Here is a 105,768-nt window from a genome sequence, read left to right as displayed (position 1 = left end):
CAACTCAGCTTCAATTTGCTTTCAAAAATTAATTTTTAAACCAATGTTTCCATTCTTTTGTTTCCAATGTTTCCATTTTTCTACCAAGCTAAAGGTATGGATTACGTGGATTGATTTCAACATTTTTCTATTCTGATTCCCAGGAATCGGATTCGAAGGAACATAGATTCTTATACAGACCCCATTCGATTTTGGCAACACGTTCGGAAAATTTATGTTGCCAAAATCGAATGGTTTTTGTTTTCTCATGATACTTCAACATTTCTTCACTTTTTGTGACGCTACACACACTATGACCCTTTTTTACATGAATTTTGAAATCTAAACGTTTACACTAAAAATTGTTCACACGGATAAAAAAAAATCGTCGGTTTCGGGGTATAATCAATTTCTTTTACGAAAAATTCGTTATTTAGGCGTTTATCTTGAAGAAAAAATTCCCGCGATTTAAAAAACATTCACCTAGGTTTAGGGGTCTAACCAGGGCTCACTCAATCTCAGGAGCACAAGATGCTCCCTCAGGGAAATTTTCGGGGAGCAGCCTGATAGTGATAACTATTTTTTGCTCACTTTGATTACCACCAATCGTTGGTTTGCTCTTTTTCTTTCATATTCGAGTCTTTTCGTGGCATCATCAATGCAAATAGTAGTAGCTTATGTGGAACAAATAACGTAATGCTTTCATTCAGATAGCGTGGTAGTGAGGCAAGAGTAAGCGCATCCCAACGGCTATTATTGATACTCTTCTGGGCTCGAATCGCGGCGCGACCATATAATTTAGTAATTGTTCTGCGATAATTCTTGCGAAAAGTGAGTGAGAGGTAAAAATGATGAAACGAAAAAGGATTTTCATTTTATAGGCAAGATTTTCGTTTATCTTCCAAGGCTAATTCTAGAGAAAAGATTGATGAGTGAAATATGACCAATTTTTGGCTTAATTTCTTGCGTGTCGTAGAGTATCTTCGAAAATGCTCATATATATTTTGTAGCAATAATCCCAATATTTAATATACAGTCAACTTTCGCTCGTTGGGCTAAACTCGTAGTCCATCTAGTGAAAGACTTTCGTTAGTTGGGCTGAGATTTCAGCTGTCAAATCAGCTAATACAATAGAAATTCAGAGCTGCCAACTGCGAAAAAGGAAAAAAACTGCCGTTGATGTCATAATTTGACGTCCACCTTCGTTTTATGCAACGTACACACCAGTCAAGCAGTTTGACGAACATTGACTCCACCCCCAAGAAAACGCTTCGGTTGCTGCTTTGTTGGAACGTGTGTGAAGTTGTTCGAACAACCATTTGACAGTTGGCGGCTAGGTTTGAAAAAATTAAAACGTTTTGATTTTGGTTTGAGTTGTCGGGGGTGGAGTCAAGGTTCGCCGAACATGTTTGAGCATTTGTAGTGAAGTTGCACAAACTCCCATATATTTGTTGATGGTTGGTGCTCAAGTTGGCGCTTCGGTCGTTCGTGTTCGGCTGAGATATTAAAGTGATATTGTTGGTCGAATAAATTGATTGTTCGTGCCGCTGTTGGGAAAACTTCATGGATGTTTGAATAAACGGGAGGTGGAGTCAATGTTGGTCGAACTGTTCGACCGTGTGTACGTTCCATAAAGTGAGCTACAGCCCAACAGCTACAGACTCCACCTCTCGTTTATTCAAACATCCGTCAAGTTTTAGCAACAGCGACACGAACAATCAATTTATTCGACCAACAATATCACACACGAACGACCGAAGCGCCAACTACGTTTGACAATAGCCAACATCTTTGAGTTTCCCATTGTTCGGTTGAAATTGGGTCTCCCACTGACAATTCTATTTTGTAAACAAACCATTATTCCGAACTGATTTTTTCCAAATAGACGTAATTATTTTTCACCATTTTTCGAGAACTTGTGCGAAAGTATGAAGCGAGGTGTGTTTCAACAAGAATATTGATGCTATTAATAAACTTTCATATTTCGATCGGCACCAAGCGCTCTACTTCGCCAAAATATCACTGCATTTGAAACATATTTTCAATGGGAGGTTTTTGATGACTACAATTACGCCTTCGTGTTAAGTTAATCGATGATTTTGATGCTGGCATCAAAAGCATGGCCGCTTCGCAGACCCCTGTGGTGGCAATATACAGTGACGAGCATAATAAAAAGCCCACTCGTCGTTTTTCATACAAAATGGTCAACTTTTGCGATCCAGATCTCGATTGTGTGTGAACCAATTTTGCTGAAAATTTGACCAGAGCTCAGATATAACTTGAATTTTACCACACCTGAGTTTCGACCATATCGATTCATAAGGTAAAAAATTATTGCGGTAATACCAAAATGAATTTTTCGGCAAAAATTTAATTTTTCAAATATCTTGAATTCTATAGGTTGTAAACTGATGACTTATTCAGTAACGCGTATTTTGGCAATACAAAAAAGTTTGCGTTATATACTTGTACACTTAGAGTTGTAGTTTTCAAGATACACCCGATTCTGTTTTTACACGGATTTTTTTTTACACGGCTGTGTAAAAAAAATCCCAAACAAAATTTTTGCAAAGTTGCTCCATTTTGCATGATTTGTCGAGAAATCATAAAACTTTTTTTACACGGATTTTCAAATTTTGAACTGAAAACTTTTTACACGGAACGTATCCGCCGTGTAAAAAAGAATCGGGGGTATTACCGCGATAATATTTCACTCTATGAATCAATATGGTCGAAATTCAGGTGTGGTAAAATTCAAGTTATATCTGAGCTCTGGTCAAATTGTTTAACACGCAATCGAGATCTAGATCTCCAAAGTTGACCATTTTGAATAAAAAACTGCAAGTGGGCTTTTTATTATGCAGGTCACTGTAGTTGCCACTGCCTTATAAATGGCTAAACCGCTCTTTGCGAAATCCCGATCAAAATGGGTCGCGCGCCGGAAAGCAGCTATCTTGTATTCAATAAATTAAGCCCGTAAATTTGAATGGATGGAATAACTAACAGAAACCAAGCTTCCACGCCAAACGCCGATGCCACCGAAATAGTCCATTTTCACAATTAAACCTTTCTGTTCAGAAAATGCTAGTACTGAGTAGAACCAATTTTCTTTCCCCAATGCGCCTTTCCAACAACTAACTGACACCACAATTTGTAATAAATGTAATGTAATAAAAGCATCGCCACTGGCGGCACGATATCACAACAGTGCAATTTTTGTAGTCAACCTTTCTTCAAATAAAATGCGGGTTCGTTGAGGTTTCATGATCTGCAGCAACACACCGAGCACTACCACCAATGCGATGGATTTCCGTTGAAAAGGTTACCAGCACCTCTGTGATGCTGTGTCCGCTCCGCCGCGATGCGTTCGCTCTGCATGAAATCTTGTTCAAACTGAGGATTAGATCCAAACCCGCAAGTGATTGATTTTTGATGTCTGTGCTAGTGATGCATGTACGTGATTGGTTGGTTTACCTATCTCTAAACTTTTTATCAATTGTCGATAATGAATGGTTAAAAATCAGTATTTTCAAAGAAGTGTTGACTCATCCTTGATCGAATGGTTAAAAAAAAATTGAAAATCCATCGAGAAACGGCTGAGATATTAAAGTTAAAGTCTATCATATTTTCGTGACGGTCCCCGATTTTCGCAATCGTTAAGTGTACCCCAATATAGAAAAGACAGACGTAGTCCTACGTCAAAAACTAGCGTATTCAGCATAAATTGTTTGTTGGGTTTGCCTCGCATGCTCTGGTATTATCGAATCATTTGTTTGAGAAACTGCATATACCCTTATTCACAATTCCAAGAAAACAACAAAAAACTGTTATGAAAACTCATATGTGAATATGTACGTTATGTGGAAGATATTGATTTGGAAAATGTATTGGAGGTAACCACTTTCCCTTCGATGGGACTCGAACCCATGACCATAGAGTACGCTAGACTGGTGCTTTAACCAACTAAGCTACGAAGGACCTCCGTCGGCCTTCGCAACCTAGCGGCTACTGAACGAGCTCGAAATTCCCAAATTGGACGCATAATCAAATCACTCGCAATCTATTTCTCAAACCTTTCACATGTGTGTAGTACACGTCCACGCTCCTCTAATGTAGGCTTGTTTTCTCGGACACAAGTACGCTGCTTTCCCCGCGCATATGCCAGTTTGTGAAAATGTTTCTCGCCATAGACTTCGAAAAAAGATTCTCAGAAAATCGCTTGTTTTTGTCTCATCGGAACGAAAAGTACGAACCCTGCAATTGACTATAATTACAGATGTTTTTGATCTTGTGCAGCTTTATTAGAAGCCTTTCAGATCCAATTTACTCAGGGTTCTAACAATCAATTGTTATTATCAATTCAGTGCAAATCCGAATTTTAGCCGCTAACAAAGTTGGATTTTTCTCACAATTCGTACGTTAAACCTAACTTCGGAAGTGGTGCGCTGTTTTTATTTGGTGATGTGCTATACAGCGCACTACCTCCGAAGTTAAGTTTAACGTATAGATTGTGAGAAAAATCCAATTTCAATAGCGGCTATAATTCGATTTTCTACTGAATTTATAATATTGCGAGAACAGAGAAAACTTCTAATTTTGCGGAGCAAAGAAGAAGAAAAAGACTGAGTGTCGGAAACTTCAAATGACATGCACTTCACACCGAAAAAATCAACCAAAATTATTTTCCGTGCATCATGTGATTTGACGTTTGCGGAACAGCTTTCCGACTGTCGACCATCGCCGTCGGACCGTCGTACGAATTTTTCTATCTTCTCGCAATACTCAGGATCAGAGAATGTAAAACAGGGGGGTAATATGCGGTACATCGCGCCTCCTCTGCATGTAGTATGAAGCAAATGTAAATAAACAATCCCACAATTTTTTCGTTAGTCAGCAGTAGTGTAGGTTAACCAATATCCTACAAGATTCCAGTTCGAAAAATGTTACACTTGCCAAGCGGGGTGGCCCAGGGTGGCCCACCTTTCCCAGGCGGCGAGGCCCGGATAATACATCTTAGGTAGGCTTGATTTGTTCGTGGATGACAGGCTTACTCCCCCCCTGATGTAAAATAACAACATTGCCAATGACAACAACATTGTCCTCTTTTGTAAATGTTGGGACAAACTCAACTCGCAATAAGCGTTTGTCCCAAACTGCAACAGAATAGGACAATGATCGCCTGCCGCCCATTTTGAGATGTAGTCGGTTTTCGATGGTATTTTTGGTTAAATAAGTATCAGTTTATAAGTATCATAGTTTAGACATAAACTTAACCATCTGTTGACATTATTTGTGTTTTACTTCTGAAATATACAAGTTATCGCAGTTTGAAAAGTTCACAACAATTACCTCTCCATGTTTGTTGCAAATAAAATGGAACGCAACAATGTCTTTATCCTCTGCAGATGAGGACAAAGAGTTATCGCTATTCTCTTTTGTCGCTTGTTTTTTTTTGCATTTTTCAGCGACAATTACATTCCTTGCTCAGGATACAATAAAGACTAAATTTGTAAGATGAGTGTCATAAATTAAACACTTTCTTGGAGGTTCTTGTCAGGTCCATGAGAATGGGCCAGGTAATTTTTTGCCTTTCTCGTACAACAAAGTTGTACCGAAAGGCTATCATTTCACTCCAAAAACGAACTTTTTATAGAAGCCTCGGAGACCCATAGTGTTATATACCAATCGACTCAGCTCGACGAACTGAGCACATGTCTGTCTGTCCGTGTGTATGTGTGTGTATGTGTGTGCACAAAAGCTAAGTAAAACATTAGACAACTTTTCATATAGTAATCCTTAACCGATTTTCTCGCAACAAGTTGCATTCGAAAGGTGGTAAGGGCTTGTAGATCACTATTGAATTTTGTGACGATCGGCCGTTGCGTTCAAAAGTTATTAAGAAAATGGTTCATTGAACCCTTGATTGAACCATATAAGGTTGGTGTCTTGGCTAAATGCGAGAAAGGCAGTATCACTTTTCGGTGAATTAAGTTGGGTTTTTGATACTCATAAAGCGACAAGAAAATGTCACATATGCAGTTTCTCAAACAAACGGTTCATAAAGCATCGTCATTAAGACATTAAGGCTCCCCCAGACCTAAACGATTATCATCGCCGCGACGGCGACAACTAGTCGCCGCGATTCTATCGTTGGGTCGCTGCAGGGAATGTTCTATTTACGCTTCCATACTAACAGCGACAGAATCGCTGTCGCCAAGCGATAGAATCGCTTCGTGACTGTCGCGTCGCGTGTGTTTGGGGGAACCTTTAAGGTGAAATACAAGAAGACAGGCGCCGAAAGCGGAATATACCCAAATATTGTTTGATCTTCCTACAGTTCATGTAGTAAAAAGATTTGCATCCTCACCCTTCCGAAACGTATTGAATCCGAGGTCGTTTAGAGATTAGAAGATTGGCAGGTTTTATAATAATTATCACGTTTAATTAAAGTACGATATTACACCATCAGTTTATTCGCAAATTAGTATGTCCATATGATTTTGGCAAGTTAGCCCGGATAAACAACACGCGACCAAAGATGATAATCCATTTTTGTGTTGACTTTAAATTTAGTACTGCAAGATTATTTAAATGAGCGCCAGTCGAGGTCCAAGTTCCTTTGTAGTGAACGCTTGTGGAATTGGTCTGTTTTTTTTTCTTTTATATAGCGCTGTATTTCTATTGGGTTAAGGATTGTTTTACAATTGTATTGTTTTCAAGAAGCTTTGAACATAGATAGTATAATACAAAATGGTTTTCTATATTTGTTATGTAATTTATGCTCAACATTGGGGCATAGCAAAATACATAGTTTCTTGCAGTTTTTTTTCAGACAGGGTACCTTTTTTTGCTGATTGCAATATTTTTACTTTATTTCAAATACCTTATTTCCCCCAAGTAACCAATAAGCCGTATATTTCGCCAAATCGGCCATATAGTGCAACTTTAATGATTATAAGTTTTTTTTTTTAAAGTCGTATATTGGCCCTAAATGGCGATTTGGCGTAATATAGTGCTAATGGCTACTTGAGCAAAAACAATTCATTTTGTATCTCAAATGTTTGGTTGGAGATTTTTAATTACCCTTGCTTCCTAAAAAAGATGGTGCAATAGTCCCATATGATGAAAACTAAAAATTGTTACGCAGATACGTATTTCGACCACAACTGTGTGGTCGTCTTCAGTGTCTGGTACTTGACTCGACTTACGACTGCAAAGATATCGAAATAATTGGTGGAATTAAATGGAGTTACTTAACTCGTCTTAGACGATTGAATACATTCCACTAAAAAAGAGCTTAAAATATTTTTTCTCAAAATTGTTGGTTTAATTTCTCCTGAAGTTTCAGACTATGTAAAAAGAACAACTGCAGTACAATTTCTCTAGTCGAGTCAAAGCAAGACAATTCTATGGTATATACAATCAAATAGTGTAATTTATTGGATTAGTAAATTAGTTCCAACTCATTTTATGACAAGTGAAGACATATTCCTCTAAACAGAATTTAAAATGATATAATATATTTTTTGCAATTCCTGATCATAATACCTGGTTTACAGTTGACGTTTGAGTGATAAAACGGCCTACTTTTCCATACCAATGAAATTGGTGCTTTAATGAACATTATGCAACTCAAATGGGTTGCATAATATCCATTATAGCACTCATTTGGGTGCTATAATGAAAAACCAGTATTAGATCAATAGTTATATGACCAGATGTAGCTCAATTAACTTGGTTGAGTGTTCAAACAGTGTATTCTCTGTGTCACGTAATTAATGGAATAGTTTAATGGACACATAAAATTCTCTAAAAGCAGGTTTATCTATTGCTTTATGGTCTGTCGAGCATAAAATGTTGCACGATAACATGGAATATGTTCGTTTTCTGCAGCAGCATGGCATTTTGGCAAGATTGATCATGTGAATTATATACAATTGTACCATTTTGGTACAGATTTATCACATTGAAACCCATTTTTTGTCATTGCAAAAAATAGCGTGTGCAACTCGTTGTAAAACTCGATTTTTTCAGCACTCGTAGTATTTATCCAACTCGGCAAGCCTCGTTTGATAAACGTACAACTCGTGCTGAAAAAATCATCTTTTTGCAACTAGTTGCACAAACTACTATAATGTATCCGCTTTACAGACGTTACTTCTATAACAGAGACATTGCCACCCCGCCGTTCATTATTCACTTGAACAGATATTGAAAGCGGAAAAATTTCAGGAAAAATCTCGTTGCGTTGCGTTGCCAAGTCTATAACAACGGTTTGGGGGACTTCCCCAAAATCTTCCGATGTTTTTAAAAGTAAAGCATGTCTAGGGTAACGGCAGAAATGTTCGTCGCTGAAAACAAATAGTGTAATTTATTGGATGGAAGGTACATTCTTTTGGTTAAACTCTTCCCGGAGATCCAACGAACAAATGCTGCTTTTATGAACTAGGACAGTAAATGAACCCTGGACAAATATAACTGCTATAACCCTTTTAAGCAGTTGATGTCACGTCGAAGCAAAATCAACAAGGCAAATCAATATATGCAAACAGGTAAGAGTGCGAAACAATTTCGTTTGTACAAAATGTATATGGTGTTTGCTGATTGAATAGAGACCACCCGAGCAGGAGCGACGACCTCGATAACAGAAATTGGTATTTATTAGCCTTGTATAAGAGGTAAAATACCAAAAAATTATATGCAAAATACTTTAGGCATAACATGCTTGGGTATTCCAATACCAATGGAATAATAATTTGCGATGCGTTTGGTATTGTAATAACAGAGTATGTTATGCCTAAAGTATTGTGCATATTAATTTTTGGTGTTATTTTTTGGCATTTTATTTATTATGCAAGACTAGTTCATAAAAGAGTATGGTATCAATAACAGAATTAGGTATTATTAAGTTAATTTCTTCTGCTCGGGCAACGTTATTGATCCGAATCGTTTCATTACTTCCTTCACAGATTATATACGTGTCTTCAACTCTTCAAGGGTAGTCGGGCAGTTTCGTGTGTCGCAACAAATATGGAGCAACTATGTTTTGCCTTTCTCGTACACTAGATTTACGTAAAGTCTATAGTATTACTTCAAATACGAACTGGCCTGGAAGCCCATAGTGTTACATACCAGACCAATGAACTGAGATGATGTCCGTGTTTGCATGTATGTGTTTTCGCAAAAAACTCACTAATTTTTATTGGCACCTAACCTTAATTCGCAACAAGTTGCATGCACAGGTGAATAGTGTCCCATTATTTTCTATGCAAAGTTGGTCAGAATGGTCTATCGGACTTATGGCTAAAGTGATTTTTTTTAATGCACGTTTTTGCCTTTCTCGTATACTAAGTATACGGTAAAGGCTATATGATCGCTCCAAAAACAAACTTTTTATAGAAGGCCCGGAGACCCATAGTGTTATATACCAATCGACTCAGTTCGACGAATTGAGGTGATGTCTGTGTGTGTGTGTGTGTGTGTGTGTGTGTGTGTGTGTGTGTGTGTGTGTGTGTGTGTGTGTGTGTGTGTGTGTGTGTGTGTGTGTGTGTGTGTGTGTGCGCAAACCTACTAAAAAGCAGTCACTCGATTTTCGGGCACTTATCCTCCACAGATTTGCTCGCAACAAGTTGCATTCGACGCAGAATCCTGTCCCATTGTTTCCTATTTGAAATTGGCCAGATCGAACTATGGGATCGAAAGTTATGGCCAAAATACAAATTCATACGAGAAAATCGCGTAAAAAATGTCACTCATTTTTCGGACACTTATCCTCAACAGATTTGCTCGCAACAAGTTGCATTCGACGCAGAATCCTGTCCCATTGTTTCCTATTTGAAATTGGCCAGATCGAACTATGGGATCGAGAGTTATGGCCAAAATACAAATTCATACGAAAAAATCGCGTAAAAAATGTCACTCATTTTTCGGACACTTATCCTCAACCGATTTGCTCGCAACAAGTTGCATTCGACGCAAAATCCTGTCCCATTGTTTCCTATTTGAAATTGGCCAGATCGGACTATGGGATCAAAAGTTATGGCCAAAATACAAAATCATACAAAAAAATCGCGTAAAAAATGTCACTCATTTTTCGGGCACTTATTCTCAACCGATTTGCTCGCAACAAGTTGCATTCGTCGCAGAATCCTGTCCCATTGTTTCCTATTTGAAATTGGCCAGATCAAACTATGGGATCGAAAGTTATGGCCAAAATACAAAATCCTACGAAAAAATCGCGTAAAAAATGTCACTCTTTTTCGGGCACTTATCCTCAACCGATTTGCTCGCAACAAGTTGCATTCGATGCAGAATCCTGTCCCATTATTTCCTATTTGAAATTGGCCAGATCGGACTATGGGATCAAAAGTTATGGCCAAAACACAAAATCATACGAAAAAATCGTGTAAAAAATGTCACTCATTTTTCGGGCACTTATCCTCAACCGATTTGCTCAAAACATGTTGCATTCGACGTAGAATCCTGTCCCGTTGTTTCCTATTGAAAATTGGCCATATCGGACTATGGGATCGAAAATTATGGCCAAAATACAAATTCATACAAAAAATCGCGTAAAAAATGTCACTCATTTTTCGGACACTTATCCTCAACCGATTTGCTTGCAACAAGTTGCATTCGACGCAGAATCCTGTCCCATTGTTTCCTATTTGAAATTGGCCGGATCGGACTATGGGATCGAGAGTTATGGCCAAAATACAAATTCATACGAAAAATATTGCGTAAGAAATGTCACTCATTTTTCAGGCACTTATTCTCAACCGATTTGCTCGCAACAAATTGCATTCGACGCAGAATCCTGTCCCATTGTTTCCTATTGAAAATTGTCTAGATCGGACTATGGGATCGGAAGTTATGGCCGAAACACCATTTTAGCCTTTTTATACGAAAAGGCTGTATGTTCGCTCCAAAAACCAAACTTTTACAGAAGGCCTGGAGAGTTATATACCAATCGATTCAGCTCGACGAACTGAGATGATGTCTCTGTCTCTCCCACTTCATACGGAGTTTGGCAGAAAGACGGTCATGAGATTTATATCATAACAAATATTGCCCTCCGCTCGCGTGATGGGAATGACATTTTCGTTTTCTTTTTGTGTAGTCGGAGCTTCAGTTCAACTAACATCCAAAAGTGATATCCTTAAAATATATGACTGGGTGAAATAAAACAGGGTACGTCAAAAGATTGGAAAAGGAAACAAAATGTCGAAATTCTTATTAGCATATTGTAGATCAAGCTGAAAACCGAACCGAGGTCCCGCGAAATCGCATTTTCTCGCATTTCCGGATGTTGCAACTGCATCGCGAGTAGTGCGCAACTGTGCCATAGTCGGGCACCACTCGCGATGCAGTTGCGACATCCGGAAATGGGACAAAATATGATTTTTGGTTTTCAACTGGATCTACAATATCTTTGCCATAAATAATCAGATTTTCATAGAACGGTCAAAGAAATTTGTATTTTTTACTCATAGCCACTAGCTCATCTTTTTTCAAGCACACACATTTTACGAAGGTCGAGAAAGGCACCATCACCGCTAGGTGGATTAATCTGGGTTTTTAATGGTATGTTTTGTTCCTGTAATTACTCATTACTGCTCATTTTTTTTTTATTAGATTTATATAAAAGCTTATCAAATCCTAAAACCATTTCTTGTTCATGTTTAGAACATAAATTCGTTAGAATTTAAGAAAAATCCAGTGCAATCCAGTTTCCCGTAGAATTTGAGGAAAGTTTCGTGCGAAAACTGAAGATTATTCACCCGTCAAAAAAATTAGAGCAATTTTACGTACTTTGATTAGAGTGTCCTTATATATAACATTATTTTTGATCTACTTTTTTGTTTTTAAATTTCCAGAAAATTTGTCCTTAAGTGCAAAAAAAAGGGCGTTTTGCTTCGCCAAAATATAAGATGTTCCATCAAAATGTCTTGTGGTACTTTATTCGTAAAAAGAAACCAAAACAATATTCATGTCTATTTAAGCACTCTTTTGATGAAAAATAACCTTGAAGCTGAGTCGAGATATGTTTGATACCTACGGTTTGGTGTTAGTGAGAACCGCCACTCGTCATTTTGTGAGTAAAATTGAGTGATTTTTCAGTGGCGCTTGGTGCGAATTGGCAGAACCTCGACCATTTGATTATAATCACCACGATCCGATTGTTTTCATCGGAATCTGATTTCGATGGTGTTTGTACGACTAAGTTTGTGAACTGATTGAAAAGACAGAACCCTATATGTGTGTGTGTGTATGTCATTCTTTACCCTTCACCCAACCGGGGCAACTACGAATAATTTGATCAGATCTCATGCTCCGTAATGGTGCCCTTTTTGTTATGAATACTAGTACTTTAAAAAAGGATTTTCGGGGATGGGGATGTACTAGCTATCCACAACAGGTGCAGCAAAACTTCACAAGGACGCCCTTATTCGTACTGACTACTCAAGGAATAGAAGGTCAAGAAGAGCCACCGTTGCTAACTAAAGCTTGAACCGGATACCTGGGACTCCCACAATATCCGCGGCAATAGCAGCAAACGATGCCCTGTACGTATTTAGTATTCAATAATATAAGCATAAAAGTAAGTGCTGGAACGAGCTCACCGGGTTCATATGTGATTTTGATGCTCATCCTCCATTCAGATCCGCATTATAGATGCCTGGTCATCGCAATTGCCTCGTAATAGTCTCCGAATGAAAGATGTTGATCTTGTTCTCCTTGCTGGTATCAATCCACCGAAATATTACGCACATGACCACATTCTTGGAAGCCAATCTTCGTACAGCAGTCGACTATGGTTTATTCCGTTACTTCCGAATATGATGTCATCGTCGGAGTCTCTCAACGTAAAACGATTGCAATTTAAATCAGCTGTAATTTCTTCTACCAAAACCATGACACTACTAACAAATTGGGAACCGGTTCCATACACCATGCACAGTTTACGCCAAAAGCCATTTTTTCAGTCAGAGATGTCCAAATGCGATGATATTTACACATGTTACTAACGGTCCTCCTTTCCATATTTTTGAAATCTGAAGAACGATTTCCATTTTCTTTTTATGGGATTTGAACACTATTTCGTTGAAAAAAATGCAACTGGAAAATTACACAAAAGAGACGTCAAAAAACCCTACCGATCGCTTTGGTTAATACAACCGAACTCTTCGAAAAGACAGAACCCTATATAAGACAATATTAAATTTATTCATTAAGACTGTTAATGTCAAAAGAATTATGAATAGATAAATAAACAAATGTATCCATTATACTCTTGAACTAGCTCTTGTCTCATTTGTCGATAAAAGGAAATGCTTCGAAGCATTCCTTGTATGTATTGTGAAACCACCATAATTTCACCACCAATAAAGGTCCTCACTATCGAGCAACTTCGTGGAACAGTTGCTTTTCTGCTCTCGTCGCTATTGCAGGTCGTTTTGGTATATGGTCCTACCTACCTACTAGCTCACTATGGGGGATCCCCATACAAGCGAGCGGTCAAAATAAAATTGGACTTTTCAAGTGATTTTCCACTTTGCTTTAGCTGTGTATGGTCGAAATAGCATGAATATATAATTTCTAACACCCCCTTTAGGGATCGTCTATGAATTACGTAATATTTTTTTCATAAATTCGATTAACGTGACAAAGCAATCCAATTTAGGAAGTTTAATTTTATATGTTTTCTTGAGGAGAAGGAAGGGGTTGTACAAAACTAAGTACAGCAATTTATGGACATCATGAACCCTCCCCCCTTCTCCATCCTCATTTGTGGACTGTCGTCTATATATTTTTGTATATTTTTTGCGGAAGGTAATCATTTTTGTGGGAAGAAAGTAACAAAACGCCTCCCCTACCAATAAATCTAATAACTTTTCATTGCTCTAAATCTGAAGTTGGCGGCGAGAGAACCGAATTAATGTTAAAAGACATTAATTTCATGACATTCAGTGATATTTTTTGTTCTTACTCTCATGCCTCACAATTTGTATTTAGAACAATCTGTTTGACAAAGTACTAGGTTCTGAAGGATCCTAAAGCATTAAATGTTAATCAAAGAATCAGAAGTCAAGAACGAGTAAAGTACGAGACACTGAAGACGTCCTAACAGGTCGAAATACGTATATGTAGAACTAATACGAGTTGGTGGAATAAAATGGAATTTTACTAAACTCGTCTTATGACAGTGAAAACATTCCACTAAAAAATAGTTAAACAATTTTCTTAAAGAATCAGAATTGGAAATAACTTTTGAAAAAGGGTATTAGCAAATTAGAAATCGCAATCCCATGACATTTGTACAAGTTATTCAAAAAATAAATGAGAATAATATATTCTCAAAAAATGTGAACATTCATTCATTCCACAATGCTCCATTGTTCCGAAAAGCAAATTTCTTTCAATTTGAATAACAACACTATTTAAATTATTTTTAATTTGTTTTCATGATTTCTACAAGTTATATATAGCATCATTCTTTTTCTGTGTGAAGGTTTAAATCTTTAATGATATTTTCTTCAATTCCATCAACGATGGAAGATGACATGAATTCATCTAAAGTATCAGAGGATAAAGAACTTTTAAAAATCTTCAAATATTACAAAATTACGCATGGCATAAGAATAACTAAGTGAATTTTTTTTCCAATGTCTCCTCGTTATCCAAATCGAGCTTAAAATAGATCTGATTCATGTAAGGCACGAAGAAAAAATGTCAACATTTGCCTCTCTTGATCATTTTCTTGCATTATGAGTTCTAAATTTCTTCTTTTTATATTGACTTTCCGCTGGTTGTTCAGCCAGTGAACCTCAAAGTGTAGATGAGTGAATAAATATTTCCCTACCTTTAGCCAGACATTCATGAACACTAGCAAGAATTTCATACTCTCCGTACTAACTAAGATATTGTTCGTCTTTACTTTTGCAATAAACATGTCGGAATTATTGATTCCATGAGATTTATAAATATTTACATACTATGAAACCTCATATTTAGTTCTCCATCAGTAGCTAATGAATAGCTCAGAAAAATAGGTTTAGGAAATGACTCAAACCACTCAAGCCCCAAACGCAATTCAGCGGAATGGCGACGGAACCAGTAAAATTTGACAGGAAATATATAAATTCCGTTACAGTTACCGATGGGCTGCATTGTATTGGGGGTTTTATTAATTAACGCCTTTGAAAAGTTAAAAAATTGTTATAAATAAAGTCGAAGTTATTACCAATACATGTATTTTGACCATACCCTTTGAGCCCATAGTTCAGTCTGGCCCATTTTCAATAGGAAACGATGGGACTAGATTTCCCGTCGAATGAAACTTGTTGCGAGAAAATCGTACACAAATAAGCGTCTAAATGGCGATTTGCGCACATACATACAGACGCGCATGCACACACATACAGACATCACCTCAATTCTTCGAGCTGAGTTAGTTGATATATACCACTACGGATCTCCGGGCCTTCTATCAAACATTCGTTTTTGGAATGAGCATTAACCTTGGAGTACGAGAGAGGCAAAACACAGTAAAAAAATACATGAAAGAAAATCAAAGTGCTTTAACTCTGTTAATTGCAAATACTGGCAAGAAATTATTTCGGGAAATTTTAGTCGAAGCTTCGTCCTTGATGTGCATCATAAAAGAACCCGGGGATTTCTGAGGAAAAAAAAGTTCTTCACTATCAAAGTTGAAAATAGCGTCGTTTTTGGAAAAATATTGTTTCCGCATTTTTTCATTTTTTTTCACAATGTAACCATTAGTTTTTGCATACCATTTTAAAGCTTATACAATTACCTTTGTAATGATGTATTAACATTAAAGAAAAAACATTAAGAAAATATTTCAATAAATAGTTGAAAGTAAAATATTTTTTCAGGAAATTTGTTAACTTTTTACCCATTTCTGACTTTGACACCTTATATCTTTGGAACTAGTGCACCTAGAGACTTCAAATCCAAGATTTATCTTTATTATAGTATTGACAATGGGGAGAAAATATTTTAAAATAATTCGGAAGACATGACATTTTCGATTAATGACCGCCCGAAATCCTATAGTGATAGCTGTCGGTATCAGTGATTTCCGACTACCGCTCCATGCCCGACGTGAGTTGAGATTGCCGAATTTGTGCAACAATTGAATGCAGATCTTCTTAGGAGAGATCTACTATGATGGTGATATTTGAGGTTATGGCTTTCAGTCTTCTTATGCTCAAAAACGGGTTTTACGTTTTTATCCGACGTTTCGGTTACATATATTGTAACTTTATCAAGGAGTTAACTAAGTCCCGTTTTATTGTTACATTGTCTTAGCATAGAACGTTTTGTCACAACTTTATGTTAAATCGCCCCCTCTATTTTTCGGTAGGGGCTGCGAAATTTGAATTTATCCGGGTACCAGGAACTATCGTGTAGTACTTTTTTAGCGCCACTTCTATTCTGTTATTACTTAGTTAACTCCTTGATAAAGATACAATATATGTAACCGAAACGTCGGATAAAAACGTAAAACCCGTTTTTGAGCATAAGAAGACTGAAAGCCATAACCTCAAATATTGAATGCAGATGTATCGTCGATGGAAACAGTTTATAAAACAGCGATGGATCAATCACTGTTCATAAAGTTCGTTTCGCAAGATACCATGCAGGACACTTGGCGAAAGAACATTGAACCTAGGAAGTTTCTGTATTCCATTGGAAACTCACTGGAAGTGAACATGACGTTGGTCGGTCGCAATATTCAGTACATTCGAGTATTTGAAATGCCGCAGGAATTACTGGATAATGGTCTGAAGGTGCATCTTGAGCAGTACGGAAATGTTGAACGCATGGCTCGTGAAAAGTTTCCACCAGGCTTGGGTCTAGACCATATGTTCACCGGCGTGAGGGGAGTATGCATTGATGTGGAGAAGGAAATCCCTCCGTCGATTGAAATTTCAGATTGGAAAGGTAAAATTTTTTATCAAGACCTGCGAAACAAGTGCTTCATGTGTAAGATGGAAGGCCAGCAAAAAGACTCGTGTCCAGAGTGGAAAAAGATAAGCCAGAAGAAACAGCAAGCTAGGCAAAAGCAAGATGGACACAGGAAAACCTACTCAGGGTTGGTTATCGAAGTTCCTGAGGATGATGTGGTTGAGGTAGACACAGAGACAGGTGCAAGTGAACCAACGGAAACATTATCGATTCCCGATTCTATGGTAGAATGGGAAAAGCTGGCGGAGACAATGAGCTTCAAAAATAAGACTGATTGCATCTGGTTCGTGAAGAAAGCAGTACTGGGCTACACATACCACGTTAAAAAATTGAAAGTGGAACAGGAAAAAAGACAACTGCAATCAACGACGGGAGCACTCATTTACGGTCGAATAAGCCATTTTATAGAAAGCTCAAATGACAGGAGACCAAATACTAATATTTACATTTTACAAGGAACATTTGCGAAAATGAAATGAAATGATGATGATGATGACGAAATGATGATGGTTTACATGCAAATTTACCAAAACAAAGACCGAGCCCTCCACTCAAAATTTTGATCAGCTGTTCGAATCTGTCTCATAAAATGGCTTATTGGGTCACCACCGAAGAAGACTTCACGAAAAAATCCTTCAGAAACATCTTCTGAATGAAGTTTATTGTAAATATTATTTCTTTGATTCTCGGCTCTGTAGAGTTTGTCTTATTAAACAACTGAGCCTTAAAATAAACATAAAGTTGTTGACTTCGACTGTAGTGTTAATTTTTGAGATTTTTCGGCTATGCAGTCTGATTTATTAGAACAATTTTGGACAAAATTAAAAAAAAAAAATTGTTCTAATAAATCAGACTGCATAGCCGAAAAATCTCAAAAATAAACATAAAGGTTAAAAAAAAACTTCTTGGAACAATTTTTTTGATAAAATATAGTTTGGGCGTAAAATGCATCTTTCGCATCTATCTGCATCTTTTTTCGGGAACCACTGCGTCAATTTCATTGAACTTTTGTAGTATACCATGTCAGTTGTTTAGTGCGTGTCTTTCTGCTCCATTTCTATTGAGAAGAAATGAAGTAGTCGTTTTTATTCAGATATTTATCAATCTTAATGTGAGGCCCCTCTAGGTTGAGGAGAAATGAGTTTTGTACCGAGTTTGGCGATATGACCGAATTTACGACGTTACGCACTACTTATGAGTATCCATATCCCAGCGCAACGGCAATGTCTGCATCTTGGAGCATACCCAACAAACATTGGAGACAGGTTCAGCGCTTATTCAGCCAAAAACAGTCTTCTTCAGCTAAAACTAGCTTATTTGGCTAAAATTGTTTGTTGGGTAGTGAACTGGAAATTTTATTTCCTTATTTGTTTGAGTCTTCGAGAATATAAAAAAATCGTACAGACTGCAAACTTAAAATCTTGCATCTAAACACATGTTTCGACATTAGGGTGGCTCAAAAAACACTTTTTCAATTTTTTTTTGATGGGCCGCCCTCTTATTCGGTTCTATTTGATGTCCTGATGCTCTGGATCAAATCGGTCAACGTTTGGCCGGTGCTAAACTCGTTGGAAGTTTATACGTAAAAATGTATGCAGAAACATCCAAAAACAGTAATTTGTAGTTAGATGGCACAACTTACGATGAAGAGCTATGATACTCTATTCATCAAAATCAAATAAGTGGTACACATAACGACGAAAGAAATCAAATCGCCTTGTTATCCTTTCTGGAGCGTTGAACCGAAATTTTCCCAAGGGTGTCAGGCCATTTGGCCGAATGTCGTTTGGCCGAATAGTTGAAGAAAATGGACCTCAGTTTACGAGTGGTCCTTCTTCCTACTTCCTTCTTCTTTCTTCCGTCTTCCTTCCTCCTTATTCTTCCTTCCTTCTTCCTTCTTTCTTCCCTCTTCTTTTTTCCATCCTCTATCTTCCTTCTTCCTACTTTCTTTTTCCTTCTTCCTTCTGCCCTTCTGCTTTCTTCCTTCTTCCTTATCCCTTCTTCTTACTTCTTCTTTCTTCCATCCTCCTTTCTGCCTTCTTGCTTCACCCTTCTTCCTTCTTGCTTCTCACTTCTCACTTCGTAAGGAAACGTATTTCAACTATTCGGCCAAACGGCATTCGGCCAAATGGCGTTCGGCCAAATGGCGTTCGGCCAAATGACCCTTTCGGCCAAATGTCATTCGGTCAAACAACCCTAAACCTTCCCAAGACCTCAGAACAGTCAATATTGCCTTGGACCAGGACAAATATCAGCAAACGTTGGAGAAACTCACGTCACTGCTGTAGCGTTGGTAAATTAATCAAGGCACATCGTTGTTGGTACGGTGGAAGAAACTTCACGTGTACCCCATAGAAGGTACCGAAGTGCATACCCTAGCAACAAAATTCAGACTGATTTGGGAGCAGCAACTTCAGTATGACCAAATACAGTCTTGTATGAGTTACAGAAACCAATCAATAACAAGTGTGTTACTCGGGTAGAGTGAAAGACGGAGTAAATTGGCTGTGGCAGTAAATTGTACGTTCGTTCGGTTTAGGGTCATTTGGCCGAACGCCATTTGGCCGAATGCCGTTTGGCCGAATAGTTAAAATTTGTTTCCCTATTAAGTGAAGTGAAAAGTAAGATGTTCGAAGGAAGAAGGTAAAAGAAGGTAGATGGAAAAAGGAAGAAGGAAGAAAGAAGAAGAAGGAAAATGGAAGAAGAAAAAGGGATAACAAACAAAGAAGAAGGAAGAAGATAGAAGTAAAAAAGAAAAAAGGAAAAGGAAGAATGAACAAGGAAGACGGAAGAAGAAAGGAGGAAGAAGGAAGAAGCAAGAAGGAAGAAGGAATAATGAAGAAAGAATAAGAAAGAAGAAGAAGGAAGGAGGAAGGAGAAAAAGGGAATAAGAAAGAAGGAAGAAGGAATAAGTAAGAAAGCAGAAAGAAGAAGGGAGAAGAAAGAATGAAGCAGGAAGAAGGAAGAAGGAGGGAAGTAGAAGGAAAAAGGAAGAAGGAGAAAGGAGGAAGGAAACAGGAAGCAGGAAGAAGGAAGAAGGAAGAAGGAGGAAGGAAGAAGGGAGGAGGGAGAAGGAAGAAGGAAGAAAGAAGAAGGAATAAGTCAGAAGGGAGGAGGAAGAAGGAAGAACGAAGAAGGAAAAGGGAAGAAGAAAGACAGAAGAAGGAAGAAGGATGAAAGAAGAAGGAACAAGACAGAAGTAAACAGGAGAAAGGGAAAAGGAAGAATGAACAAGAAATATGGAAGAAGGAAGGAAGAAGAAGGAAGATGAAAGAAGAAGAAGGATGAAAGAAGAAGGAATAAGAAAGAAGAAGGAAGAAGAAAAAGGAAATTAGAAAGAACAAAAAGGGAATAAGCAAGAGAGAAGAAGGAAGAAGGAAGCAGGAAGAAGGAAGAACGAAGAAGGAGGAAAGAAGAAGGAAAAAGGAAGAGGGAAGAAGAAAGAAGGAGGAAGGAATCAGGAAGCAGGAAGAAGGAACAAGGAGGAAGGAAGAAGGAAGAAGGAAGAAGGAAGAAGAAAGAAGGAAGAAGAAAGAAGGAAGAAGGAAGAAGGAAGAGGGAAGTAGGAAGAAGGAAGAAGAAAGAAAAAAGAAAGAAGAAGGAAGAAGAAAGAAAGAAGAAGGAGGAAGGAATAATAAGGAAAGAAGAAGGAATGAAGAAGTAAGGAGAAATAAAGAAGAAGGAAGAGAAAAGAAGTAGAAAAAAGGCAATAAGGAATAATTCCACAATTTTCACTTCTCACTTCTCGCTTCTCAATTCTTACTTCTTATTACTCACTTTTTCTTACCCACAATCTAAGGATTTTTTCAACAATTCGGCCAAACGGCATTCGGTCAAATGACCCGTTCGGCCAAACGGCATTCGGCCAAATGGCGTTCAGCCAAACGACATTCGGCCAAATGGCCCGACACCGTTCGTTCATATGTCCCTCTGTTTGCTGCGAAAGGCAAAATTATTTCGATTAGAAAAGCATAACGTCCATTATGCCTAACGTCCATAATGCTTAACGTACTTATGCCTAAAGTACTTATGCCTAACGTCGTGTACCCGTTGATATTATGTGCAGGTTTTATGCAAGCGTGTAGGGGAGTGGACCATTTGAGCGTGGCATAGCGTTATCTTCCGCATCTATGTTTTACGCGCTGTTTACTTTTCATTCTTCTTTATTTCTGTGTACGGTATGTCAAACTACATGTTTCGTATTCAAAATGAGATAAAAAAAATCAAATTGAGGATTATTGCATATATTGGACATGCGCCAAAGTAAGTAAAAGAAGTCCTGTGAAGAACGAGCCATCAGTAATAAAACCAATTTAGAAACAAGTAAAATATCATGATTTTGCTTATTTTCTTATATGCAAAATTATTAAGTTTGACTTGTTGTTAAATTGCAAATTGAGTGACGGGTTTTCAAATACGTATGCGTGCTTCGTAATGACTTGCTATCCATGAAGCTATCGAAGGCCCAGAGACCATTTAACAAAATTTGAAAAGGATGTTAGAAAAGTTTGTTTTTTTTGTCATTTTTAACAGAACTTCAACGGATTGCGAAGATACTGAGGTAACATTATAGGTTATTTTCCCTAGCAGCACACATGTTCCTCATTGATTTGTGCAATTGATATTTGACCAGATTAAGTCACAATCAAGTTGCTGTAACCATTTTTGGTTGACTTGTACTGCTCGGGTTGTTGGCGATCCAGTCTTTCGGATGATTCCGAAACATGACCAACTTGTTGAAAGACAATAACATCATATAGACTGGCATGTCGCAAGCGAGGATTTGGAAATGATCGAAAATTACCATATTGTTCAGAAAACTCGAAAAAAAATCCGAAATATATCCAACTTGTACAAAACCACAAAAAAAGATACATCGATCTAGCTTTGTAAAATCATGAAGTATGAGAAGTCTCTAGCGAAGTTTTACACCTAATAGAAATGGTTATTTTTCTTGGTGGATCAGGATCCCAGAAGACTCAAAGACATGTATAATTTGTTCAAAATTCCCTAAAATGAGCTCAATCATTCGAATTTTGCAAAATCATGATGTTTGAGATGTCGCAAACAAGGATCTCTAAATGAACAAAAATGACCATTTTCCCTGAAAGGTTTCAGAACATGTTCAACTTAGTTGTCCAAAACTTAGTATACGAATCAATCTTGTTTTGCAGAATCATGATGTTTGAGATGTCGGAAGCAAGATTTTGAAACTTATAAAAAATGGTCATTTTTCCAGGAGCATCTACCTGGATCCTGGACCTGGAAGATCCTGGAACATGTCCAACTTGTACATTTTCTTCCAAAATGAGCTACACCTTCTTTTGCAAAACCATGAAGTTTGAGATATCCCAAGCAAGGTTTCGTAAATGATCAAAAGTGGCCATTCTGCACTGTTCCGAATAATTCTGGAACATGTCCAACTGGTCCAGAAACCCTCAAAAATTGCTTCATTGATCTTGTTTTGCAAAATCATGAAGTTTAGGATGACGCGAGCTTGATCAAAAATTGCCATTTTCCCCGGGTGCACCATTCCGGAACATATACAAGTTGTCCAGAAACCCTCAACCTGAGCTCCATTGGTCTTGTTTTGCAAAATTATAAAGTATGAGATGTCGCAAGCTAGGCTTCATAAATGGTAAAAAATGGCCATTTTTCCTCGAGGCACTATTCCGGAAGATGAGATCAAAATGAGATCCACTGATCTTGTTTTGCAAAATCATGAAGTTAGAGATGTCGCAAGCTAGGGTGTATCACTGATAGAAAATGGCCATTTTAACCGGCGGACCAGGTATCAGGAACATGTCCAACTTGTTCAAAAACTACCATCCTGTCTCAATTGATCTTATTTTGCAAAATAATGAAGTTATACATGTCGCACGTTAACTTATAGAAGTGCTAAACAAGTAGTCCCACTGGTGCCAAAAAACCTACCCCAGTACACCCCGGAATATTTCCCGAACCAAGTGGCCAATCCAAAATATTATCCCATTTCCAGAAACTAGAGGTCTAATCGATTGTTTTGAGGGGTTGGTTGTCACAATCGGTTGAGAGATGCAGAAGTTACGTTTTTTTTAGTGATTAAATGAAAGCGTGAATCGTACGTTCAGGCTTTGAGGGTTGAACACTGTGAGTGGATAGTCATCGAATGCAAAATCATATACAAGCTTCAACATTTTGCGCTGCGCAAGTGCTAGCAGCGTTTGCTACTAAAAGTAACAGCGTTGCTGAATCGCCTGGAAAAGTATTTGCATATCTCTCATTGTAGGATCGCTAATTGATCTGGATCGAAGAAATAGAAAGATTCGGTGCCAATTTGTTCAAAAATAGTTTTTTGTTGTTTTCTCGAAATTGTATAAATTGAATATATGCAGTTTTCAAAAAAATGATTTATTTGGTTTAAACTCCAGCATGATTTGGAAAACTTAGGGTTGCTATTGACATTGAGTTAAACCCAGTTGACATGAGAGATGATTTGGTCTGAACTCAAGAATGATTTGGAGAACTTAGAACATCCGGTTTGGACATATCTGGATCGTAAATCATGCGCATGGCCTCCAACGGCATGATTGGACCCTATTGGTTTCGTTCCAAGCGTAATTGACATGGTAGACCAAGGCATTCCAATCCAGAATGGTTTGGAGAACTTAGAACATCTATAGATATATTGTCTGCATTCATTCTCCGTCATCTTTGAAATACTTTTGGCCAAACTTTAAAGAAATAACTCCAATCGCCACCAACTGTTTAAAGTTACTTCCGATCTTGCTGATTTATTCAAATCTCCATACGAGTAGGGTGACCATATGGTATCCTAAAGGAGGACATGTCCTCCTTTTTCATTGAAAATCAGATGTCCTCCTTTTGTGCTAAAATGTCCTCCTTTTTAGATATTTTGAGAAAACGGTTGCATGAATAACATTTTCTGAAGAAATTCTAGTTTTATATTATTAAATTAATAAACAATAAAATGTGAGAAATGGTTTAGAAAAAAAAAAATGCAAATATCACCTAACCGGCGGTTTTTAGATTTTCCAACAATTCTGTATAAGAATCTACCAAAACCTGTATAAGAACTGGGCATATGCGAAATTGCTAGATTCTTATACAAATATCGTATAAGAATCTAACAATTTTGTAAGCTTTTCTTACATTTTTTGTAAATCTATCAATTTCGCATATGCCCAGTTCTTACAGGTTTTGGTATATTCTTATTCAGAATTGTTAGTAAATCTAACAACCGCTGGTTGGGTGTACCTACTTCTCACCTATCGAATTGCCATTTGAATGCATCGCACGGTACGTTTCTTGAATATGTGACGCAAAGAGCAGCCACTTTGATATGCCTAGAATGGAGTGGAAAACTAATCAAAGCAGTTTTCAGTTCCTTTAGTCTAAATCCCAACAGTTTTTCTTCAGTTGAGAATTTTGTGGAACGGTCATACAGTTGACGGTATCATTCTCATTCACATGCCTTGAATTGTGATTCTCAATGACATTGAAGAAAAAATCTTCACTGGTCTATTAAGCTTCTTGTGTTCGTTCCTAATACCGTTTTGACTCAAATCCCATCTGTATGCCGAACACTCATTACATGAAGATTTATCTGAAGCACTTTGTTTTTTTTTGCAAAAAATAAACGAATTTTCTCGACAGGCATTCAGATCAAGGACATTAAAATTGTCCAATATCGGAATAACGTTGAAATTTGAAAATTGAAATTTTGAATTTTGGTGCTAGTGGTGTTCGAAATCTGAATCAAAGTGTTCGGAATTTGAACGAATTACAGTAGATTTAAATCATTCAGTATTGATAGTTATAATCAATAAAATATGAATATCAAGTGCTTATATGAAAGACCTATTCTTTCGCTAGTTGATGAAAACTATTGTTAAAATATTTTAATTTATGTGCCATAAAGACCTCCAAAATTAAAAATGTGCTCAAGTGTTCGGAATATGCATCAAAACGGTATAACCCAATGTTCGGTCAGGTATCTATTGCTAAAAGTTAATGCAATGATTTTTTTCTTTTTCAAATTCTGTAGAATGTCGCAGATAAGGCCAGCATAATAATATTCAACATTTGTTACCTGTTGATTTTTAAATTAGTTGAAGCTAAAATCTTCTTTTTATGAAGATGGTTCTTGCAATTCATAATTGGAAAGTACTTCATGTAGACTGTGATGATAGCAGGAAATGTTTCTGAAGTAGAAGAAATCATATTCTTAATCGTATTTAAATTTAAAAATAGTTCGAAGTTTTTTTTATTTCTTTTTTATGTCCCTTTTTTTGCTACGATTCGGGTGAATTGTCCTCCTTTAGAAAAATTCCATATGGTCCCCCTACCTCCGAGTGTAAGGGCCATAGCGAGGCAAAGCTCAATCTCCAGCAGAAGGGTGTTTATTCTTAAAGATCAGGGGGCAAAACTCGGAGAAATATTCGGTGGGATTATGGTGCGACCCCGAGCAGTGCAAGTTTGACAACAATTGATTGCAACTTGAGCAACTTTATTGTGACCGAATCTAGTCGCAAATAAGTTGCAAAAAAAAAACTCAAAGGTGCAGCCCAATCGGGTTGTACGCAAAGGTGACGTAGGACTACGTAGCTATTCGAAATTGATGGTATTTGCCATAATAATTTGTGTCGTTTTATTAACATTGAGCAAACTGCTAGGAGGCCAACTGAATCAAGAAGTCGAATAGTTGTCCCCAGTTGGATGGACTTTGAGTCTTTAACCGTGGAATTAACATGACTCATTGGCCGCTGAAGCCACTCGACTGTCTTTCAGTCGGGGACATCACAATCCTTACTTTGCCACGAACGCTTACATCGCGGGCGAAAACCAAACGTTGCATATAAATATACATATTTGCATTTGGTTTCACGCCACTTCTGATTCTGCTTATTTCTCCTTTATTTCGGCCTTTTTTGAGGATGGTGTCCTCCAAAAAGATCTTTATGCATACAAAAGAAGGTTGATCCGACAATCCGATATGAACTTTCTTTAAAGTACAAAATTCAATCGAAAAATAGCGAATTTGATAGCGCGACGGAGGGAGATGGTGCAATTAATTTGAACGGGTGGAATCACTAACAGCAACCAAGCTACCACGCTAAGCCCGATGCCGCCGAAGCAATCCATTTTCGCAATTAACTCTTTCTTTCCATAAAATTCTGGTCCTGAGAAGAACCAATTTTCTTTTCCCAATGCGTCTTTCCAAAAACTAACTGCATCCAAACACTTGACGGCACCTTGTGTTGAATTTTTCCGACCGCCGACCGCCTTCGTGCTGCTGTGTCCGCTCCGCTGCATCGAATGTCGAACCGCTCTTTGTGGAATCCCGATCAAAATGGCTCGCGCGCGCCGAATAGCAGCTTTCTTGGATTTAATAAATTAAGCCCGTTAGAACCCCCACCCCCCATCCCCCCCCCTTTTGGGTGCAAATAAAATGTGCACTCATAATGAATAATGAAGGTGCGGGGCTAATGGAATTACTTCATTAGATATAGGGGAACAGGTGGTAAAATGAACACGTTAAGGACTTGCGTTGAATTCAATCATAAAACGAGGATAATTTGCTAGTTTTACCACTTGGTTCAACAAATTAACTCATATTCTTATTGCACTGAACAATTTTTTCGCTAATAAACATTGTTTTATATAGTTTTTAATCGAAATAAAAAACATCGAAATTTCGTATGTACAAAAATAGTGCGGGTAAAATGAACACTGCCTGGTGGTAAAATGAACATCGCTTCTAAAACCCTTTCGAAACATTTAATTTTTTTTTAACTCTAGCACTGTATATATATAACTAATAAAGATTATGAGAGCCTTTTGAAAAATTTGGTATAACTTTTGAAAAGCTCTTAATTATCAATATAATAAAAAGAAGAAAAAAAGTTTTGAGATATCATTTATTTTTAAATTAAATTTACATATTTAAAGTTTTATCTTGGTAACTTGATATGGTTTGTTTCATGAACTTCTGCTTCACAATTGCACAACTTTTATCATAAATTTGTGAAAGTTTGATACAAGTGTTCATTTTACCCCCATACGTGACTTGTGATAAATAACTCTTCCTCTAACTATGCAAACCAATAATTTTACTATTTACCCCTGCAACATCTTTGTGAAGGCAGTCATATTTGCCGCTGTGGTTAGAACAGGTTTGAATCCATGTTATTATGAATTAGTTATGAATTAAAGCTTGCGGAAAAATGGTTAAAAATTACATCAGACCCTATTTTTACGGCCTTGTTTGATATTTTGGATAGTAATGGCTATTCGTTCGGTCTCAAAACCAAAATATTAGCTCAGGTACCTTATTTTATTTCGAGGAAAACGTGTGCATGATTGACATACGCCTAAATAGTGTTTTAATATAGATAAAGCCAACTGTTCATATTACCACCCCTGTTCATTTTACCACCTCTTCCCCTAAGAAAGCTGCTTTTTGAAGCGCACGCGAGCCATTTTGATCGGGATTCCGCAGCAGACAACGGACCGTTCGGAGAATGACAAATTCTAAGAATCTTTTGAAATTTTCTCGCAAGATTCTGAATTTAATTATGATCTGTTGGTTATCTAAGATGCGTATTGTTGTGAAGAGTAACAACATAAATTTGACTAAAGACGAAGTTTCATCATATTACCAAACATTATCACTTGACATCTGTCTGTCCGAGCGACGTTCACCGATGGGTGGTTGCTGTAGATAGTTTCCACAGAGGTGGCGTCTTCATTGATTTTATACAAAAGAAGGTTAATCCGACTATCCGAAATAAACTTTCTTTAAAGTACAAAATTCAATCGTAAATAGCGAATTTGATAGCGCGACGGAGGGAGATGATGCAGTAAATTTGAACGGATGGAATCACTAACAGCAACCAAACTATCACGCCAAACCCGATGCCACCGAAACAGTCCATTTTCGCAATTAACTCTTTCTTTTCGTAAAATGTTGGTCCTGAGAAGAACCAATTTTGTTTTCCCAATGTTCCTTTCCAACTAACTGTCACCACAATTTGTAATAAATTTTCAGCATCGGCACTGGCAGTGCGGGATCGTCACAGTGCTATTTTTATGGTCAACCTTTTTTTCATATGAAATTCTGGTTCGTTGAGGTTGAGTGATCTGCAGCAACACATCGAGCACTACCACCAATGCGATGGATTTTCTTTTAAAATGTTATTAGCGCCTCCGTGATGCTGTATCCGCTCCGCTGCTATCGCTTTGATGCGTCTGCTCTGCGTAAAATCTTGTTCAAACTGCGGATTAGATGCAAACACGCAAGTGATTGATTTTTGATGTCTGTGCTAGTGATGCCCTCGCATGGCCTTACTTCAACACCTTTCAACCATTTGCACACTTGTCGCTGCCTAGCGATAACATTTGGACTCCGTTGCTTTCCCATCTGCTTTCGCACACACGCTGCTCCCTTCCTCTATTACGAGCAGCATCGAGACCGATATGCCAATAAAATTAAATTTAAATTCCAATTGTAAAAAATCAATCCCATTAGAATTAACTCCAATGCTTTCCCATTGTTCTAGTACTTCTTATTCTCATTCAAATATTCCTATCCCATAGATCGCATCACTTACCAAAGTGAATCCAGATAATATGTCCCTGCTCACTAACACAATGTCCTATCCTGAGACGATCGTGGATACGCAGAGGTATACTCGGTCTCTAGTAACAACGTTAGTCGAACTAATAATCCTTCTTTCCCTTGATGACCGTAAGGACGTGGCTGGCGCCGTAATTCACTTGGTAAAATGCAATGAATTTCCGAAAGTTGTACTTTGAGAACGATAGCTAGAATCCCTAGCTCCATTCAGTTGGTTCCCTGTGCAATTTCGCAGGTTCTAGTCAATCACGGAGTAGCAATTACGAAATCTACGGCCATCCTACTCATGCCTTTCTTCCGCTGGGTACCGAGGTCGTTACCGGCGCCTCGAATACCCAGGGCACTATATTTGGTTTCTTCGTCTGCAACTGTCAGCAGGCGCCGAGGTCGATCCGAAGGTTCCGGTTGGGATATGGCTTCCGGTCCTAAGACTCCAAGAATTAAGCGTTCCAGAGGCTTCATAAAAGTTTATTTTAAAAAGTTGATATTTTTCAATTTCAAACTTTGTTATCATAATAAATTGAAATTTATTTACATTAAAACTTTTCTTGTCTTTATTTGAGAGACTTTCAACTCAGGGATGGCTCGTCTCTGAAACGTCTTTGTTGTTCTATTTCACTATCACATGACTCGTTAGTGTTGTGTAGATTTTAACTATTTTATTTCTTGTGCGAATGGGAATAAAATGACAAATGACAAACAAACTCATCTAAAAATCTTTAGGTTTTCCATTACCACCAATTCGCTAAAAAAGTTGCCACAACTACTTATATATATGTTGAACAGATGCTAATATAAGAGTTAAATAATAATACTGTACCCACGTTGTTAAACTTGAACTAGCTTAACCCACACTCTTCCATTGAAATTGACTTTTCCAAGGGTGCAGAACTTAATATGAACGTAAAAATTCCATTTTTTCGTTACTGACTTAAATGGGTTTATAATAATAATAATCAATCTCCGCTGCGTACGTCTTACCTCATGAATTTACTCTTCCAACGATAGTGCTTCGGACAACACCGTGTACACCATCGTCAGCAAACAGTTCTGCGTCGGAATTTCTCAATCATTCTCGTACCATTAATCAGTCAGTTTGCGTTTGATATGTTTGTGTGAAATCTGCCTTCAAATGACATGTTTATTAATATTTGCGTCGCCTCAATGGGTTCGGGGGTTCGCACAGGTTGAGCATAACAGTCCACATGATCACCAACATTACATAAAACGCGCTACACTTGCTTCACTGAATTACATAATTTACGTGACGGCTCGTTTGTATATAGAAAAATTATATACCAATTTACGATATTTATAACATTACCAGCCCTAGCTAATAATACTTCTTGTTGGTTTGCTTAATCGCTAGTTGACTATCATTAGAAATGAGATTCGTTGAGATACTTGTGTTTCTCAATAGATACATTACTCAGCTATATTTACAGAAGGAAATGTGAGAAAAGCCTACAGGGCTGGAAAAGCTCCAACCGGTGGCGCTCAGCACAGCAAACGGGATCACACCAGGGCAGGTGACGGCGAGGAGAGGAGCCTCAGTGCCAGCTCAGTACGTCTGAATCACCTGCTTGGTCGCTTGCTTGGACTCTTGCTGCTTGGGTTCGTTCCACTCCTGCACCGACGCGGACCCAAACAGGACAAATACCAAGGCCGGGATGATGTAGGCCGCTGCCCCTATTGCGAACACGTACTGCCACTCGTGCATGGTGCTGCGGACGGCGGTGAAGTGTGCCACCAGCATGGGCGTGATGAAGCCGCTCGTCGTTCCGGCAAAATTGATGACTCCGTATAGAGTGCCGGCGAAGTTAGGCGCCAGGTCCTGAGAGTTTTGCAGATTTGTCATGGAGGAGGCTCCGTTGAAACCAAGCGACAGGGTGATTATGGCCACGCAAACGTACGGATCGAACCCGGCATAGATGAGCGCCACTAGGAACACGCCGGGGATTATGTGAGCTGTAATTAAAGTAAAATCATTCAGTCAGTCGGTTGGTTAAATTTCACTTGGGCACAGGGGTGGCAGGGTTGAACTAATCACATACAGATCTAATGACTTGGTGCCGGTGCACTTTTGCGACCAGCGTGAAACACGTGGCTCGTATGCACCGATAGGTTGCGGTGGTGCGATTTCTTGCAAGTGACTTCGCGGATTCCAGTCTATTTATAGAGACGGTTTTATGCGAGAAGCCCGAGATGAGGTGCTACTTCTCAATCTAGGCTATTTTGCAACATTGGAATTGCCATAGCGGCATGGCGCCACATCCCTTGGCGATGGCAATTAAGAGCTTTCATTCATGTCACAACGAGTTAGCGTTATTAAACTTGGTTGGATAAGATATTTTTAGATTGCTGTTCATTTCTGGGCTGGTGTGTTTCTGCAATAAGGTTTACTGATCAGATCAACTCTGATTTTCAAGCGATAATCCAAATATGCGCGGAAATGATTTGAATGATTTTAATTTCGTCGTAACGAAAATTATGTGTGCTTGTTGCTCTCTTGATTAGTGAGAATTTATGAAAGGAATATTCACCATGTTTTCTCAATTTGCTTTCTGTTACCTAGCATAAGTAGAACCAGCCGTGCAATTATCACTCTTTACATTCGACATAATGATGAAGAACCTGTGTACATGGTTTAGATTTCTTTTTCTGATCATAAGCCCAAATAGAATCTGGAATTGATTTCGAATAAAAAATCCTAATGGATTGGACCATACTGAAGAAATTTATTATTATTTCAATCCCAGAATAATCCACCAAGCTGTGATGGTGCCTTTCTCGTGTATCATAAAATGTAATGTGAAAACACGTAAGAGAGTTCGAAATTGCACTTCAGGGAGATAGATTGTTTTCATCAATTCACATTTATTTGCCTTGATTTGAATGCAATGCAGTTGTCTTTGATTTTTTTTTGTGTCGTGGGACCGCAATCGGCGCCACTTTTGAAATCAACTTTCTCTTCCCGTCAAACGTTGGTCCTGAAATAAAGCGATTTTCTTTCCAGAATGCGCCTTTCTAATCATTAAAAGTAACCAAATGATGGCCCGAACCTTGCGCGGAAATATCTTCTTTAGTGTTGCTGGTGTTAGCGGCAGCGGCCTATGATTTTCTTTCTGATTTATTCGGAAATTTATCCAGGAGTTCTATCAGAATTTCTGAAGAATGAACAATCCCTTGAGAAATTTCGTTCGAAATTCCTTTGTAAATTTCTTGATCCATTCCACGGGTATTTTTTTTTAATTATTTCAGAAATTCCTTTATTTCAGGAATTTTGAAATAACCCTCTGGACATTTTTCGAGTATTTTTTCGGTAATTCATCAAGGAATACCGTCCACAATTTAGGAAGAATTTTTTGCAGTGTCTTCAAAATTTTAATCAGAAATTTAATCAGAACTCAGCAATTCCTTCGGAAGTTCGCTTAGGAATTTATTTCGTATATTTCTCCGAGAATTATTTTATCAACTCATTCAGAAATTCATTCAGAACGTTGGAAATTCCTTCAGGAATTGTTTTAGAAATTCTTTCGGGAATCTCTCCAGAAATTTATTAAAAATTCTTTAAGCAATCCTTCGGAGCTTCTTTTTTCCGGAAGTATTCCTGCATAAATTCCATAAGGAATTTTGTATGGAGTTCCTAAAAAGAAATCCAAATTATTTCTTGGAAATGCTTCCTATATTTGTTAAAGGATTTCCTGGAGGAAAGTCTAAAGGAATATCTAGAGAAATTTAAATATATTTACAGAAGATTTCCTAAAGGAATCCCTGGAGGAAAGTCTAAAGGAATTCCAGGCGGAATCTTCTAAATTATTCCTGGTGGGTATTTCGGGAAAGCATTTGCTGAAGGAATTTATTAATGAACTCTTGGAGGAATTTCCGAAGCAGAACCTTAAAGGATTTTCGAAAATAATTTCTGATGGTTTTTTATGTTATAGTATTCCTATAGAAATTCCCGGAGGAATTCGCGAAGGAATTCCTAAAGGAATATCCAAAGATATTTTTCAAGGAATGTCCAAACGAATTTCGAAAAGTTCTCAAAGGTACTCTTGTTTTTTCTTCGAGAATTCATTCGGAAGTTGCTCCAGAAGTTATAAAAAAATAGGCGAGGAATAAAATTTAAATTTTCGGAACGATATTGGCGAAGTATAAACTTTAATTTTAGGAAAAATATTCAATTTTGGTGGGCATCGTGCCCCAGCTTAGCTCCGCCAGTGACTGCGTTTGCCCTCATGGGACTTAGATAAGCGTTCAATGCACTATATAATGGAACTCAGACGAGCGCCGATTTCATTCCGAACGCCTCAGTTCAGCCGGTGGTAGGTCATCTGGCATAATGTCGTTTGGCATAACGGTCATTTGGTATAATGACCATTTGGCATAATAGATGTGTAATCACCAATTTTGAAACTAATGCAAAATATGTTCAATTCTTCATAATTAATGTCGCTTCAACATTATATGAGACATGTTGCTTTTAAAAAATGTGTATAAAAGAGTGTATGTGAAAACCGGAGAAGGGCCGTTTGGCCGCATACTGTTCGGCCGAATGCCATAGGAAATTTGGCCGAATAGATCATTTGGTCTAATAGGTTATTTGGCTGAATAGGACATGTGGCCGAATAGTTCTCACTTCTCTCTACTTGTTTCCCACTTCACACTGTGAAAAGTGAGTAGTGCGAAGTGAGAAGTGAGACGTCTCACTACTCAATTTTTACAGCGAGAAGTAAAAAATGAGAAGTGAAAAGTGAGACGTCTAACTCCTCATTTTTCATTTCTTACTATAAAAATTGAGAAGAGCGAAGTGAGTAGTAAGACGTTTCACTACTCACTTTTCACAGTGAGAATTAAGAAATGAGGAGTGAGAAGTGAGACATCTCACTAATCATTTCTCATTTCTCACTTCTCATTGTGAGATATAAGTAAAAAGAAGTGAGACGTCTCACTACTCAATTTTCACAGTAAGAAGTAAAAAGTGAGGAGTGAGAAGTGAGACGTCTAACTCCTCATTTTTCATTTCTCACTATAAAAAGTGAGAAGCGCGAAGTAAGTAGTAAGACGTTTCACTACTCACTTTTCACTGTGAGAATTAAGAAATGAGGAGTGAGAAGTGAGACATCTCACTAATCATTTCTCATTTCTCACTTCTCATTGTGAGAAATAAGTAAAAAGAAGTGAGACGTCTCACTTTTCACACTTTATTTCTCACTTTTTAAATGACCTATTCGGCCAAATGTCCTATTCTGCCAAATGACCTATTCGGTCAAATTTCCTACTCGGCCAAATGTCCTATTCGGCCAAATGACCCGTTCGGCCAAAACACTTTCGGCCAGATGGTTAGTTCGACCTAGTGGCATCCGGCCAAATGGCTTTCGGCCGAAGGGATTTCGGCCACACGCCCCTTCCCCATCAAAACCTGTGCTCTATGGCATTGGAAGTCGCCATGAAATTTCGCAATTTCTTAAATGAACTTCAATACAAACATATGTTTGAACTGTTCTTAATTCAGAGATATTCCTCTATTTAATTTTAAAACTTTTTCTAAGGCTTGCAATAAAACTTCAAGAGTTTTTGTATTTCAAAAGAGCTGTTGAAATCATAAAATTAATTGTGTTAATTAATTAATTGTGTGTTAATTGCGATTTTGACAAGAAAAAAATCAGAAATCGTTTGGGACACAAACTGAATTTTTTTAGAATTAATTGGTCATTATCTTTAATATTATGGAGGGGGTAACCGGCCTTCTCAGAAGAATTTGATGTGAACAATTTACGAATAATTCATCTTATCGTTCTCGTAGGCTTTAAAATTAAAATAACAAACAAAAATAAATCGACAACCTACGAACGCCTGTTAAAAATGTACTAAATGTATTGTGTTTAGGTTCCAAATTACATTGAATAAAGTTAAACAAACGCAGTGCAAATCAAAGAGTCCGTTTCACAATGTGCTGTGAAATTGTTTGCAGTGTCAGTTTGGTCCATCAGTCTGGTTTAATTTATTCGTATAATCAAAAAATAGCGGTACGGATTTCGATCCCTTGCTTTAACCTATGTCCACGATTGTTGAGTTATTTTAAGTCAGTTTTGTCTATGTTGAGTTTACGCGTCAATCAAACCGTTTCAACAACGCAATCGGCTGAAACCTTAAATTGTCTCTAAATGTTGTATTTTTTAATGAGAAAGAATATTTTAAAAATCACTTTTAAAAGTTAAAAAAAACAGCATTGTTGAAAAATACTGGATTAATGTTTACAGCACAAGGGAGATGGCATTTAGGACTCTGGAGCACGCTCGTGCTGAATTCTGGGGCATCAAAAACCGAACACTTGAGCATATGTAAAAGTATTCAGAAAAACGACAAACATTCGTCGTTGATAAAAGTGCACAAGTGCCTCTATTTTTATGTGGTCCATTTTTAGGCATTAAAAACTACGGGAAACATTTTAAAATAACAAAATCAACACCTCCTGAATCAGAATCCGTTCCTCGTGGATTGATTTCGAATCAAAATATTAAAATTTGTACAGCTATTATTAGACTGAATGTTTGAAAGCAGACGAATTCACTAGTCCACCACAGTAAATAGTTCAACACGCACCTTGAGAAGGGATCCATTTAATTTATATTGCGCTGATCTGACTTAATTAATTCCGATTTGTAGTTTGAGCAGTCAGTATAATACAATTATGGTCAACACGCAAGTATATGACACCAGAAACTTTGCGTTTACTGGGTGTCGATTTGTGTTTCAATTGCAAAGCCTACTTTTTACTTCAATGACCAAAATCTTTATTGTCAAGTATTTGAACAGGATAAGATACATTATTTATCAATCAATTACCGTGCGGGACCGAAATCCGTACAGCACCGAAATCCGTCCACCTCATGAGATATCAATAAATTAAAGGGGGTTGAAGGTAATTAATGTAGAAATAATTAATCTTACCCTGTTCAGATTCTTGGCTGTGAGCTTTTAGGGCATAAAATTGGAAAAAAGGCTTTGAAATTAAAAGAACAAAAATCAAAAGCAAATCTCCACCCACCAAACGCGGAGTTTGTGCCGCCATTTTGTTTTCGAGTAGAGTATAATTGACCCAAAAGTTACTGTGTTTTAATTGCTAATTGCCAATCATTAGATAAGATAAGCGGAATACAAATCGAAGGGATGGCTTCTCAAGGTGCGTATGGAACTATTTACAGTGATAGTTTAGTCATCCAGACTGTTTCAATTTAAATATTTAGTTGAAAAATAGCTGTACGGATTTTGATCCTTTGATTCGAAATCCGTCCACGGTGGACGGATTTCGAGTCAGGAGTAGTTTATTTAATTCATTATTTTATCATGTTTTTCGTAGTTTTTAATGAGTAAATGTGAAACACTTGAAAAATAGAGGCCTTCATTCTCCTGTGTCGATGACAAACGTTTTATTTACATTCGATTCCTATTTTCTAATGACTTTTTCATATACCAAGGTGCTTAAGTGTACGGATTTCGATGCCCCACGGTACTTCAAACACCCTTTATTATACATGTATGGATATATCATAAGGTGGATCGTGGATGGATTCAGGTGTTGGATAAATTTCGTTACCTCATGGTACTTTTTATGGTACTTCACATTTTTTTTTAATCCAGTTATGATCCGATGGTTGTCATAGTTTGATATTTTAAAACTCTAGAACAGAAACATTAATGTTCAATTCAAGAATTCTTCATTAAGGTCAAACTTCTAGACAGTTGGGCAGTTTTTAACAAAAAAAAAGTCGCATTTGAAAAATCATCTATGTGCCGAAACATGTGGATGACAAAGCCTTAATTTCGAAAAAAAAAAAACGGCTTTGTTATTATGTTAAAATGAGCTCTCAACGTACCTTAACAAGCCCTCCGGACGGTTCCTTTTAGAAGTAGACACTGTGAATTATTCAACAAGCTCATTATGTGCAATTCTCGCGTAACATATGATTACGGCTTATAAACCAAAACCATGATTTTTGATTTTCTGGCATAAACGATTGCTTTGTAAATGATTCTTCATGCTTGTTGAAACTTCGTGTATGGTTTTTCAGTTACACTAAATTTGCTGTTACAATATAACCGTTTACGTACGGAATTGACATGTTTTTGGCAATGTAATGAGTTTCTACTTCAATCAATTAGTTGAATTAGTCATAGAAAACTTGAACCTTATTCTTCTCGGTTCAGCATTGTTGGCTTTTCGGCCCTAATCATATGTTGCTCGAGAATTGTATCATACCTGTGCTAAAATATAAAATCAAGGATTTTTCTTCATTTTTTGAAGTTCATTACAATATCCGCTATTATGCATTTTTGTCTCAGGTACCCCTTGGAACCAGCGAAGGTACCCCCAGGGGTACATGTACCCCAGGTTGAGAACCGCTGATGAATCCAATTATCGTGCATAGCCCATATGGTATAAACAACGTGCCGGAATGGCTTGAGCAATCTTATTAATCAATTACCCAGCTCCAATAACAATTATGCCAAACGACTTTTCGCCAAACGGGGTACAATCAGTTAACCATATTGTGTTCAAACTAATACTGCATCCACTAGTTTGGGGCACAGAAAAACGCTCAAATCACTATGAACGCTTCAAAGCAACTCGGAATATGTGATCGTAGAACCAAAGTTTTTATTTTCTATATTAATTTTGAATATCCTTTGACTAAACAAATGGTTGGTATGCACAGTGTTGCTTTTTGTCGATTTCGTGCGCTTTTTTAATAGCATCGTTTCTGTTGATTTTTTCGCTGTAGTTTGTTTGGAGGAAACGTTAGATATCATAAAGGGCTTTTTTTGAGAAAATCTGTGAAATGATTAATCCACCTAAAAGTGAGATAAAAATTTTACTTTTTTCCTAAACCGTATATGCGCCTAGTGTCTTCGAGAAAGTTGTAGCGGATGGTATTTTAGGCCACTTTGCCAAAAATCATGTATCTGTGACTTATACTTTACTAGATATGTGACATCTACCGTGGAAGGCCCTAAAATCAGTTTTTGAGCATAACTTTTTTTATATGTTTCAGGCACTTTTACACCCTTCTACAAAGTTGTTTGGCTAATAAAAATACACGTTTTTGTAGAACATTGCGAAGCTCTATCTCTTAAAATTGATAAGTTATTTGAGAAAATATGTTTTTTTTAGGGGTATTTGAGAATCGTATAACTTGGTCCGGCGCAAAATGGCGCAGACAACTTTTTAGTTCTCTGAAGCTGCTGTATGTTGACTCTTGCCTAGCGATTGAAGCTTGTGTTTACACGAAATTACAAACGAGTTATATAGATTTTAAATTTTCTTGTTTTTGGCCTTTCTCGTACACTAAGATTATGTATAGGCTATAGGATCGCACTAAAAACCAATATTTGATGGTGGCCCATAAGCCCATAGTTTTATATAGAAATTCGATAAACTGAGCTGATGTCTGTATGTGTGTATGTGTGTATGTGTAGACATTTAAAAGACACCTTTTTTGCCTTTCTCGTACACTAAGTGCAAAACTAAAAGACTTTTTTATTAAGACTAGATATACACATAGTGTCTTCGGGAAAGCTGTAGCGGATAGTATTTTGAGCCATATTACCAAAGACACCCCATGTCTAACTATTATACTTTAAAAAATATGTGACTTTTTCAATGGAAGATCCCTAAAATCACATTTTTTATCATAACTTTTTTTCTATTTTTCCAAGACTTTTCCAACCTTCTACAAAGTTATTTGTCAAACAAAACTACACGTTTGTGTTATTGTGTTATTATCATATTTGTGTATTCAATTGCGAACAATCATTTTACAAAATATTGGGAAGCGATTCCTCCTTATACAGAATTAATTAAAAAAGCAGAGATTTATAGAGGAAGTTTGAAATCGATATAACACACGTGTAATTTCGTGTAAACATAAGTTTCAATCAGTAGAGAAAAGTAGAAGAACAGTAGTTTCTGAATCCTAAAAAGTTTTGTGGGCCATTTTGCGCCGGAACAGGCTATTTGATTTCTGAACACCCCTAGAAAAAACACCTTTTTCATTATAACTTTTAAGCTTTAAGAGATAGCGCTTCGCAATGTTCCGGTTGTTCAGGTTGGAAAAGTCTTGGAAAAATAGAAAAAAAGTTATGATAAAAAATGTGATTTTAGGGATCTTCCATTGAAAAAGTCACATATTTTTTAAAGTATAATAGTTAGACATGGGGTGTCTTTGGCAATATGGCTCAAAATACTATCCGCTACAGCTTTCCCGAAGACACTATGTGTATATCTAGTCTTAATAAAAAGTCTTTTAGTTTTGCACTTAGTGTACGAGAAAGGCAAAAAAGGTGTCTTTTAAATGTCTACACATACACACATACACTCATACACATATACAGACATCAGCTCAGTTTATCGAATTTCTATATAAAACTATGGGCTTATGGGCCACCATCAAATATTGGTTTTTAGTGCGATCCTATAGCCTATACATAATCTTAGTGTACGAGTAAGGCCAAAAACAAGAAAATTTAAAATCTATATAACTCGTTTGTAATTTCGTGTAAACACAAGCTTCAAGCTTCGCCGCCTCCAAGAATATGGCCATTCGTAGCACCTACTTCCAACACAGCCTCCCGTATCGGTACACCTGGAGATCACCACTGCAGACAGAATCACAAATCGACCACGTTCTGATTGATGGACGGCACTTCTCCGACATTATCGACGTCAGGACATATCGTGGCGCTAACATCGACTCGGACCACTATCTGGTGATGGTTAAACTGCGCCCAAAGCTATCCGTCATCAACAATGTTCGGTACCGACGACCGCCGCGGTACGACCTAGAGCGACTGAAGCAACCTGATGTCGCCACTGCATACGCGCAGCATCTCGAGGCAGCGTTGCCGGAAGAGGGTGAGCTCGATGGGGCCCCTCTTGAGGACTGCTGGAGTACAGTTAAAGCAGCCATTAACGACGCAGCGGAGAACAACGTCGGGTATATGGGTCGAAGTCGACGGAACGATTGGTTCGACGAAGAGTGCAGACAGATTCTGGAGGAGAAGGACGCAGCGCGGGCGGTCGCGCTGCAGCAAGGTACCCGGCAGAACGTGGAACGTTATAGACGGAAGCGGAGACAGCAGACCCGCCTTTTTCAGGAGAAGAAACGCCGCCTGGAAGAAGCGGAGTGCGAGGAGATGGAACAGCTGTGCCGTTCTCAAGATACACGAAAGTTCTATCAGAAGCTCAACGCATCCCGCAAAGGCTTCGTGCCGCGAGCCGAAATGTGCCGGGATAAGGATGGGAGCATCTTGACGGACGAACGTGTGGTGATCGAAAGGTGGAAGCAGCACTACGAGGAACATCTGAATGGCGCTGAGAGTACAGGCAGTGAAAGTCAAGGCAGCGGAGGAGATGACTACGTCAGTTCAGCGGACGATGGAAGCCAACCAGCCCCCACCTTGAGGGAAGTTAAGGATGCCATTCAACAGCTAAAGACCAATAAAGCAGCTGGTAAGGATGGTATCGGAGCTGAGCTCATCAAGATGGGCCCGGAAAAGCTGGCCACTTGCCTGCACATACTGATAGTCAGAATCTGGGAAACCGAACAGCTACCGGAGGAGTGGAAGGAAGGGGTTATATGCCCCATCTACAAGAAAGGCGACAAATTGGAGTGTGAGAACTTTCGAGCGATCACCATCCTTAATGCCGCCTACAAAGTGATATCCCAGATCATCTTCCGTCGTCTGTCACCATTAGTGAACGAGTTCGTGGGAAGTTATCAAGCCGGCTTCGTTGACGGCCGCTCGACAACGGACCAGATCTTTACTGTACGGCAAATCCTTCAAAAATGCCGTGAATACCAGGTCCCAACGCACCATCTGTTCGTTGATTTCAAGGCGGCATACGACAGTATAGACCGCGTAGAGCTATGGAAAATTATGGACGAGAACAGCTTCCTGGGAAGCTTACCAGACTGATCAAAGCAACGGTGGATGGTGTGCAAAACTGTGTGAAGATTTCGGGCGAACACTCCAGTTCGTTCGAATCGCGCCGGGGACTAAGACAAGGTGATGGACTTTCGTGCCTGTTGTTCAACATTGCGCTAGAAGGTGTCATGCGGAGAGCCGGGTGTAACAGCCGGGGTACGATTTCAACAGATCCAGTCAATTTATTTGCTTCGCGGATGACATGGACATTGTCGGCCGAACATTTGCAAAGGTGGCAGAACTGTACACCCGCCTGAAACGTGAAGCAACAAAAGTTGGACTGGTGGTGAATGCGTCAAAGACAAAGTACATGCTTGTGGGCGGAACCGAGCGCGACAGGGCCCGCCTGGGAAGCAGTGTTACGATAGACGGGGATACCTTCGAGGTGGTCGAGGAATTCGTCTACCTCGGATCCTTGCTAACGGCTGACAACGACGTTAGTCGTGAAATACGAAGGCGCATCATCTGTGGAAGTCGGGCCTACTACGGGCTCCAGAAGAAACTGCGGTCGAAAAAGATTCGCCGCTGCACCAAATGTGTCATGTACAAGACGTTAATAAGACCGGTTGTCCTCTACGGACATGAAACATGGACAATGCTCGAGGAGGACTTGCAAGCACTCGGAGTATTCGAGAGACCATCTTTGGCGGTGTGCAAGAAGACGGTGTGTGGCGGCGAAGAATGAACCATGAGCTCGCCCAACTCTACGGCGAACCCAGTATCCAGAAGGTAGCTAAAGCCGGAAGGGTACGATGGGCAGGACATGTTGCAAGAATGCCGGACAGCAACCCTGCAAAGATGGTGTTCGCTTCCGATCCGGCAGGTACGAGACGGCGTGGAGCGCAGCGAGCGAGATGGGCAGACCAGGTGCAGAACGACTTGGCGAGCGTGGGGCGTATCCGAGGATGGAGAGATGCGGCCTCGAACCGTGCATTGTGGCGTCAAATTGTTGATTCAGTATTATCTGTTTAGATGTTAACTAAATAAATGAAATGACAAGCTTCAATCGCTAGGCATGAGTCAACATACAGCAGCTTCAGAGAACTAAAAAGTTGTCTGCGCCATTTTGCGCCGGACCAAGTTATACGATTCTCAAATACCCCTAGAAAAAACATATTTTCTCAAATAACTTATCAATTTTAAGAGATAGAGCTTCGCAATGTTCTACAAAAACGTGTATTTTTATTAGTGCCTGAAACATATAAAAAAAGTTATGCTCAAAAAACTGATTTTAGGGGCCTTCCACGGTAAATGTCACATATCTAGTAAAGTATAAGTCACAGGTACATGATTTTTGGCAAAGTGGCCTAAAATACCACCCGCTACAACTTTCTCGTAGACACTAGGCGCATATACAGTTTAGGTGAAAAAGTAAAATTTTTATCTCACTTTTAGGTGGATTAATCATTTCACAGATTTTCTCAAAAAAAGCCCTTTATGATATCTAACGTTTCCTCCAAACAAACTACAGCGAAAAAATCAACAGAAACGATGCTATTAAAAAAGCGCACGAAATCGACAAAAAGCAACACTGTGGTATGGTATGGTTAAGAGAGTGGCAAGAGATGCTTCACAGCGTATGGAACGTTCTCAACGATGCATGTCAAGCATGGGGAAGGGCCGTTTGGCCAAAAACCATTCGGCCACATGCCAATTGGCCGAAGGTCAAACGCTGTAAAAAAATTTATTATTATCAAAGTTTCATGTACCTCTGATTTTTTACCTTTCTCGTATACTGACACTAAGTATACGTAAAGGATATATGATCGCTCCAAAAACAAACTTTTTATAGAAGGCCCGGAGACCCATAGTGTCATATACCGATCGACTCAGTTTGAAGAATTGAGGTGATGTCTGTGTGTGTGCCAAAAAAATGTGGCAAAAGTGTCACTCATTGTTTCCTATTGAAAATTTGCCATATCGAACTATGGGCTCAGAAGTTATGGCCAAAATACAATTTTTATAACACACGAGAAAGGCTCCATCACCGCTTGGTGGATTAATCTGGGTTTTTCACATAAAGTTAGGCCAGGCCATTACAAATAAGGCATGGGGTGTTTTATAATATTTCATCGGTGATTTTTTGAAAAAAGTGATTTTTTGTTGTTTTTATCTCCAATATTCGGTAGAAAAAGTCAATTGATAACTCAGCAGGGGATAAATCATAGTAACTGACCCTCAAAATTGGAAATATACACATTCGTAGTTTTTCTGTATAGAGTACCAATATTTAAACGGATCTAAAATGGTAAAAAATATTATTTTTTTTTGTAATTCAAGCGTTTTTTAGTGTTTTTTTTTTTAGTGAATTACAATTTTTTTCAGCAGTTTCCATCTATCTTCGGCATACATCCTGTTCTCTGTTGAATAAAATATCTCCAATTCTATCTTCCAACATTTACGCTAGATGGCCTGCCTACTAAAGTGCGCCATATTTTATGAGATTTATAACATTTTCTTTTTTGAACATATGATACAGCTCGTAACTCATGCGCCACACGCTTTTTTTCTGGCCTCTCACTAAGTATTGTACGTAACACCTTCCACTCGTAAAGTTCGAAAGCCAAACTTGGTCCTAGAACTGATTACGTAAGCCGAAGGTAACATTATTCAAGCATTTGGAAGGTAGACATTTTTTCAACACCTTCAAACACAATCCTTCAAGCACTACCTCAGCTCAAACAACACAAAACTTATCTCTGTCTCTACACGCAACCATGTACATCGTCTTAGCAGACATAACGTATATGCTCCTGGGTTTTGTAGACGAAATCGAGCTCATTAGAAACGATTGCAGAGGAATGGTGTATTCTTTTGTCTTACTTCAGATTGAAACGGTGAGAATAGACATAACCATTCACTCTACCAATATGAAGTAGATTGTTACAGATAGAAATAGCATGAGAGAATATGAAGGAGATGTGATTGAAGGTGCTGAGGCAATTGTTTATCTTGGAATGCTTGATCGTTGTACTTATAATGGTTTCATAGCACACTTGAAGAGTAAATCACAATCTTCAAGAACATTATAAAGTCATAATTATTACTTGAGATGTTTTCCGTGAAGTTAAAAGACGTATTGCTGTTGCGAAAATGGCCGTCTCAGACGTAAGTCACCAATTGACTGCCCATAAAAGCATGAACGAATCAAATATGAGACTGTCGAGTGTGTAGCAGCAGCATAGCTTACGCAACATACATACAGAAATAAAATTCGCTCTATATAAGACTTTAGTTCATCCGGTAGCCATTTTGGGACATGAAGCATGGAAATTATGAGCTTTTGTGGTTGTCAAGCAAAATATGATGTGTACCACAGAAACTATGAGACAGTGTATCAAGAATACAATATTTTGAATCCTATAAAATATAGCAGACTGACAATGGGCTGGCTATCTAGTACGAATGTCGGAAGAAAAAAATGCAAACACAACATTGAGCAGAAAACTGGATAAAGGCTGGAAATAGATGATAATTGCTGGAAAAAAATTGTAATTCATGCAAAAATATGAGAAAAATTCAAAAAATTCCTCTAAAACGCTTAAAATACAAAAATAAATGATTTTTCAACATTTTTGATCAGTTTAAAAATTGGTTTTCTACGAAGAAATGTTACAAATGTGTATATTATTTTGAGGGTTAATTACCATGATTTATCCATTGCTGAGTTATCAAATGACTTTTTTTTTTCCAAAAAATCGCCTATGAAATATTTTGAAACACCTCGTGAACCATTTCTAATGACCTTGCCTACCTTTCTGTGAAAAAAAAAATCAGAGCTACATGAACGGTACGGTCATTTGACCGAATAGGCCATTTGGCCGAATAAGTCATTTTGCGAAAAAGTAAATGACTCGAATAGGTTATTCGGTTAAAAAGATAACTTTTTTATGAGATACAACGAAATAATACAAAGAATCCTTTTTTGAAAGCATGCGTTTTCATAGCATAGGTCAAAGAGGTAAATAATTCTTCAATTTATACTCAGGTTGCCCCGAATGAAAATCGTCTTTTTCTCGTTTTCCAGATATATGCTGCTCCGAAATGGTACTGATGGCCTAACGGCAGTGATAGCGAAATGATTCACCATTGTTATATTCAACATTGTTAATCTCTACAAATTCAACTCATGAGACATTCATGATTTCTCTCATTCAGAATAGAGTCTTATCTGAAGGAGCGCCCCATTCGGGGTAATGGCCTTCGCGATACTGTCATTTTGGGTATTGGAATAAAGGGTAGAGGCCCTTAAAAATAAAATTTCCCCGGAAATGACATTTCTATACCAACATTTTAAAAGGGCGTAACAGCCGAAATTTATTCTTTCTGGTTTTTTGTCCATTTATATAGCTATGAATGCAGACAAGGAATCAGAAGGAATAAATTTTGGCTGTTACGCCCTTTTTAAATGTTGGTCTAGATTGTTCGAAAATAACATTTCTCCGAGAGTAACATTTCGTCGAAAATATAATTTCTTAAGAAATATCCCCAAGTAACAATTTCCATGCTTCTTGGAATTATTTAATTCTTATAGCGGATTTATAATAGCAATCACCATAGCTAGTTGCTCAGTTTTATTTTCAATCTTATTTCTATCAATAAACCTCTCATAAATATTGCTGAAAAAGCTTCAAACGTCAAACGCCTATTGACCTTATGAGCGACTCTACAGTTGTGATGGAGAGCGTGATAAATCCTATTTTCATAGCTCGATTAAAACCAAAATTTTTGGTCGTAATGTGGTGAAATGAGTAACCCTAATAAGAATATTTGCATTGCAAAGAGTTTATAAAGGTGTTTAATAAGAGCAACATTTTTCTAATCGAAATTTATGATGGCCACATTGAAAATGGAGAAGCATTTTCAAGTCGGTAAAATTTATCACTGACATGCATGATTAGATAATGTTTTCACCGCGTAAAACACTTTTTTGATCATCGATTTTCATTACAAATATATTTGGGAAAATATTCAATATATTCAAGGGAAATTAGGGATATTGCTGCTACAGTTATTATAAATTTAATGGCCAAAACTACATTATTTTGAGAGTTCAATCTTACTTTTTTCCTAGTTTTCACCATGAAATTGAACGCGCACTTCATTTCGATGGAAGCACATTGTAAAACAATCCGAAAATAATATTATTTAGTAGTCATCCTCATCATGATTTTCATCAACATTTTATGTTGTTATTATTTTTCTGCAAAGATTTGTTTCCCTTTTTTTCAACGCAACATTTCTGACAGCTGCCGCAGCCAAGTTCTCTTTTTTGCAGGCAGTTTAAAAAGGATTTCTAAAAACTCTTAAAACAGGTTTATAGTGGTTATCTCGTGAGGGCCACTTAGCTATATATCACACTTATAGTGGTCATCAGAAGGTTGTCGTGTGATATTGGGTTTTATTGTTAGATCTTATAAATTGATCTAAATAAAACTTGAAATGTTACTTGGGTTATTTGCTAGGAAATAACATTTTTCAGAAAATAATAACACGAAAATTCTTTGAAATTTTTGTGCGGTTTTTTAGTAAATACCAAACCTTTTTGTTATTATTGCTGGGAAGATTGGAAAAGAAGAGACTTCTGAGAAATAACCAACATAATTTTGATTTTCCAAGGTAAATTCTTCTAAAATCAAAAATTTTCATTTTACTTAAGGTCCTCCAGGAACTCTTCTGGAAGTTCCTCCAGAAAGTCTTCCAAAAGTTCTTCTAGGAATTCCTCCAGAAGTTCCGCCAGAATTCCCCAAGAAGTAAGTTCCTCGAGGGATTGCTCCAGAAGTTTCGCCGGGAATTCCTTCGGAAATTCCCCCAGAAATTCTTCCGAAAGTTTGTTCAGAGATTCCTACAGAAGTTCCTACAGGAATTTCATCAGAAGTTCCACCATGAATTCCTCCACAAGTATCTCCAGGATCTGCTCCGAAAATTTATCATAGAATTTCTAGGGAAGCCCCTCCAGAAATTCCTTTAGAAGTTCTTCTCCGGAAGTTCCTCTAGCAATTCTTCAGAAAAAAAAAACAGTTCCCCGAAAATAACGTTTTCTCAAAAATGATGTTCTCCACGAAAATTCCATTTCCCCGAAAATAACATTTTCTCTAAAATAGCTTTGCCCGAAAATGATTTGCATAACAAAAAATAATATTGCCTCGAACATAGCGTGGTTCAAACTGCCGCAGATATTTCTTTTCAAAATTTATGAATCCAAGCCAGGAAAAGTGCGAAGAGTATTTCTCCCTTTTGGAAAAACTAATAGAACTCTGGAAAATTCTTAATTTTTGTTTCAGAAAATGGCCCAATTAGGAGTCGTTGTGAAAACTTCAAACCAACCAATGAACATTGTCTAGTCCGGTCTATTATTGTAGTGCAAGTCGTGCGGTGTTTTCCAAAGTGCCTACGTTCAGCTTCATGGTTTGAATCCAAAGGATAATGAAATAATCTTTTACTTATCATGTCTGTATACACTCTCGATAGGTAGCATACCGTGAGAGACGTTTTTCGGAAGCTGTTACGATAATAATCAGATAATGATGATCAATAAATGTTTAAACTGTAAGACAATTTCATGTGAATTATGTTATGGTCGTATGCATTATGTTCTTTGCGTTACATTTGTAGGATTACAAGAAGCCCTCCCTATAGGAACAATTGCAAATCAAGTAACGAAAAACGATAGCGTAAGTTCTATTTTACTATGATTTATGTATTATGTTTGCTATGTACCTCCTTAAGTCCATGTTCAATTCTAGCCCACCCTTGAGAAAGGCCAAATATACAAGTCGCAACTACGGGTAAAACAAAACTAGTCGTTTTGACTAAATTATATAGGCGTAACACTTTTGTTTAACTTCTACATAAGTTGTTCTTGGAGTTTTTCAGATCATTGTCCAGTATTTCCAAAAGAAAAGATTTTATCCCATGGTCTCTAACAAATTTTCCTTAACGCTCAATTTGAAACAAATGTTTGGAATTTCTGAGAGGGAAATTCCAGAGAAACTGCAAGCAGGTCTTCAGCAACGTCTTTCTACAGCGTGTTCAGTAAACTAATGGATTATGACACAACAACCGCTGCATGAAGGAACTTCTTTTTATAATTCCTTCGAAACTTTTGCAGATTCCTTCGATTTATGCAGAAGTTTCCCATAAAAACATCTAAGATTATGAAGAGTCTTTCTTAATTACCAATTTCCTTCGGTGCTCCTCACAATTTCTTTCATGAATTGTTCTTGGGTTGCTTTACAATATTATAATAGTTTTGTAGCTTTTTTGTACGGCATTTTAAATGCCATGAGTATTACAAAATTTATTACAGAACTGCTTAACATTTTTTCAAGGCATCACTGCCTGGCATGGTTTTCATTCCAAAATAATAATTTACCGTCTTCGTATTTTTGAGAAAAGTTTTTTTTTTATAATTTCATGTTGATCATGTCTATTGTTTTATTTTTAATGTATATAATTGGCTTTAAATAATAATTCACTTAAATGAAGTTAAATGTACTTTATTGAAACGGGTTCATATCTTCCCATTCATTGTACTCTCTTGAGGTACACTACGAACCCGATTCAATTGACCCGTAGAAGATAATGAATCACCAATAAAATATTCCCCATCACCTTTCACTACAGTTTCAGCCCAGCAGAGAATAACCTGTCAAACCACACCCGGCCGGAAGCTTCAGGAAAGATATGCGACCAAGCATCTGACTCCAAAGCAGTAGAACTCGTCCCAACTAGCCCACTGTGCACGGTCAGGCTATTTTTAGCAGCATGGAGCGGAGAAACGGTTTACATTTATTTATGTCGCCTTCTGACCATATGGTCGATTCGCTGATCGGATACACGCGATTTGGTGCTGTAATGAAATGGTCAACGTGCGATGCCATGCGTTTTGTGTCTTTCTAATAGGCTACGTTCACGCTGACGCAGGAATGAAAAGTTATCAAAATTATCTACAAGAGAAAGATCGTCAAGAAAGCCGAATAACGTGTTTCAAGTTCGTAACCTGACCAAACAGTGCATAATGCTGTGTTTTGCCAATTATTTGCGTTGATTCGTGGCTGCCGGTTGTTTGCTTTCGCTCGCAAAAGTGGAGGGGAAGACCGTCGGGCATTGGCAAGAAGAGATGTTTCTGCCGTTTTGTTTTGGTTACGGTTATTTGCCGCGACCAGATTTGTATAAGCGAATCGCCGACCCACCTCACCGGTAATATTCCATTGCTAGTGGAATTTCTTTCTTGACTTGCATCTTTTGTGAAGGTTCGCATTCCGGTCATTTAAATCAGCAATTCAGTCGACAGCTGGTCATAAAAAGCCCATTGAAAATCTAGCAATAGGAAATGTTTACTGAATTGTGCAAACGGCCAATCATTCATCACATGACTGACGCTGAAGTATGGGCATGAAATGCTTTTATAAATGAAGAGTTCAACTCTAGATTATTTTCTGGAAAATTGTGTGGATAATACTTACAGAACAGGCAGAATGATTTGCGCATTGTGGTCACGGTGAAAAGTGATTTCTTTCTTAGGTGGTCACCGATGCTACCAAAGCAAAACGCTGATATTGCGCGTGCCAGATACGGGAGAGCCGCAAGGAAGCCAGCCTTTGCCAATTTGAAGCCAAGAACCTGTTGATTGAATCAAGTCGATTTATATTAGAACTAAAATAATCATCAAATACTGTTCCACACGAACCTCGCTCATGAACTTGGGAGCTGCCGTCAGCAGGAAGTACAGTCCCCACAGATTGCCAAAGTGCAGCACCAGCAGGGCCAGGAACGGCACAGACGTCATCATCTTCGCCACCGGTGGTAGCAGCTTCTGCTTAGAGATGGTATCGCCCAGCGATTGGACGATATATTCCTGTTCATCTTTCTGGATGCGTGGATGCTGGGCCGGTGAATCGGCAACGATTATGAGCCAAACGGCAACCACGATGGCGGTGATGGCGGCCGGCACGTAGAAAGCGAACGACCATCCGAGCTCCTCGATCAGAACTCCAACCAGGGGCCAGGTGATGACGGTTCCGAAGGTGCCTCCCATCAGGGCGGAAATGAATTTTCCCTTCTCGTCCGGTGGAGCCCAACGGGAGACGAGATTGTGCAGTGCCGGGTAGAGGAAACCCTGCGAATGGAGAATGGGGGTGTTATAAGGGCTGCCCTAACGAATATGGACACTAGTTGAGACGCACGTGCATGAAGTTGTATAGTGGAATTTGTCCAATGATCCGTAATTTATATGTGGCCAGTGAAATTTGTTTTCACAAAATGTGTATGGTTCCCTCGCCTTCCTTGAATCTGCCTACGAATGTCATCGACTTGAGGCAATCAACATTTATTATGTAATTGGAATGGTGATTCAAAATCGTTTTTGCTTCACATCCCTCATTCTACAATGAAACCACCGTAAGTCGATATTAGGTCATAGAGCTTTGATTCATGGTGGAACAACTGTATTTTGGCCCGTATGCCGAGTGTCCTCCGAAAATTTGTGATTATTTGTATAGAAATTGACTGACCTCAAGCTGTTTTTAGTTTGTGTGGATATAAGTATGAAACGACTCGCTTTTCTATTAAGCAGATTTTGGCATATTTCCACAATGCGTAAATATAAAAATAATTGATGTAGATTATAAGTTACGCTCAAGAGCTTTTTCCAATGCCACAACTTTTCTTAAACCAGTTCACTTATATCTTAGCGCCTTAGCACTAGATTGGAGCATAAAACTGAGGCACGCTTTACACTGAGTCTGTGGAAAGCGTGTCTTAATTTAGCGCTCCCATCTAGTGCTAAGGTGCTAAGATATAATTGAACTGGTTTAAAAATAGCTGTGAAGATGAACGTAGGCCAATGGCTACTGAGCAGGAATGAGGAGTTTTTTTTTTAATAGTTTGTAAAAGAGGATGTCTTTCGTATTCTGTTATGATCATGAAATAATCGTTTTATTATCAATCATTGTCAATTGATAGCGAATTTTATATCACCTGATCTCATGGCTTATGCCAAGTAGATGTGCATATTATATCGAGTAGATGTGTGTCAAATAAAATTAGATGTCATTTACTTTATACCGCAATAATGCGTGCCTTTAACCTTCCGAGACTCGCACCGCTGTAAAAAGTACAACACCATTGAAAAAAGCTCGCTTCTCGTTCACAACACGGCTGCGTGAGTGATTCAGGACCATGCGAGTCCCGGAAGGTTGAAGGAGGAATCAACTAGGGAGCAAATGCATAAAAAATTGTATGAATTTTATATTAAACATAGGAAATTAAGGGCCGTTTTCTTCACCTCCGCTTAGACGTTAAACCAGGTTTTGCGTATGGGTAAGCACCTCTTAAAAGTTAAACGATGGTGAAGAAATTGTCCCTAAAAGATAAAATTTGTTCTAAATCCTACGGTAGTATAAGGGGAGAGTATAAACTTTCGCTAGGTGGTATTTTCCTCCATTAAGACACCGTTTGAGGGGCCTTCCTTAGCCGTGCAATAGGACGCGCGGCTACAAAGCAATACCATGCTGAGGGTGGCTGGGTTCGATTCCCGGTGCCGGTCTAGCAAATTTTCGGATTGGAAATTGTCTCGACTTCCCTGGGCATAAAAGTATCATCGTGCTAGCCTCATGATATACGAATGCAAAAATGGTAACCTGGCTTAGAAACCTCGCGGTTAATAACTGTGGAAGTGTTTAATGAACACTAAGCTGCGAGGCGGCTCTGTCCCAGTGTGGGGATATTATGCCAATAAGAAGAAGAGGACACCGTTTTTATACTGGGAAAATTCATGCTTTGAAAGAATTTTCTTTTGACTCATACCGCATATACACAAAAAAGGCAAGAGACTGTGCATTTGAATTTTAGCCCTTTGTACAGAGCAGACCAATATTTCGTGAGTTGTTTATTCACAAATTATTCGTAAAGTGGTAAAAAAATAGTTTTAAAACAATCTGACTTATTCGTTACTAGACCTTCGAACGTGTTTTGCGGTCCGCTCTCTGGCAACATTTGCAACTCCAAATTTTAGTAACATGTTTCACCGCACAAAGCTACGGACAAGGATGGTCCCAGCAGGGCCGCAGGTCATTCTTCATGCACAGATGTCTATCAAATCACTGTCCCATCCACCATGAAGCACGACCGGGCAATGGAGGTCTTTCTCAAGCAGAGGTCAGTGAAATGCTTTATACATGACTAGGAGGCTGAAAAGGCTGCACCTCAGTACCCCGAAGGCCTCTATTCCGAGTGGCACAGTATCCAGAAAATCAATACCCCAAATGGGACACTACCTCGAAATCCATTGCCCCGAAAGGCCATTACCCCGAGAATATTTCGAAACTGTAGTTTTCTATCAATATTTTCAACATACAAAAAAAAAACAAAATGACAACCTTTGCAAAGAATAAAAAGTTACTGCTCTGAGTTACTTAGAGAAACGCAATAAATAATCTGTTTAACCAACATTTTTGATTTTTGTCTAATTAGAAACTGTCGTTCTACGCCCTTATTGCCTGGGAAAATGCTATTCTACCTAAGGTAGTGAGATACGTATCGTATTTAATGGGACAGCCCAGTTTTTAAGACCCATTGTGCTGTCCCGTCGTAATCTAAAAAATCCTCAATTTGTCCCGTTTATTCACTGATTCTTCCAAAATAAAAAAAATAAAATTTTAGATAGGAATCTAAAACCAAATACAAAGAAAGTGGACGAAACCCATCCAAAAAGTATTAGATGTTATGTTATTTGTGTTGATTTTCAAAGAAAGCTACTTATGCCGTCATGTATTTTGCATGGATTGACTTTCTTAAGGTTTTTCACAGTTAATGACAACGGGAGATTTCTTCATACAGTTTCATTTCAATGACTGTTTTCTGCTTATTTCGAAGCCATTACAAAATTGACCAATTTCATGAATGAATTAAATAGAACTGGTAATTTGGTAGGCAAGTACATCCCGTAAATCAGGTCAGGCTTCAACGTCAAGAAAATGAAGCGCAGGGACAGCCATTCTAATTTCCAAATCAAGTTCTTTTACGATTTTTTTTTCTTGCAAAGTAGGTATTTTTTTAAATATACTTTCCTACATATTTTTCAATCGATTGATTCTTTTCGAAACATTAGGAATCATTCATAGTCTTTCTGAATAATTCTGAATATTTCGAAATTATTTATTGTAAAAAAACGACTACAATAAAAGAAATATAAATCAGTTGAACAAATCGAGTATAAGGCAGTTTCGAAGCGAGGGAAAGTTTGTTCGGATTTCGGTCCTCATATACTTTAAGGCTAGTTCACAGATCATGAGCTTGTCTGCAAGTTCCATATGTGTAGGCGGGATTTAAGGGAAGTTAGAATTTCGGCCCGATTTCAAATATAAGTCGGCGTAAATTTCCGAGAGTCCGAGCTGTAAACCAGCCTATAAATTAGCCGGGATTTGTTTTACTTTTGGCGACGAAATAACATCCTGCGACGAAATAACATCCCGCTCTCTTAGAAGCACATGGGAACAAAATCAATGGACAAGATTCCCGACGTGAGGCTACTTTTAGTGTCATTTAAATCAATTTCAATCAAAAAGTACTGTGAATTGATTAGATTTTACATTTAAGCACATGCGCCAACCTGGATATGGTTTGGGAATAATTAAAATTACATTTTATTAATGTTCTTTTCTTGTTGAGATTCTTGTTATTATTATTAGTAGATTTTCCCTCACTTATATTCATGAAAAAGGGTTTTGGCACGAAAAATCTATAAATTTTTTTTTTTTAAATTATTTAAAATCTTTAAAAAAATAATAATCTATTGCTCTTTTCGCATATGCCTTTTGACAGGGTACTTTGATTTTTTTTTTGTTATTTTCAATTGTTCAGAATTGAAAAAGTTTTTGATATTGATCAGTAATATAATTATAAAATCCATGTTTATGAGTAGATTAAAAAATTTAAAAACTCCACAATTTTTAAAACATAATTTGGAAAATGCGTTATTTATGTAAATAATGTTCTACCGAGTTTTTTTTTTTTGCGCTTCTTTGAAGAGTGAATTATTTGTAGTATTTTTCCACAACTTACTTAATGCAAGAGAAGGTTTTACACGGAAAATGAAAATTAGGCCCATAAATTTTGAAATTCCCACAGTTCTTGACTTTTCTCACAAGGTTTTTTTTTGACATGTCCCGTTTTGCAAGTGCGTTCGTCACGTTTTTTCATCGAAATGATCTGGTTAGCCTAGAGATAATGCCTTCTTTCAAACAATCCAAGCAGCACGCGCAACATCTTTCAAATAGCTGTTTGATCTTAATAGCCTATTCAGATTACGCCATTAATGACATAATAATTGGCGTTTCAGGGTAAATACGCTTTATGATGTCATTATTTACGTAATATTCCATACATTTTGCGCTGTCAAAAGATACCCGCTAAAAAGAGTCATGAAGAATTTATTACGAACAATTATTACGAGAGAGCTTTCGTTCTAACTGGGATGCAGGGAGAAATTCAACAAAACAAAACTGACAAGCGTCACGCTCTCTTTGCCAGAGAGAAAATCTCTCTGTTTTCATTTCTGTTTCGTAATTGACAGTCATGCTCTTTCTGTCGCAGCAGGGTCGAATGCATGTTAGATGGAAATCTTCTGAGCGCTGAAGAATAACTCGGATTGTGATGGTTTTGTGGAAAGCATTTTATATGATGAAAAATAATGATGATAATTATCTATTCTCCACTTATTCAACATGAATTGTTTAAAAAACAGATGCTCTCTAGAATTAACATGAAGTATTTAACTTAAACTTAGATTTAATAGAACAAATCGAATAAATTTTCACAGTTCAACGGCTAATGCGGAAGCCAATTTCAAACGTAGGACTGGTTGTAACCCGAATCTATTTGATGAATAAACATGATTTCATGCCTTGTTTCAATTTTGCTCCTTGAATGGCTTAATATACTTTGGATTTTTCAACATTTTTCACGTGGGACAGCTGAATGATTTGAATGGGATGTATATATAAAGTAGAATAACCTTAAATAAAACATGGATTGGTAATGCATTAATTCATCCAAAATCCAGTTTAAATTATATCACATTCACACGATTCGATTTTGTTAGAAGCTGTATCATTGATTGTCGAGTAGAACGCAATGGTTCAGTCTCCATTTAAAAAAAATATATATTGCTGAGTTGCCCTTCATACATGGAGATACTGGTGGAAATACATTTTAGTTCGATAATATTTCTTTTCTTATTTATTTGTGAGAATTCCCAAAAGTATCTAAATTTTTCTATCAAATCTCCGTTCGATCATAGTACAGAATCAAAATACTTTTTAAACTTAAAAATAAATTGAGGAATAGTCTGATTCCCCGAAGAACGGCGCTTCCAACTAATGAATGTAGCTTCGCTCATTATCCTTAATGAGAGCTTCAAATATTCTTCGAAAATCCCTTTTCATATTTTTTTTTTTATATTTTTTTTTTCGTAGGAACTTTGTTCAGAAAAAATGTTCGATTGTCGCCACACAAATGCTTGATTTCGCAAATTAAATTTTAAAACTCTCCTTGAATTCAACCCTGTATTAGCGTGCAAATGAGGAAACATGGAAACGTCAAGATATATTATCTTGCTGCAGTCTGAACACCTCGTAATAATTGGATACCCTCTCACTTAACAAAGTCATAAATAGCCCAATCTGAACAGCCTTTAATCACTGGCAGTATATCGAGTCACATTAGAGCCGTTTTCCTGTTTCAGAAACACACAATGACTCATTTCCGTTTAAGTGGCGGTTCATTGCTGTTACGACAATGTTTCCGATATGTAGCAAAACACTTTGAGCTCAGGGGAGCAGTATTTTAATTATGACAGTTTCCTGCATATTCCGTATAAGGTACAATGAAGTTGCAAATGACTTTGTTGTTTATGTAGTGCACTTGTAGCAGAATCTTCAAATAGAATTGATGGTGTGATGGTTATAGTAAAAGGTTACAAATCTCAAGATCCATGGTTCGATTCTCGGTTAGTTTTTCCGTTTTTACTTTCATTGTAGCCGCAAGATATTGCCAATAGGCTCCACCTCTTGAACTTTTTGTGTCACAAAGGAGTTCCAAATACGACGCGTTGAACATAGCTCAGACCTTTAGTATGTCACACCATAGTTGTTGTTAGTCACTGAGGAACAAGTGGTGTTGCTTTGGAACTCATCTGCCCGGTATAGGGCGAAACGATAAGATAAAGAAAAGAACATAACGTTTTCATAAATTCACAAAAAACGTAAAATTTATCTCTCCTTCGCCGCTTTTTCACATTTGAATCAAAGCTTATGGATCTTAGATTGCTTCGGCAATACGAGAAGAACAAGTTCATCAGATTGTCTTTTCTAGGCCAACATTTGAAAAGGGTGTAACAACCAAAATTTATTTTTTCTGATACTTCGTTTATATATAGATCCATATATGTGGATGAAGGATCAGAAGGAATAAGTTTTGGCTGTTACGCCATTTTTAAATGTAGATCTAGCTTTAAGTCTTTTCTTGGTATTCTTGCCACCGTCTACAGCCGGCTTTCTACAAACTACTGAAGCTATATTCCTACGCACTAAAACCTCTTTTTTGTTATTCTGTCAAATTCTATGTTTAAAAACCAGTCGACGTGGACGACGATGTCGTGGAAATTTCGTATTTAATATTTTAATATTCTTCAATAGGGTGGCACACGAAGTGGAACGGGATTTTGCGGAACGAGAATTCTTTGTTGCATACTGTTACAAACTTTTTCCCGCGGTTCTTATGATACACATCCAGAACGAAGCATCGACTATAATTTTTGCTTGTCACTGTCACTTGTCACTCATAGTTTTGAGTTGTCCTGCTTTAGGCGGAAATTGAGTAAAATTCCCGAGGGAAAGAAAGAGAGGGCGAAACAATTTTACCCAGTCACTAAGTAGATTAAACAGTCGACAGTCGTTTAGATGCGGATTTGTGTGCTATGGAGTGTGGGTTCGATTCACGCCCTAGTAAAGAGAAGCTTTTCGTGAAGCAGAAAATTCTCCACTAGCCCACTGGGTGTTGTGTAAATGTCCTGTCCGTTGTCATATCCTAGGTGTTCCTGTCCTATTTTAATGTCATTTGGCCGAACAGATCATACGTCTGATGAACGGGTCATATCACCAGAAACGTAGTATGACCGAACAAAAGTGAATGTGAAAGTGTGAGCATTAGCTTGAGCCGTACCATTCATAGTTGCTACTCCGTGAGTGACTAGAACTTGCGAAATTGTAGAGTGAACCATGTGAATGGATCGTATATGAAAGGAAAAAATGTTTGTTCGACTTTCGTTGCCAATGGGGACTGAGAACACCCGTGCATCTCCACGATTGTCTTGGGAAAGGGTATTGGATTAATTCAAGGGATAAACTATGTGGATTCCCTTTGGTAAGTGATCTATGAGAGGGGATTATTTTGAATGCGAATAGAAAACGCGGGCAAATTGATTTACAAAGCAGAACAAAATATCTCAGATCGCGCGACCGTTCTTCACTAAACGCGATCAATCGCGCACTCAACACAGAATCAAATATCGCGAAAGTTCTGCATCCTTTATGAAGCATAGTTAATCCGCACTAATTGATTTACTTTCGACCGCTCTACTTTGAGCTGAACAACCGTATCTTGTTGACGTTATCTTCTCTTGAGCTCCTTCCTATCATGAACTTCATCTTTGACGTGTTGATGCCTAGTGCGTTCCGCTTTGCTTCCCTCTTCAGTCTATTGTAAGCTTCGTCTATCTGCTGAAAGTAATATTTATATCATACCTGGCGTAGCTAAAATTCTGCATCCTATACGAAATACTATCGATCGCGTACTTGATTTACTTTCTGACCGCACAAAACAGAATCTATTACCCGGATCTCGCAAAAGTCCTGCGTCCGGTACAAAACACAATCGATCGCGCACTGATTTATTTACTTTCGGACCGCACAAAACTGAAATGGGATATCGCTAAAGTGCTGCATCCGAAAGGAAGCACAATCGATTGCGAACTGATTGATGTACTTTTCAAACACACAAAATTCGTTTTACTTCTCACTCACTCTGTGCATTTTTCACTTCTCATTTCCCGCTTCTCTCAATTTTCATTGAAAGAAATGTGGAGTGAGAGGTGGGAAGTGAGACGTGTCACGTTTTACATCTCACTCCTTATTTCACTTCTTATTCTTCATTTCTCCCTTCGCACGTGAAGAAGAGAGAAAGGAGAAGTTAGACGTGAGACTTCTAACTTCTTATTTTTTAATTCTCATTGTTACCATCTCACTTCTTAATTATCATTAACCGCTTCACACTTTTCACATTCACTACAGTTCGGCCAAATAACATGTTGGATCATATGATCCTTTCAGCAAATGGCATTTCGACTGAATGAATCTTTCTGCCAAACAAGCATTTTGTCCAAATGACATACAGCCCCGATTCACTGGTTAGGCCACGACCTCGACCCGACTAACGACTTCGGTTTTCTAGCTGGGCCAACTGACAGCCATTTGAACACGTGTATTTTGACTTGAACATCACAAATGATGTCCCGTTTTCCGTGTTTACATTGAATTTTGGCGTACGGTTGCTTTTTAGTTGGGCCAAGACCCAACCAGCGGAGGACTAATTAAAAAGTGACCCAAGTATTAAAATCCCAACCAGCGAATCCCGACGGTATTTCCGACCAAATTATCTAGTTTTTCTGCCAAACAACTTTGGTCAAATCGTTTTAGCGGGCTTGGTAGTCATATGGCTACTGCTTCTGCCTCATACGCAGGAGGTCGTGGGTTCAATCCCAGATCCGTTCCATTCTCCTACTTTGTATCTTTCTCTATATTTCTCATGTTCTAGCAATCGCTATGGATTCCATACCGTTTCCATTACTATTCCTATACCTTCAACTTGAGTATTCTAACAGTAATCTGCTAGAATTGGAAATGAACTATATAGAGCTCGTTTCCTACATCCAATTAGAAATTCCATCAGTTGCTTTCTCCTATCTATCACATTGGCAGCTCGTTAACCAAGACGGACCTCTGTCTCTCGAACCTAACCCAAAAATTCCAACAAAATTCCGCATGAACTCGTGGCAAGTGCAGAGGTATATTCGGCTTGCAGTGGGCAAGTGATTGCATCATAATTTCCTCCCCCTTCCCTACATTGACTTGCATTCTGACGTGGCAGGCGCCAGTATGACCTAACAAATGAGATCACCAGTACTTGTACATTGAAGATGTGTGCTAGTCCCAAGCAAACATCTGTTGGTTCCCTGTGCAAGAACAGCTGATCTGGTCATAATGGAGTAGCAACTACGAGCAGCCAATCAAGCTCAAGCTCAAGCTCAAGCTCAAACAACTTTGGTCAAATCGTTTTTGCCCCAATAATCATTTTGGTTAATGGACTTCAGCTTGATGGCTATAGTCAACTATTTCCTGTGGAAGTTTTTAAAAATTTCTTAAGGGCTATTCAAATAATTTACCACATAATTCCAAAGAAATCCCTTCAAAACTCAGAAATGTTTCCCGTTTAAATTCCAAAAAGTAGAAATTTTCCTAAAAAGCTTGTGAAAATAAAAAAAAAAATCCTTCGAATACTGAGGTCCATCGACAATGCCTTGATGGCCGATTTCGATAGAAATTCGAGAGCCTTATATAAAGAGCAAATAAATAAATGGTGGACCAAAACCAAACAATTTTTTAGTTGTCTATCTAACCTAACGGGTAATCCAGGGAAGGGTCATGTACATAGAAGAAAATGATCCAAAATGCCCTGCTTAATCTTTTTTGTATAGCTATTAACTAACATAAAACTGAATATTGAGTCTTTGGTGCGTGCAGGTATAAAGTGTATAAACAAGCTTCACATTACAATGATTTCCTTCCGTTTGGTCTTTGTTACTTCCTGAAGCATCTAAAATTTGTTTGAAAATGTAGCGATTGCGAAATGCAATCGAGTTGGGGCAAAAAAAAAGAGAAATGAAGGTAAGCGCATGGTTGTTTGTAAAACTCATTTGATTGAACGAAAATCTTACTGAGTTAAAATCTGAGAGTCGAAAAAAACGACACATTGTTGATTTTCGATGAAAATCGAAGGATTTTTCTAAATCTTTGCGCAATATCTCGAAAAAGAATATTTAATATTGAATGCAGTGATAATAATCTCTCTGTAATGCAAACGTTTATATGAGTGATTTGATGGGTTCTGCTATTTTGCCCCATAGGTGCGTTATGCACTGTTCTCTCCGACAGCTGGTTGTTGATGAAATTTATTTCTAATTTTAAACCAATTTCCTTGATCGACTACTACAATTCATTTGTCAATGTCCCAATTAACAACCAAAGTCATTCATGTGAAGTGATTAGAAAAAAATCCACCTGAGAATCACGGCTTTGTCTACACGTACCTATTTACTTATTCTTTAGAAAATCGAACGCATGAGTGTTTGTTTTTCGGCCTTCCGTCTTTCGTCTGTTTGTCATGGATTTTTCTTCACTGTGGAAATTTCCATCCTACTTCTAAAAATAGGAGCACCGTGTACCGTAATATGGGGCCCAATTAATCACTCGATATATTATCGAAGACTAGTTTCGATGTAGAAAGCATATATGAATAACAGCATCCAAAAACAATACTTTTGTTGATAACATACTGTTTGTGTGACGACTGTTTCTTTTGTATTATAGTAAAAAATGGCTACTCAGTCTAAATTTAGTAAAACGAGTATGTTATCTACCAATGAGCTAGATTTTACTAAGATGGCGCAGATCAGCGCAGCGTGCCACTAGTTGTCCCTTTCTCTCCCCGTTGTTCAGCGGGAGAGTAAAAAAGAGAACTAGTGGCACGCAGCGCTGATCTGCGCCACCTTAGTAAAGTCTAGCTCCTTGGTTATTTACCCAACGATTCGACACGGGGTGATAACATAGAAACCGGGAGTTTCGTATACGAGAAAACCAGTGAAGTACAAATATTATTAAACAAACGCCGAAAGTTGTATAATATTTTGGCATGTATAATTTCGAAAGATTGTAATACAACTATTGGGACCTCTTTAGTAAGATGCGTGGCTTCAAAACAAGACCTTGCTGAGTGTGGCTGGGTTCGATTCCCGGTGCCGGTCTGGGCAATTTTCGGTTTGGAAGCTTAGTGTCCATCAAGCCCATCCACAGTTATTAAATGCGAGATTTCAAGCCTTGTTACCATTTTTGCATTTGTATATAATCATGAGGCTAACACGATGATACTTCCCTGGGCATAAAAGTATCATCGTGTTAGCCTCATGATTATATACAAATGCAAAAATGGTAACAAGGCTTGAAACCTCGCATTTAATAACTGTGGATGTGCTTGATGGACACTAAGCTGGGATGCGGTAATGTCTCAGTGGGGGATGTAATGCTAATGAAGAAAAGTATTGAAATGTTACAATGTCGCTTCTTGGCTAGATTTCTTTTTCATATGCGACAAATATGTGATCGTGGGCCGTATACAGCTGCTACAAGTCCACCATACAGCACATTTCGGGTTTCCGCATCTGGAATGAGTTATTGGCTGAATACTGAATGATAAGTTTGAATAAAAAATCAAGGTGGTAAATTGTGATAATTTTGCTACGCAATTGGCAATATGTCCAAAAAAAGGAGATACAAAATCGATGAATGTTACCCAGTTAATCAATTCACTTCATACTACGGTAATGGAATAAAACAAATCTGCATTTCATTTGCGAATTCAACCATCTAACCGGTTTCGCGCGTGCATCTATTTTTTCCATTTCATCGCTCTTTTTACCGGTCCATCCTCGACAATATTTAGCGCCATGGCACTTAGCAACCACAATGGCACGCGTCGTTCACATGTTTTGCTACCGTATGAGACAGAAATACATCTTATCTGTTTTCTGTCCAAACATTGATTAACTTATATTGGAGGCAGTCAAAAGTGTTGAATATAAATGAGGAGGGAGTAAGAGACAAAACATCCGTTTCTTCGTTCCGAACAAATTGGATGAAAGTTTTAAAAATTAATGATTTTTTGTGAATTCTAAATTCTGTGTGGTCTTCATGCATGCCTTCCAATCCTGACGCTAAAATTTGCTAAAAAGGCGGAGTTTGAAATTCACAACATTGGTTACACGAGACAAATAATGTTCACATGATTGGTCAATGTGAAGTTGGAGTCAGCAAGTGGTTTACAATATTTATCAAAGAGGCAGATCTTCGGATTCAGCTGCTGAGTCGAGCGAACGAATGAAAAAAATATGACAAAAATATAATGATGCCTCGCTAAGGATATTTTGAAGGATTATTTTTTTAAAGTTCACAAATACAAAACAAACAACAAAATCAATGTTCACAAATACAAAACAAACAACAAAATCAATGATTATAAAAATGGAGGGCCATGTGGTTGGCCACTTATAATGTTAAACATGTAATTTCTGTGACATAATTGTGCATAGGACGTAGGACTTGACTTGACCATGCCTGCAAAGATACATAATGTGTTCAAATCTTTCACATTATTAAAATTCATTAAATAATCGACGCTATCAGCCAAAAAAAAAACTTTATTACAATTTTCATGACCAATTTAAGATAAAATATCTGAAAGCAGCAAGCTCAATCGGATTTTTATTTAAGGCTAGTCAAACCTTCCCGATCTCGCTCAAGTTGTTTTTTTTTTTTCAAATATGATTACTGCGTCGCATTCTAGGTCGATTTCAGTTCGAGTTTGATGCCATTTCTTTAAAACTCATGCATATATAATTTTCAGTTTGACAATTTTTCAACTCTCACGGTGGAATTTTTCACAGCTAATCTCAAAACAATACGATTAGTAAGAAAATCATCGGTCAAATCGGTCCATCCGTTCGTGAGTTATATTGCCTCAAAGGAAATGAGACCTCATTGTTATATATAGAGATTGAATTATAGATAAAAAAAATCTTTGATGCTTCCTCATCTTTCTATATAATATAAATGAAATGATCTGTGTTCGTATCCGCATAACTCGGAAACGGCTGGATGGATTTTCTTTATTCCTTCAGCCAGGGCCGGATTTATGGGGGGGCGTGGCCCCGGGCCCCCACAAATCTTATGTACCAAAACCAACCTTTTTTGTACATTTTGGGGCCCCCACATACCGTCGGCCCCGGGACCCCCTTCCGGCTAAATCCGGCCCTGTTCAGCAGTTACGTTTGTTATAGTTTCCAAGAGGTTTATATGATATTTCCTCATGTGAAAATCAGAAATAAAGTTAGGTAGATCGTGAAAAACTTAAATAAAGATTCGTATGGGAATTTTGCATACGCAGTCAACGCACATTTTTGCCTACTATGTAGGACAACGTCTGCCAGGTCGACTAGTAGTACACGGAATCGCGAAACAACTCATTTTATGGTTCCTTTCACTCAAATCCGCTCTTGCGTGGAAGAAGCCAAAAATAAGTTAAAAGCGAAAAAAGTCAGTGAGTACTTTGCCTTTACTCCCGTGTTGAATTTTTTTCACCCACTATGAAGTTTCACCAACTCAAATTTATGTTATTTTCACTCACCCGAGACTATGGTAAAAACAACTCAAATTTGACTTCCTCCACGGGACAGCCCACATTAGGTCGATACAGCTCTCTTTGTTTATTCGCGAAGTCGAAGCAAAATTCTTCACACAAACAATGACAGTTCTTTATGGGTTTTTACAGTAGAGCAACAGAGAGGAGGAGATGGCGGCCATGTTTCACCTCAAACTCTGACATATAGCAATGGGATTTCCATAGGAGGGAAGAGCAGAATTTGCTTCGACTTCGCGAATAATATCATTCATGAGAGGGAGTGAGAAAACTACCTAATATTGAGTTTAAAATTTGAACTTCGTACTCAAAGTTGAGCTCTTTAAACTTTTTTTTAAGGTTTTTATTTTTTTCTGTGTATGATGAAAATGGTTTTATGTGTCGGACGATGAGAAACAAATGAAACACCAATTTCATCATAACTCGAGAATTAATTAAGCAAATGGAACCAAATAGGGTAAGACGGTATAATGCGCCCCACCTGGCCAAAACGCCCCACTAGGATTTCTAGAAAACTATAACTAACTAAGGGTCAAAATCAGTTGGTACCTATAAATATTTGTAAAACCATCATCCTATGTGAATATGCGAGTATTTTTGTATTACGTAATAAAAATAATAGAAAAATACTAAAAGTAACAGTTTTGATGTAACTTTCAATGTTTGTTTGCTCAACATTCTAGAGCGACGCTAGCATACTGTCCGCAAAACTTGCACTGGAACACTCAGTTGGGCAACCAAATAACTTTTCTCAGTGGTTAATATGATATAATATTGCTTCCATCTTAAAAAAATGTAACGTTTTTCAAAAATATGTTTCACTGGTCAAAACGCCCCAGTGTAGGCAGGACGATATGCCCTTACCAACTGGACACAAGCGCGGCGAGCTTGCAGCAGTCGCTACCAAATTATATGGAAACTATTGAAATGTAATTCCAACCTACCTCTATGGACTTACGATGGTTTTTTAATGTCAAGCACATAAGGATTTGTAACCTTTTTATTATGGGATTGATAAAATACTAGTGAACGGCTATGAAACGTCTTTGGTTAAGGTGGGGCGTATTGCCCAGGCACTTTTTAAAATCCTTTTTTTCACGACTTTTCAAAAAAGCTTTATCACGTGTCATCTGTAATATTTTTAAATGACTACTCACGGGCCATACATTTGCGACTTCCTGGACTACCAAATAACACAAAGTTTGCATAAATTGCGTTGAAAAGTAAAAAGTTATCAAGGAGTTGCCTTAGGAGGGGCATATTATACCGTCTTACCCTATAGCATGTGGAAGTTTTGGAATGAGAGATATGTTTCTGTGAAGGTTTGAAACCCATTTTTGTTCAGAAGGGGGCTCCCATACAAATTAAACAGAAATTTCTGCAGAATTCGAGAACAAATCAGAGAATAAATCAATTCTAGGTAAAACGAAGATGGTCGGGTCTGCTAAGTAGTCTTCTATATACATAAAAATGAACTTCTGTCTGTCTGAACCTTATAGACTCCGAAACTACTGAACCGATCGGCGTGAAAATTTGTATGCAGAGATTTTTGGGGCCAGGGAAGGTTCTTAAGATGGTTCGAGAACCCTTCCCTCTTTGGAAAGGGGGGCTCCCATACAAATGAAACACAAATTTCTTCACAACTCAAGAATTAATCAGATAATAAATCAATTTTAGGCGAAACAAAGTTCGTCGGGTCTGCTAGTGAATAATAAATATGCTTCTCACAGCTTGAAAAAGATTAAACACCTTTCTCGTAAGGAAGGTTACGTCCAGCGTTGGATTAACATTTTTAACAATGCCAGAAACGAATTGCAATGACTGCAAGTTTTCGAATCTTACATTCACTCAGCCAGCAGTGTCAGAGGCCCCGTTATCTGTTACGGCTCAAGGTTATGCATCATCAACGCCTATATTCAAAACCAAACGTCAACAAACTTGCTGACTTTTTGCTGGATCGTGCGCAGCAGAATAACGCCAACGCAACTTCGGCACCGATGTCAACGATTCCTCATATACCACCATGATACTGTCAACCCTTCTTCCCTAGACGCAGCCTTCGAAGCAGGATCCAGATCGGCGTTGGGCGGTCGAGCAAGGAAATCATCTGTGTCGTACGTGTTTACGGAAGCATGGTCGAAGGCCGTGTAAATCGCCACCACGCAAGATGTGCCACCACCCTCTTCTACACACTGTAGGTACTTCCCAAGGCTGATAAGGAATGGAGCAAGTTTCTTCCCGCGCGCTTGCACTGGAAGGGAAAGTCGGTGGAAACCGTCGCGTTCTTAGATGGGTGGCAAAGCAATTGGGAATCGATGACGGGGAAGCTATACCGCTCTGTTTGAACTGGATCAGCAACGTTACGTGCCACGACACGAGCCGGATTCTCAACGGGTCTCGATCGAGATCAGCAATACCTTGCATCCAACGAAGCTCCTACTAAACGACACGTGCACGGTAATTGATCTCAGTCTTCCAAGGCAGTCGTTAAATTACGAATGGTTGGCCAAGGAGCATATTTACTTGCAGGGACTTCTCCTGAGTAGTTATGATAAAGTTTCCTCTGGAATTCTCGTCGTTTCCAAGAATGCTGGTTTGATATCCGCGCTGAAATTTTATCGCCAGAAAAAAAAGCGACTAGATTGGACTATTTCGGGAATAGCAGCCAAAACCAATGGAACAGCCAACGCAAGTCTCCATATTTGAGAGTGTTCCTGAAAGTGTTTGAGAGAGTTCTTCTCAGTAGAAAGCGTAAGTATAGCAGCTATTACCGGCCCAGAATAGGATGATGACAAGCGAACCCGTTCTATTCTAATCCGGAAGACCAAGCGCGTTTCGAAAAAGTTCAAACTTCTATTACGTTAGGACCACTTCAAGTTTCCCGGTATCTTCACTATGGCGAACGACGTCTAGAGTGCGTCGAGCGGTGAATGAAAGTTGATTCTGAACTTTAAGAAAATGACTCCAGAAAAATTGAGATCAGCAGATTCCACTATGACCTGGTGCCTGATTTGGAACCCTCGAAAGTCTGGGAAAATTCGTCTCTCATGGGACACCGCAGCGAAGGTGAACGGGATTTCACTAAACGCCATGCTTCTGAAGGGTCCCGATCTCTTGACCCCATTGTTGGCTGTCATTTTTGGCTTTCGTGAACGGAAGGTGTCGATCGGAAACGGTTTGTAACTGATGTTCCACCAGTTTCACATCCAGTCCGGCGAAAATCATGCCCAGAGATTTTTGTATCGTCCGGATCCTAGCCAGCCTGTCCAGCCTGAACGTAGGGACATTTGAATCTACGTGCTGCCTCATGCAAAGCTCAGTTTATCAAATACAAAGTAGCCGCATCGATAGTGTCCAAGCATTCGTGCAGCACTGGTGGAGGAAACAGGTCTATGAAAACGGAGGTTTTACAATAAAGAATTGGTTGTTTAGCTCTCCAGCAATACTCGGACAGGTCAAGGACTCTGGTTTCCGAATTGCGAAACAGTAGAAACCAATAAAGAGAAAGTGGTAGAGCGAGTTTTAGGCCTTGGATGAAGTGACGCCGACCAAACGCATCTTGTTACGGTGCGTCATTAGCGTGTTCGACCCACTCGGGCTGATGTCCCACCTTTTAGTACACGAACGAGTCATCATTTAGGACGTTTGGAGAACTAAGGCAGGTTGGGACGAAGCAGTGCCTGCCGTTATTCAGGAAATAAGTAGAAGATGGATCGCTGAGCTCGCGGAGAATGCAAAAAAATCGTATAAACCGAACCGTTAGTCAGAAAAAATATATTTAGCTCTTTTAGTGGAATGTATTCAACCGTCTAAGACGAATTAAGTACTGTCCATTTAATTCCACCAGTTAATTTTCGTTATCTTTGCAGATACGTATTTCGACCACAACTGTGTGGTCGTCTTCAGTGTCTTGTACTTGACTCGACTTACAAGACACTGTACAAGACACTGAAGACGACCACACAGTTGTGGTCGAAATACGTATCTGCAAAGATAACGAAAATTAACTGGTGGAATTAAATGGACAGTACTTAATTCGTCTTAGACGGTCGAACCGTTAGTATTTTCCTGGTTTTTCGTCGATTGAAATCGGGCAACCAGAACTGCATATATTCACTGATGCGAGTGAAGATGCCTTTGCTTGCGTAGCCTATCTTCGGACAGAAATTGGCATGACAGTGTACAGTGCACTTGTGATGGCTAAGGCAAAGGTGGCGCCGCTCAAGCCGTTGTCTATTCCACGTCTAGTGTGAGAATTCTGAAGACTATAACCGAATCCCATTCGCTTCCAATCGTTCACCGAGTCTTTTGGACAGATTCGGAGACAGTGTTGTCGTGGATCCAATCAGACCACAGACGCTACCGCCAATTTGTAGCTTGCAGAGTTGGAGAGATATTATCAAACACGAATACGGAAGACTGGCGTTGGGTCCTTTAGTGCCGCCGATGAATCAACCAAGTGAGGAAAGGGTCCCTATCTTAGCTCTACTTCCAGATGGGTTAAAGGTCCCGAATTCCTACGACGTACTGAAGAAGAATGGCCGAAGATACACAAGGGCTGCTGGAAACATCCGAAGAGTTGCGTGATTGTCTGGTGCACCGTGAAGTCCTCCTACTGGTAGATTTCAGTCGAGTTTCACAATGGTAACGTTTGTTGAGAGTCGTTGCGTATGAAATACGAGTACTGGTAGACTGAGACAGTAGTACGCCAGGTCTCAAAATACTGTCAGAGATGCAAGATCCGTAAAGATTCGTCAGTTATTCCCAAAATAGCTTCGTTACCGAAGATGCGTTTGGAACAATACAGACCGATGAACTACAGCAAGAAATCCGGGTCATTAACAATTATTTGTCCTTCTATCTAGTTCGAGTGGCGTGTTTCGGGCAAGAAACCGTTGTTGGAGACCGAAAAGCTATGTTGAACCAACTGGGGTATGGCAAGGTTGATGGTCGATTGATTCCGGTAAAGGTGGACGAGAGAGTACTTGCCCAGTATTTCGATGCGGTCAAAGTGGTTAGAGGACACGAATAATCCGCGAGTAGGAGATTTGGTGATCTTGGTTGAGAAGGATATGCCTAACGTTTGAACCAGGGGACAGACAATCTCTGTTATCGCGGGGCTTGATGGACGTATACGTCAAGTCGTCGTGCAGACAACCAACGGGATTCGCCACCGCCTTATGAGCAAAATTGCAGTGCTGGATGTATAACAAGGGCGTATAGCTGACTTGAATACTCACGGGCCGGGGAGTATTGCGGATACTGGTTGAACTGCTTTTATCACTTGTTGGTTACCGAAGTTGGTAACTGCAGAATGACTGACTTAACTGAATGAATGACTTTACTGTACATTGGAATTACTGATGCTAAATCAAATTAATAATTGTTGGATTAAATTGATACTGTTGGACACCTTAACGACACATTAAAAGAAAATAAATACTTAACCTACTAATGATCCTTTTTTTTTACCAAAATTACTGTAAGGACGTGACCGGTGCCGTTGTTGATCTTTGTATTTATTGGGTTACTAAAACTTGCACAGTGAGAATGAATGACTAATTGAATTTATCTTGTTCTGATCAATCACGGAGTAGCAACCATAGATATATACAGTCAGTCAAAGTTGACAAAGGATGATATCAACAAAAGGCAAAAGTGATAGAAACTGAATCGTTGCATGGGGTTGGGTAGTGAGATTCACCCACTTTACCACTGCTTCATAATGATTCACAATCATTCATTCGGTAAAATCATTCAGAAATCTCAATCATCGAGCTCTCTCGCGCGAGCAAACTCGTTTGCAAAATTAAAGGAATGGATGGCAAATCGTATCGTTATTTGCCAAAAAAATAATTTCGCTCAAAAAAAAAAAACGTTAATTAATTTGGGGGCAATTTACTGTTTGCATATTCAAAAGTTTCTATTGTTCTATGCGACGAACGCCAATTCACTGTTTTTAACACAAGAGAACAAAAGAAAACCTACGACGATTTCGATGAATCGTACATGAGTTTTGTGATTTGGATTTTTTTTTTCAACACTGTGCTTGTCAGAAGAACAATATAATTATTGTATCAATCATGCGACACAGGATTAAAAAAACAATAATGTTCAATTGAGTAAAGCAGTGAATAAGTGTTGAAACAACAACGTTGACAAACGAAAGCTTTTTTTTGCAATTTTCATCTCATATCACTTATACCCCTCTGCTTCTAACCGCCTCATATATGGAACATTCCACATGGAATCTATACGTCCAGTGATTAAATAATAATGAAAAACACGGATTACGCTCGAGCACGCTTACACCCCAGATACATATTCACGGCGCGATCGCGATCGCTTACTTACCCCGCATAATCCCAACGCCACCCGGTTGGCGACGATGACCCACATGCCGTAGGTCGCAGCCAGAGGAGTCAGCGCCGTCAGCAGCGCACTGATGGCAAGCGTGGAGGCAACCAACATCCGCGGTCCGAAGCGTTCGGCAAGTATTCCGGCCGGCAGCGAGGTCACCAGGTAGCCGTAGAAGTAAGCGCCCAGAATCAGGCTCTGATCGTGCGAGGACCAGTTGTAGCGCGGGCCGTACTGGAAAACAAAATTTAGACGATGTGAAATGAAGGTTAAGGCTGAGGTCATCAGAATCTTCTGTAGTGGGTAAGACTCACGTTATGAACATTAGATGCCGATGAGATTGTGTTGTTCGCGTCGGTCTGGTTGGTCAGGAGTGCATCTGCGGCTCGCTCTTGTGTTTGTATTGGTAGAACCATGGCCAGTATGTTCACTGACATGTTGACTCGCAGCATATAGCTCACGAAGCATGCCAGGAATAGCATTATGGCGACATTGAAGCGGGTGGGGATGTGATCTAAAAATAACAAGAGATAGTTGAAAAGTTTAGTATTCGATGTGCGTAAGGTCGGGTTATTTGTGTCCATTTTGTGGGAAGAGGGGGTGTTTAAAGAAGTGTGACGAAGTCAGATGCTTCATATAAAAAGTATGGCAAAATAGGTGCACTAAATATGATAGAACGTCGAATTGGTTTTATTCATTGGAGCGACACGAAGAAACTATAAAAACCTAGTGCAAATTACTATCGCTAATTTTCAAAGCGATCGTGAGCCGCATGTGAAATGTTCAAAGCAGAAACCTCGATAAATTATCGACTTTTCCGTGCCGTTCTGCACCAAAACAGTTGTCTCGCTGTGTAAGCCCCATCGAAACTCAGTAAGTGACTGCCCACCCATCAGCATCTGGTGGGATGGCAGCGCGCGGTGCAATAAATATTGGTTACGGTCTAGTGCAAGCATCGGACAGATGGCAGTCAAAAACATCCATGCGAATCAATCGGGAAGTTCTCATTCACAATGAGCGACCGAACAAAACTGTTAATTTGACCATCATAACGAATATGACAGTCAAAAAGTAAAAGTGCAGTACGGTTTGTATGAGTCAGGTGGAACGGGCGGTAGGTTACGAATGGATTAGCCCAGTCGACCTACTATCGCCTATGATAAGACTTTTTCCTGAGGGTATTGTGACGTGTTACAAATTTAGTAGATGTACAAAACTATATGCATATAACGACCACAAGATAGTTACGCATGCTTATCAGACAGATGCTTACCTACAATATATCAAATGATCAAATGTCTGAGACGTAATCTACAACAGTAAACTCATGCAAACAATAATTTTGCGCAGATAAAACTAATTAGCTTGAAATTATATTAGATTTAAACAACTATAACTTAACGCCTTTAAGCTTTACAGTCTTTAGTATTTAAACTTAATTTATTCCATAATAGCTTCAATTCCTCAATTTCCATCAATGAAATAATTGATATTAATTTGCCACGGATTGGATGAGCTGGAAATCAGCTATTATTAATGGGGTCAAACTATTATTAATGACTATTTTGTGTCAGTGTCGGCTGATGTTAAACAAGTTTCCGATTTTTTTTATTTCGAAAAAGCAATATCAAACACATATCGTCTCACGTTGCACACATTTTTTTTTACTCCAAAGCAGATAAACAAGTTATACAATAAACATGCAACATCTGAACTAACTGAAATTGGAATGTGTTTAGAATGTGGTAATATTGCTTTCATTGCATTGACGGTAGCCTGCTACTCAACGACTCGTCACATCAAGAGCAAGACCGATGATGTTCTCACAATTGAACTGAGCCGCTTCTGAATGACCGCTTATCATGACATGTGTATCTGCTGTCTATCGTGTCCATTTGTAATGCACGCAACAACCAAAATTCGCTGCAGGATATGCGTGTACCGATTGACGAAATAACCTTATTAATTGTTTAATTAGGGATATACGTGAGCATGTGTATTATTGAATAAAAGTCTCCGTTATGATTGATTTCCGAATTACCTTAGGCAGTTTGATTTACCGAATCATTTAACTATAAAAACTGTTACACGCAGGAAGAAGTCACCAGAACACTTACTCCATTTGGCTAGAGAGCAATTTCATATTTCAAAATGCTTCTCTTTTTAATCCCATTTCTATTGTCGGCTGCCCTAGTTGCCCCGGCTCCTCCCAAGGAAGTCGGAAAGCACTACTTCAAGCTGGGCAAAGAGGGAGACTACCAGTACGGATACAACGACGGTCACACCGTCAAGGAAGAAACCCGCTACGCCGACGGATCCGTTCGGGGGTCATACCGCTACGTGGACGGCAACAGCATAACGCAGAATGTGGTCTACCGGGCCGACAAGAATGGCTACGTTGCTTCCACTACCAGCGAGCGATTGGGAGAAGTAAAAGAAACGGTTCCGAAAATGGGTATACGCGTGGCTGAACCATTGGCCGTTCCACCACCTCCGGTGGTAACGACAGCTGCACCAATAACAGCTGCCCCAACAGAAACATCAACCGTCGTCGTGTCGGATATTGACATTCGTGTTGGAACCGAGCAGCCGGACAAACCTGAAACAACTTGCGGTGGTCCCAACGTTGGTTTGCCTGTTGGATTCCCGGTAGTTCCTGCACTTCCCAAGGACGGGCAGCTACGATCCGGGGAGCAGCCGCAAGTCATGTACATATCGTTCATGATTCCGTACGTGATGCACCCACAACAAGAAGCTTCTGCGAAAGCGTAGACGAAAGTCGAAGCGGAATCACTAGGCAATTTAATTTCCAAAAACACGTAGGAGGTTCAAAGCTATTCAAAGTCACATTACATAAGATGATTAAGTCAAATGTTCGTATAAAATGTAGAGTGTTTTTATTGAAGAATAAAATAAAAAGGTGTAATCTGGTCAATCTGATTCCTGTGATAATGATTCATTATTCAATAGCGAATTTCGAAGATATTCTGAGCGCGAAATGCCGCGAAAAACACGAAGAAATTCCCATAGAAATCTGAAGAATTTTTCCTGGACGTTTCAAAGTATTTCTCGAGACCGCTTGAAGAGTCCTTCGTCAGCGATGCTGGAACATGGTTTTCCGTCGAACCTAATATGGCTCGTGTAACGTTGGATGGTTCGATATCAAGTGTAAGAGTTGCAGAAGAGATATCGACATCATTGCTCGATGCTCTCTCGAACTTACTATTCAATATAACGCTCGAGGGATCGAGCTGGTAGTGTGCAAAAAAGTGGTATCATTATGGCAAGATTACATATGCTTTTGGGCTTTGCGCCTGATATAGACATATTCAGGACAGGATTGACCGCTGTTCCGTGAAAAAGGCTTTTGAGACTGAGACTACATCCAGAATTGGATTAGCTATTAATTCCGGCAGAACGAACTACATGATCATTGGCCGTCAATGGATGGTTAAAAATGTTTGGAGTTGTCCGGCCGTATGCCATTTGGCTCTGTCTGGCCTAATGCCACTATGCCTATAGTGGTATCATATGGCCGAACAGACCATTAGGCCAAAAGTCATTTGGTCGAAAAGGTCATTTGGCCGAATAGGATATTTGGCGGAGAAGGTCATTAGGCCGAATAGGTCATTTGGCCGTATAAGGCTTGTATACTATTTGGCCAAACAATATTTAGCGGATTTTTTTTCGCGGTACGAAATTCCGCGGATTGTTCCAAATCTCTGAAACACGTCTCGCGGAATGCACATTTTTCCGAAAGACATTTCGCGGAATGTACCTTTCCACCGAAACGTGGAATGCCATTTGGCGGAATTCCATTAGAATAACTATCATTGAAATATTAACTGAATTCTGCTTAATTACATGCAGTCCAGTCTAAATTCTTTTCGATTGTGATTTATAGTCATGAAAGAAGGTAATGCTTTCGAATCTGTGTCAAAAGGTCGAAGGGACAAAAGGTTGAAAGGACTAAAGGGTGACAGGACAAAAGGTCAGAAGGACAAAAGGTCGAAAGGACAAGGATAAAAGGTCGAAAGAACAAAGGTCGGAAGGACAAAAGGTCGAAAGGAAATACTGACGTGACGTGAGGTTGAAGGAAAAGAAGAAGAAGAAGAAAAAAAAATAACTGGGTCAAAAGGTTGAAAGGACAAAAGATTGAGGTCGACAGAACAAATAGTCGAATAGACAGAGTTTGGACCCTTCTTGTTATGCCTTATATTTTAAACAGACGCAATTGTTTAGAATTAACTCAACCCTCTAATACCAAAATTTCTGTTTTCGCTCAAAAGCACTATTTTGCTTTCTAAAACCGATCTGAACACATTCCAGGCAAAACATTTAAAAACGCTATTTCATCAATTACACCTTTTTAGAATTTTGTTTGTCTAGTTTGGAATTATTATTTGACCCGACCGGATATGAACAAGTATTGAACTTTATAATATTGATCGACACCATTTTTTTTTTATAAATCTGAACAATGGATCAATCAATAAGCAAAAACTGCCGCTTTGAAATTGGCAGATTCGCCACCGCAGTGCACCGTAGATATGTTCTGGCAAAAGCACACGAATAGAAATATCTGTATATAGTGCCGCCGTTGTTTTGATGCGGTGAGTGCAAAATGAGTTACCTTGATTAGCCCAATAAAAAATTCAAAAAGATATCAAAGTACCCCGTATAAAGGCGGTCTTGGGCGTATGGTCTTTTAAGCACATAAAAACAAAAATTTTATCATTATAAGATTGTATGTTAAACCAAAAATGGTATATTTCAAATGATCATTTTAATGAAAATGAGTAAAGAACTAGTTTCAGGACTGAGAATTTAAGTAAATAAAGCCAACGATGAAATATTGTCAGGTGAAACACAAATTAATATAAATATGCGAAACTCGAAAGAACAGTCTATGATTAAAAGAAGGAAAAATTCAACAATGAAAATCAGGTTAAACACAGATAAATATAAATGTACGAAACTCGAAAGAAAAGCCTATGATTAAAAGAAGGAAAAATTCTACAATTAAATATTATCAGAAACACAAATAAACATAAATGTGCAAAAGAATGGTTGATTAATACTCAACGTTTTGCCTCATTTTTTATAATTTCATTTATCCCACCTCACCTTTTAACTCTTCAATCATTTGACCTTCAACCTTTTGTCCTACAACCGTTAGTTCTATTTTTTGTTCATTCGAGGTTCCGTCCCTTCGACCTTCTGTTCTTCGACCTTTTGACTCGGATTTTTTGTTTCGACCTTTTGTCCTTCGACCGTTTTGGCTCAGATTTTTTGTTTCGACCTTTTGTCCATTCGATCTTTTGACTCAGATTTTTTGTTTCGACCTTTTGACCTTCGACCTTTGGTCCTACAACCAATGCTTTCTTTGAATGACTGCATGCGATCGGTGTAAGGCAAAGTGAGGAAATAATGCCTTCTTGAAATAGAATTGTTTGCTCGATATAAAGAAAAGAAAAGAAGTATGTAGTCCTTTCGATAAATTAACGCATCTGCCCGGTATAAAGCAAAGGGGTAAGATAATGCCTTCTTTGAGTGGATGCGTCTGCCCAGTATGAGGCAAAAGGAGTTTATAATGTCTTCTTTAAAATAACGCGTCTGTCCGGTTTAAGGCGAAGGGAGGGGTAATGCTTTCTATAAACGGTTTTTTTTTCTGTCCGGTATAACGCCAAAGAAGGGGAATAACCTTCTTTAATTGGTAGACTCTGCCCGGTACAAAGTGAAGGGAGAATATAATGCCTTCTTTAGATAAATACATTTTCTCGGTATAATGCAAGCCAGACTAAGCTGGGTCATACTTCTGGCCCGGTCTAAGAAATCCAACAATTAGAAATTTTCTCGAATTTTTTGAGCATAAAAGTTTCAACGTGGTAATCTCGTGTTATACGAATACAAAAAAAATGATAACTTGGCTTAGGCAACTCTCAGGAAATAATTGTAGAAGAGCTGAATGAACTCTAAGCTATTGCAATTAATATTCCGCGAACAGTACATTCGGCGAAAAGTTACATACCGCCAAATGTTATTCCGCGAAATAATTTTCGACGAAATGTTATACTATCTCACTTCTCACTACTCATTTCTCACTTCTCGCTGTAAGAAGTGAGAAGTGAGACGTCTCACTACTCCCTTCTCACTTCCCATTTTTCACAGTGAGAAATTAGAAACCAGGAGTAAGAAAAGAGACGTCTTTATTCTCACTTCTCATTGTAAAAAGTGAAACGCGAAGTGAGTAGTGACACGTTGCACAACCCACTCCCCACCACTCACTTTTCACAGTGGGAAGTAAGCCATTAAGAGTGAGAAGTGAGACGTTTTACTTCTTATTTCTTGCTTCTCACTGTAAAAAGTGATTTTAACGACTTAATTTTTACAGTGAGAACTGAAAAATGAAGATTGAGAAGTGAGACGTCTCACTTCTTACTCCTCATTTCTCACTTCTCACTGAAAAAGTGAGTAGTGTGAAGTGAGACGTCTCACTTCTCACAAGTGAAAAGTGAGTAGTGAAAAGTGGGTTGTGAGACGTCTCACTACGCACTTAGCGCTTCTCACATATCACAGCGAAAAGTGAGAAATGAGGAGTGCGAAGTGAGACGTCTCACTTCTCACTCCTCATTTTTCACATCTCGCTGTGAAAAGTGAGAAACGCGAAGTGAGTAGTGAGACGTCTCACTACGCACTTCGAACTATTATTTTTTCACAGTGAGAAGTGAGAATTGACATGTTCGGCCAAATGGCCTATTCAGCCAAATGATCTGTTTTGTCAAATGCCGTATTCGGCCAAACATCCTATTCGGCTTAAGGTCCTATTCAGCCAAATGTCATATTCGGCAAAATATACTATTCGCCCAAATGAACCATTCGGCCAAATGAATCATTCGGCCAAATGAACCATTCGACCAAATTACCTATTCTTCCAAATGACCTATTCGGCCAAATGACCTATTCAGCCAAATGTCCTATTCGGCTGAATGAACTGTTCGGCCAAACGACCTATTCGGCCAAATGTCCTATTTCGCCAAATGATTTTTTTATGCCTTTATTAAGGAGACTTTCAGCCCGAGGCTTGCTCGTCTCCGGAAAGGGAGACGGCCAAATGTCTTATTCGGCCAAATGATCAATTTGGCCAAATTATTTCTAGCCAGACGGGTTTCGGTCTAATGTTTTGTTTAGTAAAGAAGAAAAAAAGACCTATTCGGTCAAATGACTTTCGGTCAAATGGGTTTCGGCCTAATGGTTTTTTTTAGTAAAGAAGACAAAAAGTTAGGATTGAAAAATGGCAAGTGAGTAGCAAGAATAATGAATGGTATACAGAGAATTGGATCATGCAAAGTGCACTTCTCATGATAGAAGATTAGACGAAATAATGAGAAATTAGAAGTGAGAAGCGTAATTACTGAAAAGAAGAAATAAGATGTGAGAAGTGAAAAGTTAGAAGCAAGTAGTTAAATGTGAGAATTCAGAAGCAAGAAGTGAGAAGCGAAACGCGAAAAGTAAGAAATCAGAAGTGCAAAGTGAAATTATACAACTGAAATGTGAGAAGCGAGGAAGCCGTGAGAAGAGAAAATCAAAACGTGAGAAGTGAACTTTGAAGAGTGATATGCAGGAATGGAAAAATTGAGAGTTAAAGTGAGTCGTGAGAAGCTTAAAGTAAACAAATAAGATGTGAAAAGTGAGAAACAAGAAGAGAAATGTTATTATTGAGCAATGGGAAGATAGACACCAAAAGTGATAAACGAGATGTGGGAACTGAGAAGTAAAAAGAGAGAAGCAATTGGTGCAATGTAAGAATTAAGAAGTGAGAATGGAAAAGTAAAAAGTGACACGCCAGAAGCGAGAAATGACAGGTGAAAAGAGTGAAGTGAAGATACTAGCGAAATGTGAGAATTGAAAAGTGAGAAATGAGATTGAGAAATGGGGAGCAAGCCGCAATAGTTGAGAAAAAGTTGTGAAAAGTGAGAACCTGAAAGTGGAATGTAAGAATTGAGGGGGTTAGAAGCAGAGAAGTGTAGTGATTTTTTTTTCGAAACTGAGTTGTCTATAGAAAAAAAAATATAAAGGAACTTCAGGAGGAATACCTGGTGGAACTTCCGGAGGAATTCCTGGACGAACTTTCGGAGGAATTCTTTCTCACTTCCGGAGGAATTCCTGGAGGATTTTCCGGAGGAATTCCTGGAGGAACTTCCGGAGGAATTCCTGGAGGAATTTCCGGAGGAATTCCTGGAGGAACTTCCGGAGGAATTCCTGGAGGAACTTCCGGAGGAATTCCTGGAGGAACTTCCGGAGGAATTCCTGGAGGAACTTCGGGAGGAATTCCTGGAAGAACTTCCGGAGGAATTCCTGGAAGAACTTCCGGAGGAATTCCTGGAAGAACTTCCGGAGGAATTCCTGGAAGAACTTCCGGAGGAATTCCTGGAGGAACTTCCGGAGGAATTCCTGGAGGAACTTCCGGAGGAATTCCTGGAGGAACTTCCGGAGGAATTCCTGGAGGAACTTCCGGAGGAATTCCTGGAGGAACTTCCGGAGGAATTCCTGGAGGAACTTCCGGAGGAATTCCTGGAGGAACTTCCGGAGGAATTCCTGGAGGAATTCCTGCAGGAACTTCCGGAGGAATTCCTGGAAGAACTTCTGGAGGAATTCCTGGAGGAACTTCTGGAGGAATTCCTGGAGGAACTTTCGGAGGAATTCCTGGAGGAACTTGCGGAGGAATTCCTGGAGAAACTTGCGGAGGAATTCCTGGAGAAACTTCCGGAGGAACTTCCGGAGGAATCCCTGGAGGAACTTCCGGAGGAATTCCTGGAGGAACTTCCGGAGGAATTCCTGGAGGAATTTCCGGAGGAATTCTTGGAGGAACTTCCGGAGGAATTCCTGGAGGAACTTCCGGAGGAATTCCTGGCGGAACTTCCGGAGGAATTCCTGGCGGAACTTCCGGAGGAATTCCTGGACGAACTTCCGGAGGAATCCCTGGAGGAACTTCCGAAGGAATTCCTGGAGGAACTTCCGGAGGAATTCCGGGAGGAACTTTTGGAGGAATTTCGGGAGGAACCTCCGGAGGAATTCCGGGAGGAACTTCCGGAGGAATTCCTGGAGGAACTTTCGGAGAAATTCCTGGAGGTACTTCCGGAGGAATTCCTGGAGGTACTTTCGAAGAATTCCTGGAGGAACTTGCGGAGGAATTCCTGGAGAAACTTCCGGAGGAATAGCTGGAGGAACGCCACGCCACTGCCGCTGGCAGAAAATGATCTTTTAATCCACCGCCGGTAAAATTTCATTCAACGCATAGTACCTAGAAGTACCCGGAAGGTGGCCAATTCGACAGAAAATCGCCGAAATGTACTCCAGTGAACTTGTTTTGCAAAATCATGAAGTTTGACATGTCGCAAGATGGATTTCGAAGCCGATCTGCAAGTGACCAGTAACCCCAGTACTCCCCGGAATATATCCGAAACCATGGCCATTGCACGAAAATTGACCTCGGTTCCTAAAACTATAGGAATTTTGTGATCAATTCCAGAAGATTGCTTGAAAATCCGTTAGAAATTGGCTGAGCAACGTGGTTTGAATTTTGAGTTTTGTCGTAAAATGGGGGTTGGGGACGCACGTGTTTATAGGTCCGGAATGCAATGGCCGAGTGGACCAATTTTCAATAGCGAAAATTGAGTTGCATTCCGCGTCGAATAAATTCAGGTGCTATCAAATATATAGGCAGCTATGATCATGTGTGATAGTGAAATAATTTTCTTTTTTGATCTGGTTAAGGCATCCGTATGATCATGTACTAGAATATATAAAAAATGTATCATGCACAATTGGAATATTCAACACTTAATAACCACTACTCATTTTCGTTTAATTGCATGCAGTATAAAAGCTTCGTGTACTACCGGAGACCTCAAAGCCACTAGTCAGTCAGCGAACGCAAACAAAGCATTTCGAATGCCGTTATCATGATTTCAGAAAATATATTAATAACAGCACCACCATCTAGATAACATCATAATAAGTCATTGCTGTGATAGTCACGATCGTCAACCCCCTCATTTAGTTGCACAACATCCCATTTCTCCACTATAGAACTCACCGGTTCGAAAATATACAACCCTTGCTTAGCCGCAAAGCCCAATGCAATGTGCTACTACCGTCGCAATCAGTGCGAGTGTAAACAATAACACAACTCTCTCATGGGTGGAAGGGACTCGCGGTCCGCCCATGTGAGAAGGCATATCGATCATCGACTCGCGGCTCCCTCCGCCAATTAGACTCAAATTAGCAACGTATCAAATTGATGTGTAACATGTACATAAAAACCACGTGCTAGCGAGAAGTCGATGCGCGATTTAAGCACTCGTACGGCACTCGCGTCCACCGACCGCCTGCACCGTTTGTGCTAAAAGCCGAAGGAGGAACTGTTTACGCCGGTTGAGCAAAGCGCATGCAAATTAGTCGGCGGCATGTGCTGCCGGTGACGATCCCGCGCTAGGATTTGGACGATGAACTTGGATAAGAGGCCAGCACGTACGGTCGGTTGCACAGAAGAGTAGTGTACTAACTGCTGAAATGGTGCTTTCCGTGATCTTACGTAAGGGTAGTTGAAGAGCGTCCCGCATCCACGCTTTTTCGGGTGTGACGAAATGCAATTGTGACTAACGACCGATCGGTGTGCAACTTGAATCCGATGCAATTGTTTTGGGTATTCGATCGCACTAGTTTCGTGATCCCGATCGGTGGCGGCCCGATAAGGCGAATAATAATTGTTAGAAGAGGCGGAGCATTGGGGGACTAATAACTAGCGGTGGCAGAGGAGGATTTAATGAGTTGCTTAACGCTTGTTTGATATCATTGGATCGCATAGCATAGCAACGTAATTTCGATGAATCAAGAATTGTGGGAAAATGCTTATCTGGAGAGAACAGGTTGTAGCGTTCGAATTATCGGACTGGTTGGCTGCAATCTAGATAAGCAACTATTTGTGACATGTAAATCTTCCTATTTATTCAAACATATTCGAAAGGCATACGTAGATGGTTTGGGAAACCCAGGTTACATTAAAAGCCCTTATTGTTTCACATGCTCAGCTCTGGTCCCGACCGAATCTTATTAATATCTTTACTACACCGTGACCAATAAGCTTGGGTGAGCTTTCAAAATGCAATAAAATAACGCAAACATATTTCGCAAGACAGTTGATACGAAACGTTATCAACTGTCTTGTAGTATTCTTTCAAAGCACTGTCTTTGAAGTCTAACTACAGTGAATATTTGAATAAAAAAATCTCCCACTTATAGTATTTACCAGCTTCAAATGATTTCTTCCCAAAACTGTAACGGCTGGCACGCAGGATTGCTTCGAAGTTATGTGAATATCTACTTTTCTATGCGTAAGTATAATACATGTTAATCGTGTATTTTATATAAAAGTTTGTAACAATTTTACTTTCTGACGACAAATATGTCATGTAGATAATTATATATTCTAGCAAGACATAGTCATGGGTCACACAAATGTGACCATTTGACGAATTTGTATGAATAGGGCAGAATGGCCATCTAGCAGGTCTGAATCCGGTGGATTTTTTTATTTGATCCTACTCGCTAACTAGTGAAGCACTACACAATCTAGATTTCGCTTCATTTTATGGCGAATATCCAGATATCGGGAAAGGACTTGCGCATAGAACTCGGGAATGCTATCTGTTACGGTTTCAAATATTTAACATATGAAGCTGGTAAAATAAACTGAAGGAGGAGATATTTCGAATCATTAGCTGCTGAGACGAGACTTGCAAAGTCGCTGCTTCTTTTTCCTTGTTTTCACAACCAAATTTGTTCTTCTTTTTATCACAGTTGACCATGAATTTTCAACTGTTTCAAGTCCCGTAAAGACTCGTGAAGACTTTCATCATAATTCTTATATCGGAAACTAAACATAGGTTCATAACGGAGAAGGGCCGTTCGGTCGAAAACCTTTCGGCCTAATGTCATTTGGCCGAAGGCCACCAGGCTGAAAGTTGTTCTACACCATTATGACGAATACCTTTTTTTAACTTTATTAGAGTGATTTTTAAGTTGTTTACAAAGTTCTTATGACGAATATACCATTTGGTCAAACAGACCATTAGGCCGGAAGTCATTTGGCCGAATGGTCATTCAGCTGAATAAGTTATTTGGCCTAGTAGGTCAGTTTGCCGACCAATCCATTTGGCCGAATGTGCCACTTGCACATAACGAAAAAGTCGAATCAAAAAAAGAACTTTGTTATTGCGTTAAAACTTATTTTTTACATTGGCTTGGAAATGTGGATTTGGAATTATGCACGACCAAATAAATAGTGTATGTAGCAAAAACGGTAAATGCCCAGCATGAAAATCTAACACCAGATCTACTGAGTGGGAGTCCCGTTCGATACCACTGTATCGAGCAACTATTGGATACCCTTGTGGCCCGAGGTAAACAACCTTACAGGGAAGTAAGAAGTGTTTTGGGGTATCACGATGTGGTATATATGCAGGCTATCTATGCATTTCTTTGCTCGTCTGACATCAAGGTCTAAGTTAAGGTCTAAGTTTTTTTTCTTGTCTCTGATGTCTTATTGTTCCGTGTACCATGAAGCTCTGGCCATCCGGAAGATGCTCCCAGACGAACCACAACTCGAGCACGACGATACGCTACAACGTTTTTGACGTGAAATATCTGGATGAGCAGCTGAAATGCCTCAAACCAAAATCCCAACCTTGTCCATCCTGAAATTACATACCACGAGTATCTTGGTCAATGTCCCTTTCCCCTTACTAACTGTTAATAATAATGATATAGTTTGAGAAGATCATAAAGAGCCTCGGCTCCGTTAAGTATTATACATGCCTGACCCTGTCAAATAAATGCAACAGATGAAAAAAACCACTGTATTATTTCTGCTACTTAGCAGAAAAAAAATATCGAGCTCGTCATGTTCTACGTTTTGATGAATATAGTGAAACTTATTCAAACATGCGACAATAGTATGTTATATTCGGATATGTGTCTCGGTTGATTAAGGTGTTTATACAATCAAGCCAGGTGGGGAATTTCAAATTCACCACACGGTTTTCTACTCCTATTATCAAAAGTTCAAATCTAGTACAATGCTGAAATTAAAGTTGATTGTTTAGCATAAGTAAGCAAACGATCTAAAGAAGTTTCATCCCCATGGGCGTTGGGTTTCTCTCAATTCGTGCCCTTGAAAAATCACTAGAAAAAGCACGTGGTTTCCAAGAGAGCCGATTTGTGGCTTTGTTGTATAAGCACCTTAAAAGATTGCGTTACTCAAAATTGATATTTTTTTCGGTTTGTGGTCGAAACCTTCGTTCAGGGCCATTTGACTGGAAATGTCGTTTGGCCGAATAGTCCTTTTTGCCTTAATGATCGTTTGGCAAAAAGGACCACTGTGAATAGTGAAAAGTGAGAAATTAAAAATTAGAAATGAGGAACTTCTAAATTCACACTTCTCACTTTTCACAGTGAGAAGGGGATAATAAGGAGTGATAAGTAAGAAGTGGGACATCTCACTTTTCACTCCTCATTTCTCACTTCTCACTGCGAAAACGGAAAAATGCGAAATAAGATGTGAGAAATGAGCAGTGAAAAATGATTAGTGAGAAGTAAGAAGTGAGACGTCTCATTTCTTACTAATCATTTATTACTTCTTGCTTCTCACTTTTCACAGTGAAAAGTGAGAAGTGAGACTGCTAAAAGTCTCATTTCTCTATTTTCTCACTTCTCAATTCTCACTGTGGAAAATAAGAAGAACTAAACTCATTTCTCACTGCGAAAAGTGAAAAGTTCGAAATAAGAAGTGAGAAATATGAATTTAGAACTCAGAAGTTAGATATTAGAAGTGAGAAATGAGAAGTGAGAAATAATAAAGAAACGAGAAGTGAGAAATGGGTCGTCTCACTTCTCACTGCTCGTTCCTCATTTCTCACTTTTCACAGTGGGAAGTGGGAAATTCTCACTTCTCACTCTTAATTTCTCATGTCTCTTTATCACTAATCATTTCTTACTTTTCAGAAGTGAAAAATAATGAATGAGAAGTTAGACGTCAACAGCTTGTGCTGTACCTACCGTGTCCTACGGTATTACTTTTTCTCAAATTTTAAAGAAACATACCTCGAAAAGTTTTGGGAAAATTCTTTCTTCAGGAATTCTAGGGAAGTCACTCTCCAAGAATTCAGGTTTATTTTTTTACTGGGAAATCTGGAGAATTTATCATACCAAGACTTTTTTCTACGGAAATACTTAAGAATTTCTCCATTATGAGTTCAATGCAAATTCCTTCACACATCGAATTTCTTAAAAGTTACGGATAATTTTTATCTTCTGAGAGAGTTTCACTCATGATTTATTGATCACCGGGCTAACTATCGAGAAAAATGTATGAATTAATGTTTAAAGTAAAGAATGACTTCGAAAATTATCCAGGAATTTTTTCGGAAGCATCTTCAAAATTTATCAAAAAGTTTTTTTTTCTTTTTTTTTCGGAACGATATTGGGTTTATATAATCTAATTTAAGGATAAATATTTAATTCGGTGGACCACGTGTCACAATGAAGCTCCGTCAGTGGAAACCGATAGCAATTGAAAATCGGAAACGAAAGTGAGGCAGGGTCGACCACAGCTTACGTTAGGGCGGAAACAAAAACTGTGAACAAGCATCAGGCTGGAACCCAGAAGGGCCGTTTGGCCGAATACCGTAGAAAGTCGTTTGGACGAAAGGGTCATTTGGACGAAAGGGTCATTTGGCCGAAAGGGTCATTTTTCCGAGAGGGTCATTTAGCCGAAAGGCTCATTTGGCCGATAGGATCATTAGGCCGAAAGGCTAATTTGGCCGATAAGATCATATGGCCGAATAGGACATTTGGCCGAATAAGACCATTGGCCGAAAGGCACATTTGACCGAAAATGTAATTTGAAAAGTGAGAAATTAGGAGTGAGAAGTGGGACGTCTCAATTCTTATTCCTCATTTCTCACTTCTCACTGTAAAAAATGAGAAGCTTGGAGTGAGTAGTGAAACGTCTCACTACCCATTTCACACTACTCACTTTTTACAATGAGAAATGAAAAAGAGTAGTGATAAATGAAACGTCTCACTTCTCACTTCTCATCTTATATTTCTTACTGTAAAAAATGAGAAGCGGGAAATTAGTAGTGACACGTCTCACTGCAGCGAAAGGAGAGAAATGAAGAGTGAGAAGTGAGACGACTCACTACTCTCTTCACTGTGGAAAGTGAGAAGTGCGTAGTGTGTAGTTAGACGTCTCACTACTCACTTCGCGCTTTTCACTTTTTACAGCAATAAGTGATAAATGAGGAGTGAGAAGTGAGACGTCTCACTTCTCACTCCTCATTTCTCACTTTTCGCTGTAAAATTGAGAAGCGCGAAGTCAGTAGTGAGACATTTTTTTACAGTGAGCAGTGAGAAATGAAAAGCGAGTAGTGAGACGACTCACTTCTCTTTCTTCATTTTTCTTCTCTTCAATTCTCACTGTAGAAAGTGAAAAGCGCGAAGTGAATAGTGAGACGCCTCACTACTCACTTAGCGCTTAACATTTTTTACAGTGAGAAAGGAAAAGTTAGGTGTGAGAAGTGAGACATCTCACTTCTCACTCTTCATTTCTCACTTTGAAAAGTGAGTAGTGCGAAGTGGGTAGTGAGATGTCTACTCATTTCTCACTTCTCACGGGAAAAGTGAGTAGTGCGAAGAGAGTAGTGAGACGTCTCACTACTCACTTCAAGCTTCTTACTTTTTATAGTGAGCAGTGAGAAATGAGAAATGAGAATTAAGACGTCTCTCTTTTCACTCCTAATTTCTCACTTTTCAAATGAATGACCCTTTTGACCCTTTCGATCAAATGACCCTTTTGGCCAAATAACCCTTTTGATCAAATGACCCTTCCGCCAATTGACCTTCTCTGCCAAATGACTTTCGGCCACTGGTTTCGGCCTAATGGTTTGTTCGGCCAAACGACCCTTAAACAGATCACAAACAACTATGAGATATGAAGTGTTTACTACTGATTTCTTGTAATCTGCTCTAGACCTTGCTTCTCATGTTTTAGATGCAGGCGTGTTTTTGGGATATGTTTGATTTTTATAAGTTTAAACTTATTCAAATTTTGGCTTCCTCAGTCTTTTTTTTGTTAAATATCTTGGCTGTGCATATGCACAGCATATGTTTCGAAATGGACAAATTGATATGAAATTTGCGGAAAAGAATCCACGTGTCTTGGAGGGACTCGAACCCTCAACCTCCTAGGGTTTCGGGTCCCTCCAAGACACGTGGATTCTTTTTCGCAAATTTCATATCAATTTGACCATTTCGAAACATATGCGCATATGCACAGCCAAGATATTTAACAAAAATGGTTTTCGTACGGTCGGGTTGCCGAATAATATGCAATTAATTGTTCCTCAGTCTGTTGAATTAAGAACGATTATTTATATACGTTCCCGACGTTTCGGCCGATTGGTTTTGGCCTTTCTCAAGGGTCGTAAGGTCTATCGTCTATCGTTAGATGCGGTTCTCCACTTCAGTTGCTCGGAGAGTTTTGCAACCATGCCTGCAATTTCGTAGTAATTATGTTTTAATCTAAAATGTTTTCACTGATACGACTGATACAACTGCAACGTCTATTTTTTTTTTCAAATGGACGTTGCAGTTGTATCAGTTGTAAAACCAATCGGCCGAAACGTCGGGAACGTATATAAATAATCGTTCTTAATTTAACAGACTGCGAAAGCCAAAATTTGAATAAGGTAAGCAAATCCAGTCGGTAACGTCATTACAAATTATAAGTTAAAATTTATCCTGACTGTATCAGGAATTCCAACACTGCCAAAAATATCTATATAGGATATATGTGTAGCCATTATAAAGTTTTGCAATAGCTCTACCATAATATAATCGATATATAATCACACATAAATTTTATAATTTCTAATTCGAGACCACACATAAAGTTTATTTGGATATATATTTTACTAGTTGACCCGGCAGACGTTGTCCTGCATAGTAGGCGAAAATGGGCGCTGTGAACTGCCTAAGCAAAATGCCCATACGAATCTGAATTTCAGTATTTCATGATTTACTCAACCGTACTCGTAATTTTTGCATAAGGAAATATCATATAAACCCGTCGGAAACTACATTGAACGTAACTGCTAAAGGAAATCTATCCGACCGTTTTCGAGTTATGCGGATACGAACACAGACCATTTCATTTTTATTATATAGATTATTAGTTCGCGTGGAGAATGGTTATGTGTGCGCTGATATACGTCATAAGTTAAATCTATGGATTTTTGCCAATAAATATGTGTGGATTTTTAGTAGTGAAGATAATTTTTTTTCAGATAGTAGACACTCTGTCTCTGTCTTATGACAATCACGACCTTTTGCAATACTGAGCAACAAACGTGAGGTCGAAAACTGAACTTTTGTTATCAAATAATGCACCAAATTGCAAATATCAACAAGCGACAATTACCGGTAGTGTTCAGTGAGCTTGACCTTGTGCTGCAACCCACGAGCATTCAAACATTTGATTTTCATATGGATATTGTTTACCGGTATTATCAAGGATAATTGACAGTCGAGCTTCGGCATGACTTGTCCGGAAGAGAATGAAGTAATTGTTGCCAAAGTTGCACGTGCTGCAGTCAAGTGTTACCGCCCATTAAAATAAACGAAATTTTTGAATATTTTGCAAACCGAAAATGCCGCCTTTAGCGCTAATCAATAAATGAACGCCGCCTGCCACCCTCAGCTGTCGTTGCCATGAATGAATGGGAGAGGACAGGACAAGATGGGCATTCGTAATTTGTCAGAAAATAAAACGATATTTCCCTAATGTGAAAAAGTGTTTCTAATTGACTACTTTTGCAAGTTTATTTTTCATCATACGTGGTGAAAGACAAGTACGAGTTATGAGACAATAATATGATACTTTAAATTAAATTATGTTGATTGATGTTTTTCAATACTTTCGGTATTTTCCATATTTAGGACTTCATAAGATGATGGAACAGATATTAGAGCCACTTGTCATAAGACGAGTTAGTACTGCCCCATGATGGTGGATTTCAATGGGATGTCTTATGACAAGTGAAAACATGAGACTTTAGAAGATTTTAGAGAATAGCGCTACAATAATTGGAAGTAATGTTTTTTTTTCAACGGATTCAGTTTCACCGTGAGGATGGACATTGGACATCTCGCCCCGTACTGCCCTACTACACTGTATAGCATAGAGGATTGCAAACTAATTCGTGATGCCAAAGCAAATATTCAATATATAATTTGCAGATTAGCACATATAATTTGAAGCGATGCTATTCATCAAATGGGAAAACAGGAGATCTTTTTGTTTGCAATCATTGAATAAACACAAACATGTTAATGTGGATGCTATACTCACCAGCCGATTTAATCATGTGCTTTAATGGATTAAGCACCATCTTGGCGAACTTGTTGATCCTCTAATTACTTCTGGAAATTCCGAAATTCTTGCCAAACTATTTCGGTTGGGCACACACTTCTAGTAAAACAGCTATCAACACTTCACACGGTTTCCGTTCTTAACCTTCGTTGCGGTCTTTTCACTGTCCTCGGTAGTTGTTTATTGCGCACGATCGGGGAAGCGCACTCCCATAGAGATAACGATTCAACGCTATTGAACTCACAAACTGCACGCACTGCTCCACACGGGCGGCGGCGAGCCTTGTTGGCAGTCCTGCGTCGGTCGGTTCGAGGCGAATCACGCTAGGCGTCGGCGGCTTGCAAGAGTTTTAAAATTCATACCGGAACGGAGCTTCTTCACGACGACGGACGACACACTTCCGCACGAGCGCCGCTGATGGTGGCAGCAATTTGCGACACCGAACGCCGGTGATTAGCGACGACGGGAACGCTGCAGGTGGTGAAGCTGCTGGTATCAATATCTGCGAATGTAAACAGTTGGGGAATGAATAATATTTCGCGCTATGCAAGGCACAGTCGTGCGGGGTATGCGAAAGGGGATTGGTTTTTGCGATGGAGTTGAATTTGGGGTCACGAGGGAACCGATTTAATTGAGTCGGGAGAATTGTCTATTCTCTTTTGAAATACTTTATATTTATAATATTGCGGTCACTATGAAAATAAAATAAAAAGATTTGTGGAAGCATCTACTATAATTTACACCCATGTTTTCTTACGCGGTTTGGTTTTAGTTGATTCTTTAGATTCAAATAAATAACGAGTTGACAATCCCAAATATCGCATACCCCTACGAGTCATGTTTCGATCCATTTATTTAGAGCGGTGCTAATCAGTGATACACTGTGCCGGCATGAATTCGACGGATGGTTGCAGATAGGTGCGAATGTCGCATCGGGCGCTAACAGGCAGGGACAACGATTGAAGATGGCGGCCAATGTGCTAACTAGCCCCGACTAGAACAGCCCATAACAAAAATTGAACGCAATTTTAACATATTGTGATATTTATAACTTATTTTGATACAATTTTGTTCTCAGTAGTCATTATCTTTGAAATGTTATAACAGGATTATATCATAATATGATTTGAAAAATGCTTAAGACCGAATTGCCCAACAGTAGGCAATTAAAATAGATGTAACAAAGTCTCCCAGCCATAGATATCACAACGCTTGATATAATTTGAAGGTTGCCTTATTTGTAATGTTGTTCATTTCATGTTCTCGAAAATATTCTTGTTCAGACGAAAACGAATGATCACAATCTCGAAACCCATAACGACCTGTAAAATTTCCAACTGCACAGAAACAATATATTTTGTATCTGATTCTGTTATAAATTTCTAACAAAATATGTTATTTTTGATAAAATTGTGACAAAATTTGATAGTTTTGTTTCCAGCATTATTGTTTTTGATAAAAATTAAGATGTTTTAACAACATCCAGCACCTAATTTCTAAATAAATTTTGTTATAAAAAATTAGTATAACATAATAACATAGGATGATATAATTTTGATATGACCTTCTAGTCAGGAGCCGATCGCGCGGTGGGTTTTCTTTTCTCGCAAAGCAAGATATACTGAAAGGCTACATGATCATTAAAATTAAAAATTAAATATTGATAGAAGATTCATATGACTTTTTGGAATTTTTCTTCGAATGTTTTATCATACTCATTGGAAAATTTGGATTAAATAAATTCAATACAATAAACCAAATCATGTGATACAAGATTTCGCCATAACTTATTCAAGGCTGTAAGAGCTTTGAAATCGGTCCCAGATGCCTCGAGGGAAGTAGTCTGATCAGACACTAATTCAAAACCGGTGGTATGATGCTTCATTTCACAATTGATTCAAACGATTCAAGTTATTTGATCGATTTTGATCAGTTCGATTGTTTCCTCAATCAATTTTATTCTTATCAATAAAAAAACGACTCTGTGAATTGTTCTAAAGCAGACATTTGTTAACTGCCGTTTTTTGCTTTCTAATTGATTCGATATTAGTATTGTGGTACACTAATCGAGGTGATGTCCAATTGAAAGCAATTCTTCTTAAATTTTAAATCAAAAGTTTGGCTCTGCCAGACGTTTTTTTTTCATTTTATAAGCGAAAATGGCAATATCTCCGCAAGGTGGATTCATATGGGTGTGTTTTTTTTTAACTTATTGGTTGATACATTCCTGTCCACAAGGAAATATTTCACTGCTTCGTGAGGTCGGACCCAGGACAGAGATAGACATATAGGGCACTAATAGGTTGTGTAATTATTGATTGCCAAAATTCGCTCGAACGTTTTCGTCGAAGGTGGTTTTTGTTTTTGTGCTCACATGGCCATGACTTGCGAAGACGGATATAACGAAGTTATAGATCTTCATCAAATGGGAAAAGTGTTAATGCTTTTAACCTGATTGTCACTCATAACTTGTTTACGTATCTCATGTATTGTTTGCGATAGACTGAGTTCGGGAAATTTCGAACTACGTCGCAAAAAAATAATGAAAATAGCATATCGTTGTATTTAGAGCGAAAATGTTTAAAGAAATAAGAAAACTCGCTTACAAATGAGATTTCAAATCAATCATAGCGATTGATCTGCCGGTTGCTGCAGAAGTTCGTGATAAACTGCTTAAAATAATTTAAAGGTACTTATTATCACTATAATGTTAGATAGTTAATCAGTTCAACTACTTGACAAATAAGAACAGTATTTCAAATCATTACAGTTCTATTCAATATTATAGTACATTGTAATAAATTAAATTATAGCACATAATTGAAATTTCATAGAAATTTATATCGCGAAATAAAAAATTGACTTTCAGTAGGAAAAAGCGTCAGTAAGAAAATAGAGACAGTGAAGAGACGAAGTATCTGCAAAGCGCTAATAATATGGGAAAGTTCTATGATCCGAAACGAATCACCGAAATTTTGCTCAAGAACTAGTGTGAGGTGACCCAGAAGCAGCGGCAGGAAATCTAAATTCAGTTATTTAACTGACGGGCTAGAAAACAACAAGGTTTCCACTATCAGGAAATCTACTTCAACATGGTTAGATTTGAGCGCTGCACTGGTTAGTTACCACAAAATTTGTTCCGTTGAAGGAATGGATATCGTATGTTCCATCTACAAAAAGGGCGGTAAGCAGGATAGTAGCGACTACTGTGAAATCACTGCTGAACACCTCCTACAATGTACCTTTGCATATTTCATGCCGTCGACTAACACCACGAGAATTCGCGGGGAAGTCCCAGGCTGGATTATTGGGCGTACGCTCTACCGCGGGTCAGGTGCAAGTCGTACGTCAGATACTGCAGAAATATCATGAAATGCTACTTCATTATCTATTCATCAACTTCAACTATGGCAGTTATCGCACCAACTCGGATCTCCGAATAAACTGACATGGACAGTCAAGGCGACGATGGATTAGGTGATGTGTGTAGTATGAGCTTCAGCCCTCAGGACCATTTTCGAGTCTCTTTGAAACGCGAAAAGGGTTACAGCAAGGTGATGGTCTATCGTGCCTGCTATTCAAAATCGTTTTGAAGGGGGTAGTATAAAGGACGGGGATTAACACGACTGGTCTCGGTGGTGATGAAATCGAGGAGGTTGATGAATTCGTATACTTGGGCTAAAAGGTGACCGCAGAGAAATTCAGGGACGTACTTTGGACCCCGCAAGTTCGAATAGAGTTCGCTGCCGTACCAAACTGATCATATTTAAAACTATCATTAGACTGATAGTCCTCTACGGACAAGAAACCTGAATAATGCTTTTAGAGGATCGCATTTTGAATATCTTCGAAACAAAGGACATAGCCATAATGTAGGGCAATATCCCGGTGAAAATGGTTATCGATAGACATCCGACGGGTCCAAAAAGTCGAGGTGCCTAGCGAGTAAGGTGAATTGATCAGATGGAAGATGTTTGCTGACCCTCCGTAGACTGTGTAGCTGGCGACGTACAGCCATGGTACGATCTGAATAAAGATGATTCTTATACAATGGAGAGTTCACTTGGACCTCAGTTGACCATCTACTAAACGCTTATTAGTTCGTTAGTCCTCTACGAACATGAGACTGCTCGTGGAAGATCAACGTGTTCATGGGGTATTTAAAAGAAAAGGGTTGCTTACCATAACATGCAGATATGGATGACGTGACGATATATGGATGAATGAATGAAAGAACCATGTTGGAGTCATCCATCGATCATACCCGGACGCAGCGGGAAAGATGGATCGATCAAGTAGATCATAATTTGCGGACTCTCCGTAGACTACGTGGGTGCCGACGAGCAATTTTGGACTAAACGTGGTAAAGATAACTTTTACGTACTGCAGAGGCGTTCAAAACTGTCTCCAGGAAAAAAATTAAATAATTAGAATTGTGTCTTTACTCCTTCTGATAAAAGTTTGGTTCTAAAATCTGTAAGGTTTTTTTTTCCATTGTGATGAAAACATTTGTTAAACAATCTCAACATGTGGTGGAAAAAAAACTTTAGTAAGCACTGTGTCAAGTTATTAAGAAGTTGTTTTCACCATTTTTTTTCATAATAAATGGAACATGTTAATATTAAATTTGCATGCGGGACAAACACGCGCTTATCAGATATGGTTGACTGTGAGTGCCATAGTTAGGCGAGGGCGTTTGACATGAATAATTTTATGATAATTTATTTAAAGAAAATACTAAAAAGTGACTTGTGGGAAAAGAGTAGTGAAAAGGTTCAGGTGGTAAGTAAGAAGTGAGAAGTTACAGATGAGACGTATGCAAAGAGAAAAAGAAAATATTAAATGGTAAGTTTTTTTTAAATCTTTATTAAGAAGACTTTCAGCCCAAGGCTGGCTCGTCTCCGGAAATGGTAAGTGAGAAATGAGACGTGAGAAGGGGTGATCGGCAAATGAATAATGAGAAGCTAAAAGTGAGAGGAAAACTGGCAGGCGCAGGTGGTAAAAAATAGGTTTTTAGGAATTGAGAAGTACGTCAGAAATTGGAAAAGAGAAATAAACAATTTAAAGAGAAACTTGAAAAATGAGAAGTGGAAAATAAGAAAGGAAATAAAAAAAAGCAAAAGTAAGAAATGAGAAATGGTGAGCGGGAAATCAGTAATGCGGCGTGGAAAGTGAGAAAAGAGAAGACAGAACTGATAAATCAATGGGTTCGATCATTTAACAGTTTGCCAATAATTCATTCCAGAGGCTAAATTATAAAATGTGTAGTTATGGTGGACTTCTAGTGTCAAGTGGATGGAAATGAGCAGAGAAAAGCGTATAATAGGAAGCTAGACGCGTAAAGTGAAATGTGAGAGTGAGGAAGGGATAAGATGGAAATTGGGAGTGATAAGTGAAAAGAAAAAAAGTAGAAATAAAATGTAAGAAATGAACTACCTCAAGTAAAAAGTAAAAAGTTAGATGTGACAAATGAGATGCGAGAAGTAAAATGTGAGGAGTGAGAAATGGGAATAAATAATTAAAAAGTGTAATATAAATTTCAGGAAATGATCGTTTGCCATTAAGTCGTTCGGCCTCATGTTGGTGATCGTCAAGCCGAATTGAACGTTTGGTCGAAAGCGACATACGGCTGGTAGGGATGTGGTCATTTGGCCGAAAAAGTTGTCTGGACTAATAGTTTATTTGGTCGAAAATGCCGTTAGAGCATAAAGGTCGTTTTATCAAAAATATCAATTGGCTGTATTGGTCATTCGCTAGAGAACGCAATTTGTCTGAACATGTCATTGACCGAACGGGTCATATGGCCGAAAATGTCGTTTGGTCGAAAATGTCATTTGATCAAGTAGGTTATTTGACCGAAAATGTCGATTGGTCGGAATGGTTGTTTGGCTGAAAGAGCCATTTGGCCGAAATTTCATTTGATCAAATGGGTCAAACTATTACTTTCGACTGCAATTTAATGCTTTAGAGATGGCTTTTCAGTTTTGCCAAATTAAAACACTGTTATTTAATCTTGTCAAACGGCTGAAAAGATCATTTTGTCGAAACGGTTGTTTGGCAGAAACGGTCAATTGGATGAAAATATCATTTGACTCAATAGTCGAAAGTGATGTTTGTCCAATCAGGTAGTATGGCCGAAAATGTCTTTTTCACACATCTCATTGTGAAAAGTGTGAAATAGGAAGTAACAAATAAGAAGTGAGAAATGAAGAATAAGAAATGAGAAGTGTATTATTTTAGTTCTTACTTCTTACTCTTTATTTCACAATTCTCTTTTCTGACATCTCACATCGCACTTCGCACTTTTCGCAGTGAGAAATTAGAAGTGAAAATTAAGGGTTTAGACATCTTACTTCTTACTTATTTCTAATTTCTTATTTTTGCTTTTCACGCCATTGATATTTTTTCTCATTCACAAAGGCGTGGGATTACCAATCCGGAGATGACGCGTTCGATTCTTGGTTCAGCTGAGATTTTTTTTTGCGGGAAGGAAACATTCTCAGCTCCCTGGGCATAAGGCTTCTTCGTGTTATATAAAATTATCAAATATTCAACTGGTCAGCCCAGAATCACAATTCTTATGCTTAAATAAGCATTCAGTCAAATTTTCAGCAAATTTGAATAAAATTTTGAGGTGGTTCAAGTCGATTTAGTGTTTTGGGATTTTTTTCAAGTTTCAAAAAATCTAACAAAAGATACAAACGCCGAAAAGCATCGCAATAACCTCTAAATGGAGCTTTTAGTGTGCTTTAAAAGACTTGTAAACAACGCGACTCGTTTCGTTAAAGTGATTTCAAGCTAGAAAGTGCTTTAAAACACTGTTTCTCTTACAAGTCGTTGTTCTACATAGTTCTTAACATTATTACAAATCATGGCTAGTTAATTTTTTTTTCTTTTTTCACTGTACATTTCAGTAATATAATTGCTAATGTGAGATTTACTATTGCATCAGATACTGAACATTTGTAATAAATTTACACGTTAAGATTACATCAATCAAGTTGTTCGAACATGTATTAAATTATCCATGATTTGTTATTATTTCAAGATTTTTGTAAAACAACGAATTTTGGGAGAAACAGTGATAGTGTATCCATTGTACTTGCATCACAAGACACATATCCATGCAATTGGCGAGCATAGAAAAGTTTTCAAATTTATAACTGTGCAAATTGGCCGAAAAAGCCGTCAGGACGAACTGGTCGATTGGTCGAAAATGCCATTTGGTTAGAATGGTCAGTTGGCAGAAATAGCAGTTTGTCTAAAAATGTCATTTGCCAAGCGGGTCATAGGGCCCGTTTGGTCGAAAATGTCGTTTGACCATAATGGTCGTTTGGCAGAAAGAGCCATTTTGCCGAAATGTGATTTAGCCAAATGGGTAATATGGCCCAATAAGTCATTTGGCTGAATAATCCGTTTGGCAGAATCGGGCAAAGAAAAAGAGAGAGAAACTTCTCAAATTTCTGTTTCTGCAAAACGTCTATTTTGGCTGAACGGCATTGTGACGATTTCTTTTATATGAAAAATTAATTTTATAAAGATTAAAAAAAGGGGCTGAATGACATTTTCGACCAAATGAGCTGTTCGGCTAAACGGCATTTGCCCCTAAAATAACCAGTTCGTCTGAACGACATTTATGGCCTTATGTTCATTTCATTGTGGGTCAAATGAATGTTGGGCAGATTGTTTTCGGTCTAATGGTTTGTTCGGCCAAATGACATATTCACTTAAACAATTTTCGGTCAAGTGACCTTCGGCTTAATGGCTTTCGGCCAAACGGCCCTTCCCTAAATTTCAATACGATGTTTGTGGCTCTCTCTTTAAAACATGAAGACAAGTGGTAACAAGTGGGAAGCGACAAATTGATAAGTGAGAAGTGCAAAGTGAGAAATAAGGATGAATGATAAAAAGTGAAATGTCAATGTCTGTGTCTCTTTATTCCGAAAGGCCTTCACGAACAGGATTTGGATTATGCTTTATTGCTGCTTAAAAACCATTCAAAGCGATTACTGTGTGTCCAGTAGTAGCATAAGTACTAGAACGCTAGTGGCGCTGTAGTCATTGAAATTATTTTTCAAAATTATGCTTTAAGGACACTCCTCGCGTTTCCGGGGACACACCACTCTATACGGAGGCGACGCACAACTGTCATTTTTGTTGATTTAGCTTTACTGCATCGCAGTATGCGTGGAGTAATAAAAATGACAGTTGTGCGTTGCTTCCGTATCGGGTGGTGTGCCCCCGAAAACGCGAGCGGTATGAAACTTGGATTTCGTTAGGAGTGACCTTACCAAGCTTCAATTCGCCATAACTTATGGATCATGTTGTAGTGCATGTTTGGTTGCATCACAAAGATCGATTTGACACTTGTAGTACCGGTACTTTGGCTGCCAGGTCGAAGTAACCTAGATGTTAGTCACGCGAACAGGAACGATATTAGCAATCTTATAGGGTAAAAGTTCCGATAGTCGTGGGTGTTCCTATAGTTGCGGTAGTGCTGTTTTTACACAATCTACGTATTTAACGCAGCAACCCATATAGTCTATCAATTTGTTGACCTGTCATTACACGAAATACAGGAAAAGGGGTTGAGCATTGCATCAAAATTGGTAAGGTATCACTAAAATACCATTTCCTTTTCTCTGCTTTGCACCAATAGTCGCGGTAGTGTTCCTATAGTTGCGAGTCCCATATGAAAACAATGGGATTCGCAACTATAGGAACACGAATTAAAAAATACCGCAACTATTGGAACACTGCACCAATAATTGGAGGTACCATTTTAGGAAACAATGATGGATGCTGCTGCAATCAGGACCCCTTTCGGATCAAATATAATTAGTAATCTTCCATGTGCACCTTTGAGGTAAGTGAAATGAGGTCTCCTGGCAACTTACACTTCTCTGAATATGATACCATTTCAACTCAAATTCCGAACAGACTCACATTCCGACAACTCGTCACATGGAGGGTTTATCTGAAACATTTCGTTATTATTGCGTAACTAAACGACTTTTCTCCTGTACAACAAAAACATAACGCTTAAATTTTGCATTTTAGTGCATTTAAGGTGGTTTTCGAAATTTAAGTCAGAGTGTTTGAAATTTGAGACTACTATGCGTGTTCAGCATTTAAGACAAAGTTTAGCAGAATAAAATCATTCAGTATTGATAGTTACAATCAATAAAATATGCTTGACGGAAACAGTTGATCTATTAAAATATTTTAATTCATTTGCCATAAAGACCTTCGAAGTTCAAAATGTGCTTACGTGTTCGGAATATGAATCAAAACGGTATTTCTGTTGCTGATATGAAGTGTGTATTAACAACAGCATGAAGCTAAATTTAATGAACATTTTTTCTGGATTTCATACTCGGCATATTGAAATCGAGCTTGATTTTCCTTGTATTTGTGGAAATTCTCATGCTAAATTGATAGTTAAGATTCCTGGTCGAATATTTGAACTGTGTTTTTCTAAACGAACGATCTAAAAATGAAGAAATCAGGAAGAGTTTACCAACGATCATTTTTCGATTAAAAACGAATAGTACACGGTGCAATCCAAAAAATCCAACAATTCAACCATGTCAAACTTAAAAATGGTTATTCCTTGAATGGTTCCTGCATTAACAGTAGCTGGGAGCTTTGTAGCGTTGTACGTCGATGAGTATTAAACCGCTTTCAAGATCCGTGTTCGGTGCATGATGTCGGGCCGTCTGCAAGTTATTTTCGGATTGGGCGTTAATTTCATATTAGCCCACTGCATAGACTTCTAGGTAGTCCTGTTTTTCATGATTTCATCAATTAACACTCGGGCACGCGCGCTGTCGTATTTTTGAGAAAATTTCGCATTTGTGCACAAGCGAGGCGTCAGCTGTGACTCATGAGTGCGCGCGTGCTGAAAGGCTAAGGTGACTGACTGCTCGGTATTGAAACTACTCTTCGTGATGTTTAAATTTAATCAGAAAATCCCGGGCCGAATTATTATAAATAATGATGAAAATCGCAACTCAGATGTGAGGCGCCACTACTGGTTATAAATTCGGACATTTTGGAATCCACCGAAAACTGTTTTATCGCATACAACTTACAAGTTAGAATGCCGACAGTATTTTTAGCCATCTGATATCCTTGCTTTCGGTGGTAAGACGAAACAGTAAATTAACATGAAAAACACACACACACACTAAACAGACATAACACGCATGACATTACCCGATCAAGATTATCGTCATAAAAACACTAATTTGTTGCTTACCCGAACTTGAACAGAGAAATCAATGCGAAAATTTTAGTCATTCGAATGTAATTTAATGGAGGTGTAATTCGCTAAAATTGTCATTATTTCAAACTATGGAAAAACTCCTGTATAGGAAAATTTGTCAAAGATCGACCATTTATAATACCAGATGCCATAAAATAGATAAAACGTAGATATTTGACTATAGAGGGAGAGCGCCGGGGGATCTTTTATCTGCATGGAATATCAGACCCTCATGTCGTAAGCTTTGTACAAAATCTAAAAATGCCAAAAATTTCCATGTTGACCCTACCTTTAGAAAGTTTGAACCAACAATATTATAATCATTCGAATGCGGAGATGGTCAATATTAGCTTTATTTTAAATAACGATCATGTTTTGTTAGATATATAATGTAACTGTGGTGCAAAATAAATTCATGTATCCGGTAGCTGTCCCTTGGGTCCGGACAGTGAGATTTTTCATGTGATCAAAAAACCATTCATTACACCTGCTTTGTCAAACTTACTTCAAATGTTTCTTCTTATTTAGGTATCAGAAAACCACAGCAATGAGCAGAAACAAAAATTAAAGATTTCATTGAAAAAGGTGGGAATTTGGAGTAGGATGTAAGAAATATAGATGGAGAGTCAAACAATTTCTACTAAAACGCATTTCAATATCTACAACTTTAAGCAAATGAAAAATATTACTATTCTAAATGATGGCTATACTTTACCAAATTTCACCAAAATGTATCATCATCACATCGTTGAAAAACGGCACTGGGAGATCTTGTCAAATCTGACGTTAAAATGAAGTTTTTTTTCTATCAGGGTAGCGTAGTAGAGTATTAGAGTATTTAATAAAGAGGGGAAACACTTTGTGCCGCCCATTGAGTAATAGTAAAAGTGCTTAAGCATCTTAGCGCAAATTTAATGAAATGGGATGAGATCATGGTATAGGAATTAACAGCCTTAGTAGGTTTCGTTTCAGAAAAAAATTTAAGCTCTTTTTAGTGGAATGTATTCAACCGTCTAAGACGAGTTTTGTACTCTCCATTTAATTCCACCAATTATTTCGATATCTTTGCAGATACGTATTTCGACCACAACTGTGTGGTCGTCTTCAGTGTCTCGTACTTGACTCGACAAGTTGAGTCAGCGAAAAGCGAAAATAAACCATCAACGCAAATATGACTTAAACTGTTGACGTTTGACGGCTTTTCAATTAGGTTTCGACCTAATTAACGAGCCCCGAACTAAAAAACACCCCTACTGAAGAAACTGAAAATTGCGAAGAATTTGCAAGAGACATTTCGTAGAATTTGCCTTAGAAATTTTGAATAATTTTCCGATGAAATCACGAAGAATTTGCCAATGAAATTGCGAAAAAATTGCAGGAGAAATTTCGAAAGACTTTGCCTAGGAAATTCCGAAGAATTAGCCGCAGTAATATTGAATAATTTGCCGGATAAACTACAAACAATTTGCCGAGGAAATTTTGAAGTATTCTACGAGAAAATCCAGAAGCATTTGCCAAAGAAATTTTGAATAATTTGTCCAGGAAATTTCGAAGAATTTGACCAGAAAACTCGAAACTTTGTACGAATTTGCCGAGGAAATTTCAAAGAATTTTCTGAAGAAAATTTTGCCGAAGAAAATTGGGAAGTAATTTTCAGGGGATATCTCGATATTGCCGAGAAAATTGCAAAAAATTTGCTGAGGAAATTTCGAAGAAATTGCCGAGAAAATTCGAAGAATTGGCCGAAAAATGTTGAAGAATTTGCCGAAGAATTTCAGAAAAAAAATACTGACGAAAAATTTGGAGAAAAAATTTTGAGAATTTTTCCCAAGATATTTTGAATATTTTCATTTAAAAAAAAAATTGCCGAAGAAATTCATAAGCCTTTGCAGAGGAAATTGCGAAGAATTTATCAAAGAAATATCGCATAATTTGCCGAGGAAATTTCGAAGAATTTGCCGAGAAAATTCAAAGAATTTGCCTATAAAGAATTTGCCATGGAAATCGTGGAAAAGAAATTCAGACTAACTCACCGAGCAAATTTCGAAGATTTTGTAGAAAAGATGTCGAAGTATTTGCCAAAAAAAAATTGAAGTGTTTACTGAAGAAATTTCGAATGATTTGCAAGAAAAATTTCGAAGTATTTACCAAAAAAATTCGAATTGTTTGCTTGAAAAATCCTGAAAAATTTTGAAATAATTTTCATTGGAATTTCGGAGCATCTGTCAAAGAAATTGCAAAAAAAATCTAAAACTATTTTGCCTAGAAATTTTTTAAAGATTGGCCAAACAATTTGCGTAGGAAATTTCGAAGTATTTACCGAGAAAATCCAGAATCATTTGCCGAAGGAGTTGCGAAGAACTGGCCGAATGAATTTCGAAAAAAAATGTCGTGGAAATTTCGAAGAACTTGCCGAGATAACTCGAAGAATTTGCCAAAGAAATGACAAAGAGTTTGCCTAGAAATAAAAAAATAAAAAAATACCATGGAAGTTGTGAAGAATTTTCCAAAGAAATTTCGAATAATTTGCTAAAAAAAATTCGAAAAAAATTGCATAAAAAAATTGAAATACACAGAAGTTTCCTTTAACGCTGTTTTTTTTGCGCTTTTTTTTCGAGGCTATTTGTACGCACAGCTGGCATTTCCTCACACACTGTGCACAATGAGGAGATTTTAATACACACCACAGAGAGTGACGCTGATACTCATCGTGTAACAAAGCCAACACGGTGAGTGAGGACGAAGACGAAGAGTGAGAGAATCATTCCGGTGAGAGCTGGGCCAGCACAAAGTTGTGCCACTTAGTGCAATATTCTTGGAAACGATTTCGTTTTCTATGAAGCTCGCTGAAATTTTTAGAACACAAACATACTTCGCTTTTGAAAATTAGTTAACTAACGTCTCAGTTAGAAAGGACGAGGTTTTAATAAAGTTTGGCGCTCCATGCTAAATTGGCGGTTAAAGATTGAATAAAAAAGATTAAGAAGAAGAAGAAGCTAAGAAATGATATTTGACAGGAATGGCACGGGAAAGCAAACGGTTAAATTTAAATAAAACACATTATTTCGATTTTGAATTTTATTCTGTGATATTGCACTGATGTCTAGAATTTGTGAGAAGAGTTTTATAAATTTCACCGAGTGCTTCCCGTGCCATTTTTTCTAATATCTTTCGGCTTCTGCAACCTTTATTCGCCTGGAGACGGAAGGGGAATTAAAACTGTTTATTTTTAGCTTGGCGTAAATCTTTTCTAAAACTATTTTACACAGAATTGTGCAAAATAAACAGTGTTTTTCAATGAAATTTGTGTGCAAACTTTCATACGGCCGTGAACATTATTCTGAAGGACAGCAGGAGTACATTGGGCATGATGCTAACATCAAGAAAAAAATAGCACTGAAATGAAATAATGGAACTTTATATAAGTTCAATGTTTTCTGTTTTTGTTCCGAATTTAGAACCTTTATATTTACCAAGATTACCAGACGGAAATTGTATTTAGAAATCGTCTCGTCAGTAACTTATTTTAAAGCAGGTGAGGCGGAATAATGCTGGTAATACAATTGCTTCTTTGCCCACAGACATCCCAACAGCCAGCAACAACAAAAATATCTTATTACGCATAAATAGTATCAACAGCTACGTTTTACTTTCTTTGACAATATTTATTTTCATTCTGTTTGATTCACCGTTTTGTCAAAACTCATTGAGGAACACGGTGTGTTTATATCATCATTTATCCTCAACTCTTCGTGTCTGACAAATGCATTCGATGCAGAGTAGAAACACAAAGAGGACTCACTGCGTTATGGAAGAGAAAGAATGAGCGATAAGCGAAACACACTCTCTGCGGTCTTTTTGAGGAGTGCAATAGACACGCACATTTCGACTACTCTGAGGAGTATGCCAGCCCTGAGAGAATTTAGAAGAATACGTCAAAAAAAAATTCTTGAAAATTTCAGAAGAAATTTTGTTGAAGAAAATTTGAAGACATCTTAGGGAGCATCCATAAATTACGTAACGCTCAGAGAGGGGGATAAGGGCTTTGCCCGAAGTGTGATAATCCAAACAAAAATATTTGATAATTTATACAAAAAGTGTGACATAGGGGCGGGGAGGGGGTTGAAAATGGCCATTTTTTGCGTAACGTTTGTCTAAGAAATTAAAAAGAATTTGTTGACAGAATATCGTATAGTTTGCCAAAAAAAATACGAAAGATTTTCCGATCAAAAATTTAAAGAGGAAACTTCGAAAAATTTACCAAAGATTTTTCGAATAATCTGCATTTTTAAAAAATGATGGAGAAATTCCGAATAATTTTCTGGGAAAATCCAGAAGCATTTGCCGAGGAAATTGCGAAGAGTTTTCGAAGAAATATCGCATAATTTGCCGAGGAAATTTTGAAGAATTTGCCAAGAAAATTCAAAGAATTTGTCAAAAAATTACGAGGAATTAACCGATAACAAATTTGACAAGGATATTTCGAAAAGTTGGCGAAAATGTTTCGAATAATTTGAAGAGGAAATTTCGAATATTTTTACGAAAAAGAATTAATGAGAATAAAGAAATTAATATTAAAGTACTTCCTAAGTAAAGTACTGAAGTGGAAACATCAAATAATTTGCCAAAGAAATTTTGAAAAATTTGTTCAAAAAAAATTATGTTTTTGATGAAGAAATTTTGAATGATTTGGCGGAGAAAATTTCGAAAAATTTGCTGAGGAAATCCTGAACAGTTTGCCCATTCTGCTGGGCAAGAATAAGAAGAGGAAATTTTGAAGTATATTCCGAAGCATTGGAAAAGGAATCTGCAAAGAACTTGCCGAAAAAATTGCGAAGAATTTGCCGAGGAGCATTCGAAGGATTAGCTGAGGAAATTTCGACGAATTTGCTAAAGAATTTTCCGAAAGGAATTTGTCGATTGAATTTTTTCATGGTGCCCGCCAGAGTAAATGCGACGTGCGATGCGACGCGACTCACGTAAAAGAATAACAATTATTATCAATGAACTGTCAAATTGCACTGTCGTGCCATCGCGTTTACTCTGGCTTCACCTCAAGTCTTTATCGAGGATATTTTTAAGAATCTGCTGGGGAAATACGGAGGAACTCGCCAAGGAAATTGCGTAGAATTTGAATTTGCGAAGAATTTTCCGTAGAAATTAGGAAAAAATGGCTTCTGAAGAATTTCTCGAACAATTTTCTGAGAAAATTATGAAAACTTGCTAACAACCATAAATTTTTGTTGTTAGGATCCATACAGAGATCATTTAATTTTTGTTTGTTTTTTCTCTACCCTACTTTATGTAGGGTATAACAATTTTTATAAGTTGATATTGATATAAGTTTTTGTTGTTTTTATGTTATTCATAAATAACATAAAATAGCATCGCAAGAACAAATTTTCTAATGATAGCAAAATTGTTATAACTATATCAAACAAACAAATATCAGATTTTGCCATTCAACTCTTCATATATTAATGGTAAAAATTGTTATTCTTTCGCTGTTTTATTCTACCCGGAAGCTGTCCCCTTGTGTTTTTTTATGTATGAACAAATCCAAAAATGTTCAATGTCCGTTATCATACGCCATAAAATTATTTATTACGTGGTTCCTGGATTGCCTCATATTCATATTCAGACTAATCTAGGTTCAGAAACCCAAAAATAAACATACAAAGATATGAAAATGAAATAATAAGCAAAGCACCATCAACGTAGGTGGATTAATCAATACGTTTTCATAACATCTACATACAGATATGAAGCGGTTTATGGTGCAAATAGAGTTTTTTGTTCATACATTGTTGTAGGGTAACTATATATAAACATATTGGACTCTTGTTACCAGTGCTGCCAAGATCAAGAGTTCTTGCAAAGTTTTCCCAATTCAAAGCAGCTGCTAACTATGCCACAGTCCATATGAGAACAAAACTGTACTGTGTTTGACTAACTTGGGACTTAAGCGCAATAACAACGCAGTGTCTGCAAATAAACTGCGATATTTGGCTGAAGATTCCATAAATCAGCTTGTTTATGCATACACTGGCGTTATGTGCAATCGTAAAGATGCTCGGAATGTCAAACTTCGCTTTGAGCTAATTACCAACAAATTATTGACGAAAAGATTTTTTTAACTTGTATTTAAAAGAGGTGCAACTCACATAATATTTGTCATTTTTCTGAATCGTTAAACTTGGGCTCTGTTTTCATTGATGCTTATAAATTAAATGTTAACTAACCAGACCAGGTAGGATGGAGGGAACCTGCTGCTTTTTCCATCTAGCGGTCACCCAACTTTTTTGCTGTTTATATCATATCATGTTGGATGTTGGAATTATGAGAAACAGGAAAAATGTGAGCACTTAGTAATAATTCTGTTTTATCATTGCAGTTCTAATACTTGCACAATAGCTTTTATATCGTTTTAATGGCAAATCGTATTTTCAAAGACATGGGTAATGGGTAATAAAACACGAGTGTTCTGATGTAAATTTTCTTATAAATGTGAATAACATTTTATATGCTTCTAGAGAATTCCTTGCTCTGTTTTGTTATCGAGCATGACAAATAGAATGAAATCACTACCCTTGAATCTCGATCATGAATTGGCAGACATTCAATCTACAGCCGCGAATGTATGTATTGCTAGTGTGAATAAGCACTTAACAGAAAAGGATCTAGTTTCCACAATAAGCACGAAAGTTTATCATCCAATTATCACTGACGATCGGATGTCAATTATCCAATTATCACTGATGAACACTTCCCAGAGTCACGTTGAATGGGATCCACTTGCTTAGTAATAATCAAAACCATAACATCGAATTCATTTTAGTCACCGATTAGCACACTGCTTACTTAATTCACCAAGGTCCTATTTCACATCGGAATTTTGCTTACCATCCAGCACTCAAAACCACAATAAAATCTTCAGACACGCAACAATTTCCTCAAAAGCAAGAAAAAAAAATATTTCCACTGTCAAGCCCCCTGCCGCACTGCACAGGTTGACCAATCCGAACCACTATTATATTATCACGCGAGGATCGACCGTTGCGAACTGATAGCCCGTCTCTAGCGGTCGCGAATTTTATTACAGCATTTCCGACGACACCGCGGCGACGCTGAAGCCGAGGCTGCGATCGCGCTCACGAGCCTCCAGTCGGTGTTCGCGTCGCGAAAAACCTACGCTTCGCGCTTTCCTGATGGCGTTTGGTCGTGGTTTCCAGATTCCGACATTCGTCGGCATGCTCTTCTCGCGTTTTTCCGCCGCGCATTGCATGCGACGAGTGGCGTTTTACACACATTCGAACCGGGTGTTAGCCCTGTTGCAGATGATTCGAGAGGCGCACAGAGTAGAAGTAGGGCAGTTTCCTGGGTCCTGGGAATATAAGATAGCATAGGATAGTGAATATGTGTAAAAAGTAGAAGACAAGTTATTTAGCTGTTCAACATTCGGCG

At 38.3% G+C, this 105,768-nt stretch overlaps 2 protein-coding genes across 2 annotated transcripts; one reads left to right on the top strand and one right to left on the bottom strand.

Annotated features, from left to right (window-relative positions):
* Positions 1-29,727: 29,727 nt before the first annotated feature.
* On the bottom strand, positions 29,728-105,380 carry LOC134220420 (sialin-like). Its single transcript, XM_062699480.1, has 7 exons — positions 105,208-105,380; positions 88,017-88,539; positions 69,859-70,058; positions 69,542-69,778; positions 49,293-49,721; positions 49,069-49,225; positions 29,728-30,580 (listed from the first exon to the last, which is right to left on the bottom strand). Exons 2-7 carry the CDS (start codon positions 88,054-88,056, stop codon positions 30,174-30,176), a joined length of 1,470 nt encoding a protein of 489 aa, XP_062555464.1. The 5' UTR covers positions 88,057-88,539; positions 105,208-105,380; the 3' UTR covers positions 29,728-30,173.
* LOC134220416 (cuticle protein 6-like) lies at positions 71,671-72,484 on the top strand. Its single transcript, XM_062699476.1, has one exon. It carries the CDS (start codon positions 71,696-71,698, stop codon positions 72,314-72,316), a length of 621 nt encoding a protein of 206 aa, XP_062555460.1. The 5' UTR covers positions 71,671-71,695; the 3' UTR covers positions 72,317-72,484.
* Positions 105,381-105,768: the final 388 nt, after the last annotated feature.

The sequence above is a fragment of the Armigeres subalbatus genome, chromosome 3 (genome assembly GCF_024139115.2).
Source record: "Armigeres subalbatus isolate Guangzhou_Male chromosome 3, GZ_Asu_2, whole genome shotgun sequence".
NCBI lineage: Eukaryota > Metazoa > Arthropoda > Insecta > Diptera > Culicidae > Armigeres > Armigeres subalbatus.
The sequence above is the reverse complement of the archived record's forward strand: the minus strand, read 5'-3'. Positions and strand labels throughout refer to the sequence as shown.

Coding starts and splice junctions, on each gene's coding strand:
- LOC134220420 (XM_062699480.1), bottom strand. CDS start 88,056: ATGGTGCTTAATCCATTAAAGCACATGATTAAATCGGCTG. Junction 49,226..49,292: donor CTCCCAAGTTCATGAGCGAG/GTTCGTGTGGAA, acceptor TTCAATCAACAG/GTTCTTGGCTTCAAATTGGC. Junction 30,581..49,068: donor CAAATCATTCTGCCTGTTCT/GTAAGTATTATC, acceptor CTTTAATTACAG/CTCACATAATCCCCGGCGTG.
- LOC134220416 (XM_062699476.1), top strand. CDS start 71,696: ATGCTTCTCTTTTTAATCCCATTTCTATTGTCGGCTGCCCTAGTTGCC.